Source organism: Acomys minous (assembly GCF_964271855.1).
Source record: "Acomys minous genome assembly, chromosome: 10".
Classification (NCBI taxonomy): Eukaryota; Metazoa; Chordata; class Mammalia; order Rodentia; family Muridae; genus Acomys; species Acomys minous.
In genome coordinates, this window is record NC_140491.1 from 114,263,618 (window position 1) to 114,393,453 (window position 129,836).

Genomic DNA, 129,836 nt, shown 5'->3' on the forward strand with positions numbered 1-129,836 from the left:
ATTGTATTTTTTTAAATCAGGATTTATACTAGAGAAAGTAGATAATAAGAATTTTCTATTATAAGAGTTTTACAGTTGTTAATATCACTGGGGTTTTCTGATGATAAATAGCTTTTCACCATTCTTGCTGCATATATTCATTTTATGCTTTCTTAGGAATGCAGCATCTTTTTCACCATCGCCCATTAGGATAACTTTGAAGAAAACACTGTACAAAGACACAGAAGTCATTAACCTAGCTAATACCCTGTCTGTCTCATGAATATTTTATGTATGTTTACAGTTTCTATATACATAAGCCTGCTTGAGTTGTACTTACCCATTTTATTTACTTAGAGTTTTACATATTTTAAAAAAATAACCAAAAAGGATAAAGTAACAAACAAAAGAAGAGGAAGCTCTGGATAACATGTGGGAAGAGGCCCAGTGTGTATTTTGTGTAGGCATTAAAGAGATAACGTGCTAGATAGTTCCTGGAACATAGCACAAGCTTTGATATATTGTTTCTGGTTGATTGATATACCCAGGAAATGACTGCCCTTCCCGAGAGTGAGCATAGGATATGAAAAGTCAACAAAGTCTGAAAGGGCAGCTTGTGTTACAACACTGAAAATTCCCTCGGCACCCTTCCCCCTCTGGCTTACTTGATGGAGCCTGCGACACAATGAAGCACCCGGAGGTGACAATAAAGCAACAGGCGAGCAGGAGAAAACAGAAATGAAGGATGGGACCTCAGTGAGGGGTGAGAGCAGAGCTGAGGGTGGACGGAGCACAGCAGCGGCTGAGCGGAAGGAAATCACGCGTGATGAAAGGGATACAATCTGAGATTTGAGGCACGCATGGGATATGTAGGAAACGGCAGAAGCGGTATCTGGGGCATCAGGTCCAAACTGACCTGGGTTCTGCAGCACACGTTCTGTGTTCCCTGCTCATGCTCAGACAGCCTGTCATGGAGCTTCTTATTGCCCACTCACTTTGGGGCAGGTGGAACTCAGAGGAGACAAAAAAAAAAAAAAGAAAGAAAGAAAGAAAGAAAGTGCCCATGTCCTAATGAGGCAGAACTCTCCACACTGATGATTTTGAGTTTCTTATCACTCAGCTGTCAACAAAGCCCAATTCATTTGGTTAGAGTAGATTTTTAAAATCAGACTCTGATGCCACCAGTCTCATAACTAAAGGACAATCTGATGCTGGGCAACAGCGTCTGTTACCTGTGTGTCTGCTTCCTATAAAGATAAGCTTTACTGATGTCCTACTAGGGTTAAGTGAGACCAGAGCATGAGATTTGCTTCTAAGTTCATACACTTCAGGCTTAGCACGGAAGGAGTCTCAGACAAAGTACCTGTGCATAAATTGAAACCTATGTGCCACCGGGAATACAACTCCCCAGGCCTCTGCATATGTGTATTTGCAGGAGGATTGTGAAAAAGCCCAGGACATGGAAAACCAAGTAAAACGAACTGACAGGGAAGAGGCTGTGGAGCATATTGAATATTGTTGGACCACTAGGACTGTTATTCTGTTTTCCGTTCTGGAGTAAAATGGCTAGGGCTGCCTTTCTTCCTTGTAACACAATCACTTGTATTTCCTATGTACTTAAAAAGTACCTGAAGAAAAGAGCTGTGTCTTCTATTTTCTAGTCTTAGGTAACCCGTGACATAATCAATAAATATCTGGTGAGTGAATCATGTCTGTTGGTTTTTGTCAGTTTCCTACAAAGATAAATCTTTGGTCGTATGTTGTTAATGTTATGAAAGTTTGCAGAGAGTAAAAGGAAGCTAAATCTATGGTGTGGAGGGGGCGTGGTTATTTCTTCAGGAGTGCTTTAAGCGGAGTTTGAACAATTGCTAAAAATTCAACCTTTGTATCTGGACTCCACTCAAGCTTTTCTTAGTTAGGACCCACTATCAGTTACACAGTATGCATTCCTCAACAACTGAGGCCCTGTTTCATCATCCATAGGACAAAGAGTGCCTGGTCTCCTTCAGCGCTTTAAAACGCGGCCTGCGGTACAATCCTGGACACCATCACCCTTGTATAGAATGTCAGTGCTATTTTGCCATGCTATAGTTTTGACAAACACTAATTTGGAAAGAAAAGCGCTCCAAAAGGCAAATTTGATTGTTTAAATTCTCATGCCCAAAGCGTTTCAAGGCTTATAAAAAAAATGAAAGTTAATAGTCAGTAAATGATTATGAATTGCACTTTTCAAACTCTGAAGAGGAAACTGCTTCAGAAAAAAAAACCTATCAGGCGGGCACAAGCTGTTGGTGAGTTATCAGGAAAGCATTCTAGAAGAATTTCAACGCACTCTAGACCATCTGCATAAGCAAACTCCCTTCCCACGCTGACAAAAACCCTTGCAGATGGCATTCCATTTTGTGAGGCTGACTTAAATAGTGTGCTAGCTTATTATTGTTTGGAAAATGATACCAAGTGAAAAAATCACCAGTTTGGCCCTTTCAAACAAATCCAAACCTAAATTTATGTCCGAGTCAATCGTTTTTACTAGGTTTAATAACCGAACTATGTTGTGGGCAAACCTTTAGACGTAAAAACTGTCACCTATACTTTGGAGAAATCATAAGTAACAAAATCTAGCTCTGGTCAAATTCAGAGAAAAAGCATGAATTTGAGGACATGGATCCTCGTGTGCCATGTATAATGGTCACCTTTGTGTGTTTTCTGTTGGTTATGGTGAGTTGAGGACCTTTTACCCCACTTCCTATTATCCCTGCTTGTGCTTTCACCCCATAGCTACACACAGAATAATATGCTGCCTTAGTTGTTTTTATTTCCGCGATAAAGTATCTGACAAAAACAACTTGATGAAGGAAAGGCTTATCTTTGCCCACAGTTCATGGGTACAGGCTTGGGAAGCCACGACGGCAAGAGCGGGAAGTGGGCAGAGCTCAGTGCTGCGGGTCTCCGTTCATGGCTTCTTGTTCAATGCAGCAGTTAGGGTAGATGGCCCTACCTGACAGGCCGAGAAGCACCTTTCCTAATGATCTGGGGTCCTGTAAAGCCGACAATGAATACAAACCACAAATCTCAAACCATGATGTTGAGAAGAATGGCCTGCATCGTCCAGAGCAGACTCTGACCAGAGCGGCTGAACCCTCGGTGAGGCTAGGTGGGCACAGCAGGAAGCTGCTGGGAGCAGGGGAGCCTGGTTGATAAGAAAGGAGAGCAGGAGACAGCCGGAATCTGAGGAGCCCAGGGCTACTGGGGTTTCAAAGCCACAGAATCATGTCCACAGCAAGAGCAGAGGACAGCTTGGGGGATGGGGTGCCAGAATTTGTGCTCTGTGTGACAAAATTTATGAACACTGGACTCTGTGTGTGAGTGTGTGGGTGGTTGTGTGTGTGTGTCGGTGAATGCATGTATGCATGTTTATGTGTGTGCATGTATGTGTATGTGTGTGTAAGTCTTGGTGTATAGATATATGTGCATGTGTGTGTGTGTGTGTGTGCATGTGTGTGTGTGTGTGTGTGTGCATGTGTGTGTGTGTGTGTGTGTTACCTAACAAAGTGAAAGCACTTATCTCTGAACAAATGAGTAAACAAAAATGGATTTTTCCATGGGAGCTAAGTTCTCTTACATTAGGATAACTTCATATGGTCAATGCAAGTTTACCCTGCTATGTCATGTGGCCTGAGATTTTAGCACAGATCATTGTAAAGGGCATTACTTGAGGTTTCAATAACTGATATTTTACAACAGGACTTCATAAACACTAACAATAGCAGTAGCTACCACTTGAATCCCTGCCAAGTCACATATTCTCCTAAGTCTGACCAGGCAGTATCACTTTGTGCTCCCAAAGAGACAATGAGGCCAATATAGCTGTTAGGTCATGCTAAAAACATACAACTAGTAATGGGCCGAGCAAGGGGCTGCGTCCAGTAGTCTAAAACCAAGGCACTCATTCTTAATCCTGAATTGTCCGATGAATATAATCTATGGGTGTTTATTCATTTTAGAATATGAAGTGATAAATCTCGCTAAGAGGTTATACACACCTGTTTTTGACATACCACTTCCATGGATGCTTGAGGACATACAATATTGCCAAGCTCAGCCCTGCTGTGAGCCCCACATGTACACAGAAAAAGGAAGGGATGTCTATCATGTCATGTAGAAAAACAGAAATATGAAAATTATAGTAAAACATTCCTAAGGGGCTTGCCACAGAAATAAACACATGAGAGGAAAATGCTGAGACACTGAATTGTTGAAAGTAGTTATACATTCTGAGAGAAAAACACCATGGAGTTCACTGCAGTGGGACTTTACACATGACATCTAACTTTAAACATTAGCAAAGCTAAATCAGATGTTTCTTTTCTCACTGATGCATTGTCACATCCCTTCAGCCTACATATTACATATTACACATTTGTCATCTTTGTTGTTGTTTTGTTTGTTTGTTTGTTCGTTTTGAGACAGGGTTTCTCTGTGTAGCCTTGGCTGCCCTGGACTTGATTTGTAGACCAGGCTGGCCTCAAATTCACAGCAATCTGCCTGTCTTTGCCTCCTTGAGTGCTGAGATTAAAGGTGTGTTCCACCACATTCGGCTGTCTTCTTCATTTAAAAGCCCATAAATATTAATTTTGTACCCATTATGTACAGTGAGTCATGCTGGAGATTTGTGATGTGCTCAGTAGGAGGAAGAGCAGGAAGGGAAGGAAGATGCAGGGTTCAAAGGGACATGAAAATTGCTGTCAGAAGTTCATATTCTAACAGTAGATGGCCAATGAACACATGTCTAAAAGGTAAAATATATAGTATGTTATAAATTAGTAAATGGTGTTGAAATAAAATGGGGAAAAATTGGGGCTACAGGTTGTATTTCAAAATAGGCTGGAGTCTATTTTTTTCCTTTAAGTTAAAAATCTCTTTGAGATCAGGTCACTATTTTAATTTTGAACATCTAGAAGAGTGTTTCAACATCAGGTTAGCACTAAAATATTTAAATTAATTTAAGAGACTTATTGCTAATCCTCTGAAAATAGAAGCTGACCTGACATGTGAGGAGAACATGGAAGGGGCCTTGGAGTCAGCACAGAACACATCCAGACTCCAGATTCTCAGCACGAAGGGGATTTTATTACCCACGAGGAGACAAGTGGGGTCAGTATGGTGTGAGGGTTCCTCTGGATAGGGCAAAGACAGCAACAAGTGGCTCTGCAGGAGTGGTTTTTAAGGGAGTACAGGGAAAGTCTCTGCTGGGATGAGTTGGAAAGTCCTGATTAGACACATTAGCCAGTGTAGCCAAATAATTTTTTTATTTTAATTTTATTAATTTATTCAGACTACAACTCAATTGTTATCCCATCACTTGCAAATAATGAATTTTAATTGTTGGACCTTGATGCTTTGATAGTTGGACCTTGAAATTTCAGTCAGGCATAAGGAAGTGCCCTAATAAGGGAATAAACTATGGTGACTAGCTTTAAGAACGTAATCTAAAGGTTTAGTGAAGGAGAGGAAAGGGAGCAGGCTAAGGCCTGCAGGCACCATGTTTGCAATGCTTGGGCCTGTTAGAGCCTTTCAAGCACAGCCCCAGGCAACCTCACAGGTACCTCTGGAGGTGCACCAGCTAGCCACAGGTCCACAGGTGCCTCTGCAGGCGCACAAGCTAGCCACAGGTCCACAGGTGCCTCTGCAAGTGCACAAGCTAGCTACAAGTCCACAGGTGCCTCTGAAAGCACACTAGATAACCACAGGTGTTTTGAATTGTAAAATCAGGAAAGGCCTTTACTTTTTCACACACTACATGTCATAGGAAGGGGGCCCAGCCTTGGTGGGGCAGCTTTCTTGTGCTAAGGAGCATTTTGAATTAGGACACAGCTGTGGGCCCTCAGAGTCTAAGCTTCCAGTTGATTCCAGAGGTCCTGGCTGGCACACAGGACACTGAATGGTGAGAGGAGAGAATGCAGCTACTTGGTCATCTTCTGTGACAATTCCTCTTCTTTGGGTATATGTACAAAGACAACATGGAACTTGCTAGGAGCACTTAGGCCTCATTCTTTCCTTGAGGGTGTGGATTGGCCTTTGAGGTGGCTCTGGAAGTTGTAACATCCTACTTTAAACAACCACATGTGCTGAGGTGTCAAGAGTCAAAATATGGTGAATGGAATCGCAGAATGAGAGAGAGTGCCATAATGAGAGAAAGTCCAATAATGTTCGGTACTAACGTAGTTCCATGAAACCAAATCCACCCTGGAGAGACAGCCATAACCAGCTTTCAAGCAGAAGCTCTGTGGCTTAATTTTGCTTACTAGTCTTTCCTCTTAACCACAAGAGATTTCAAGCTTTCAGCACTCGGGCCTGTGGCAGGCAAGCCATCTGTCCTCAGGCCTTCACACTCTCCCTACATCATTAGACATTTCTTCTGACACATGGACATCTGGGATCTGAATCATTGCAGCTTAACTATCATCCAAGCACTACAGAATAGGGGCCGACACAGTAAAATTCTCGGCAGTCCTTTCATCACCTTTCCTGCTTTGAGTCAAGGATTCGCTCTGCGTTGATGACATCTTTATGCTGGCCAGAAACATCAGTTTCTGGTTAGTAGGTTGGTTGTTGATTGGTTGGTTCCCAAGTCCTCCCTGTAATTCCAGCCTTCGGTGGGAGGACCTACCCAGGTGATCCAGGACACAATTTTGATTGACAGGATCACTTAGCTCCTTTGTTCTCTTATTTTCTGACCTTGGTCCTGGCTGGCTAAGAAAAGGATCCCAAAGCAAGTGTAATTTGCTAGAAAGGATGATTTTCTACAACCAAAATTGGAAAGTGGCAAGGAAATGTTTTCACTTAATTTGGTAGCTTTGGATACCTCCTAAATTAAAGGTGGATTTTATGTAGATAGCCACAGCTGATCACTTTGTGATTATATCTCATACACTAAAAGTAAATTAGTATACATAGTTGGCCCCTGGGGCTCCTGTTTGTTGTGAGTTTTTGCTCCTAGCTGAAGGCTAAAAACCACACTCTGTTACTCTACTGGCGAATAAATTTACTAACTGGAAAAACTATTAACTATTCTCATTAATGCCAGTTCTCCCTATGCCCCCAGCTCAACTCACTGTTTGCTTTGGTTCTATAAACACCTGAGATCCCTCTCTTTATGCTTTTTGAGTCAGTTCTAACCAGGAGAATCCAGCATTCCCATGAGCTCCACAGCTTCCCTAACGATGCTGCGCTGTACACTGCTCTTATAATAACACGCTTTGACTAAGCCTGAATTTCCAAACTGCTCAACAGCACCTCGTCACGTGGGTCATTGCAAAGATCCTACTATCAGCACATTTCCAGAGAGCCTCTCTTCTTCCTGTCAGGACATGGTGGGCGAGTGGGTGCATGATGAGTCCCAGTCGCACTCTCGCACCACATTCTCAGGGGCAGTTTTCAGTGCGGTCAGTTTCATCCCGCAAGTGAAGTCAGCAGGGCTGAGGTCATGAGCACCTCTGAATGCCAACCCCAGAGCTTAGTGTTGCCTTCCTTTATATCCTTGCCTCAGACACCTGCCACTACTAAATCTCAAACTGTGCCCTGCAATGAGAACCTTTTTATCTGTTCTTCAAACTGGGCTTCCTGGGACTATGTGGGATTTGTGGTTGATAGTGTAGCAGGTCCTTCTGTGTTTTATTATGTAGCTGGTAAGTGACCTAATCTATGTCCAACATCAAATGGACTCCAACTCAACAGGAAAAGCACATTTCATCTACAAAGTGTCCACAGAGGTAAGCATCTCAGAAAACAGCTCACCTAGGTTATGAAATAGAATGATACCCTACTTTTAGCTTAAAATGCTCAAGATAAATTTTGCTTGAACAGCAAAGCTATTGTCAATGATTTCTACCATGGGAACCCTTAGAAGCTAGGGATAGAAAACATTTCTTTTAAATTCTTAAAATGCTATTATTTTAAATAGATTTTTTTGAGGGACATCATGAAAAACAGTTGAAACTTTTGAATGTCTATTAAGAAATCACCTTAAATCATACTGGTATGTTAAGAAAGGTTTTACAGTCGCATATGTAATGTGTGCTGTTTACCGTGACATCATGCCTTTGGACTGCATTCTAGTCTTTTTTATTTTTGAGAGTTTTCTCCTAAAGGAGACTAGAGATAGGAAGCAATCTTATTTTGAAACCCATCAAACCCTGACTGGCTTTAATTTGTTTTCTCCCTGATAAAGTTGGGCAATTTTGTGTCTAGCGTCCATTCATATTCACTGTATGACGCTATGCAGCTGAAAGAAGCTGCCACTGCCAGCACTTAGACCAGAAGAGTCATTAGCCAGATCAACTAGCTCACTAGGTACGTTTCTATTTCCTATGAGGAAAGATTCCTCAACTTTTCAAACATTAAATATCCAACATCTTCTATGTTCCACACTTTAATAACATTTTAAACTGCCTTAAGCATTGTGTGAAGAGTCTGTGTGAGGCTTTCTGGCCGTGTGAAGACCTTAATTCCAAGCAAGAAAATTCTGTTAGTATTTAGTAAATCCTTCTGAAATCTACTCACATAAAGCAACATTCAGTTATCCTTGTTCATAATCTTGTTTGGTTGCAATTCTTGGGATGATTCCAATCAGTAGAACATAATGCGCACCCTAAGTTGTCACCAGCGTTAACGAGAGCTCCAGCCATGGCAGAGTTTACAAGCCTCACGTGGATAACATTTTAGCAACTCATCTCACTGTCGGCTGGAGGTGTTCATCCACTATCTCTATGCATAGCTCAGTTCCTCACGTCACTGCAGCTCCTGGTAGTAGATGACAACTCAGGATGCTGTGTTGCAGGGTCCTCTTGACCATGATGGGAAATGTTATCACCGCTTCTGACATAGTTTAGCAGTAGCATAGCATAATTTTTCTTATACTTTATTGTCAACATAGTTGCAAACCCACCCGATGACAGTGCCGCACCCATACAGATAATTGCTGAAGTAATGAATTTGGGTAGGAAGAAAGGAATTACAGGGGTGATGCTTAAACAATGAAGCACTGAATGAGATTTCTACCTCTGAGATCCACCAGAAGACAGAGCACTGCTTTTCCCCTGTGGTCTTAGATGAAATAAAGACCAGCTTGTCTAAAAGCAACAATCCAACCCCGGTCTTTGTTCCTAAAGTGTTTTTAAATGCTCTGCTTAAGAGACAGTCTTCCATCATTAGATGTCTTGTTTACATAAAAAAAAAAACAGTTTCCTAAACTATAAAATATAGGATGTTATGATAACCTTGTAGAAGCCTTATGATAAGCAAATGGTTTTAAAGCATCAAGAACGACACTGTAGGGACCAGCATCACCCACAAATATCCAGCTGCGTGTCTTTGTCTGTCCTGTGTTGAGTATAAAAACATGCTTTCATATTCTGAAGTGAAGAAGAACTGTAGGAATATTTTACTCTGGGACCAACTTCCTAGACTTTAAGCTAGGATACATTTCACTAAGTGTACTTTTAAATTATCATTCTGAGTCATAAGCTGGAAAAATGCTTGTTTAAAGAAAAGAGACTTTCTTATTATTCCTTAATGCTCCTACCCAACTGATCACCTTATTTCTAAGTGGAAATATCTACTGAGAAATGACTGTCTCCGTGTTTGAACTTCGGAAACAAAAAAAATCTCTGTGTTGCATGTGTAGGGAAGCCAAGAAGTCATCTGCCAGCAAAAATTTCATCCTTTAAATACCTTGTTATGGCAGCAAACACAACACAATGAGATTTGTTTAGAATGTCACTATTCCATCTCTGGGCTAAAAGGATTAAGTCTAAATTGAGCATCACTACAAAAGGCCGTGCATAAAAATGTTTGCTTTTTCTTTTTTTTTTTTCCTTAAGCACTTGATGCTGTTTAAACACCCCCTCCATTACTAGGACTAATGAAATTCATTCAAAGAGTCATAAGCACTGCCTTTACCAAGTGTTTTAACTTATGTGACTAACTATTTAACACACACACAAAGCAGCATCAGTTCAAAATGAATTGTTTGTTGGACAAGTCAGGAACTGAGGAAAGCTGGTTGAAAACGTGGATTTCAGACTTAGTTAAAATCAGGTTTAAACCCCTCTGGTGAATTTCTAACTTTGGGGATTTACTTTACCTCTCAAGGACACATTTTCCATCCTTGTAACAAGGAATAAACATATTGCCCACATATGGTTGTTTCAAGGGTAAAAAAGATAAGTCATGAAATTCGCCTTTCAGTTCTCCATATACAGTAGATTCACGGTATACAAGTTAGATGAGAATAAACATACATTTTCAATACGTTGTGTGCATCGTGTGTGTGTGTGTGTGTGTGTGTGAGAGAGAGAGAGAGAGAGAGAGAGAGAGAGAGACAAATACAGAGAGAGACAGAGACAGAGAGACAGAGACAGAGACAGAGAGACAGAGACAAAGAGATAGAGACAGAGAGACAGAGACAGAGACAGAGAGACAGAGACAAAGAGATAGAGACAGAGAGACAGAGACAGAGACAGACAGAGAACACAGATGAATGGAGGGAGGGAAGGAGAGAGGGAAAGGGAAGAGGATGTTTGTGAGCATTTAGGAAATGTCACTGGAATTGAAGTATGCACACAATGCTCACTTACAGATCTGCTGATGATAGACCTTGACTTTAAAGATTCAAAGCAGCATGAGGCAGCAGCGCAGTGATGGGAGGCACATGCAGACAGTTATCATTTCGAGCAAGCCCTGTCTCTGGAACACAGCACACAGAAGCACAGCAGCAAGTCAGAAACATGCTTGCCCCTCTGCTCCCAATTCAGCTTGCATAGTGTGTGTGTTGGGGGTGGGGTGTGGGTGTGGGTGTGGGTGTGTGCACCAGAAGACAACCTTAAGTGTTGTTCCTCCTTGGACTCTCTACCCTGTTTTTTTTCTTTTTTATTATTACTTTTATTATTATATTTCTTTTTTTAACACACACATTTATATTATTACACATAAGTAAAATAAACTACATACAGCAAGAAGAACCACAAAACAATCAGGAATTATATAAATGTTATATTAATAGTGATTTGGCTATTTGTATTTGGCAAACTTGAAGTAAACGTCTTTCCTATCTTGTTGAGTCTAAAATTCTGAATGAAAATCCATATCTATGATATCTCATCTCTATTAATTTAAAACATCTATCCTGATCTGAAAACATCTTAACCCCTAACCTACTAAGCTGAACTGACAGACTAAACTATTTCATCTTCAATCCCTTCAGAAACTTGAGAAGGAATAAAACTTAATTACCTGAGTGAACTGGAAGTGCAGGTTAGCAGCTTCCAAAATGAAAAAAATGATAGACAGTTTACTGCCTGAACTCTCTATAACGTTGGAGCATCATCTTCAGCCTTCTGGTCTAATATAACTGACAGGCATTTGTGAGGCAGGAACTACTGAGGACTTGCTTACCCTGTCTTGGCAGAGTTTGGCCACCTGCACCCAAGCTTGCCCATTTTTAGGCAGAATTCTGTCTATGGCAGAAACAAGGACATTTTGTCATGGGGCTGGTTTGTCACATTTGAAGCTATCTCCATAAGGAGGTTCTTTGATGCTCATCATCTTCTTTGAGGTAGGTTAGGTGTTGCCAGGAGTTAACCTGTCTTGTTGTCAAAGAATCTTTAGAATAATAAAAACATCTTTAAATGCCATATTCTGTTGGCCTCTGAGGCTTTTGAAGACCTCATCTAACTATTTTACCTTATATATCTATAGAATCATATCTGTCTGTTATACCTAGGACATATATTCTTGTAATAAAAATAGACTAATAGTTCACATTGTCATGATTTGCTCAACTAAAAATTAGCTCGTATTCCTTAATTATCCTAAACAGCCTGCATTTCAGATTGTCCCACACAGGACTCCTATTAAGTCTGGAATGTCTCAACATTTAGAAACTAGAGCACAAATGTTGTCCCTGGCTTTTTTAACCATTTTCCCCAATTTTATTTGCGTCCCTTCAAAGGTATTATTCGCCCAAAATCAGCCTGAAGAAACCTTAAGAGAACAATGTCCCATTTCCCCAAAGGGGGGTTCTGTTTGCTGTCTTGGGCTACAGATACTTATTTTCATTGGGAGTTGGTTATAAGTTATTATTGGTCTTATACATGTATTTCTACCCTAATAGGAGGTATTGTACCCATCCAACTCAATTACAATACAAGGTTTACTTCCAATACCTTGAAAGTGGTATTGTAGGCTGTCTACCCTGGTTTTTGAGATACGTTCTTTCACTGGCCTGAAGCTCACTTCCTTAGTCCAGGAGCCAGTTAATGTGCTCCAGAATCTGTGTGCACTTCTCCAGCGTTGTGTATACAGGTGTGTGTGCTATCATGTCTGGCTTTGTTATATGGATTCTAGTCCATGAGATCCAGGTCCTCAGGTCACACAGCAAGCACTTGGCTGTCTGAGTTACTCTCCCAGGTTCCCTTTGACACTTTTCCACATTTCAAGGCAGAGGTCTGTCATTTGAACAAAGCTTGGTGTCTATTAGATACAGAAACTGGGGAGATAGCTGGCTACCGCCATTGCAACCTACTTACAGGATTGTTTTTATTTTAATGTGGGAGGAAGGTTCAGTATGAAACACAAAGAGAAGGGAACTTTACGGTGAGTTAAGAGCTGAAGGACAGATTCTAAGGCAAGCTGACATTTCTTCTTTTGCAAATAGAATGGTGAGGCGCCCCTTTGTTTTTAATTTTATGTTAGGCATTTGAACAAAAGATATCTGATTATCAAATCCACTTAAAGGCAATACTCTCACAATTATTAAGTAGAACAATTATTTTTATTACTATAGGTTAGTTTAGTTTTGTTCAAGGAACAATAACAATGTACTATAGCCGTGTCTGTAAAGAAATGGGATGTACATAACAAATCTCTGTGTTCTTTTAAAAGCTTTCACAAAGATTGATTTTTACTTCATCTCAGTTTGCTATACTTGAAAACAATTATTTTAACATCATGCACATTATCATTTAAAATATTACTTATGAAATCTATGCACCTTGACAAAAATGCTTCCTGTTTTTCATTCCCCAAAGCTAATGTGACACAATTCTTAGCTTTCAGTGAAGTTAAACAATAACTTCTCGTGCTTACTTTTGTGAAGACAGAAAACAATGTGCCCGTGAGCATTCTAGCACTAGGCAGGGTTCCCTGGCTTTGACCTTTTCCTACAAGGACAAACAAGAATTTTCAAAAATCCAATAGCTTTGTACTTTTATTGCTAATGCTGGATAATTCCTTTTTTTAATGTTTAATTTTTAACCGTATGATACTTTGTTGTCCTTGTTTGTTTTTTGTTTTTTGTTTTTTGTTTTGTGCTGGGTCAGAAGCCAAGGCCTCACGCACCATGGTCAAGGGCTGTACCATTGAGCTATGGCCTTCATGTCATGCTCTGCATTTCTAACTCCTCAGTAACAGCTACAGGATTCCAAGCACCATCCTAGATGGAAGGGGTGCACTGTTAAATAAGAAAAACAACATCCCTCCGTCTGAATCTCACAGTGTAGTAGGGCAGACAGAAAAGTAAGCAGTGCCAATATGGAGGGCAGTAATAAATGACAAAGAGAACTGGGAGGAAAGAAAACAGAATCTGTGGGAGTGGTTAGGAATTGAAGTAAGTGTGTGTGTGTGTGTGTGTGTGTGTGTGTGTGTGTGTATGATTTCCCAAATGTTCTGAGGAGGTAGTAATTAAAAGTTATGGAGAGTGTAGGAAGTGGAAGGCATTGTGTTGATCAATAAGGGATGATCAATAAGGCCAAAGCAGGTCAGCAAGTAGAGCCCAGTGGGGAGTGGGGGATGGTAAGAGTAGGCCAGCCTGGTTGTTGACAGCAAGGACTCGGGTTTCAATGCCACATGTTAAATTTCAGGTACAAAACTGGAAGTCATAGCAGTTATGTCTACATCTGTTTGTCCCTCACGAAATTACTCTCTACTCATCTCCATTCTGTCCTCTGGTCAGGGAAGCTGAGGTGCACCTTCTCGTTTTACCCTTTTGGCCACCTTTGCCTGCTTGCCATCCTGTATGTGTCCCCTCTTAGACAAGCCCAGGCTCTGAACTACCTGCATTTTCCTCAATGTCCAGTTCTCAGTGTGGCTGTAGTCCAGGACATCAGTGCCAAGGGGGTACTGAAGTGTACAGTCATTGGTTTGCTAGTGTCTTTGGGGTTGGAGTTTAAGAATTTGGATGTTTAAAACATTTCCATGGTCACTTGTTTTTCCTGGAATTTGAAATTTGAAATCTTAGATCATAGAAACAGCATATTTCTAATGGAAACTAAGCTGTTTTTTAACTTCAGTTTTTTTCTTTGCTCCCAAAAGTGCTTATAAAATATTTTATTGTGTGAAGATCACTAAACTGCCCCCCAGAGCCAAATTGTAGCCTTCACCCATTTATATGACATGCATCTGAGTATGCCATTTATGAATGATGGAATGGTTATCTATAGTAAATATATATTTTTATGTAATAGTATTGATTTTGTTATTGTCTATATGCTAATATCTTCATGTAAACTTATTTTGTATAATTTTAATTGAATGACAGGTAAAGTTGTCCAGAAGTTGCAATATATCCTATTCATCCTGTTATTTTTTTTCCTACTGTTCAGTTAGGCTTTCTGGACTATGCAGTTTCACCAGCCAGCACTCAAAACTACCAGGTTACCCGGTGGGCTGCAGGGTACTTGTTACAACTTAGAGACTTTTGCAACTCCACACAAAATATGTCCTGTTAGCTTACTTTTTCTTTTCAGATTTCACTGGTTAATTTTCCCTGCCATGATTAAGATACTGGGGCAATGACCAAGGGACTACTGCTCTGTGCCAAGCCAACAGACATAGAGCAGAATCCCCCCCGCACCCCCCCCCGATCAGATTGGTTTAGTTAACCCATTTCCAGTGATTCTGAATTATTTCCTAGCAGAGACAGGGTATACATTTTTGACTGAGACAACTATAATACAGACTGGACTAGAAGCTCTGAGCTAAGATTAAAACCTACCTTTGAAAGTGGAGAGAATTAGAGCATAGTGATCATAATTTGTAGAAGCTGGGCTTACAGTGACCACACAGAAATATGCAGTTTCTCGTAAATACTAGGCTTTGCAGCCACTGTTTGCAGCCACATTCAAAGCAGAAGTAAGTGGATATGCATTTTTAAGAATATAAGAAGTAAAGTTGTGACCCTTGTAATAAGTATATTTCTATTATTCGCCGAATTCAGGACTACTAATAACAATGCCGTATTAATTATATGCTTTAACTTTGAACACTTAACATTTGCTGGAAATTATTTTAAGAAGCTTTACACATGTAGCCTTAGTCAACCCTCACAAACACTTCTATGATGTAAATATTATTACCTTCACTTGGCAGATAAGAGACTTGGACACAAAATATTTAACAAATCTGCCTGAGGTCACAGAGCCAGGGAAGAGTCAGTATGAAGACTGAAGAAACACTTGTAAAATTATCCCAGCCAGATCTACCCATGGGAAGTGTACACAGCTGTTGAGAGTCTCAGTTGAAGGTGCCAGACGGTCTACTCAAATACATCACCTTCACCAGCTTACAACACTGCCTTAAGTTCCCACCAACAAAGAGAGTGCTTTGTGCTAAGATACTGCCTAAGTACATTTTAAAGGGTGCACTACAGAAGAGCTGCCCATCAAGGACAGGAAGACAAGGCTGACACCTTTGAGAGAAAGTCACATTATAAAGGAGAATATTGAAGAGAGCTGATGAAGGTAAAAGCACACTTTTACTCAGTCCTGGATAACGGGTGGGGAATGAAGAAAAGACAATCACTCGATTTGACTTTAGATAGAGAAATTATTGATATTATCTGTTCATTTTTAAGATATAATTTAACTAGATAATTAAATGTTTAGCTTGGCAACTAGGACAGATTTAGGGATTTAAAAAGCCTCCATAGGGCCCTTATTGACACATGAAATTTCTAATACATGTGTGAGACTATAAGGCATCTTAAGAAGAGAACGCGCACTCATAAGATTCTCACAGGTGTCTGTGAATTCTCCAAAATTGTCAGAATAGTATAAGACTGATCTCATATGGTTGCACTTAATACCTATCAGCTAGATTGGTGTTTGTTGGAGCTAAGCCATCTTCAACAGCTAATAGAACGTAACACATGATAAATTTGACTAGTCTAGCCTAATGAGGATCAAAATGACGTTCCAACTGGTGTTTAGAAAGCATAATGAAAATAAGACTAGGATAACATCAAAAACCTCTGTTGTGCTAGACTTCTTCATCATCCTTTTGTTGCTTAGATAACACACAACATTGAGGATTAGGGCTTTGACTAAAGAATGCACATCAACAAAGTGAGGTGGGTACGTTCACAGGTGATCGTAGGAAAGAGGTGGCTGGACCAGGAGTCTTCTAATTAAAAACGCTTTCCACAGGTGCAGACTGCTGGGTCTTGAGCTACTAGCAGGCTCTTTTCGATTCTTAAAGCATTTTTTTCACTCTGTGTTTAACAGCAAACGTGAGCCGATTGCTGTGGGTTAATTGAAAAGGATTGTTTTCTAGTTGCCAAGAAACGGTGCTTTCTTACATGATGCAGCCCATTATGTGCGCAGATCAAGCTTCCTGATCTTTCTTTTAGAGTTTGAGAATATGGGTTGCTGTGATTCAGTTGTCCCTGGAGGAGAGTAGCACAGATCCGGGAGGCTTAGGAGGGTGTTGTTCTATTTCAATTCTCCAGGTAAGATCTGGGTTTAAAGAACTCCTTTCTTCACTTAACTTTTCTTAAGCTACTTAAATACTCTTATACTCAGCAAACAAAGAGTTCTAAAATAATAAACTTACTTAAGGGAAATACTTATAAAACAATGCTAAATTGGGCTTTTTTATATACTTGAAGATTCTGAAAAAAAAGTTGAGATACTATCATTTGAGGTTCTTTCTACAGCTTGATTCCTCCTGGTTTCAGAGTGGGAAATATGTATGAAGCAAGAGGTTGTACGTGTGGAATGTAAATGTTAGTGCTGTGGAAGAAAGCGTCATCACTTCTATCTGTAGTAAGGATTTCAAACTTATTGGGCTGGTTCTAACTGTAAAATGAGCTTTATATTTTATAAACTTCAAAAAGACATGTTGATCTTATACATAAATATACCGGTTACATAATCTCTCTCTCTCTCTCTCTCTCTCTCTCTCTCTCTCTCTCTCTCTCTCTCTCTCTCTCTCTCTCTCTCACACACACACACACACACATCAAAAGAATTTTCTACTTTCTCTCTCTGTTAGCTATTTATATTTTCTTTATTCTAGTATGAAATGTCCTTGGCAAGTAGGAAAATATTCTGTAGTGAGCAACATTTGCCAGCCCTCTGTGGACTTTTTGCTTGCTGGTTGGGTTGTTATTATTTTGAGACAATACTATAGGCTAGACTGGCCTCAAGGTCTCCATCACACTAATTCAGCAGCCTTACTGCCAGTATGACAGGCATTCTGATATTTTCTTGATGGTTTAATTTCACAATTAAAATAAAATTAGTAGGCACTCACTAAATGCAAACAAACTCAAATTTCACATTTGTCCTTAGGAAGCAAGACAAGATTTCTAGTCAACACCTCCCAGGCTGTAAGCGCTCTCTGTGTTCGTTGTGTGTGATGATACTGTTTAGGTCAAATCTCTTCTACTGTTGAGAAGTTCCCGCACACTGTTAGAAGTCACAGTTCACATAGGCTGTGCTTTGAGAACAGATACTGCGAACTCTGAAGAGGAACCTAGGTTAATCCTGATCTTTCCTGTCATATTTTCTTCCCTCTTACATATGGCCAGATTTCCTTAGCAATGTATTTCCTTTAAAAGGAACATCACCAAAAGATATAAGAATTAGGTAAGTTTCCATTTGTTAGGGTTTGAAGCCATCTAAGTATAACTCTGACATGTGTAATGTGAGCACATGTCTTTGTTAATGCTGAAAAGAAATTATTTTAGCATACGTTTACCTGAGAGTGTTATCTGAAATTTCCACAAATGAACCAAGATCTACATTAGAAAATTATGGCATGAAAATTGTTGATGAAATGACTGCCTACCTATTAATTTAGGGTTTGCTTGTCTGTTGTTTTTCGAGACAAAGTTTCTCTGTGTGAAGGAGCCCTGGCTGTCCTGGTACTCACTCTGTGGACCAGGCTGGCTTTGAACTCACAGAGATCTGCCTGTCTCTGCCTCCCACCAGTGTGCACCACCCTGATCTAATTTAGTTTTAACTCATGAAACTAGTTTCTTTTCTTGAAGTCCTAAACCTTTTTTTAAATTAACCAAAGCTGTCACAGTATCATCAGCTATAACAAACTTGTCACACTGTATTTCTGACTTAGGCAGTAGTAAAGTTGAAAGCAAGCGGCATACACCGACCCATGGCTCATGGTTGGCCAGGCTTCCTGTGGCTGACACTGCTTTAGTGTCGGTGGGCTCTACAGTTGTCTTTGAGGATATGACTAAACAATTCTGTTCTGGTTTGCAACTCCCTCTTCATCTTTTAAAAAGTGTTTGGTTTTTTGTTTTTGTTTTTTTTCCCCCCTGACACCATACTTTGGCTCGATCGTTGTGGTAGTGGCTTAAAATAGCTATGCTGGCAAGCATCTGCTTAGTCATTAGTTTTGTAATGACTAAGAGCAAGGTGACAAATGAATATTGGGGAGGGGGGGGAAGTAGAGCAAATGTCAGGTGGATACAGTATCTTTGTGGAAGATTTCCGTATCTAGCATAGCACTGCTTCTTAGGATAGCAGAGTAATTGTAGCATTTTAAATATAATATACAAGGATTAAATAGTACTGCTATAAGAGGCTTATCGTTTCCGAGTGGTATTTTAGCTTGTTGATGTTAAATATTAGTGAGTCATTCATACTGATTGAACTCAAGAAAGATTTTGGTGGATTCTACTACAGGCACTCTGTATCTTTCAAATTTCCTAATTAAGCAGCCTGTCATTTTTATGATACCATTTCTCTATTAAAATGTTCTTTGAAAATTAGATTATCTGCTTTATGAGACATCTCTCAAGTGGTGCTTCAAAGGTTTATGAAGACTCTCCTGTACTTTAAATTACTGATTTCCCCGCATTTTCCAATATAAAAGTCACTTGGCTTTAGGAATTCAGAGTAATAAAGTGCTCTCTTTCTCTCTGCCTCCCCGCAACATTCTCTCTATAGCAGGAGGCTGTTTGCCTGAACAGAGAAAATACATGCAGCGTGTAATAAGTCACATCACCCTGCTGTTGACACACGTTGCACTCTCTTCTCACCAGCCAGGATGGACATGGCTTTCTTTTCCCCTCAGCTCTTGTCTAAAGTGCAGTGATGTGACTCTGAACTGCTCTTACATCCCTTCCCTCATCTCCTGACTCTGAACTGCTCTTACATCCCTTCCCTCATCTCCTACACCCATTTCCAAAGCCTTGGCGCCCCTTGCTCTCTTCTGTTTTGTTGGGTGGTTCACAGTCTGTCAAAGCCTGAGATGTTTTTCAGTTGTCACAGCATGAGGTAGAGTAATCCTGGCTATTATGGGGAGGCCAGGAAAGATGCTGAAGAGCCACAGCACAGGGCACGCCTCCCTGCCCATCCCCTGCTCCGCACACACCCATAGGAAGAGTCCAGATCCAAACGTCCACAGTAAGAGACCCTGCCCAACAGGCCACACACATCTTATTGCAGCTGAACCCATGGGGAAGGCCCAGAATTTTGTTGTGAGAATTTTTTGAAATTATACATGACTTTCTTTTTCTTTTTTTATTTTTTTCAAATATCAGCCTATAGAATCACCTCCATTTTTTTTTTCATTGAACTTTCTGGAACTGTCTATTTAACAATAATGATCTGACTGGATTGTCCAGTTTTCCCTTCCGTGCTCATTACTGGCACCAGAATGACAATGGTCGCATTATCGTCCAGCGCCGGTCACGTCCACACTACTAAGGCCTGCTTTGTCTGACTGACTTGTGGATTACTTCCCTCAGTGCTTCTACTTGCAGATAAAGAAAGATTTATCAGGGCAGAACAATGCTCATCTGTGTAACCACTGTGCTCCTGGATGGCAGTGTGCAGGCTTTCTTTAATAATCACGTAATCACTGGGCAGGTCCTTAGTGAGCATTTCTCAGTTTTCAGAAAATACTTGTGCTGGAAATTCTGCAGGGACTAAGATAAAACCCCATTTTAATGGTAATTACATTGCAGTAGAAATCAGAAAATCCAAAACAAAACAACAGCAGCAGCAAGACCAAGTTTCCTTCAAAAATTATTTATGCTGTTCTATTATATATTAACAACTAGACATCGTCAACTGTAATCAAGTTGGAGTCTTATAGCTAGCTTAAAAAGTTTCTTCATGCTTTTTTCTTCCACACAAATAAAAGACAAGATAAATGTCTGTTTCTCGGGAGCTGTCAGAGCCTCTTTCCTAAACTGCCCCTTCTGCAAATGTCACTCTGTTTTCGGTTACAACTTACTTGGTGTCCGTGAGAGAGAAGGCTGACTAAGAAAATGCTGACTGGAGGGGATCAAGTGAGAGAGTGCTCATGAGGAACCGACAAATCCGGCTGAAGGGGGAGTACTGCCTTAAAAATAAAGATTGATCATTATAATTAAATAAAATTTTATTATATTTTATTATAATAAAAATTTAAAATAAAAAGATTACTTTATTATCTTATTTCTCTGTAGCAAGTACTAGACAGTATAATCATGTTTAGTTTCTATAATGGTCTGTTGGGGAAATATTTTTTACCCAATGCATAGCTGAAGATGTCCAGAGTCTTGGAGACTGAGTGATGTGCCCACACTCAGAGCATCCGTAGCCAAGAAACCCTAACTCTGGAGGATGGAGTTCTCAGAAATCTGCTAGTACCACTTAGATTGTTAAAAAATGTTTTTTAATCATCACTAAAAAGTCAGTCATAAGCTATAGTGCTACAATTTCCCTCATTTTTACTAAAGTCCAGAAAATATATTCATAAAAATATATACTTTCTATAGTAATATTTATATTATTTTTTGGACTTCTGTTATGCCAATAAGCTACAATATGTCTAAGATTATAATTTATTTGTAAATGGAAAAAATGAGAAGCTGCCTTTTTTTTTTAATAAATGCAGTTTTGATTAAATTCAATGGCTATTTAAAGGGCTGTAGCTTTACCAAGTGTAAGAATTTTTTTTAGAGCATCAGGTTTTCCCACACATCTTAACATATTAGTAGAAGAGCTCATATTTTCTGCATACACTAAAAAAATAAACATTAGAAAAATGAAAAAAAAAACAAAATAAAATCGAAAGAAATACTGAGATCAGGATGCTAAAAACTAGAATTTTTGCTTTATGGATGCATCTCAGTCTCTAAGAACAAAACCAGTAACCCCATGCATGCCATGGAGAAATAAGCTCTACATTAACACAGCCTAAAGCACTGGCCACACAGAGAGGTACCAGCTACAGGAAGGAACCAATGTGGATTACCATTGCATCAAAAGAAGCACAAGTGCCCTCTTCTTCTTGCCAGTTTATTTCATTTATTTCTTCTTTCTCCCAACATCTTCTTCCTTTCCTTCCTTCTTACTTCCTTCCCTCCTTCCTTCCCTCCCTCCCTCCCTCCCTCCCTCCTTCCTTCGTTCCTTTGTCCCTTCCTTCCTTCCATCAGTCCTGGTTTTAACCAGTCTAAGGGCCAGTCCATCCTATCTGCCATTTTTATACAGCCCATAATCTAACAATCACATTTGCATTTGTAAGTAGGGAGAGGGTGAAAAGAACACACTGATTCTGAGCTGCAGTTTCTAGGATTAAATGACCAATGACCCTGTGCTAGATAGTTTCCTGTCAACTTGACACAAGCTAGAGTCATCTGAACAGAGGAAGTCTTAACTGAGAAAATACCTCCGTCAGCTCTGCCTGTAGGGAACTATCTTAATTAGTGATTGATGGTAGAGAGTCCAGTCCGGTGCAGATGATGCCCTCCCTGGGCTGGTGGTCCTGGACTCTTAAGAAAGCACACTTAACACGCCATGAGGAGCAAGCCAGTAAGCAGCACTTCTCCACGGCCTCTGCCTCCAGGTTCCTGCCCTGTTGAGTTCCTTTCTGGATATTCTGCCATGATGAACTCTGAAGTGAAAGTATTGCTGTTGGTCAGGGTGTTTCATCACAGCAATAGTAACCCTAAGAGAGGTACTTACATCAAAGATAACTGTCTCATATTCCATAGAAGTTACTAATATTTTTTTAATTGCTGACTTTTAATACCTCCCTGGGGGTATCACAGTACATGATTTAAAGGTAAAAATTAAAAAACACTGGAAGCTGGAAGTTTCCAATAGGCTACAAGTTGTGCTGCCTTGTCACAATATGAAATCCCAGCAACAGCTGTCAGCCTTCTTTCTCCATACTGAATAGGAAAGTGTAACTGCACATATTTGTATCTCACTCCTGCCACGCGGGTCATATCAAGTGGAAAACACTTAAGCTTCTAAACATGGAAATGCTAAGCTGCAAAGGAGGGGTGCGTTTCCCCCGGGACAATGAACACCTGCTGAAATAACTTCTCCAATGCCTCTGCTGGCCTTTCCATTTTCCTTCCTTCCTTCCTTCCTTCCTTCCTTCCTTCCTTCCTTCCTTCCTTCCTTCTTCCCTACTTCTTTCCTTCATTCCCTTCTTCCATTCTTGTCATCTTTCCAAACCAAAAACTAGTTTCTCTTGTGACAAAATGTTTCTCTAAAAGTAACATAGCCTTCATTTTTATTTATTCTTTTTTTTTTAAAGGAGGGGTAAGTGGATTTTTCAATATTACTTGAAAGACCACAGAAGTTACTTTTGGATTTCAAGACTTTTTACATCTACTGTAGAACTTTTCAAATCTAAGGATTGGAATGGTAATTTGTACTCAGGAAAACTCAGATTTAAAATGAGTCTGGCTTTTAAGAAAAACCTCAGATCACTTACTCTTTGTACCCAAAGGCAGAGGAGTCTGGAGGAAAGAAGATAGCAAAGCTTAAAAATAAAATAAAAGACTCCCAAAGCCAGCATTCAATGGCATCCTGGAGACAATGAGCGGCTAAGTGGGACTGATAAGGTGGACTCAAGGCTTCCCCGTCTTGTTCCCTTTCCAGCTTTTAGGCATCTGTTTCCCCAGGGAAAGGGAAGGCAAGACACTACACTCAGAGCACTTAGTTTTATAATGCATGAAGAAATCAGTGGATAAGAACTATCAGAATCCTCTGGGTAAACCAGTTTGAATTAAAGATGTTGCTTTTGTCTCTACTTTAAAGAAGAGCTTCAGGACCTTGGGGATTGTATCAAGAGCAATGAGTCATGTCTGAAAAGGGGAAGAAAGGGTGTCAAATTTCGTGCTCATCATTCATAACCTGGAGAATTGTTCCCTGTATCGCAGTGGAGACAAGGGATCATGAGGGAGACTTGAGAATCAAGTGTTTAAGTGTTGAAATGTCCCATTTGCTATAAAAGATTGATGGAATAAAGTCTATCATATGTAAATCATTCCTCATTCTTTTCTTTCCTTATTTTCATTATGAAGCAGTTGAACATAAAAGAATATGTTCTAGTACCAACCAAAACCACTTTGCCACTTGCTATCTATTTTGCTGCTCGATTGAAATCTTTAGCATTCCTAGGCACAGAGCCCATGCTGCCTGTGGAATGGAGGGGCGTTTGACTCTGAGTGCGCTGTTAGAATCTTTTGGATGACAGTCAAACACTTCTGTAATTTCCTTCACCATTTTTAGCTTCTTTTGGCATTACTTATTTCAAGCATATCTCTGGAATGTCAGGAAGAATCCAGATCCTATTCTGGATGCTGCATTTTAATGCTAAGTTAAGTTTGTTCTAGAGATTTCAAGAGGCAGGACTTGGAGTTGGGGATAGTCAGAGAGTTGATTTTGTTTGTTTGTTTATCTCTGCACAAAATCTAAAATCTTAATAAAGTACCAAGAGCTTTTGCTCAGTCGCCTACTTGTCACAATAAATCAGAGAGGAGCTTTGCCCTTGGGCATAGGCAATAACAGATCTATGGGCACGGGGGAAAGTGAGTCTTAAGGAAAACTAGAAGCTAGAGTTTGAAATGAACAAATGGCCCAAACTGAGTGAAATTGTCCGATTCAGACTGTCTTTGTCTATAGTTTTAAATGATTTTGGTGAGGTTTTAAAAAGAAACCTTGATTAATTCCCAATTTGACTAATCTATAATGTAAAATCCCATCACTGCTGCCTGCTCTAAGTTGCACAGACATGTGTGTGAAGTTTGCTGTGCTGACACCAACTGGCACAGGAGATGAAGACCCAGCGAGGACAGACCACAGAGAGGAGTCATTCACAGTCAATGGTTCCTTGGGGTTTCCAAGGGATTGCTTATACCTGCAATTGCAGTATGGCTTTGGCTGCTCTGACAGCGAACAGGTCTTGCTTGCCTTTCTCGTCAGGAATCACTGCAGAATCAAACAAAGGATGAATTCTTTCCTAAGAAGCTTATGACTAACTCAGGTTTCTACAAGTATTCCAGGAACAGGATTCTTTCTGGTTACCAAGGTTGTAAGTGTGATTTTGATTTTGGCCCAAAGACATAAGAACTGAAAGCCCATAAGTTGTCCGACTTGCTCTGTGAGCCAATAGCCAAGACTCCTTTCCTCCCTTCCCCAAGTCCTCACTGTATTCTGAAACAACAGATCCAAGTACATTTGCTGGCTTACCTGACTTAATCTTTTCCAGAGCTAACGTTATGCTCACAATGGATATATAACAAAAAAATTCTTCCTGTTCCACGTTCTTTTCAACTGATTTTTAGCTTTGTGACCTTAAACAATTCATTTCCTTTCCTTGGAGCTCAGTTTTCTGTATGTAAGATAATGAAGTTCTAGGTGCCTGCAAGAGTCTCTTTCTGCCCAGTGCTTCATCACCCCGGCTGCCACCCAGCAACACTGAAGCAATTCTGTGACCTTCAGTGTGAAGAAAGGGCAGTAGGAGGGAGACGCGTCAGGAATTCATTTTTTTCATTGCTCCCACTCTCAGAATTGCAACAAACAGCTAAAGTCCACGACCCAAAATGTTATTAGTTATGCCAATTATTTTGGTTAGTTTCACGTAAGCTTATATATTTGAAACTGTGATTTCTTATTTTACCTGCTTTTACTAGTTTCAAGGGATGAGCCCTGCTCTGTTTTGGAATGGAAAAGAAAATAGCATTTCCATGTGTTGGTTTCTGAAGATACAGCAGTTCACTTCATGTCCGCAGCCCACAGTAGCACTTACCCCACCCTTCTACTTAGCAAAATGGAGTTTGCATGTTTTCTTCTAATTTTTGTGGCTGGTGCACTTAATCCTAAGGAAGTCTCTTGCCGTCGCCCTTTCAAACAGTTCACGCTGTTGACGCTGTTCACGCTATTGACGCTGTTCACGCTATTGACGCTGTTCATGCTGTTGTTCATGCTGTTGTTCACGCTGTTCACGCTGCTCCAATGATAAAATGCTGCTAAAGATTTACCCTCAGTCATTCTGTTCCATGCTCTCAAGCCAGTGGCGTCTTCTCTGCTGCAGTCTGACTTCTTTTCAATGGCCTAAGAGTTGGAGTACATCTTTCTAAAAAATGTTTTTGGGGAAGTTCTCTAGCTTGTCTGAAATGAAAAGTATATACAAAATCCATATCTCTGAGAAAATTGGCTGGAGAGATATAATGAGTGTAAAATACCCAGGTCTGTTTCTAGCAATATAAGGAGCACACTATGGAAGGGAGAAGGATCTAGTTATGTTTCACTTCCTGAATTTTGATGTTTAACAGCAGAAATGGTTTGTCTACTTCCTACTTTGTACAGTTACTGCAAAACTTCCTTACCACCCCAAAGTTAACATAATTAACTTACCAGTTTTGTGTGTCCTGGCACTTGGGAGGCTGAGGCAAGGGGACCAGAGGCTTACGACAAGCCTGGGCTGGAGAGCCAGTTCACAGTATATAGCAAACTACTGGCTTTCTAGACAGAATCTGTATGGACAGATTCTATCTCACACTTAGTCTGTTGTGAAGCATCCTTCTGTACAACCTTTCCATTGGGTGATTTTAGGAACCAATTTTGGTGATAATTTAAGTAATACATCAAAGTTTAGGGGGGAACCCTCCTCATTTAAACAGTTACCTATTTCGTACAACAGGCAGGTGATGCTTTGTTTGCACAATGAACTACTGAGCACTTTTATCTACTGGAAAGAATTGTGTGTGACACACCACAGAGCCGAGAAGACTTTAGGAATCTAAAAGGACTGACTTATGTAAAAGTTAAAAATGTATACATGTTGTAGCTCTAGCATAAACAGCTTTACAACTTCTCTTGGAAGTTGTGCAAAGTACAGGCAACTCTAAATCAAGCACCTAGGGTCTTCAGTTTTCAAAAGCATTCATTTTCGCTTGTTTCTCAGGTACATTTTATTAAGTATTACTTGAAAGTTAAGGGAACACTAGAGATCTAATTGGTCTACTCAAAGAAATTAAGCAATATGATTTTGCTTTGGGTTTGTGTAATGACTGTAGAACCCATGACTCAGGAAATGGTATGGTAACTCCACAGATTTGTGGAAACCAGAATGAAGAACACAACTTCATAAAATATTACCTCATGGGGATAGTTTTTAAGAACATCATCTATTTTCTAAACTGCCTTCATTCAAGGAGGCCCCACTCGAGAATAATTCAAATATTAAGACAATTTTTTAGATACGACATTTTAGTATATTACTCTTCAAAAGTAACTTCCATAGGCTGAGTATTTATTGAGAGTAGGGAAACAATCATTTTATGTCGGAAACAAACCAAAAGAAGTTTCTATCACAGCCCACCCTGCCACCCAGCTTTAAACAGAGCACCACACATCCCTTCTCAGTAGTCGCCTTGGCCATCTGAGCACTTTTGCTCAAGACATAGCTCAGAGCTCCTCGGCTCATCCTTTCCACTCTCTGCTTCTCCCTCACTGAGAACACTTGCCTCATTCATAGCCAATCGAAGCACACCAGGCAATCTACAACATCCTGGGGCCTTTCCTGGTCTTTTTTGGAGTTTTGTTGTTTTTGTTTTTGTTTTTCTTAGCACATTTTAACTCTTCTCCCGAAACAGAAAGAACAAACATCGTCTTACTATGACCTCTTTTTTATTTTGTTTTTCAGAAGTCAGTATTTTTCAATGCAGAATTCTGTCATTTGTTTTTAAATTGCTTGTCCTCACTCTCACAGACATGCACGATTTCATAGCTCACCTTGTGTTTTGACAGTTATGTAATCTAGGAGAGCACTCAGCTTTGAAGGGTCCGTGAAAGAGCTAAGATTCACTGCCATGCGCCTCTGCTCCTTCCCTATCACACTGAACGCCAAAGCCCTGCTGACTCAACTCCAATACTTCCCTCTGCAGCGACCCAGCACGAACCACTATTGCCTTTCTAATAGGAAAACTGTGAATGCTTCCCAGTCCATTGTCAGGAGGGGGGAAAACAATCTGCCGACCACTGCCAGTGTTTTGGAGGTGGGTGCTGACTGCAAATCAATTGATCGGCAGGGTGACAGTATATGCTCACAAGCATGGGGGAACATCTAATGCCTGACTCCTTGAGCAACCAGGGGGCAAGGGCTTATGTAACAGAAGGAATTCGGGGATCTGAATGAAGAAGGTTCTAATGAGGCTTGTTTTGTACAATTTCTTGGAATGTCCCCAGTCAGAGCCAGTTGCTTCCCCGACAGGAGACTTCCTGGCAACATGTGGCAGCTGACTCTCATGAAGCTCTGTTTCAGGCAGATAAGGGAAGTTTAGAAAAGCCTCGACGTCCATTCTGTTTTCATTTTGAACTCTCTATGCTGTGCTGAGGGCTGCTGGTCTCTCGATATCTTCCTACATCGAGTCTCATTCTTCATAAATCTGTCTCCACGTCCCGGGGAGGGAGGTGACTCTAAAGCAGCTGATCATGGCGCCGCCTTTCTTAAAAACACTTCAGTGGCTTTTCTCTGCCAAGGATTATGTTGTATAATCCTAGATTTACTGCTTGCATACTAAAGCATAAAGAACAAAAAGAGTAAAATCATATAACTTACTGTAGCCTGGGTGGCTAATGTTGATTTACACGAAGGAGAGGCGAGTAAGTGAGGCAGGTAAGTTATGACTGCCAACAGGTAGCCTGTGGTGCCAGCCCGCACAGGGGTCTGTTTCTCGGGTCCCACACTTGTGTCTGTTTCTCGGGTCCCACACTTGTGTCTGTTTCTCGGGTCCCGCACTTGTGTCTGTTTCTCGGGTTTACTTCTGAAAATCACTGCATTAGGCACTATGCCAAGTACCAAATCTTTTTTCTCTTCCCTTAAATTTTAATCAGCATTTCGTTCCTTCAGGGCCTCAGTGAAATGCCTGGCTAAGTTCATAAGCTTATTCATATGAGTGTTAAGAAGTTAATGTGCTGTGCATTTCCATGTGCGCGTTCCTATTTGGCTAAGAAGGCCTTTCATGACTGATCTTAGAGCATTTTTAGACTCTAAAGTAACAAGAAGACGAAAACGTGAGCAGTGAGTTTCTATTCAGCTTTTGCACTGACTCAAAATGCTCTTAAGAGAGAAGAATTCTGTTGCCTTAGCACAACCAGAACCCCTCAGGAGGCTTCCTTCCCGCTTCTATAACTTTATTTTGTGGACGGTACTCAGCTGTGACTTATTTTTGAAAAGGCCGTATAAAAGTATAATTTGCATGCCAAAGACTACATCAACTTAAGAGTACCTTGCAGTGTTCTGCTTCAGCCTTCCATCATTAAGGTTACAGGTGACAGCTGTTTTTTTTACGTGAGTTCAAGACTCAGATCTTCATGCTTGAATTCCAAGAGCTTTGCCAACTGAGCCATCTCCCTCCCCACCTTGCATGTTTGTGTCCTTATAGAAGTATAATTTCTGATGCTACAACTATGGTCCAATTCAACACATGTTTATCAAATGTACACCCTTCCCCCCCTACCCCCTGCCACCCCAGATTATAATCTGTAGACCATACTGTGGTTCAGATTTTACACTAGAGATTTAATGGCTTGAATAATTAAAGGTAGTCAGGCTCCCATGATTTATGGCAACTAGGTTTATATTCTGAAATATGGAACATAACGAGCACTGTCACTGGGGTGATTTTATTTCAGAGAACTATATGCTGAGGAATCCACATGGCTTATGAACATGTACTTTGAGCATCATCAGCTATGACACATTGGGTGTGTACAGTGTGGTCAGCTCATCACTTATGCCGTATATGGCTCTGGCAATTCAATGACTCACTATGGTTAATGTCAGAACATCAGAGGCTGATGCCCATGTCCTATGATCCTACTAGATGCTAACATTTAAGAATATCTGCTTGCTCTTAAGATACAGTTCACTTCATATTTTGTTTTCTATAAATATCCTTACATGTCTGAAGCAGTATCTGGGAAGTCCACACCCAGTCTCTCTCATGTTTGCAGTCTCTAATTCAGATTGCCACGGTACTTGTCTAGCCTTTAGTGGCCTGGATATGGGAAAGCAAAGATGATATAATAGCTTCCATATTTGGAAGTAGAATATTCCAGAATGTTCTTCACGTTCATCCGGTATTCCTATCCAAGTAAGGCTGATGACAAAGAAAACTGTAACTGAGACATGTACACACAAAAAAAGTAATTTAAGTGACATGAGGCTAAGAATGGAGGATCACATGTTTGAGAGCAGCCCCATAGTGAGCCTATCTAGAAGAAAAGACAAAAATAAATTCTTTTAAGCACTATTATGGTTAAAAATGACCCGCTTGCTTCACTAATCAAGGTAAAATAATTATTTCTGCCTTGGACTAGCATTAAGACGATTTTCTTAGCCAATTATAATGGTGCACATTTGTAATCCTAGCCTCTCAGGAGACTGATTCAGGAAGGTTACAAGTTTGAGGGCAGCAAAGCAAAACTCTATCTGAATTAAAATAAAAACAATCTAAAGGTATTTTTTTTCCATGTTGGAGTATGTGCCCAGCATGTGTGAGGCCCTGAGGTTAACCCTAAACACCACAGAAAACAAACAATACACCCACTATTTTAGGTTGCTTAATATTTATTGTACCTTATTTTCCACATTGAATTGTATGTATGTCCCCTGATTACCTGTAGCTGATTCTCTACAAATTTTAGGCACTAAAATATGACTACTGGTTGAAAGTGATTAAGATAAATATTGGAATGGTTCCAGCCAGGGTTGAACTTTGTTTCTGTTTGGGACTTTTTTATTTTGTGTGTTGAAAAAATTTTAATACACATTTTCTGTGTGTGTGTGTTTGGATTTAAAAATTGAAAAGGTGACCAGGAAAAAAAGTTCTGAGAATATGTTATTTCTCTGAGTATTTTTCTTCAGTTTTACCTACCCTGTGATAGAATTTACTTAAAAACAAAACCAAAAGCTATTGCTTTGAGTCCTAATGGCCCTTTCCTTTAAATGTTGCTGAAATGCCAGTGTCAAAAGGGAGTAACCAGCCTGACTTGTGCCAAGTAGGGAAGGTGGGGCTGCTTGGGAATGAGGTTTTGATTAATCAGGTTGTTTAATATTATGCTGAGGCATGTTGGGAAAGCAATTCAAAATAGTTTGAACTCCATATGAAATCACAAGTTAGTGTACACTTAATAAATCTGAGATCTTTTGTTATCCTCCTGAAAGTTTATACAGAAACAATGTTAGGGAAAGTGAGATCTCTGTATGGTGTATGTAGTCTTTCCCTTAATAGTTATGGGTGCAAAAAAAGAGTACAAGCAAAGGCCCACATAGAATATATGGATTTATCATGTAGCTCAGAAAAGCTTTCCCTTGCAGCTGTGTGTGTAAAAGGTAAGGTCACTAGGAGAGCCTGCTGCAAGGCCTACAACCCAACCCCCTTTCCTACCCTACCCTGCCTCCTTCCTAAAGAGCAAGAGCTCTCAGTGTGGCAGTTCCTACTCACATGTGCAGGGTCTGTTGTAAAGTCCTGTAACTGTTGCTAGGTGGGAATAATCTATGGCCGCATTGACCTGGGGAGGTAGCTGAAGAAGGTTCAGGAGTGTTTGGACAGGGGACCCTGAGATTCCAGGTAATCCATGGAGAGCAGGGAAGAGTGTGTGCAGAGCGCCCACTCACTGTTCTGGTGCACAGAGCCCTTTGCTTACAGTTCCCTTTAGCTTGGTCAAGTAAAAGGCAAAGAGATTTGCTCAAGCCTGAAACATAAAAAGTGTCTTTGCCTGAGTTTAGAGTTATATGGGTATGCATTTGCATGTTCAAATATGCACATACACACACACACTCCTAAACTATGCCAAAGTCTATTGCATATATATATTTAAATATACTTTATTAATTTATTCATATTACATCTCAATTGTTATCCCAGCCCTTGTATCCTCCCATTCCTCTCTCCCTCCCATTTTCCCTTTACTCCTCTCCCCTATGACTGTGACTGAGGGGGACTTCCTCCCCCTGTATATGCTCATAGGGTATCAAGTCTCTTCTTGGTAGCCTGCTATCCTTCTTCTGAGTGCCACCAGGCCTCCCCATCCAGGGATATATATGTTGTGAGTGTGTGTGTGTGTATATATATACACACACACACACATTGTATATATATTGTATATATATGTATATATACATTGTATATATACAATCATGCATTCTATCATCTAAAGGAGAGGCTAAAGTGAGTGATTCCAGAATATACAATGCACATATCTGTGGTTACTCATGACATCATTTACCTGAGTATGGCTATCTATATAGTTAAAGCAAAATAATACAATACTGTCAAATAATGAGACAATAAACCTCTGAGAGGCCCAGAAAGCTGAGTTTTTCTTATCTACGCACTGTGGGAACAGGTTCATCTCATGCTGTCCTGTGCTGCCCTGTGAAGATGAGGACCACTATCTTTTGCAGGGCAGAGGCCATCAAGGAGCCAACTTAAGGATGCCCGCTTCAGTTGGACTGCTTCTCCCTTGTTGGCTGTTTCCCTTCTGCAGCCTGGGAATGCTGCTGGTCTTCCTGTATGCATTTTTGAAGGGATTAACGTTCTTAGGCTTTTTAACACTTTGTCAGGTTAGCTACAGCTATCTTTGGCATAAAGAGAGCTGGTCTTTTATGTTTTGCTTTGTTTGTTTGTTTTTTCTCCATGGGACAAAGTTTCCCTGTGTAGCCCTGGCTGGCATGAAACACACTATGCAGAACAGGTTAGCCTGCAAATCATTGTGATCCTCCCACACATGGTGATCCTCTGGCACAAAGTGATCCGACTGCTGACATTACAGGTGTGAAACAGGAGGTCCTACTGAAGCTTAGCTTTTAGTCACCTGACCAAAATCCACTGAAGTGCTAATTATATATACTTTGTGGCCAAGTGATATTGGGGAAAATAATCAGAAAAATTGAAACATGAATAAGAAACAAGTTCTATTTGTAAGCATAAACATTTTTAACTTAATATTTCAGCTAGTGTCTGCATTTTGGGAGTAGAAAAGTTAAAACATGGGTTATAAGTAGTAGAAAACTCTTAAGTATATAAAGTACAGTAAAGTGTTCCTAGGAAAATGAACCCTCAAATGTTTTGTGTAGACATTACATTTATAGCCATATTTAATGTTATACTTAGTAGTTTCAGAAGCCTTTTTATAATGAACTTAATCTCTTGTGATATGATTGGCCAGAGTTTATGAGATGTAGTTGACTATTTTCACTGTTTAATGCCCTTGATTATAACCATTAGGACTATTTTTGGGCTTGTTATTAAAACAGATTTTCAAATATTTTATTGTTCTGAAGAAGACAGTGAATCTGTTAGCTCAGGGTTACACACTTACGAAATACACTCACTGCTTATTTAGTTTTCCCACTGCCTCATATGATTTTTTAATCCAACATAATATTTTTTTTATCGGTTACTTGGGAATTTCACATAATGCACCCCAATCACACTCACTTTCCAGTCTTCCCAGGTCTACCCCCAATACCCTTGTAACCTCTTCCCAGAGCCATGTAAGACTTTTATGCCTCACACATTTACATGTCACTACCTGAGCCAGGCAGTCAAGAGTCTCGCATGTAAATACAGCCAGGGAGTTCCTTTCCAAGCTAACTGCTAGTTTGTTAAAGGGGTTCGTAAGCTATGCTCTAAACTGGCAGGGTCCTGGGTCCACGTGGGTGTTCCTGCTTCCTCTGCCTCAGGGACAGGCAGAACTCGCATAGTCTTCTAACCTTCGCGGTAGCCGCCTGTGATCAAGGGCCCACAGCAGGGAGAAAACAAACGGCATCATCACCCTTACTGTTGTCTTTGTCATCGTGGTCCCTTTTGGACCCGGCCTTCCTGAACTCTGAGCTCTGGCTACCCAGAACAGTGGTCCTCGGCAGCTCACACTTGCCTTGCCTAACTAACAGCTCTGCCCTTCCCATCCCTGTTCCTGCCTCTGGGAGATTCTCCAAGTTGGCATCTCCCAGACCCTCCCGACCTAGTAGATCCCTAAGCACGTGGCTTTGCCCCACGACCTCCTTCTCAGTTGAGGAAAGAAAAGCAGAAAACCTTAGGCATTCTCTCACAGACTTAACAAATAAGCTAACCTTATTCTCACCTATGTTATATATTATTACAAGTTATATTCTCATGTGGGTATTCCCTCTCTTCAGAGGGTTTAATAGACTCCAAGACTATAAATCAGACCTAGTAACTAATCCTTTTATGTCAGACATCCACACTAAAAATGGACACCTATGTGAATGTGCTAGATTGTTTTGGGTTGTTATAGTAAGGTGTTGGTAGGCGTTAGTTTGTGCTGAAATCCTGAAATGGGTTTATACAAATAATATTTCAATCACAAATATTGGTCAAAGCAGACAAGCGGACATAATTGCCATGGTTTAGAAAAAAATAATTTAAAAAAGTTGCCTAGGATCACTAATAAGTAGAAAACTGTTTCAACTGCCGAGGATGGGCAGAGGAGGAGGGGACGGTGTTAACTTAGCCTTATCCGACCGGAGCGTGAGCTAAAGTTGCACTGTAAGGTCTTCCTAACAGCTTCACCGTAAATTATGTGTTTAAGTTATTTAAATATGAATCTTATTATGCATAGCACCATTTCAAAACACCCATGGGAAAGCCAGTGATTATGTTTTCTGGTTTCTGACCTGAGAAACTGAACAAAGGGCAGATAAGATCTGGGAAGTTGTTCAGGTGAACTAATTTGCTTAACAACTGATGCTACATATTTGATTAAAGTTTTTCTTACTAAATGCAGTTCTGGAATGTTAACTTGGGAGTGTCTCAGATGACAAAGCTATGTCCAGGCTATGGCTGTGTTGGTCTATATAGGAAACACCATGTACTTTAGGGTATGTTGAAGTTCAAACTGCTGTTATCTGGGAGTGTTGTGGAATTACTACAAGACAGAAGGACCCAAACAATGATCAGTGAAGCAGGAGGGAGCGGAGGAGGAGCAGGAGGGAGCGGAGGAGGAGGGAGCAGGAGCAGGAGCAGGAGGGTGCGTTCTCCTTTTTTCTGGCTGTAGCGTTGCCAGTAACTAGTCTGGTGAGCTTGATCAGGTCCTCTGACCTCCTTTAGTGTTAGAATTTTTTTTCTTTGTAAATAAGGGGTTGGGCTCTGATTTCTAAGGTCAATTAGGACTATGAAACCATGTGACTTCTCTTTCTTTCAAGACACACATTACATATTTCTTTATGTCTCCGCCTATCTTAAAGGTATTACTGGACCATATCCAGCTCAGGCAAACAATGCAGCCACAGAAAGGCTACTTGCGTCATTTTATATTATTTTATTTTCACATTCAAACAATACCTGGCAAATAAACAAAGGTTTCTGAAATTGTGATTGGCACAGCCATGCATGATCTGCTGCACTGAGCACTTAGGCCGAGCACATGCACATGCACAGCAAAGAATCAGCTGAGAGCAGATGACATCTGCCTGCGTCTGTGGGAGGCCAGTGCTGGAAGCAACTGACGGTGCCACAACACCTACAACTCCACAGTTCAGCCCTCCCCTGCTCTCCCGCCTTCAGGTGCTCACACCTCAGCAGCTTTCCCTCACTTTCTCCTGGATCTTCCTGTGGTCCCCTGTGCTCTCTCATTTGGATGGCACCACACAGCCTCCCATCTGGGCTCGTGCCTTCTCCTCCCTACTTTAGACATACAGCAGATTTATATACTGGTTGCGTTCCTGTGCTGTGACAGAGCATGACTTAGGATAGGACTCTTAGATACAGTGGCATCTTTAAGAGATGAATTTTAATTGTTAATTTATTTTTTCCAGAGAGCTTAGGGAGTGGGCTCACTCAGACTCACTAGCCTCACTGAACTCATATACGACTTTGTTTTACAGCACTGAGGACCAACAGGGGAAATGCTTTACTGCTGAGCCACATCCCTGTGCCCCTTTAGGGATAATTTAATATGGCATGTCTAGAAAAAAAAACATGTGCCTTAGTTCTTGCTAGAAATTTAGAAAATATTCTCAAGTTTATCGAGGACTATATTAGGTATCATGTTTTAGAAATCTAATGAACATTTTTTGTGATTAAGAAGTTACTTATGGAAAATAGAATGTAGGAGTGGACCTTGGGGTTTTCAGAGCTTATGAGTGATCCAGAACTGGGTGTCCCAGTGACTACACACTGTGTCTTTATGAGCTGTGCAGCATTTAGCAAGCTACCGCACCTTTCTGTTTTTAATTATTTTCACACTATAAAGTATGGCTACTAACCCCACTGCATAAGGTTGTACTAAACAACTATCAATGTATACAGGAGACTTAGAGGAATGACCAAGTATATATTTGAGTGAAAATTAACAACCCCACAAATCAAGCCTGAGATCCTGGGACTTGTTCAAAATAACTTGGCAACAACTCTATACCCTGCAACTTTAAAATCTTTTCTCCTCTTCCTGACTCATGGGAGGCTTTATGTTATAGAAATGTGACAATGGATGAGTAAGTCATAGCCCTTAAGGACAACAAATCAGAGAGGAAGGAAAAAGAGAATAGAACATTTTTCACATGAGCTTTAGGTGCACTGTTTACAGAACTCTAACCCGGGGTTGAGTCTGGATTCCATGGGCATTTCCAGTTGAGCCCAGTCTTGCAGTGTGGACTGGAATTGCGTCATGGGCTTGGTTGGGATAGAAGTTGCCCTATGCAGAGGAATCAGGGGACACAGGAAGAAGAGCTTCGTCTGCATGTAAAGCTGTAGAAGCTGTGGGAGGGCAGGGAATGCTCGGTACTGCACACACGTCAGCTTGACTGGATGTGGGGTCTGTGAATGAGGGGAGGCTTGGATTTAAAGGCATAGTATGAACGTAGTTCCTTAAGACCAGTACACGAATGTGTACACAATAATGTGTAGACTGAGGCCAGGCGGTCTGCACCCCAGGTGTGCATGCTGCTGTTGATGGACGCTGAGGTGTGAATTACAATCCTCTTATGTATTTGTGTCTGTATGTGTCTGACCTCAGGCTTGCTGAGGTCAGACGTGTCTATAGGCAATGTGTATTATGTAGGGGAAATAACCTTATTCACAATTGAGAGGAATACTTTTCCCACTTCCGGGAATTCTTTTCTCGGGAAACTTATCTACATTGAGATCATATGTTCAAATGTCTTTGTTTCTAACAGGAAGCAATCTTCATGACTTCTTGTGTAAAACTGTTGTCAGCTGTCTGATTCTAACCATTCTTTTGGCAGGAGATCATTTATAAGCCAAGATTCCCAGGACCCCATGGTTAAGCTTCAGAGAAATATTGATTTAAGAACCACCATAAACTCTACTCTTAAAGATAGATTACTTGAAGACTGATTACTAATAGGCTTCTACAATCAGTGTAAATTTACCATTTAAATTTTATTTTTTGAGATAATTAAAGCTAAATGATTTGGGTGTTCACTAAAATTTCAGGAAAACATCTTACTAATTTTGGAAAGTATCTCTGAAAGCATAAGTGATAGTTCACCATTTCCTCCATGTGTAGCCTATACATGTTATTTGTATGTCACCAGTATGTTTAACAATAGCAACATTAATCTCAGAGTCAGTAGAAGCCCTGTTATGTGGTAATTGACTCAATTACATGAATAAAATGTGTACCGAGTGTCAGGCACCGTGCTAAACATTAAGGATGCCACATGACTTAGTTGCACCCACAGAAAAAAAATACTCTCTCTTTATGTAGATGAAAACAAAATTAATTCCATGGTGGATTACGGTAAGCCCTAGAATACAAGCGTGAACACGCATGCATGATAGAATTGAAGCTGATGATAGGACACCCTCCAACTTGGGCTAGCACATGTTAGTCAGGCAATTCAGCATAATTGTTTTTCTCTAGTAACTACAAGTAGAAGGGCAGGACAAGGCTTTCCATAGGTCAGGAAACCATCTGATGGGCACTAATTCCAATGACTGATGACATTATTTCGACTGCCAGCTCCCTTGTCTTTTTTAAAAACACTCCGTTCCCATAGTCATTTTAAAACTAAATTGTGTAATATACACCCTTTAAAAGTTTTTTAGGTTATGTAATATTTCATAAAGTACTGGAAAAGTCAAGTCAGTAGCTAAAGGATGACAGTGTCTCCGAAAACACTGTGCAGATATCATAATTGAGAGAGATTGAGATTGCTTTTAGACTCTAAAGCTGTTTCTCCAAAACTGTAAAGTGTATCCTTGTTGTCTTTGAAGCAAGACATTTCACTGGGCACCTATGACCTATTTCCCCTGTAATCTGAATTCCCTGATTGAATATGAATAAACCACACACTTCAAACTGGTCAGTCTGTACCTTAGATACTCGAAGGGATGCCCTTTAGGTTGTCAGAGCTTTGACTCAGCCAGTTGACACTGGGGATTTCATACTCACACATCCTTTCCTGTGGACAAGTGACTATGGCTTCACTTGTGAACACCATTGCTCTTTGCTCTTGCCTCTTCCAAAGTTAGTCACTTCCTTAATTAATTTCTTTTTTAAGTGTCTTTGGTCCTAAGGACGTTCTCCACAGTTATGTGGAGAGCAGGGACTGACTCTGACATGAACTCTGGTGCCCCATATTTGACCACTTCCCCGTGGTGGGGAGGCCTGGTGGCACTCAGAGAGAGGATAAGCAGGCTACCAAGATGAGACTTGATAGCCTATGACCATATAGTGGGGGAGGAGGTCACTCTCAGTCACAGACCTAGGAAGAGAAACAGGGTGAAAGCGGGAAGGAGGGAGGAACGGGTGGATAAAAGTGAGGGGAAAACAATTGAGATATAATCTGAATAAATAAATTTAATAATAATAATAATAATAATAATAATAATAATAATAATAATAATAAAGTGTCTTTGGTCCTAATACTCAGATGGCAGCAGCAGCACCAGCGAGATTATTGGACATGAAATTCCTAGCGCATTTTAAGAGCTAATAGCTTTCTATTTTAAGTTGCAGAAGAGAAAACAATCGGTAGCTTTTCTTGTTTCAACATAGACTTGGAAATGTCAGGAATCCTCTGGTCAGCCCCTCTGCTGCTCTACTTTTGCTCTTCTCTCTCCTGCAGGGCTTTCCTCTCCAAAGTCATTCTTCACCGCTTTTAAACTTAAACAAACAAACAACAACAACAACAAAAACCCAAACCAATGACTTTAAATCTGATGGATCCTAGTTCTATTAAAAAGGGGGTGGGGGATAAAATGAGATAAGGAATCTCTCATTTCTCTCCACACAGAAAAAGAAAAGTGTTCTGTGACTTGTTTCAGATCTTACTTGCTTCCTGGTGTCTCTAAAACTGCGACTGATGTTGACGCGCTTGGCCAGACCACTGAGATGATAAACTTCACACCAGTGGTCCTCAGCCTTCCTAACGCTGTGACTCTCTGTTCTTCACGGTGTGGTGACCCCAACCATAAAATTATTGCCATGGATACTCATAACTGTAACTTTGCTACTGTTACAAATCATAATGTAAATATCTGTGTTTTCTGATGGTCTTAGGGGACTTCTGTGAAAGAGGCATTGCGACCCCAAAGGGATTGCGACCCACAGGTTAAGAACCACTGCTTTATACTGTAGTTCCTCGTTTTTCTAGAGTTTTAAAGGGTTCAAAATATCATCTTGTGCAAAAATACAGCACTGCTATTTACAGAATAAATGTGAACATATGTGGGCAGAATAGTCTGTATCTAACATTATTTCACTAAGCATTTTACTAATAAAGTATGATTAAAAAACATTTTCACAAAGACAATTAAATTGTCTCTGTATAACATTTATTTTCTAAGCATAATGCACTAGTAAGAATCAATTTACAAAGTATATTTCTAAACTTATATGTATATGCTCATGCATGGTCACATATACATATATATATATAAGTGAGCAGGCTTTTCTATTAGACTTTTCATGTTATGAATCTGTTTTTTAAAAACAAAACTTTGGTGCAAAGATTACTGGGTCAGCAACTGTTTTGATGAAGCTGACTTGACAGCCAAAGCACTTCTTTTTTATTGGTAGTTGAGTCAAGTTGAGCTGATGGGAAAACCAGAAACTAAAAAATTTATAGACGTTGGCGGCTACATTGAAGTTCTCGGAGGTTAAAAGCAGCAACAGTTTATTTAACAGGTGGCCTGAGTCAAGTGAACTTACTGTTTTGAAATTTTGCCTGACACTTTCCCTCATCTACAAACGAACCAGTGCCCTGTGGGAAATGGCTTTTAAAGGTGGCCAGACTAAAATGTCCCAATTTCAACAGCATATTTTATTACCTGATATTGTAGTACTCTTTAGTGGTATTTGCCTGACACTGAGTGCATATTTCCTCTCATATTCAGCTAAATTCTGTGAGGAGTTGCCAGTGCAAAAATCTGAATGATCTTTATACCAGGTTGTCTGTACGCAAGAGCAACAGGTCACACTGCGAGCTCCCCTCAAGTAATGCGGATTGGTGAATGTTGAGCACAAATATGGGCTACTTAAAAAAAATACAAACTCAAAAGAGAATTCTAAAAAGTGAAATCTACTGCTAAGAATGATCCTAAACCAGAATCAAAGAAAACCATAAAAACTGTTCAAATTTCTAATCAATTCTAAATGATAATTTCTATCAGATAGGATACAACTATTTCTAAAGAAGTATCTAAGTGCAGTGGACACATATAACAAGAAAGCATAGAACAGTTTCCATATGAATGTTGTCACTGGCTCTGAGTGTGGTATTACAGGATTTGTTTGTTTGTATGTACTCAGCCTCTAATACGCTATTTTTCTGAAGGCAGAGAAAGTGGCTCAGGCCTACACAGAGAAAGCATGGCAGACCAAGGCCAGGGCAACGTTGAGGCTGGCTCTAGAGCCCCAAGAACTATTCAGAGAAGCTCTGGGTGCTGCTGTGGGAGGTCTAAGCAGGGCACATCTTCTCTATCCTCCACAGGCAACACTTGCCAACAGAGTCCCCTTGCCTCCATCTAGGCCATGTGACGTGAAATTCTGGGTAAGAATGGGTTTGGGAAGAAAGAGGAAGGGAGGGAGGGAGGAAAGCAGAGAGAGAGGGAAGGAGGGAGAGAGGAAGGGAGGGAAGGAGGGAGAGAGGAAGGGAGGGAAGGAGGGAGAGAGGAAGGGAGGGAGGGAGGGAGCAAAGTAAAGTGGGTAGGTTATGATGCCCAAATCACAAGCGATGCCATTATATAATAATATGAGAATAATCAATAAATCAAATTCTAAGCTAAGGAAACAGTGTAGAGACTTTGTTTTCTTTTGTTTTGGTTTGATCTGACACAGGGCATCATTTCACAGCTCAGGTTGGCCTGGAACTCACCATCCTCCTGCCTCTGCCTCTGAGTCACCTGACGGCTTGAAATGAAGGTTTCTGTATAACTAAAGCTTTTCTGTCTGCCCCCTTACACATTGATTTCTGACTTTAATGTAGTAGAAATTTGAATTGTACAGTTATGAATAGTGAATGCACAAGCATTGATAGGCACATTTCCAAAGACAAAGAGTAGGTGGGTGCACTTAAGGAATTTTTATTGTTTTAAATTTTTGGCAGTGGGAAAAAAAGGATGTCAAAACATTCTAGATTTTTTTATAGGTTAAAAATTGCATAGTAGTTGATACACATTAAACTTTTCTGCTACTTTCATACTTTCTTTGGAAACAGTTTAGGCATATCAACAATAATCTAACCAATTTATTTTATGACAGCTTTTTATAATTCTTACACTTTTTCATTATTATGACATTTACTTATTTATTATTATTGAGAGAAGAGTCTCACAAGGAGTCTCATGTACCCTGGCTAGACTCACACTTGATAGGATGGCCTAGCTCAGATGTGAGGATGACCTTGCCTGCTTATCCTCCTGCCTCCGCCTTCTGAGTGCTGGAGACTGACTGAAGCTGTGCACCACCATACGCAGTTTATAGGGCCTGGAGGATCACACCAGGAGCTTTGTACAGTGGTTGGCAAACAATCAACCGATCTATATTTCCAGGCTCTGCCACCCACCTTTATAAGAAAAATGAGTAAGTATACTAGAAATTTCGCCTACAATAAGCCCAATTAATTTGAGAGATAATGTTCAGTACAAAACTGCTCAAATAATTAGAGCAGTTTATGAATATTATTTATGTATGTTTAAAACATTGGATACTATTTAGTAATTAAAATTGGGGAAGTAACCTTCTTTAGGAAATTTTCACTCAAATGTTCCTGGAAGAGTATCTTTTTCACTTATAACTTTCTGCTGTCTTCAATGTGGAAGACATGAAAACAAAATTTTTCCAGGTATGAGTAATAAATAATATAAATTAAAAATATCAGTGGAATAACTAATTTTCTTGACTAATTGAAGATTAATTCAGGTAATATATAGGAATAGTTATTATATGATTATTAGTTTTTAAGGTGAAATAAGCTGGCATTTTAAAAAGAGATCTGTTTATTTAATGTGTGTGTATGATTGTCTTGTTGGCATGTACGTATGTACAACACACGCATGCCCAGTCCCTCGTGGCTGTGAAGAATGGGTTGGAGGCCCTGGAGCTGAGGTTATAGATGGCGGTGAGCCATCGTGTGGGTGCCGGGAACCGAACCTGAGTCCTCTGCAAGAGCAACAAGTGCTCTTAACTGCTGAACATCTTTCCAGCACAAAGCATTTTACAACAGATTTTACCATAAAAGGTAAAAAGGATTCTCAAATGAAGCACTCTGCCAGTAGAACTTTCAAGTTGTAAATACATTCCTTCAATTTGTATTGATTCTCAACTACTAAATAATTTCTTCTTCTCCCTTTTTCTTTCTTTTTTTTTAAAAAAAGATTTATTGTTAGTAGTAATATGTATATTTCTTTTCCTCCTCACTGTCTCTCTCTCTCTCTCTCTCTCTCTCTCTCTCTCTCTCTCTCTCTCTCTCTGTGTGTGTGTGTGTGTGTGTGTGTGTGTGTGTGTTTGTGGTCACAGAGGTCAGAATTGTCCGCCCCTCCTTCATTCTTTTCCTTTTCTTAAGCATATGTATCTTAGTTGTGGGTATGGATTTGGACATGTGCATGTGCTGCAACTCTCTTTTCACAAATCAAATGAAAAAAATTGTGTAGGCAGAAAAATTCTGGATTAGTACTATGCTTATTGGCGGAGGGTGTACACAGGACGACTGTCAAAAGCTGTGTCTGAGAGTAATGCAATTCCAAAGAGTGCCTCCTACAACCAGTGATGTTTTCTTCTTAAGTGTGCATGGCTGAGAGGACAGTTTACTTCATTGAAGCAGGGCTGTGTGGGGAAAGGGACAGGAGATGCAGGACAAGTTAGAGTACCCTTTCGAGGGGTACAACTATGCACAAGGGCTGTGTGTGCTGCGAACTGTGGAGTGCTCTTTCATCTCCATCCCGGGACAATCTTTAGCAAACTGCTTTCCCTTGCTCTGGGGCTGTGAAGTTAGTTGCCTAGTGGTGGCCATGTAGGGTAATTACAGGCTTCTTATTGAAAAGGCCGAGTTTTGGAGCACAGTGTTAGCATACACACATTGATTGGCCTGTGCTTATTTGGACACAAATGTACATGTCAATTGAAATAATTGCTGTTTGCCAGTGTGAGCTACTCCCTACTGACGCTGGAAGGTCAGTTAAAAAACTCTTGAACCACTCTGCCACAGTGGTGGTGGCGAAACCCAGGTTATAGCGATGCTACCAAAAGAGCTTCGGAAGAATCTACCTGATAAGACTACATTCTTTTGTGATACCAAGAGGCACAGTTATATATTTACATAGACACAGGACCTTGATCTAACTTTTATTCATAATTCATAAATATGTAGAAGGCATGGGATTACTGCTTACAAGATGGTTGGTGTTATAAATATATAGATATATATACAAATATATATTAATTCTCAAAATGAATGGCTGCTGTTGAAAATGGCCCTTTATACAAATGATCGTAATACCAGATAAAATCTGTTGAATACCCAAATCGTTACGTGTTTTGACAAATAAATACCTACTTCACCTTGGCATCTTTTATACTAAGTATTCGTTGGTTTCAATACAGTAATCTTTCTAAACTAAGAACCTAAAGAAAACCCACCCCAGTTAAACTGTGCCGATGCGGACATTAATGTGTAATGAGTTGCATACACTGATTCTAGTGGTATGCTACACAAGATATAAAATTGTGAGCTCTTAAAATATACATGTATTTCATATTTAAGAACTGCTGAAGATGCTAATTAGAACTTCTCAGGTCTGGGCAACACATATGATCAACTTGCTGGCTGTGAGGGATGGTATATTTGTGTTAGTTAGCATGCCTCTGACAAGAAGTGACAGAAAATGCAGAAATAAATTTGACTTACTAGTAAGGGAACTTCACCAATATCAAAATATTTGATGAAGGTGTTCCCCAGCTTCTGTGCTTCTTCACTGAGGTGGGGCGTGTGTAAATGTCTGTTTCGTCATTCTTTGCATCCAGGCTATACAACACCTGCTGGAATTGGAATTTCAACTAAAGAATGCATACTTTTTGACTCTATGCCACACGGCATTGCACTCGCACTTTCTAGATGAACTGGGTGCTATGCGTTTCTGTCTCTCAGATCCGAGCGCCTTCCATGCAGATGGTCTTCTGAGGCTTCCTTTGTGGCTGCAAGGTAGCTTGTGCTGGCTTTTAATGTCACGTTTCATGCCAATATACAGCTGGTGTACAATTATTCTGTTGTTGAGGAAGAGAAGTGGTGGCTCATGAGCAACCAACAACAGATGCCCCTGAGACAAGTCTGGACTTTTCTGGTGTCTAACACAGTTCGCTCTGAGAATGTGGACTTAGTTCTGTAACAGGATGCAACTGACCCTGTTTTCTGATCCAGGGACAGAAGGTGATCAAGTGTCATATTTATGCCGAAGCCTCTGTCGTTTTATCACTTGTTAACATTTCTTTTTGAGACTCCTTCATCTTGTTAGTGCTGGGAACTGTCCCAGTGCCCCACCTGTGTATTTGAGATGATTAAAATGCTTCCTGTGAGGGTACTGAACTGAGGGACATGGCTCATTTGCACGTTCTCCTTTTTCCACAGCATTGCCTGGCCCGGTATTACTCAGCTCCCCAGGCTCAGGCTCCATAGTCGACTCCGCCTGCCTAAGGCTGTTTCCTGTGCTCCCTTCCTCTTCCACTCCCCTCCTTTCAAAAGCTGTCCACACCTTCAGAGCCTTATTTGTGCTTAAAGCGCTAATGGTTTTAAATGGGCTTGATAGACTAATCTGTGTTAATATTTACTTTACTAATGTGCTGGACCTCTGAGGTAATTTAATACTTTAATCATTTCAAAAGTTCAGCCTCGCAAGACCTTTTCAGGAACGCTGCCAGTGTAGGCATCTTCATGGCATAGAACCTCCAGCTTTCCTGCCACACTCCCAGGGGCAGGTAGCGACAAGAAAGGCTGTGCCATATAATAACTCTCTGGACTTTGCTCATTGCTAACTTGGTCTTGTGACTTCCTCCATCTTTCATTCCTCATAGCCTCATACTCAATGCACTGGTCTCCAGGCCTTTTCTCCACCCAGCTTCCTGTCTCACACTGAATGACTCATACATGACTGCAGTATTTATGATGATGCCCCACCCATCACCCTAGACTCATAATTTCTTGACCGCCTGTGGTGCGTAAGTCTTTTCCTCTGGACTTCCGTGTGGACAGCCAGTGACATGCCCTAGTGCTACCTAGTCATCCCCAGCAAGTCCCCACCTACTGTAACGACAACACAGTGTCATCAGTGTCACCTGAGGGCCTACTCCTCCAATGAGAACTCTTCTCCACGTCTACCAGACAGGTCCGTTGGCAAGGAATCTAAGACCATAGAAAATCCGCACAGTATCCTCTCTCTGAGGCCTCCCACTAGCCTACATCCTCCTTTCCTGACCTTCCTCTTCCATCTATCTGTGTAGTTTATCTGAACAACTAAGTTCTCAACTTGCTCCATTTCTCCAGTCTCCATCACATCCAACCTCAGTGTCCAAACTCCTATCTTGATGAATTTAAAATGTGCTCTTGAAATTCAACACCTATATGTCTGGGCCTACTAAATACAGCTACGCCATTCCCAAGAGGGCCTCCAGGTTGCCCTACAGTATGGGAGCATCACTGGGTGTGTGTGGTAAGGAGTTTGGAGGTCAGATGCTTTCTGATCCCATTCTAGCTAGGAGCCCTTGAGAAAATAGCATGGCCACACTGTGCTTTCTTTGCTTCACCTGCATGAATCAAATGATAACAAGACATGTCTCATAGCTGTGTTATAAATAAATGTGCTAATGTTTATAAGCTGCTTAGAGAAGTACATAACTTGAATAAGCAGGTTTTCATTTCTCTCTTTAATTTTCTGTTCAAATTTGAGAACCATTCGCTATTCTAAATCTTTCTTTTCTATCTCCCCATGCCATAGGTTCCATTATTTTAGCAGATTACTTGATTCTGAGTATTTTCAGGACAAGCGATGAAAACTCCTTTAAATTATCTCTCTCAGCAAACCTCTGAAACATTGATCTAGGCAGAGGCTTTGTTTTGGGCTTTGATTTCCAGCGTGCTAGTAACAAAACCAAACCTAGACAACTGTGGTTGTGTCAAGCTACATAGGCTCTACACAGCAGCCGAGGGAAGAGACACACTACAGGAGGGTACATCTGAAAACTGTGTATGTGTATATGCACATGTGTGCCAGACAAAGGGCTAAATTTCAGAATACTTTAAAAAGTAATTCAATATCAAGAAAATAAATTAAAAATTTTTTAAATGAGGAAAGGGCTTGGATACACATTTCTCTAAAGAAATGACCAACAGGTACTTGAAAAACTGTTCAACACTACTAATCATCATCAGGGACATGCAAATTAAAGCATCAGAGAAATATATAATTTTACACCCATTACGATAACTCTTAACAAAACACAAGCTAGCCAGTGTTGTCAAGGATGGGACGAGCAGGGGAGACCTGAATACTTCTGATGAGAAGGTAAACTGGACCAGTTACTATGGGAAGTGGCACGCAGGGTCCTCTACTTCTGCAGTGGAATCGATGCCTGCAGCCGCAGTCATAGAGATATAGAAGGCCCTGTGACAACCCTTACCCCCACCCCATGCTACGCCCCTAAAAATAGTAACTGCCTAGACAGGAAACCATCAAAGGGAACTCTTAAAACTTGTGATAAAGATGCTGAAGTGTAGCTCTTCACCACTGATGGCTTCTGGCAGGCACGCGGGTGGGGAAGGACTCAGTTTCCTTTAGGGGCTGGCCACTGGGAGTTTGACCATGCCTCAGTGACTATATGGCGAGCAAAACTGGACTTTGTTTTTTTCTTCTTCTTTTTGGAGGAGGAAGTCACAAGAGTGGAGGGGCAGACCTGGGAGGATTGGGAAGTAAGTGTGACTGGGGCGCATAATGTAAAATTCCCAAATAATCAATAATAATACTATGTTTTTAAAAAAAAAACAGAATTACTATATGACCCAGCGATCTCATGACTGTATTCCCGGAAGAAATGATCAGTATGAGAGCACTGAAGTGACACTTTTGTTCACTGTACTGATGCTCATAATTGTAATGTATGAAAATAAACCTGTGTCCGTGTGGATAAATGGATAAAAAGTGATTTGCAGTCATAGTGGGACACTACTATGGTACAGAAAGAAAAATATCCCTTCGTTTGCAACAGCTTGGGTGGCTGTGGAAGGCATTCTGTTGAGTGAAGTAAGTGAGGCTCAGAAAAACAAATAGCATGTCGTTTTACCATTTGCGCAGTACAAAATAAATTCTCAGGTAGAGAGTAGTAATATACTTATAAGTCCAACCCTGAGTTTTAGTTTAGCTACTGGGTACTACTTTTCTGCTCTTGTGAGAGAACACCAGAAGCAGTGCAACAGACAGGAGAAAGAGTTTGCGTTTGATCGTGGTTCCAGAGGGATAAGTGTCTATTGTGGGGGGGGGGGAGGGCAACAGGCAGTGACAGGCATGGCATCAGGGACAGGAAGCTGAGTTAGCCACTTAAAGCCCAAGCACCAAGCAGAGGCAGTGAGCTGGAAGTGGCACAAGACGCCTCATCTCAGAACATAACCCCTAGGGCAGACTTCCTCCAGTGAAGCTTCCCTAGACAACACCAAAAACTAGGGGCCAAGAGCAACTGTCTAAGCACTTACGGGCATGACTCTCATTCAAAGCACTCTACTTTCATCACTGTGTATATATATATTTTTTTATCATATATGTGCATTGTGTGTTTCTACTTTCTGCCATTACTGAATTATTGAGAAATGATGAGATGACAGTAATTGTGGGATAGTAGTAAAATTAAGACTAAGTTCCGAAGGAATCCAGATTTTTGACTTGTTCTTTACGTCAGCTTCAGCTGAGCAGACTCTTGTGACTTTTATGGCCGTATATTTGTCTGATGCTTTTCCTCCTTTTTTGGTTGCACGCAGTGAATTGTTCTAGTGTGAATGCCCATGCTGTTTGCTGCTTCCTTCCCAAAGAAACTAGCCCACACATTTCCACTCCACTCACGCCTCCATTCCTCACCATTCCAGCCACAATCTTTATCAAGGTGGGAACTAATCTCTCTGTGTGGCCAAACCAGAGGCCAGTTCTTTCTTAGTGTTCATCCTAATTAGTGTCTTAGGGAGTTTGCAAGGTTGATGGTTTCTTCCTCTTTCAGGCCTGCTCTCTGGATTCCACATTCTCTTTTTTGATCTCATCTGTTTGTTTGTTTTTTTCTCAGCCTCCCTCGCTGAACTCTCATTATTTACCTCCTCTAAAATGTGAAGTGCCCCCAAGATGAAGCAGCTGCCCTTGGATATGTCTTCCCATCGCTCTTCTTCACCAGTTCCCAACTTACAGCCTCAGCTAGCTTGCGGGCATTAGATATTACGCATGGATCTACTATTCCATAATTTCCCCCTGAGTTCTGTCTCCATAGTCACATGCTTAGTCTCTCTCTTTAGCTAAGCATCGAAACAGTTCTTCATGCTTGACACATTTAATTATCCTGTTTTCCCCCAAGGCCATTCCACTAGAAGTCTTCCTTGCCTCAGCCTGAGCACATTCTCTATTTCCTCAATAAATCAAATATTTCTTACACTCTTCTGTCTGTTACACCACTTCTAACTCAGAAAAGCCCTGATGGCTTTTATCTTCAAAATATAACTATCATCTCCACCGTGTCCAAAGCTCCCATGCTGGTCAGCCCTGTTACATCATTTGTTGTTGTTTTTCTCTCCAGTTTTATCTGGAGTGAAAAGTGAAATAACACAGTTACATTTATGAAGAACATCCAGAATCAGTCTTCAAAAACATGAGTTAGGCCATGCATCCCCTCTGTTTAAACTCTGCTCTCACTGAATTAAAGTCACATTTCTTCAGGCACCTAGAGAGATACTGTGATAGAGTTCTCTCTCTCTCTCTCTCTCTCCTCATCCAGGGAGAGCTGAACAGACAATGAAAAATTTGGGAACACGGGATTATATAAGGTGGGAGAACAGATCCAACTACAGAGGCTGAAAAATACAATAAAAAAGCCAGGACAAGGAGAAATGAAAAGAATAGTTATGAGGCTAACTATGAAAGAAAGCATTGAGCATGGTCACTGGAGTTTGCATTTCACAGATCTTTTATGATGACAGTCTCAAGGTACATAGCAGCTTCCTTAGGAATTCGGAGGGTGAGTGACTGACAAGAGCCATGAAGACAGAAGGCTATCAAAACATACACAATCTATTTAAACCTAACTTTTTATCCACAGTTCTAGCTCTGAACTGTATTTTTGAGTACTTGGAGACACATCTCATTCAATGGCCTTTATAAACACTTGCCAAACAGTACACCCAGTAATGTACTCATTTTATTTTATTTTTTTTCTGCCTGGTTCTCCTTACTCATAAACAAATTAACATCAAACATTCAATCTTTATAAGATTTCCTATCATGTCAAACAACACCAATACATAACTTTTAAACAAAAAGTTGAAAACAAACCTCGGGACTTCATTCTGACTCTCCCCTCCACCTATTTCTAAGCTGTCAGTGCTGTATGTACATAGGCCATATTGCTACTGCCCCAACCCAGGTGTTTATCATCTTTGCCAAATACCAATTAATACACTCCCTATCTGGTTGCCTTGCTTGAGGCCCGCCCAACTCTTTCAACTATAAAGTTACTATTTACTTTTCAGTAGAGTGCTTTAGTTTAAAAAAAAAAAGTGAAATAACACAACCTCTTACGACAGATGACGAAAATTGGCTTTTACCTACTATTTTAATCTCAGTTATTATAGTCCCTCACATGTATTAACATAATCATACTGAAATATATTATGTGGGTCATGTACATGCTTTCCCCATATTTCTATTTAAATAGGAAGGCTATAGCCTTCCAAGTTCAAGTAGTTTCCCTGTCTCCCACTAAACTACCAATGTAATTTCAAACAGTTTGGAAAAGCCTTAATGCTGCCACTTAACAGTCTCTTTGTTTATTTTGTTCCCTCTCTAAAATATGTATTTTCAGATTGAATATGACCTTGTATACTTTCCCAATATACTTGACCTAGCTGATTTCTTGTTACATTGTAGAAAGGATGTTTTTAAAAACCACAAAAACAGTATTTTCAGAATAAATGAAAGTAGAGTGAGACCAGGGTGGGGACGGGATAGTGCAAGGTTTCAGATGCACATCATGATGGCCTACTCCTGCTTTGCACAACCCACACACTTGGCACCATTTTTCTAGCAACCAATACAGCACAATCTTTGTCCGGTTTCCAAACTTTATCCACTTTCCAGTACCAGTGAGATAAAAAAATAAAGCCTTGTAATTCCAACTGTTCTTGCACTAAGATTGTAAAGAGAAGTTTCTTTTTTTTTCTTTTCTTTTTTTTTTTTTTTTGTAAAGAGAAGTTTCTTAAAGAGAATCTAAGATGAGATTCTTTTTTTTGTTGTTGTGTTTTTGAGATTCATGAAAGTGCTTTATTACTCCTGATTGAGTTTGCTAAAGCTGAATGGTCTACAAAAAGAATTTAAAGCCCTCATGCTAATCAACTTTCTGATTTCTCTGACCAGGATTTTATGTAATTTTTCCTATGTCTGTTTGCTCATATGTAGAGCTTTACCAAACATGAAGGATGCCATTCTTAGTGATCTTTGAAAGACTCACTTTCTGAGACAGTGCATTCTACTTTCATATAGCCAATCACATGCAGAGTTGATACTGGTAGGTGTTACTGTGCAGACCACAATCCTGTAAAAAATATCTTTATGGAAAACACTGAATATTATCAAAGAAGCAAAGCAGCAGTCTATTTCCTAGATTGCTCTTATGTCCTGGGTAAATACTAATATATTGAAACAATCATATATAGTGATATATAAAGTCACAGTAGTATCTGAATTTGTATCCTTTAGAAAAATTTGAATATTGTTCCTCCTCACATTAGAGTTATATTTATTGTACAAGTTTGTGGAGTACAGTGTGACAGTATTTAATGGCAACATGCAATAATTAAATCTGTGTAGTTAACATTCCCACCTCTTTCAATATGTTAGAATTTTAAATATTTCTTAAGTAAACTTTAAAAAATTACTTTATATATGGGTGGTTTTGTATGGATATATGTCCACGCACTGGATGTGTGTGATGCCCACTGGACGTCAGAAGAGGGCATTGGATTCCTGATGCTGGAGATAAAGGCTGTGTGAGCCCCTATCGGGGTGCTGGACCCTCTGGATAAGGAGCCATTGCTCTTAACTTCTCAGCCATTGATCCAGCCCTGTAAGTAAGGTCAGAGTGTAAGGTGTGACATCACTCATTTGAGCTTTCCTGGGAAGGCTAGATTTTCGGTTCAGATACTGAGTCCTTCATGTTCTTATCAAGGTCCTATCCCCCTTAAATAATCCATCTGAATACAAGAACGTAGCTAGACCTGATATGTTACAGTCTTAGCCTTTTGCTTCTAGTGTAGAATATGATACTCTTCTAGAAGGCTCAAACACAAGTTAAGCAACACCCTCAGATTTACAAAGATTCTGCTCCTACTCCTGAGTGCTTATGGCTAAATAGAGTGATAGGTTTGGGACTTGAAGTGTATCAATCGTACTGAGGAATCTTAATATTACATGCTAATGAGCGGCTTAGATGTTAAAATCATTGCTTCCCATTTTGAAGATCTGGTAATATAAAAGTATTTTCCATCTTTACATTCATCAATAAGGATAATCCCCATGAGGCACATGGCTTATATAAAAGGAAGATTTAGTAGACATGTTGTATCTTACACATGTAGATATAGTACTGCAATCAGTAGACACATAGATTATGTAGATATGTTCCAACATTGTATGGGTCTCAAGGCAGACATAATCACTTATGGGGGTGCTAGTAAGACTAATACAATTGTTCTCAGAGAGGATGAGATGATTGCTTAGCTCTCCAGTGGCTATATCTCTACATGTCTAGGAATATACATATGAGCTCACTGACGAACAGAAGCTTGTGGTACTTCAAAGGACTATGCAAGATTGTGGTAAAGTTACCCTCATCTCCACAAGACTGCCGCAGAAAAGGCTGACCAGAGTTGTCATATTTCTCTCTGAACCATCAGCGTATGCTTCCCCTTGTCCTAGCCTAACCATCCATAAAATGGCTACGTAAGCTCTAACAGTGTTTCCCTCCGTGGCTAGCTTTGCAGGTAGCTGCTTCAAAGTCTATTAGCACACAGGCATGGACCTGTGTGGCTAGGGGCCGGGGAAGATTACACCATGCTTGAAGTTTTCCAAGTAATACTGAAGTATATCCTATTGTTAGACTGTCCTGAAATTTTTTATGATAGTTATGAAATATATTATATAGAGAAGATTTTTAGGACTATGGATTTATGTATAAATAAGACTAAAATTAACATCTTACTCTTCGTTTCCCTACTCCATGAGCCGCATAGTAATGGCTGTGGTATAATTTATGATAACACAATAAGAAATAATCCCAGTATTTGACAGGCAGAGTAGACTTGTTCTGAGTCTCCTCATCCCATCCAGGGTACATAAAGAGACTCCATTTCAAAACACAAAAGACAACCACATAAAACTAGTACAAAACAGTGAAAGATCTAGAGGCATTACATTAATAAAGCAAACAAACAAGGAACAAACAAACAAAAACAAAGATTTTTTTTTCTGGAGAAAATAGGAGACCTGTCTTGCATTTAACCAGAACACTCCTAATTACAGATCAACAAATATTTCAGAGGATTCTGAAAATTTTTCCTAAACAATGATTGCAAATATTCTTAGCACAAATGGTTTTTGTCACCCACTATGGTTTCATTAATGCTTTTAAATGTTTTTGTTTTAAAAATATTATTTATTTAGTATGTACATGTGTGCCCTTTATCAATAAATACAAAATATGTACTTATTTAATATTGTACATATGTGTGCACATAGTGTACTATGTGTACTTGGAGCCTTTGGTGTCCAAAAAAGGCATTATATTCCTTGGGACTTGAATTACAGATGGTTGGAGCTGCCACATAGGTGCTGAGAGGCAAACCTAGGAGTTCTGGAGGAGCAGTTAGGCCTCTTAAATGTTGATCTGTCTTTCAAGCCGGTATTTATTTACTTTACACTGTCAAAACTTAAGAAAAAGAGAGATGTGTATGGTTTCACAATATGTTCAATTTAAAATGTTTAGATATGTATACTTAGTGTCTAAAACTTCCTGGTAGGATCTCTGAGGTGTAAGTAGGTAAGCACACTAAAAGGCTCTTAAGGCCTCTTGTCCTACTTCAGTCACTGGCCACCTGCTGGCCTTAGGCAATCTTTCTGACTTACTCTTGTTGCCCTGAGAAACCAAGGGGTTGGAGCAGACAGATCCCTCCCCAGACCCCTGCTCCTAGGCAGCTGTACGTGAAGAGACGAGGCACTTCCGTAGCCCAGAGGGCTGCTGAGCTCTAATAGCCAGGCTAAAGTTCCATGAAGCAGCTGAGCAAGGGAAGACAGAGTGTGTGCTTTGCAGGGAGAAGCCTTGGTTCCACTCTGCCATCCAAGCAGTGTACTCGTGTGTGGTCTGGGCACCAATATCTCAGAAAATCTGCTTTTTTATTCGTAAAACAAGACCAATACAAGCAGTTAAAGACTTTTTTTTTAATTAAATGAGACAGTACCGGTGTGGCTATAAATATAATGCCTGATTACAAAGTGGAGTACCTACTTAAAACCAGTATTTTTTTTTTAATTTACTTATTTTTATATTACGGGCATTGGTGTTTTACCTGCATGAATTTCTGTAAGAGGGTGCCAGGTCCCCAAGACCTGGAGGAAAGACAATTATGACCTGCCACGTGGATGCTGGGAATTGAAGAGAGCAGCCGGTGCTCTTAACAGCTACGCCATCTCTCCAGCACAAAACCTCCCCTTTTTAACAGTGCCATGAGTCCACTGAGATAGCTGCCCTATTAGAACTTGTACCAGTGGATGCTCAACATGTCTGCAATGAGGTGTATTTGAAGGGTTTAAAGTGCCACCCTGAGATGATTTGTTAAAAAAAAAAAAGATAGGAAAGTCACAGAAGCAGAAGAATATTTAAAACCCAACCAAAATAACCTGTATGGTAGGTTTACTCTGTAATTCTTTCACTTAATAACAAGAGTCTAATAAACGCACTATCAAACTGTTGAATCTGTTCTAATGTAATCTAGGTCAGGCATGCTACATCACAGCTTTAAGAAAGGTTGATGCCCTGATGAGATTTCCACAGAATTTGCATCATATTTTCCTTCCTCTGACATGAACTGTGGGGGCATTCTTTATGTTGCTGTTCTCAGTTCTTAATGGTAATATATATTAAGTCCCCTTATTGCCCAAAATATCATTATATGTAGATTATATTTAAGCAAAAATAAACAACACAAAACCATTCCTAGGTAGGAGAGACACATTTAAAAAGAAACTTAAGATCATATTTTATTTTTACATACCATTACTTTTTCCCAAAAGAAAAGTGAAAGAAAAGAAATTCTCCAAATTTGGGGATGGAATACTATGATCTGCTTTCAGTTACAGCAGGGCTATCTATTTATTTTGGTCCTAGTATTTTCATGGGCAGATTAAATTTCCAACATAGAGATTGTATTCCTTTACTAACAGTTGTCACTCTGACTTGTGGAAGCTGATGACTGTCAGAGCACAAGGACAACACATGTGTGAGTAACTCAGCATTCTTTGGCTTTTCCTGTAACTTAGAGATGGGACTTTTGTGATTGTAGGATCCTCTACAGTACATGTTAATCAGTTGACAATAATGTTCTGGATCAACCTGTGTTAAAGATGATCACAGGAATTATGAAATTTGTAGCAAAAGTTCTGAATTAGCATAATTTTTCCTTTTTTATTAATTTTTTACATATACATCTATATTATTACAGATATATACAAAGAACTACCTATAGCATGAAGAACCATGAAACAATCAGGAATTATATAAATGTCACATTAAATGTTTTGGCTATTTGTATTTGGCAGCCTTGAGGAAAACATCTTTCCTATCTTGGTGAGTCTAAAATTCTGAATGTAAAATCCATATCTATCTTATCCCATCATTATCAACTTAAGACATCTATCTAGACCTAAAAACATCTTAACTACTAAACAACTAAACATCATTGTAAAATTAAACTATCTGGGCTTCAACCCCATCAGAGACTTGAGAAGGAATAAAATTAATTACTTCCATATAAAGGGAGTGCAGGTTAGCAGGTCCCCAAATGAGAAGACAGAGACAGTTTGCTACCTGAGCAGTCACCAAAACTCTCTATAACACTGGAACATCATCTTCAGCCTTCTGGCCCAATATATCTGGCAGACATATTTGTGAGGCAAGAACTACTGAGGACTTGCTTACCCTGTCCTGGCAGAGTTTGGCCATGGACTCTGCCTGTGTACTAGCTTGCCCCCCCCCTTTTTTTGGCATAATTCTGTCTGTGGCAGAAATGAGGACATTTTACCCAGTGGCTTGTTTGCCACATTTGAAGCCGTCTCCATAAGGGAGTTCTTTGATGCTCATCATCCTCTTTGAGGTAAAGAACTCAAGAAATTAAATACCACCAAACCAAACCACCCATTTATAAAATAGGTTACAGAACTAGAGAATTCTCACCAGAGGAGTATTGAATGGCTGAGAAACACTTAAAGAAATGCTCAACATCCCTAGTTATCAGGAAAATGCAACTCAAAATGACTCTAAGATTCCATCTTACACCTATCCAAATGGCTAAGATAGGGGAAGACTACTCTATTGCTGGTGGGAGTGCAAACTTGAACAACCACTTTGAAAATCAATCTGGTGCTTTCTCAAGAAATTGGGAATAATTCTACCACAAGACCCAGCCATACCACTCCTGGGAATATACCTGAAAGATGCTCCACCATACAACAAGGATATTTGCTCAATTAGCATATTTTTTCTTAATTAAAAATTTTTATACATTTATATTAATACACATATGTACAATAGATTACCTATAGCAAGAAGAACCATGACACAATCAGGAATTGTATAAATGTTACATTCTTAGTGTTTTGGCTATTTGTATTTGGTAGCCTTTAAGAAAACTTTCCTATTTTGGTGAGTCTAAAATTCTGAATGTAAATCAGTCTCCATCACATCTTGTCATTATCAACTTAAAACATCTATCTAGACCTAAAAACATCTTAACTCCTAAACAACTAAGATTCACTGTAAAACTAAGCTACATGGTCTTCAACTCCATCAGAGACTTGAGAAGGAATAAACTTGATTGCTTGAGTATGCACTGAGTGCAGGTTAGTAGCTTTCCAAATGAGAAGATGACAGAGACAGTTTTCTACCCGAATAGTCACCCAAAACTCTCTATAACATTGGAGCATCATCTTCAGCCTTCTGGCCCAATATATCTGACAGACATATTTGTGAGGCAGGAACTATTGAGGAATTGCTTACCCTGTCTTGGGAGAGTTTGGCCGTCGACTCTGCCTGCATCGAAGCTTGCCCTTTTTAAGGCACAATTCTGTCTTCGGTAGAAACGAGGACATTTTGCTCAGTGGCTTGTTTGCCACATTTGAAGCCATCTCCATAAGGAAGTTCTTTGATGCTCTTCATCCTCTTTGAGGTAGGCTAGATATTGCCAGGAGCTAAACTGTCCCACTGGCAGTGAACCTTTAAAATAATAACAACATTGTTAAGGTCTACTTTTATCACACAAATATACATCTTTGGTGCGGCAGATAGATATGATTCTATAGAAAGATAAGGTGGGATAGTTAGATAAGGTCTTCAAAACCTCAGAGACATGCAGAATATGGCAATTAGCATAATTTTTAAAGAACATGGGGCTGAACAGGTGGCTCGCTGGTTAAATGAGCTTGCTGCTCTTGCAAAGGGTGAGGGGTTAGTTCCTGGCACCCGTATCAGGAGGGTCACAAACACATATAACGTCAGCTCTGGCCATGCACGCATGTGTACACAAGTACCTACAGACATGCATACATACATATAACTCAAAATAATAAAAGAAGATTTTATAACATCTCCTTGTAGAGTCTAGGTTTGTTCTCACTTATGAAATATGAGAACCTGAGGGACCTATAGTGCCTTGTGGAAAACAGGAAGTTTTCTTCACAGTACTGGATGGATGATATGTTTAATAGGAAGTAATCACCGGTTTATAAATCTTGCATATTCTTTGTTAAATAGCTAAAAGTCATGAAATTATTATACAGATGTATTTACTATAAAATTCAACTTAAAAACTTCTTAGGGACCAGTTTACTTTCTGTGTGCACACTTCTACTTCCTCTATTGCTTTGTTGCTGGATTAACATTCAGGGCACCTCACTTACTTAAAAGGATATTTTAGGGGAATGAATAATAAATTTATATACAACTTTCTAGTTATGTGTCTAAAAGCCTGAAGAAAGTGATTACTTAATGTGTATACTTTACTGATGTCAAGTAAGGAAAGACACAAAGGAGTCTTCAGGATACATTGGCTTTGCAGGGAACCTGCGATGAAGGTGCTAGTTGAAATGAAGGGCCCATCTTTTACCTGTTTGACTTTGCACTTTTTAGTTTGTGGTGATAAAAGGAACTGATGGAGTTGGAAATTTAAAAAATAGCCAAAATCCTTTCTGTGGCTGGCAAGGGCCCCACTTACTTTCTCCCCATTTTACTCTTAAACTTGCCAAGCCTTGTTCACTTTGGCTTTATTTTTAAAATGCATTTCTGGTGAATGAGGAAAGGTTTTGTACTGTGTTTTCAATGACTCACCCGAAATAACTCTATTGAACTTGTAAAGCGTCCTGTTCTGAATGTAGATTTTGTTTGTACTGCAATGGGCATGAAGTAGCTGCAGAAAGGAGATTAGAGACAGGAAACATGATGGGGAAAGCAAGTATAATTCAGTTTTTTTCAGGATCAGGCACATGTCAAAGAATTGATTTTCTTTAAAAAATTTGTGTGGGTTTGTTCAGTGTACATGTTTATGCTCCTGCATGTTCACATGTAAAACAACCATTTGAACACTGTACTTGCAAAGCCTTTACAATCTACCAGTATTAGATATGTGGTGTATCCAGGCACTAAAATGGAAGTTTTATATAGGAATACATAATTGTAAATCTATGTATAGTAAATTTTTAAAGTTCTAACTGGTTTTAGTGAGAAAAAAAACCAGTCACATATAAAAACACAAGGGTTTGGAAATAATCAAGTTAGGAAGAAAATGTGAATCAAAAAAAAATCACATTAGAGGACGGTGTTAACACTTGTCATATACCTTGTGTGATTCAAAATGTCTGAGACCTTTAAGAGAAGGAGGAAAGAAGGGACAGAGAGGGAGAGAGACAGAGAGAGAGAGAGAGAGAGGCGGGGGGGGGGGGAGAGGGAGAGGGAGAGATCTAGGTTTCACAGATAAATAGCAATATTTTGGCTTTCCCATATAGCTTTTCCATATGTCTAGTAGGAAGATTCCAAAGCCTCCTTTGAGTGGCTTTATGAATTCATGAAACAAACCAAACAAAGCTTGTTTATTCTGTTATATAATCTGGCTTCTCCATTGTGGATGAAGAACAGATGGGCATTCTCACCTGTTGCTCAGGAACAGGAGAGAACTGAGTCAGCGAAAAACAAAAACAAAACAAAACAGCTGGCTACAAATGCACTGTGGAATTGGGTAAATCTCGCATAGTCAACAAACATGAAATTGTGACCTGAGAACAAATGAAAAAACTAACAAGCCTGTAATGTGCATCACATCAGGAAATATATAATTAAGTACTACTTGACAGTTGAGGAAATAATCTGTAAGGCAGTTTTCTAGTGGGAGTCACACCTTTACCTCTGATATGCGCTTGATAAAATATGAAAAATACATGTAGCAGGTGGCTGTGCTTTAGTAGTGTTTCCAATAAGGAAAGGGAAGTAATCCAGTCATTACTACATTTTTACTAGCTGGGAAAGTCTAACATAACAGATTTAAGTTGTACAGCTGATATGATTTTATTTCTTTAAAATATGTACAATAGCTAGAAATACTGAAACAAAAATATTTTAATAAATAATAATAGCTTAGTGGGCTAAATCAAGAACTGATCAAAATCAGACTAGCTCACTTTCAGCAGGCTTTATTTTACAAGTAAACCATTGGGTGTTTGAGGAGTTTACTTATTCTTATTGATTGACACTTTCTTTCAATTCTCTTTTATTCTATTTAGGAAAATTTCCTCCCTCCGTTAGTAGAAATGCTAATAGATGTTGAGGTGACCCACAGAGTTTTCTTTTGAAATGAATTTTAGAATGATTGGGCTCAACAAAATTCATTCATGTTTGCTTAGAATAAACCTCAAAGGTATCTCATTTGTGTGGCAGTTACTACACCAGACTCACATAAAATATATTTTGAAGAATTCCCAAGCCTTTAATATTAGGATTGAGCTGGATAGAAGTGGAGAATATAGCAATACAGTATTTAGTGTTATCTCAAATAAGATAAAATTTATTTGACATAACTACAATTCTGCCATCCAGATCAGATTTTGAGCAAAAGTTTGGTTACCTAGATATAAATGAAACAGTATCTTAATTAGACTCAAAAGGCCTCAGTTTAACTACAGTCAAAATAAATCTTGTTTTTCTAATTATGAGGTCTGTGTTAGGTTAGAAATTTTACATAATATCACATATCACTTATTATTGAAGCTTTCCCACCCAAAATTTTGTTATTTATCCACAGTATATTTTCTGTTCTATTATGAATTTATTATAATTTTAAGAAATATCTGCATAAAAGTGGAAATTGATAGAAGCTGTTTATTAGTATTAGAATAAATTTTCCATATGAAACCAACTTATTTTTGTCTCTTGCAACATAGTAAGTTCAAAAACCTAGTGAATAATACTTTGTTTTGTGTGGGGAAGTTAGTTATGATTGTGATTTCACATATGAAGAAAGCAGGATTTACAGAGATAAGCTATGTGAAACACAGAAGGAAAATATTCAACTTTAGTCTGATACCAAAGGCCTTCCTCTTTCCACTCTATCTTGTTAGGTGAAATTATCTATATTTAATATAATTATATTTCTCTTCTTCCTAAGCATCAATGACATAGACAATATCCTTAAATGTAGAACATTAGCAATGCAGATTTTGCAGCTGGTCTAGCTTAGGGTACTTGCCTGGAAACAAGCAAAATACCTAGACTTTCCTCAGGTTTAGCATTCAGTATTGAATAAGTCAAACACTTTGGGAATTAAAAATGACTTGAAAGTTGACAATATAAATCTATTGGCTTTAAAGGCAGTAGCATGCTGCCTATGATTTTATTCTCAAGGTAATACACCTTTATCATTCTTCATTAAGTTTTGTAATGTAAAATATTTATGCTACCATAGATTCAATAACTGCTATGTTCTATTCTAATACTTGCTCGATTTACTCCCTTTTTGTTTTGTTTTTGTTTTTGTTTTTTGACTGTGATTGAATGACTTGTAGACATAAACTGTACTTGATTATTGCCTTTCCCAAGAATTCTTTGCTTTTTAAAACTGCAGACAAAACTAATTAAAAGATAATTGGCACGGGAGAAAAAAAACACAAGGCAAACATACCCCTAGTTTGTCTCTTGAAGAACAATAACAAACAGACAACTTATGTCAAGACTAGTCAGGGTTCCAGGTAGAACCAGCACTGTATTAGGAGTACAAGAAAGAAGTTAACATGTTCCGCAATCTCTCATGTCTACAATGAGGCTGGTAAACTGAACATATTGTCTGCACCCTGTCATGTTATTTGCTGCATAATTCATTCCCCCCAATAAATGGTGTGTACATTCTGTTGCTTATCGGGGAAATGTAGACGGGATATGATTGTGACTGGCGGAACCACAGAGGGAAGAACTTCTGGACCAGTGGGTCCTTGCAGGGATTGGGCAGAAGAGGAATGAATTAAGACAAGGGCAGAGAGCCAGCGACAGCACACGGTCATGACAGAACGGATGAAAGGCAAAGGCAGCAGACGGATCAGGCAGGATCCCACAAGGGCTGGGTAAACTATGGAGGCAGCATACTCTGTAGCATTTGACAGAGCCCAGCAATCTCTAAGCACCGCCTTTTCCTCTGCTTTGGAAGGACACAAAGGAGTTAGCTCCGCCCTTACTATAGAACTCCTGATAGCCCAAGACATATTAATAACTAAAAGATCCCTTAAGAGTAAAAGGGCAAGCCGAGATGCTGCTACCATCTGTTTAACGCCTTTCCACCTCACTGTAAGTGTAGGAGGGCCGCGATAATACTGTGATGGCTCGGGGAAGCCAGCCTGGACTTCAGATTTGATCTTGGGGATACTGAGAACCATCAGGGAGTTGTTGTTTCCAACAATAAATAATGATGCTTTGGGAACTGTCAAACATATGTCCCGTGCTAGAAAAAAGATATTGAGGACTGCTCACAGGAAGTTCATGGTGCTGCTTTTAAAGGTGTACAGCTTATGCGCAAGGGCTTTCACAGAAGACTGGGTGCCGTCTCACCTCAAGAACACTTTACATTCTAAAAGCTCCCCCAAACTATTTTCTTTGGTTACTAATACACGTATAAATTTTATGAACTGTAAATATCGATTTCAAGTGGAAAATCTCTTCCTTAAAATATTATGTATGTAAAAACGTTCATTTCAGTTAAGATAAGACCAAAACAAAAAGTAGTCTAACTTTGTTTGAGTTCAGCCATGTACAATGAACTATTGAAAGCCTCCGATATTATGTGTACATAGTTTGGAAATAACATTGGCGAGGATGTTCATTGATATTTCACTCTTTCTCGCTCTGGATAGAATCTGAATCTTTTTTTTTTTTCATAAGAGATAAAAAAAATATATATGGTAAAGGGGGATACTCAAGCTCATTTAAAAAAATGTTTCAGAACCTTGACATTACCTGTTTCTCACTGCATCTTCAAACTCCCAAATCCAATAAGTCATCTTTGCAATTCCGGGGTCATTTCTTGCTCCACTTGCCTCACTTCCCTCCCCTTTTCTGTAAGCAGCCTCAATGTGACATACCCATTCTTTCTCAGCGCAACTTCATACCTCACCTAACCAGGACACACAGGTCTCTCGGGCGTGCAGGCAGCACTAGGGAAAACTTACTCCTGCAACCTCATGCCTCTTTGCATCCTCCAAAAACTCAGACATCCCACACTGAAGCAAAGCCTCAAAGAATAGGTCTGAGGAGCCCAGCCACTTGTCTGCACGCGGGGGCGTCTTCTGAGACTTGGCTTTGGCACTTTACCTCTATTTCTGCACCAGCAAGGAGTTGAGAGAAGGAAAGGCCATAAGCAAACAAACAAACAAATCTGGCTCCTTCCTGAGGCCACTACGAAGGGGCGGGTCCGCTCCCAGCCCGTCAGGCCAAGCCCCGCCCCGCCCTCGCCTGCTTCGCTCGGGGGAGAGACGGCTACCGGAAGGGGGCGTGGCTTTCTTCTTGGGGAGGCGCCCCCGGCTGAGAGGGGCGGAACTGTATCTTGGGGGTGGGCGTGGCTAGGAAGGGAACAGGGCGGGGTCTTGGGTGGGCGGGGCCCGGGGCGGGCTGGCGTTCGGCAACTACCGCGCTCGCTGGGGCCACTCGCGCTTCTGCGCCCCGCCAAGCCGGGTTCACGTGAAGCGTCCGCCCCTCCCTCCCTCCCTTCCTTCCCTCCCTCCCTCCCTCCCTGTCCCCTCCTCCTGCGGCGGCGCCCGCTTCGGCTCCCCCGGGCCCCCTGCCCGGCTGGGCGCTGACAGCAGCGGCGGGGGTCCCCGCGGCCGCCGCCGTGTCCCGCGCAGGCTCGGGCTGGGCCCGCGGAGCCCCCGGCACGGCCATGAACCGACCCCTGTCGGCGTCGGCGGAGGCGGAGGAGGAACTGGAGTGGCAAGTGGCGAGCCGCAGGAGGAAGGCCTGGGCCAAGTGCCGCAACTCCTGGCAAGCGTCGGAGACGGAGGATCTGTCCACCGAGGCGACGACGCAGGACGAGGACGAGGACGACGAGGAGGACCTCCCGGGCGCAAAGCTGCCCGCGGCCGCGGGGCGAGGTCGGTGCGCGGGGCTGGGACGTGCGGTAGGGGAGGGGGTGGTGTGCTCGGTGCCACCGGGCGCCGGGACTGGACGCCCCCGACCTTTAAACGCGCGCGTGACCGGCGCTCCGGCGGGCGCCCGCATGTGCACCTGGCTGCCGGCTGGCTCCCCTGGGTCGGGCGCCCGGAAGGCTCCCCGACCGAGGCTGCCGGTTGCCCCGCGGCGGCTTCTCTTGCAAGGGAGTGTCAGGAAGGCACAGGCTCTCAGTCCTTTTGGGGTCCCTTACGAGCTGTCCCTTCCCTCTCTCTGCTCCACAGGAAACGTGCCCAACGAGAAGATCGCAATATGGCTCAAAGACTGCCGGTGAGTCTTGCTCGAGTTGCCGGGGAGAAACGAGGGACTCGGCCGCCTCTCGGGGTCCGGTGGCGGCTGTAAGCTAGGAACCGGAAAGTGAGCCGGCGATAGCTTCCTTCTTGTAGCGATTAGAACTGGAAGTGCTGTGGACGCTGATTATTTGGTGGTGGCCGAGTTTATTTTACAGCTAGGACTTGAGCAGCCTGGGCATGATGTCAGCAGCAGATCAGAAACTAAAACAGGTCTTGAAGATGCTACTTTGGCTGGCCAAGGCTTCTGTTGAAAGAATTCTGGTGTTTCGCATGCAGGGTGTTTTATTTTTCTTTATGGCATCTGCATATCTGGCACGGAATCATTTTCCTTTGAAACGTGTTTTAGCGAAGTTTAATTTACTTAACTACTCTAACCCGGCTTTAATTTGGGTTGTGTGCCATAAGTCTCTCCAGGGAGCTTTTACAACTAGCCAAGTTGGTCCTTGCAGTTTAACTCCTTGGACACGGGTTTATGAGGTGGCATTGGAGTTCGCAGGAGGAAACAGAGTTTTGAAGACAATCAGACTGCAGGAGTCTCTTTAGTAACATGCTTTAAGAACCGGCACAAAAATGTTTGATAAGATACAGAGGGGATGGGTTGTACCGCAAGTAAATCTGACTATAGTAAAATCTGTTTCACTTTTATCTTTTCCCAATGTATTTGCTCTTTGAAAACTTTTGTTGGTGTTTGCTTCTGCGCATATTATTGCTTTCTGAAGTTATGTTAGGAATTATTTGGTTGTTTTTTATTTTGCAGAGTGATTCTTACATATGGTAGTAAATTTTGTCCCCTAAATATGGGTAGAATATTGGCTGCCTCTGTATTAGTGAGTAACTGGAACCATACTGATTGCTTGCTGCAGAATTTGACCTTTTGGTGTCATAGACTTATCTGAAATATTATAGGATGTGTAGAAATTCCTTTTAAAGATGCACAGAGGTAAATCCATTGCTTCCAGACATCTTTAGGCTAACAACCCAGCTTAGTTTACCTCCTTGATTTCCAAATTACAAGAATATGGCCTTTGCAGAGCACAGCAGTGTGCCAGGGGCACATCGTCATCAGAACAGTGTGAAGTTACAAGGCTGCAATTTTAAGTGCACATCTTTAAAACTTTTTAGGAGACAATGTACAAAGCAGGGCCTTTGAGGTTTTCACATCAAGGAGTGAAGAAGGTAGCCCCTCCTTGCTTTTATCCAGGCCTTTGAAGTTTACAAAATCTTGGTCTTAGTTTAAAAATCCATTCCTGAATACAGTACTGGCTTACCCTTAAAATAGGTCTTAACATTTCTAGCATTTTTATTTCAAGTGGATAACAAAGGAATTTTTTACATGTAAGAACTAGAGAAATAAATCACATTTTAAAAATGATGTACAGGAACTGGGATAGTAGAAGGAACCCTATCAAGTAGACAGAAAATGAATATATTCTTCAGGTAATGCCGTAGGAGAATGCTGACATTGGCCAGGACACAAGTTCCGTCCAGAAAACTCCAGAAGTTTTGTGGCTAGACTTAATCTGCACAGATTATGCAGTCCTCTGTCTCTCCTATTATAGATTTCTTTCTTGTCCTTATACTTAGCCCTATTCAATACACAAGCAGTATGCCTTTGTGCCAGGAGAAGTTAGAACACGCAGTCTTTTAATGTTGGCTATTCTGTTGTAGACTTCACTGCTAGGACATTTGGAACGGTATTTTTTAAATAGCAACTTGGGGTCCTTCTCAGCGCGGAGTATTAATGTGCAATGGTCTGAAGGACAACGTTTTCCTCCCTTGGTAAATTCTGGAATCCTTGGTTTTCTCACTGCTGTCCATATCGGGGTAAAGATGCCATGCTTTCCCCTCTCTAATGGAGTCTTTATTCTAATAACTATTTCTTTTTTCCATAACTAACTTGCCTGAGGCAGTGTCTAAGAAGCAGTAGATGTTCTGGTGGGGTTTGGGCGAGGGTAGCTAGGAATGGAAAGCTTGCTTTTGGAGAAGGCTGCTTGCATTCTGCCTACTTGTCATTTTGCCAGTCTACAGCAGCAGGGGCAGCTGTGGGCACAGAACTGCAGGGCTTTGGCCCAGGTAAGGAAAGAGCCATCAGGAGAAAATAAATAAATGTGTTTAATGATATAAAATTAAGGCTTAATTGAAATGTTTGAAACCTCTAGAATTAAAAGTTTTATCAATGCCCATATGGTACTTGCTCATGATTCTCCTATGTCTGGAAAGTACTGGTTTTCAGAGAGCCGCCTTGCTCATGTATTTGCTCACATGTGTAATTAGCACTCAGGAGCATTTTTAAATACAGATGCTTTTCAGGATGAACCCCACTTCTGACGTAAATTGTTAACAGGTAGGAACTGTTACTGAGAAACTAACCTTTGTATCGCAGAATAGATCCTTCAGAGTAAAAGACTATTTCTGTGATTCAAGTTGCAAAACTAAATTGTTTTGAGAAAAGTAAAGATATTTTTGCATTTGAAAACCGATTCTGAGACATTTGTGGTTGAACTACAAACAGTTGGGAGAAAGTCCACTTGGGCTGATTTAACTCTGATTCCAAGCTGAGTTGAGGACTTTCCAAAGTTAAGTGAGGAAAAACACACACTGACTGACATGCAAAGAGTCAAGGACTCTTGAGCTTAGGCCCTAATCCCTGTAACGTTTGTTTCCCTGAATGAAGATGCTCACCACCGAAAATGTGCTTTCTTCTCACCCTCTTTGTTGTTGTCCAGTAGAAGGAATTTAGTGAAACTTTGTAGCCTTTTGTCTCATTTATATATATGTATATATACACATATATACACACATATATAATGTATACATATATTATATGTATTTCCCACTTTCTTCTCTGTTTTTCCAAAGAAACAAAGAAACTAACAATTCATATCATGTGTTATTGCCATCCCTGCTCTTAATTGCTGCAGAGCAGACCTGTGATTAAGTCACTGCTTGTGAACTGACTTGACAACAGGTATTTGCTTAGCTGGAAGGACATTACTTATGTCAGCCACTCACATTCCTGGTGTTTGGGGAGGAGCGCTAAGTTGATTAAGATGCCTGCTGAGCTGTAATTCTAAAGTGCGGCTGGGCAGCGACAGTTCTCCAGATGGTTCTCAGAAGACTGAGGCTTCTGTGTTCCTGTATTGCAGCACCCCTTTAGGAGCCTCGCTGGATGAGCAAAGTGGAGGTGCACTGAAGGGTAAGAGAAAGCTTTCTTCTTTAACAAGTGAGAATCTGCCTTTGTCTTTTAGATGACCATACATGAGTGAATTCCAGAAGTGAGGCTTGTGTTTACAGAATGCTCCATTCTGAGCTCGACGCCCAGAGGGAAAAATATTGTTATAAGCCACAAAAGAATAGTAGCTTTAAGGAACTTCGATTCCCAAGGCTTTTCACAATGTCATACTTACATTCCTACTCCCAGTTTGATATTATAAAGACTGATTAAATAAAGACTAAGATATGTAAATATAAAGAAAATACATAATGAGTGAACTAGGTTACCTTTAGTGTAACATTTCTTTGCTTACCCTAACTGAAATTGCCACACCTGAATTTTTAGTACCTGTGCTCACAAAAGAGATTAAAAAAAAAACATACGTTTGCTTTTTGAAATGATATAATCTTAATAATTTTTGAGTATTCAGATTTAATGTATTTTTCTGTGCTTTGTGATGTATTTTGCTTGGCTGACTTGTTTAATTAAGGACTTTGTACAGTAGTGGGTAAGAGCAGGAGGGTGTGGCTTCTGAATTTTCCCACTCGTGTTTTAGGTGTGCTTGTGAGAAATGGAGGCAGCTTCGAAGATGACTTGTCACTGGGAGCGGAAGGTATGTTTGCTAAGGAACTGTATCTTTATGTAGTTTTAGTTATCGGAAGAAAAGAGCTTCAGAGATAACATTTAAAGGCCTTGACAGTGGGACTCATTCACTGTAGGATTCCCGTCTGGATGCCGCTGAAATACCACAGCTGCATCTTGCCTGACTTAAATGCTTGGAGGAAGTGTTTGTGACAAGACTATGGTGATACAAATGAGAGGAAAATTGTCCCAAAGAAGGAAGGGATCTTAAATATTTAATCAAGAGGAACCTAGGTTGAAGCTTAGTTTTAGTTTAGGGAAGTCCCTCCTGTTGCACGCACAGCTGTGCTTTGTCTTTCTCCTTATATTTTCCCAACAGTAAGATTAAAGGACAAAGCCCAAATAGAGTTAGACATTAGATCTTTATGCTGGCGCCTACTTCAGGCTGCTTGGGCACTGTGAAAGCATGTTGTTAAATGCTTTGTAGGTTCTCAATGAAGCTTCCCAGTATATAAAGTTAGGTTTCTCTTTTTAACGCTACTTTGTTGTTATTATAGAAGGTATGGCTTTTACTTTGTGTCCAGACAGGTTTGCACTAAGTGGCCTTATAAACAACGCTTTTGAATTCCCCATGTAGCCTCAGGCTGACCTTAAATTCACAGTTGTTTGGCTTTTGCCTCCTTGGTGCTAGGATTGCAGGTGTGCGCATGCCTGAATCCATATTGATTTTGTTTTATTTATTAGGTAGAATACGTTATTGGTAGTGTTTACAAAGAAATATTTTGTAAAATGCTTAAAAATTACAAGCTGATAGGGAGTGAGTGTATTCACTGATTTAGTATCCTTGGTCCTTTAGTCCTTTAACTCATTTGTAAGATGAGTTACTAATGTAGAACATCCTAGCATTGGAAAGCTGAGAATACATATTTTCATTATCTCTGGCAATGTATTTTTCAAGAAATAATTGGAAACTTTAACTTCCTTTTTTCAAGTCAGTGCTCTTAGACATCTTGTCAGTACCTTATGAAGATACTTGTCAGCATTCCTCTAAACAGTACTTTTGATGCTTTTGATATCTGCCTGGGATATTTCATGATATCAAATTATATTATTGGTAGGAAGTACAAAGAAGCAAAAATATTCTTACAGTTTTGTGCATCAGAAATGAAAAAGTCTACTGCTGAAGTGGACTTATTAATCTGACTTGTTTTATTTTTCTATAAATATGATAAAATTAAATCTAAACATTGCCTTCTATTTGCTTTGACTCTGTTAATCTGGGATAAAGCTGAGAGGAAGTTTTTAAAGAAATGTTGCATTGGAAGGTGTAGCATTTCACGTTATGCACTAACAGCTGGCACTAACCTTAAAACCGCTTAAGACATATGTGGAAATTATGGTTCTATTGAATGACTCCCAGTCATGTTTACTTGTAAAATGTTTTTGATTGACAGCTTTGAAATTCAATAGCCCCACAGACAGCAGTATGTGCTGCTGATCTGCCTCTTTATGATTCAACCTGGTCCAGACACTTAACTGATCATGTGTATATATATGTGTGTGTGTGTGTGTGTGTGTGTGTGTGTGTGTGTGTCTATCTATATCTTTATTTTTAAAACACTCAAATAGAAGTAGCTCTCCATTGCCAGAAAGTGCAAGCATCCTCCAAACATTGCTGCTCCAGTGCTTGCCCCTCTGTCCAGTGGTTTCAGGAGTAGATATTTAACAAGGAAACTGTGAACAATATAGACAGCCTGTCTTCTCCATAATTGTGCTATTGTCCTTCTAACACCTGTGCTCTCCTATTATTTACTCATTTATTTTTTTATTTGTAGCCAATCACCTACATGAACCTGATGCTCAAGTTGAAAACTGGTATGCACCTGTTTGATTCTGCTCTTTTCTAAAAGTGAAAAGGGGTTGTAGATAATCAAGCTTTAAAGCATCTTGTTATATTTGTAGCAACAGTGTCTTGGCCAAAGAGAGAAGACTTCAGTTTCATCAGAAAGGGAGAAGTATGAATTCTACTGGGTCTGGGAAGAGCAGTGGTACAGTGTCAAGGTGAGTCCTGCTGAAACCGGTGGCGCGGTGGTGAAGAGAACCTGTCACTTTCCGGTCATTGATTTGATTCTGGGAGTGACCTACAGTGTCTCCTAGACTGCCATAACTGGCAGGAGCTTTGTATGTAAAAACCAACAACACCTGTAACTAAACAAGTAAAAGGCATAGCTACGTTCATGGCAGTGCCAGAGTCTAGTAATGAGTGCTTGAGGGTCATGGGCCTCCTGAAAGCAAACCTCCATAGTGGAGCAGAGAACCAAACCCACCCTGAGAGAGCCTGGAGGAGCTGATGTAGAAACTAGCATAAACTTCCTAGTTGGTAGCTTGACATTTAAGGCTAAATTTGTTTTCAATGTGTTAAACCAACGATCTTTAAAATGAGCATTAAATCAATGACTTGGGCCTGTGGAACCAGTTTTTAAATTGGTATACAAATGATTGTATCATAACCTTTCTTGTGAAGCAGAACTGTCTTCTATCCACACTCCGTCCCTGTTCTCATTTCCTCGTTGAGCTCTGGAAAGTGTGGATTCTCACTAGAGTGAGTGGGTAGGCGATGTTGAATTCGCAGTCACGGGTTTCTCCCTATGTAACCCATATCCTCCTCACCTTACCCCTCCTACTTCCTGGTGGATGTGGGGAGAGAAGAGCTGCAGGGAAGCTCCTCCTCTGCCTTCTGACCCTGGCTTGTCTCCTTCATTGCTTCTCCTAAGATAGTTGTCTCTTCTAGACAAAAAAGAAAAAAAAAGTCTGTAAAGCTTATGTTCCACAGTGGGTCCTCAGTCCGGAGCTGTATCAACTTCCTGAGGTATTTTCCCTTTACTCCATTCTTTCCTTATTCTGCCTGATAGGAATTACTTTACTGGAGAATCCTTTAAAAATGACCAAAAAATAAAAAAATAAGGCAAGGAGTCCCTTAGAGTGTCTGTTTTGTGTTTTTAGGGAATAGGCATTAGGGCTTTTGTTTCTCTTTTTCCAGTGCTAGTGCCCTGAGGAAACGCACCTACGTGTTCTCTCTAAGGGTTGTGTGTCCCACGAGTGCAGTGTCGGAAGATGCTGACGGATGCTGTGGTGTAAAGAAGCGGAGCGAGGGAGTGCCGACGGGACTGTGATTCTCTGACAGTGCCGTGAGGACCTCAAACCACATTTACATCTTTATGTTCTTCTGCGTTTGTTGTAGTGTTTCAGAACTGCTGGAGCTCTATGAGGAAGACCCTGAAGAAATTCTATATAATCTTGGATTTGGACGAGATGAACCAGATATTGCATCTAAAATTCCTTCCAGATTTTTTAATTCATCATCCTTTGCCAGAGGCATAGACATTAAAGTATTTTTGAGTGCGCAAATGCAACGGATGGAAGTAGAAAACCCAAATTATGCCCTAACAAGTAAGGCTTTTGATATTAGTGTATTTAAAAAAAAATTTAGCAGCTAGGCCAGATGATCTTTGTCATCTAGCCTTTGTCACCTAGCACCCAATATTAAAAAAAGTAAATAATAGAATAGCTCTTTTACTTTGAATTATTCTGTTTATAGAGATTATTACGTCCACTCTCCCTCATTAACTCATCATAATTTATGTGCAGGACCTTTTATTTATCCTCAAATTCCATTTGTTCAAGAAAGAAGTAGGGAAGGACCTTGTCACTGAATTTAGTCCATTTCTGGCCAGTTGGCTCCTTTTCAGTCCTGCCTCTGCTTGTTTATTCTCTGTCAAATACTGTTTCGAAACAGGATTCCTCCAAGGTTGTCCATGGACCAGCTTTACATGTTCTGTAATGCTACCATCCAGTTCAGTGGAAAATACATTCTGATGTGTATTTTCTTAGGAAAGGCATTGGAGGGGGCTTAATGGAGTCCATGGCCAAACAGTAAATCATAACTAGAGATCAATAGCTACTTCTGTTATGTTCAGCACTATCATCATTTTTGTGTGCTTTAAAAAATTTTTAAGTATAAATTCTAATCTTTGTAATAAAAATGTTCTCCTCCCCCCTACTACCCCCTGAGTGCAGTGCCTTAGATGTTCGCTTAAGAAAAATATGATTTCATAATCTTTGGGGTCTAAATTCAATTACTGGAATTCTAAACAGCATGTAATTTCTTCTTTCTTTTCGTAGGCCGTTTTCGTCAAATTGAAGTGCTTACTACTGTGGCCAACGCGTTTTCTTCTTTATATTCCCAAGTTTCTGGGACTCCCCTGCAGAGAATTGGAAGCATGTCCTCAGTGGCCTCCACCAAGGAGGCGGCAGACTCCCCTCCTCCTCTTACTCGAAGCAACACTGCAAACCGTCTGATGAAAACACTATCAAAACTAAACTTATGTGTTGATAAAACAGAGAAAGGAGAAGGGAGCCCCTCCCCCGCTGCTGAGAAAGGAAGGAGTCTCAGTGTCTCACTGTCTGAAGACAGTGGAAAGACTGATCCTAAGCTTCCAAAAGCTATAAAGAAGAAGGAGTCATCCCCCATGCTGGCTACGGTCACAGAAGAAGTCTCGGGTAGTGTGTCTACCATCGCAGACAGCGCCGATGCCGACAGGCTTCCTGATGAAGCAGATCATAACGCTAGCCACAAAATGGAAAGTGAACAAAGCAAAGAAGCTCAAAGTCAGGACAACAAACTGCTTTGGACATCTGTTGTCACCGATTCTGACTCAGGTGGTGATGCCCATGTGCCCAGCGCCTGTGAGCTGGAGAGCAGCAGTGAGCTGAGAAACTCCCATGCGGGCATGAGTGAGAAGGAGCCCTGTGCACCCCTGACAATCCCGTCCATCAGAAACATAATGGCACAGCAGAAAGACTCCTTTGAGATGGAAGAGGTAGGCAAATGATTTCCTGACACTGCTTTTTAAGGAAAGGGCTGCAGAGACAGGCTGCAGAGAGCGTTTATAAAATGGGAGAGTGCTAACAGGTTCAGAGCTGCGGGAGCTCATCTTCCTCTTTCTTGCTTTATGCTTTCCGCACCAAGAGTAGATCCCTGTGCTGTGGAGACCCTCAGGCTCAGATGTCATCTACCAGGTGACATTTTATCTGCCACCACTATTTCTCAAGCTTGGGATTTTGATGTCAGAGAGAGCCCGAGAGTATATATGCAAATCCAAATCAATATTGTATAATAGTGAAAATGTTGAAATCAAACATGTTTGGAGTTCAATTTTAAGGGGTCCCAATGACCAGGGGGAGGGTGAAGACAGCTTATGAGTAGATACTGGTGATGGTGTGTCCCCGCAGGGAGGGCTCTGGAAGGCTGCTGAGTCCAGATCAACATTTGGTGACTTGATGATACCCAATGATATCCTGCTGCTTAGCATAAAGTCTAAATTCAGGGAGGTAAAGATGCGTATGAGGTTCATCCAGAACTCCTAGACCATAGGGACTGATAACCAAGGCTCAGCTGCATGGTCCAGGGCAGGCTCCTGCACTGAGGGAGGACTGTGCTTGGCCCAGGGAGTACTGCCTGTAAAGTGCTGTCTCATGTCACATAGGAAGAAACTGAGGTGTATGTGTTCTGGATGTGCATCATATAATTTTTCCTATTGAAAATATGGAAGATTTGCTTTGGTTGTAGCACATGCTGTGTTAGGATTTGCTTTGGTTGTAGCACACACTGTGTTAGGATTTGCTGTGGTTATAGCACACACTGTGTTAGGATTGGCTTTGGTTGTAGCACACACTGTGTTAGGATTGGCTTTGGTTGTAGCACACACTGTATTAGGATTTGCTTTGGTTGTAGCACACACTGTGTTAGAATTGGCTTTGGTTGTAGCACACACTGTGTTAGGATTGGCTTTGGTTGTAGCACACACTGTGTTAGGATTGGCTTTGGTTGTAGCACACACTATGTTAGGATTTGCTTTGGTTGTAGAACACACTACTGTTAGAATCACATTTTCTTGGGTTGAGGAATTTAGTAAATAATGGTGTCCATAATGTTCTCTTAGCTGAGTTTTGTATCAAGCACATTAGTGAAGATTTTTCACTTAAATTGTAGTTGCTGGTAGGGCTATTTATGTGTTTCTGTGGCACTTGAATTTTTATGTTAATTGTGGCTAAAGAATAAAGTGAAAGGGAATAGAGGAAACCCTTTGGAATATTGTACATTTTTCTTGTAGGCTATTTTCCCCTAAATCTTTTTCCTGTAGTTTATATTTCCGTTCTTTTCTTGACTACAGTAATTGATGCCTTACTACAGTGAGTATGGGAGAGAATTGTGATGGCTGCTTTAAACCTCTGGCTCTTTCCCATTGATTTCTGTTGAGTGTTGTTTGGTCCACCTAGTCCTAACTAGAGAGTGTAGGTTTGCCCCTTTCCTGGGTACACTCCCCTGTGCTTACATCTGCACTTCAGCACTGCACCGCAGTGTACAGATCTCTTCAGCACTGCACCGCAGTGTACAGATCTCTACAAATTATGCAGTAGCTGACAATCTTATGTTAGTGACTCAGTCTGGGCAGCAGTGGGTTGACTGCATCATCCCTTTTGTAATTCCTAAGATTGTCAAGAATTCATGAATTCTAAGAAAATGTGTAAGGGGCAGTTCTCTGAAAGGGTTCAGATAAGATACAGGAGAGATCCTTAACACTTGTAAAATTTTAGGTGCAGTTTAGTGCACCTTTCCTCATACGCCTTATCATTTGCGCCCTCTGCTGGCAAAACCTTTGATGATAAAATAACATGATCCTTTTTGTGAAGTGTAAGATTACCTCAATAGTTAAGGAATATTAGATATCTGGTGTGTGTGTGTGTGTGTGTGTGTGTGTGTGTGTGTGTGTGGTCACTAGGAATGGTCTTTATGTGTGTAACACTAGCATCCATACGATTGAGGCAGGAAGAGCATGAGTTTGAGACAAGCTGAAGCTACATAGCAAGTTCTAGACTAGTAGCCTGGTGTACATAGTATCATTTTTCTGAAATAAATAAGACAAATTATCTTGTCAACTTTGTTATAAGTAGAGGAACCTTAAGGACAATGAATTCTTGCTGTATCTATTTAAAATAAGCATTACAACCTAGAATTGTGTTGTCCCTTTGGAAACTTTAGAGAAGTGTATAGAACAATGGATAAAGCAGGGAAATGTGTTGTTTTAATTTCCTCTTAGGCATGATATGAGCTGTGCTAACAGACAAAGAGAACAGCCCCCCTGAGGCCGACGCACATCCTCAAGAGAGTAGCTTGTATGCTTCTCAGGGAGACTCCCTTTGGTTGGGGTCTGATCCCTGTAGAGAATGCTTGTTCCTGTGTGAGCAGCGAGTAAACAGGCACTAGAGCGCTCTCTCTCAGAAAGCCAGCTCTCCTCCAGGAGGTCTCAACCCGGCAGCTCTGGCTGGGATCTGGGGAAAATGTTGCAGTCTGGCCCTGTGGCTGAGACTGTCTAATCAGCTGAGGCAGGAGGTAAGAAGTGACAGTAACCAGGGCCTGAGGGGGAAGACATTTAAATGTGCAGAGAGCTAAACAAATGGCAAGACTCATACAGGCCTAGGAGAATCAAAGTGGCTGTTTCTTATATTTAAGAAATGAAAAAGACAAAAAAAAAAAATCTGTAGACTGTTTTAGAGAAAAGTCAGCTTGCCTTCTAAAAAATGTCTTAGAAAGTCGAGAGTGTCCAGAAATTCTAAACCCTTTCTTATTTTTTAACTGGGGTGTGGGACAGGATTTTAATTCTTAGATGCTTAGATGTGTGTTTGTTTGTTTGTTTGCTTTTGTTGGCTTGTTTGAATACAGCATGGTAACGCCATGGAGTTAGACATCAGAAGTCTGAATGGTTCACAGTTAAAGTGAGCCTACTGAATGCACAGCTGTTCCTGTTTGTGGATAAGCTGTGTCTGTATTAGTGGAGGGAGCCGTCTCCTGTGTGCTGGGGTCATGTGCTGATGGACTGTTTAACTGCAGCTGCTACTGGGTGCATACGTAGTCTTTCTTGAGCTCCTAAAGTAGCTGTTTCTAATCCTTTCTTGGTACTTACTGTTGTTTTTAACTAGTACAACTTATTCCTTTTGGCTTTTGAGTTTTAGGATTTATTTATTCTATTTATTGTTCTGAGTTTAAATACCGTATAAGATGACCACCCCCAACTTTAATTTTTCCAGTTAAAATATAGTTTGGAGTAAGACTACCCCTCTTCCAGTGCATACCCTGTGCAGCAGACTTGGGCTGCAAACTCTGTATTTTAACTTAAAAAGTTAAAGTTAAAGTTGGGTGTCATCTTATACACTGGAAAATAGATAATTCAAAATCAGTCAAGTATGTGAGGAATAGTGACATTTTTCCTTTGGCCTTCTAAATTTGGCTGTAGATTTTGTTTCTTTAGACAGGATTTTGCTATGCAGCCAGGGTTCACCTTGAGCTCACATTGATTTTCCTGCTCTAGCCTCCCGAAAATTGGGATTGCAGGCATGTTTTACCACAGGTATTTCTAGCTGCAATTTCTGAAGATACAAATAGGAACTCTCATAATTGATAACTAACATGATGCCCCAAATTTCAAGTAGTCACTGGATTTGTTACTTGCTGTTTTTTTTTAATCTAAATTCCTTGAGTCCTTTTAAAAATTACATGACAGTGGAAACAAACTGTGTGTGTGTGTTGTGTATTATAAAACATAGCTATCTTTCTTTTCTTTAAGGTAACTTAGAAGTAATTTCAGAAGCATAGATTAGTACAAAAGCTGTTTGTAATAGTTTCCTTCCTCATACCTCTTCCTGGCACTTAGATTCCACTTCTGAGCATTGGTTTTCACTGTCTCTATGAGGGATGTCATATGCACTATGATGTCAGAGCATCAGAAGGTGGACCAGTGTCTGGGAAGGAAGGCTGAGAGAAATCTGTTATCTTATATCATTGCTACTTTATGTTTCAAAGTTTTCTTGGCAGTTACTTTTCATTGATTTAAGGACATGTGGTAGAAGAGTTTTCACCCTTATTTTATAATTGCAAAAACAGATAATTATCACAGATATTTTTAGAAGCCAGTAAATGGCGTTAGTAAGACTTGAACTCAGGACTCCTTTTCCCTGCACCATACACTTGCCATGGGACAGAGTGGGCGCAGGGGTTGGTGAGATCGGTGGACAGGAGCTCAGGACTGTGTTCTTGTCATAGCCCCATACAACTTCTTTGCAAAAGCATTCTTTGATGATACAACACAGAATTGTAATTTCTAAGACTCTAATTTAAATTTTATTTCGACATTATTTTATATTTAGTGTGTATAAAATGATGAGTGTTGAGTGTCATTTTGACCCAGTGGAAGGACTAGATCAGAACTACAGTCAAACATTATTGCCATCAAGAAGCCAAAGCCATGATGGTCAGACACTAATTCAAAAGCTGTCCGGAAACAAAAGGACTGAGCAACTTTGTTGCTTTGGCTTAATGTGTTTTTTTTTTCCTTTTATTATGGAAAGTTTTGAACTTCTCTAACATTAGAGAATTATATGATGGAAACCTATTACTTATCATTCAATTCAGTTATGTTTGATTATATTTTTAATTTTTTAATCAAAGGCTACCTACAGCACACAGCCAGCTTTCCACATAGCACTAGGAAAGCCTGCTGTGTAGATTTTCATTCTGCATTGGTGTCATGATTTTCCACTCAAATCTGACTTTTGCATAGTTGTGACCAATAATAAAAGCTAAGAACTAAGCCATCACTCACAGTCTTAATACTGTAAGATTTTTGCTGAGTGAGAACCGTCTTCCTGACATTAACAGCGGTATAGGTACACATGGCACTCTCCACTGTCAGGGCCCTTCGTGCACTGAGGAAGGGCTCTGCAGTAAAGGGAGAAAGATGCCCCCCACCCCCAGAGTAACATCATTGAGGCTAACTGGCTAGAGGAGGGAGTGTGCTCTTTGAATCCACACCGCTGTGTGGTTAGTTTATCTTTAAGAAAATAGAGCACTTGATAATCCTACATTTCAAAGTGAGAGATAGTAATTTGTTGTGTCTAAGCAAAAATTCCTAAACTATAAATAATCTGGATTTATTCTATACTTTTTCAATCTAGTTAACGATTGTTTTTATAGAAATCTGTCTATATTAGACTGGACCTGAGTAGCAGCTAATAATAGGCCTTTTGTTGCATATAAAAGAAAATGTGTTCTGTTCCCTTGCACGTACAACAATGGGTTTCCGCTTGAGCTTGTATTTGGCGCTTTGAATAATATAATTTTTAAATAGTAGCAAAGAACAGTAGAGCTTATTTTGTATATGTCATACTCAGAATGGTGTCAAATGTTCACTACTTACAGTTTCTTCAGGTCATATCTGTAGATTCATGAGCCCATCTAGCATAAAGGCATCACAAATTAGAAATTCCTGAACTGGGTAGTAGTATCATTAAACTTTGTGTTGATGGTATGTGTGTATGTGGTGTGTGTGTGCATGTGCATATGTGGTGTGTGTGTGTGTGTGTGTGTGTGTGTGTGTGTGTGTGTGACAGAGTGTGTGTGACAGAGAGAGAGAGAGAGAGAGAGAGAGAGAGAGAGAGAGAGAGAGTGTTTGTGTGTTGGCTTTCTACTCATTCCTTTGGGATAGTTCTTGCTTTTTAGTTAATTCATAGCTTGAAGTATATCACGGTTCATATTAAAAGTTGGTTTGCTATTTGTTCATTAATTTGTTCAAGTTTGAAAAACCTGTGTTTGGCCATTTTGCTTATTTTATGTGGTAAGGGGGTGGAAATTAACATACGCCTCCTCCCAATGCCTACTCTTGATAGTCATGCTAGAGTAGCTAGCTGGTGTCTCCCACAGCATGGATGGCATTCAGAATAAAAATTTTCTAAATAATGATACAGTTGTGCAGGTAGAAAAAGATAGGCAACTTTTGTAGGTTTGGAACTTCCATTAAATTTTTTAGAGAGATTTTTATGGGTAAGATTTTTAAAGATTTTAGTTGTATTAAGATTTCCTTTTCACTTAAAATGCTGACACATCTTGAAAGAACATTTTTATCAGGATGGAACATTCTTAATACGTGAGTGACATTGGTGCTTCAGACTAGGAGACTTTAAAAAATTTAGCACTGGAAGCATGGTATCCTATTTCCATAGATACCAAACTTGCAGCTGCCTCAAATGTGACTCAGTCATACCTTCTATGATGCACAAGTGAGCATCTTCCCTCAGATTGTAAAGTTCTACATTTGCGGTGACTTCCTGGTATGGGCCATCTTTCAGATAGCAACTTTTCAGAATTGGAGTCTTTCTATGAGGAGTTTTCTTACAGCTCATAATTGTGCAGCTACTTTCTGTGTTACTTTTCTCTCCTGGCTCCCTAAGTTGAGTGCTGCCTTTCAGTGGGGGAAGTAGGGCAGAAAACTAAGCTGTGGGACCTGCTGACAAATTGGATATTCAATGTCTATGTAATGTTTGGTACACCTCAGTTAGACATCAAGAGAAAGTCTTCTTTGCTGTAGATGAACTGCATAAGCTTCTGTTTTAGGTTCAGAGCACAGAGGGAGAAGCACCTCACGTGCCAGCCACGTGCCAGCTAAGCCTTGCCAAGTCAAAACGAGGTAAGTGGACCACTGCCCGCTATTTCCCGTGGTTATCCTTTGTCCTCAGCCGAGAAGGCGAGGGTTTACTTATCAGTGTATACAGTAGCAGCGTGTGTGAGAAGGTGGGGGTAGGAGGGGTGTTATCATCTCATCATACAGCTTGTGTGAGGTTTTTATAGGGGAAGACTTTTATGATCATAAACTAATACTAGGTTGTTGATCCTTTATTGATCTCCTTAAACATTTCTGGGTGTTACAAATATTTTCAAACTTGAACATGGACTAAAACAGATTGAAACTACTTTTTCATTGTTATGACTGAAAACTCATGTTCTCTGTTTCTGGGTTTTCTTTATGCAAATATATCTTGTAAATATAATACATGCAGTATAACTCTGGCAAAAATGCACTCACAATAGTTAAACCAAGTTAAATTAAAAAAACAAAACAAAACTGCAGATCAAAGGTGAGTGGCTGCAGCCCTCATTCTCTTCTGGAAGCATTAATTATTGACCAGGGGACCTTTGGATCCATGCCTTACACTTCAACTAGACTTTCAACTAGAAAATGCCGTCTGGTTTGAAATTTACAAAGCTTTTGATTTTAAGAGAAAGAAAGAGGAAGAAGTTAAATGACCACTGAAGGTAGGACTGTTTATTTTTAAAATTTTACACATTCCAAACTAACTTCTCTTTTTAAAACAAAAATTTATATGTATGTTTTTAGAATAGAAAATTACATGTTTGTCCTCCTGATCTCTGAGATTCCTTCTGAGGGGCAGTTTGCATGTGACTTTTCTTTCATTGCAGTGTGGCACTAAAGAGTAGGGGCCCTTAGTCACTTTGGTTTTAGTCAGACACAAAATGAACTTCCTTATTGGAATTTTTTTCTTTCTTAAATTCATAAATAAATATATCTGCTTCTAAGTGTAACGTGATGCTTACACCTTTAGGTGGATAGGCAAAGGCCATATTGGTCAAAGCAACTAACTTGTCAAAGGAGGATAAAGTACAGTAAACTTGCCTTAAGTTGTTTTAGGGAAGCTGTGAGTAGCAGGGAAGATGTATTCCGTTTATAGTCAAGTCTGAGTGTCCTGTGCTTACCAATCTTCAGGCTCTCATTTCTGACCTTAAGCAAAACTATCAACATATTTGTGAATAAATCTGTTATGGAGTTACAGTAAGAGAACTTTGTGTGTGCAGTCATGGTAAAGGGGACAGGAAACAATGACATTTTATCCATTTTGGAAGGTAGCCTGTGGATTTCGGTAATATGGCATGCCTCCGACTGGTCATACTTTCAGAACTAGGGTCACCAGCAGGAGACTCCTCCCTCGTTTAGTAGAAGCAAGGAGTGGTTTGGTTTCACAGTCGGACATCCCCCGTGGACTTCTCTATTCTCAGGTGCAGGGACGCTCGCACCTTAGAAAGGGTCAGCAGCTCAGCTCCTGTCCCAGCCTAGTGTTGAGCCGGTAGCGTCACATTCCTAGAAGTCCAGAACTGTTCTTGTTATGGAAGACAACATATATTTGCGAAAACCTAGAAGAGAATATACTGATTTTATTCAGTTTCTTTGATAGCAAACAGGTGGTTTTCATGTTTGTTTTTCCACACTTAAATGCTTCTTCTAACTGTTGAATTAAGGGAGTATGCAGTGTCTTTAGAACTGAGGATTAATCCTTCTTAGGTCCAAAGTTCTCTAGTAAAAACTGTGGTTTCATTTTACAAGCTTTGCTTATTATATCAGTGTTAAGCTTGTGTGTATGTCTGTGCACCGCTGATGTTCCTGCTGTCCACAGAGACTGGAAGAGGGTGTTTATCCCCTAGAACTGGAGTTATATTTATTTGTGAACCACCATGTGGATGTTGGGAGTTGAACCCAGGTCCTCTGCGAAAACAAGTGCTCTTAGCTGCTGAGCCATCTCTTTAGCCCAAGAGAATGATGTGTTTCATGGAACAGAAATGTTGGCCTAAAGTCCTTGAATTGTGATTGTTAGATTCTTAGAATGTTGTTTATTTTTAGGCAAAGCCTTTCTCTTTAGCTCAGGCAGGCTTCAAACTCAGGCTCCACTCGCCAGGCTCCCTGGGATTGTGGATGGGCACAGCAGTGCCTGTGTGATTTGTGATTTGTGGCCTGCACATTCTACATCGTCACTTACACTGTGAGTCTCATGTGCTCAGCTTTAGGGGAGCCAGCCCAGCCCTTCCTCTGCTGCACATCAGCAGACCTCTGAAGAAGCCGAGTGTGACCTAGCCACTCTGGCTTCCCCGTGCTCCATCGAAGTTCCCCTTTCCAAACTGACTGTAGGCACTTCAACTTCTAGATCACTTATTTAATTGCTTAGTTGTTGTGTTGAGAGTTACCACTGAGTCATTAAGCAAACATTGTATGTTGTTCTACATACCAGAACATTAAGAAGAAGTAAAGTTTCTGTCTTCATGGCCTCACAGTCTAGTTGTAAAACAAAACAAAACAAAAGACATGGAAACACCAGTACAGTGACAGCTGTTCTGACACAGATTATGAATCATTTTTGAATGAATGTAGTGCCCAGTTAGAACTGGTGGTAACCATTCATTTGATAGTTACTCCAGCATTTCTGGGTTTGGTAAGGGAATGAACACTTCCTTAACTCATTACACCGCTTTATTACATCATAATACTATTACAGAATTTTTCTCAGTTTTTAATAAGGGCAAAATCATGTTCTGCTCCATGAACCCTAAAACTCTAGTGAGGTGTTTTTAAACTCAAATGAACTTTAATTTTGGACTTTATTTAGTCATATTATGTGGTTCATCTGAATCTTATTCAGTATTCAGATAATCTTATTTGGTAAACACTGTATTTAGCCTGATGCTTTTGAAATCCTGCAAGACTCTGCTGTCTCCCACATCCTTGCAAATGTCATAGAGATAAAGTTCCCCTTTGTGGTAGCTCTAATGTGGAAAGATGCTTGCTGTACTTAGCATCTTTCTTAAAAGCATACATACTTATTTATATATCTAGAAATTAGACCTTTGTGACTTTACTATAAACATGTTTTTGTGATTAAGTGTGTTATATATTAATTGGATCTGACTTCTGTGTAACTGGTATGAAAAAGTATTTCTTAGTATAAATACTTATATCATAAGAAACATTAGAGATATTTACATATTTTTACATTTCAAATTATTTAGTTTAGAGCCCTTAATTTTATTTTTTCATAGTAGGAAGATACAGGACCCTTTTAATGTATTCTGCATGTAAACTAATTTCACTTCTTAACCATTTTAATAGGTTTACATAATACAAATTTTAAAATTTTTATTCCATTCAGTTTTTCTCTGTGGTAGGACTTAATTGAATTTACCAAATGTTACTATTAGAGCTTAATTAGTAAATGAGTGCTGAGAGTTTCAGATAGAAAATATGACTGAGCTTTTATATGAAGTTGAGTTCCTTGCTGTGCTTTGAAGCCACGATCCTTCATCATTGGTGCTGTTTGACTGGGGATGGTGTCTGTGGTGCTGGTGCTGCCTTGCAGGCCTAGGCACTGTTCTCGGTTGACAGCATGTTTCCTCTGGCAGATCACCTGTTGCGAACTGCAAGTCAACATTCTGATAGCAGCGGCTTTGCTGAGGATTCCACAGACTGCCTCCCCCTCAGTCACCTGCAGGTACAGTGTCCGGTACTAATAAGCACTTTCATTAGCTTCCTCATTTTAAGGCAGTCTGTCCGTGAGTCTTATTGTAAGGAGGTCTAGCAAATGGAAATAGAAATAAAATATCTGGAATGTAGGTCTTGGCTAAGTATTTGCCTGTATGTTTCAGGTTTTACTCAGTCATGATCTCTGGATATTATTTTATATTACAAGTAACTAAATCACTTTGGTTATTAAACTGCTTGGTTTGATGTTTTTCCTATTTGCTTATAGTTATTATATTCCATTATTTTATAGTAACTTTTGTTTACTTTAAAACTCATATTCCTGCTAATATCATGGACTTTTATGAAAAATTAATCTGTATTAGGTAGCCCAGAAAGCAGGTACTTCTTTCCTTGAGGAGCTGGTGGCGGATGGGTATGTAGAGTCGCAGAAGGAACGTAAAGGGTGTTCAAAATGTCCTTAATAAAATTTAAAAATTGAACTAAGGAAAAACAAACAAACAAAAAGGCTTCCTAGAAACAAGGAACACACCCCAGGAGACGCAGGAAGAATCATCCCATGGGCCCACCCCTAGGTGAGAGCTATTGGCAGTTGATGACAACTGTGGTAGGGGTCGTTTTTCTCTGGGGTTCTGGCCACTAGTAGGTTGCCCATACTCCAGTGGGGGCCTCTACCCATGTGCGCGTGGGTGAGACTGATTAGACTCAGTGTGTGACCTGAAGCTGGGGCAGGGCATGTAGTAAAGGTCCTGGGGAGTTGAAGGGGGGAAATGGGATGTAGTTAAGATCAGAGTTCATTATATTCAAGCACGGAATTCCCAAGAAAATACATTTAAAACTACTTAAAAAACTGCTGAAGAGAATTCAAGTTAAAATGGAAAAATTATAATTCCTTATTGATAAAAGCAAATAGGTATCTGATCCCCAAGTTAAAATTCCTTAACTTAAAATTTACAGCTTTATAATGCTGCAGAAGTGGCATTTGTTCCATACAGACCTTTGAATTTCAGTATTTAGTTGTATCTCATGATACAGGACAGTAAGAGTAAATGTTACACAGTGTGTGCTGCTGGTCTGCATGGGCAGGAAGTACTTCACATGACCTGTGTGTCAGGTGCTTGATGGACATGGTGTTTTTAGGTTTTGAATCCCATCATGTCCGCAGAGTGGCCCTCTCTCTCTCTTGTACGTATATAATTTTGTTCCCTATTTTTAGCATTCAGTAAACTACATGACACTCAATATTTTACTAATAAAATAAGATTTATTCTAGATGGTTTTACTTGACTGTAAGTTAATATAAGTGGTTTCAACATACTTAAGACAGAATGGGCAAAGATATGATACTGGACAGTTATGTGTATTTTATATATATATGAAATAAAGAATAATTGAGTCCATAAAGATGGGCAGTGAGAAAGGAGCATGTAGTTATGATGAGATAAACAAGGTAAAGAAGCCTGGGGTTTATGCAGTGATGAGATAAACAAGGTAAAGACAGCCTGGGGTTTATGCAGTGATGAGGAAGGAAAGACGAGGCCCTGGCTGGGCTATCGAGTAGGAAGGATTGCTTCCTTGAAGAGGTCTCCGCACGGCAGGGACGGGCCGTGCTGTAAGAGGAGTTTGATCCAGAAGAATCTGGGGTGAAACTGCTGAGACACCTCAGGTGCTGGAGCAGCGTGATCACAGGTCCAGCAGGGCTAGCTGCAGAAAAAGGCCAGCGGTTTCAGAATGACAAAGGTGGTGAGAAGCAGGGAAATTATAGGTATTGGGAAAGAACGTTAAAAACTTTGTCCAACTCTGTGAGGTAGTTTCATATGCTGGAAAGAAAATTTAAGAAAACTAGATCTGAGAGCCTCTTGTGAGTAAGTGGGAAGGAGATGGCAAACACCCGAACTGCTGCAGTGGGGCCATTGGATCCAGGCAGGTCTCATCTGTGGTCTCTGTCAGTGCTAACTCTGACTTTACTCCCATCCTCCCAAATGTTTTCCTTCACAGGTTCACGAATCCCTGCAAGCCATGGGAAGTAGTGCTGACAGCTGTGACAGTGAGACAACTGTCACATCATTTGGTGAAGACCACGTGACTCCTACCGTACAAGACCAGCCTTATTTTAACGAGTCAGAAGAGGAGTCCCTTGCCCCTCCTCAGAAGGGCAGGGCAAAGGCGGCAGTAGCCGCTGACAAAAGAAAGGCAGACAGCCAAGATTTCCCTCAGTGTGAGACTGAAGAGGATACTGGAAACAAAGAGTCCATGAGGGGTCCAGTTGACCCTGGTCCTCAGATCACTGAAATGGAGGAGGAGGAGGAAGAGGAGGAGGAGGAGGGGGCAGCGGCATCTCCAGCACCCACTGGAGAGCTGCAGAGAGAAGGGAGTGGAGACAGTGATGTGGAGAAAAGCAGTGACTGTGAATTTGCCCAGTACAGCACGCACCACATTCTCAAGTCCTTGGCTTCCATTGACCCTCAGAGTAGCGGTATGAGCTCTGAAAAGAAAACTGAGTTTCCCTCCTCTGTGGACAGAGTGAATACTGCCTTGCAAAGAGCTCAAATGAAGGTTTGCAGTGTGTCTGGACAGAGAGTAGGGCGTAGCCTAATAAAATCCAAGGATCTGCTGAAACAAAGGCACTTGCTTGCAAAAGCTGGCTATCCTCTGAGAAGGTCTCAGTCCTTGCCCACCACCTTGCTGAGCCCAGTAAGGGTTGTGTCTTCTGTCAACGTGCGGCTGTCTCCAGGGAAAGAGAGCAGGTGCAGCCCGCCTTCCTTCACCTACAAGTACACCCCTGAAGAGGAACAAGAACCGGAAAAGCAAGTGGCTGAACATGAGGGTCAGTCCCTGGTTAAGTCCACCATCTTCATCCCACCGTCCTCGGTGAAGAAAGAAGAGGCCCCTCAGAGTGCGGGGACACGGCTGGAGGAGTGCCACCATGGAAGGCTTGCCGCTTGCCCACAGTTTGCTCCCATGTCCCAGTCCACCTGTTCCCTTCACTCCATCCACTCTGAATGGCCTGACAGGCCCCTGTGTGAGCACATGAGAACTCTGAGTGCTCACAGTGTCCCCAACCTCCCGGGTGCAGCCTGTAGTGCCTTCTCTTCTCCTTTCGGGTGTCCCTATTCACACAGACACCCTGGCCACCCGTATAGGCCGTGCCCCGCGAATCCTCCTTCTGCCATAGAGATGCAGCTGCGAAGAGTGTTGCATGATATCAGAAGCTCACTACAGAATCTTTCACAGGTAAGATAGAGATATTCTCTTTATTTATTGCTCTGAATTCCTCTTAATTCAGCAGGAAGTTAGGACCAAGCAGGCAGAGCCCCTCAGCTTGTTTTCCTACATGCCTGAGTTACCTACACCTGCCCTCCTAAACACATACCTCCTTTGGGGGAGGGGGGAAGCTGGAAGTAATCCTGAAAAAGTTACTGTAGAGGAGTTGTTTCCTGGTGTTTCCTGCTTTCTGCCTGCCCTGTTCTCTCTGTCTGGAACTTTAGATTGCCTGTTGAAAGCATCTTTCTTCTCAATCCTTTGTCTCCTCCTCTCTGCCATCTGGATGTGCTGACTTCTAACTGTCTAAGTCTCCTTGCTCCGGAGGCGCCATCTTCTCCTGGTTCTTGTGGCTCTCTGACTAAACTTTCCTGTCCGCCTGCCCACTTCTGATGCTGGCCTCCTGGCACAGAATCACTCTATTTTCATGGGCTCAAAGCTGGAACCACTTCGAAGAGAATCAGGTAAAGTGAATTCCGAATGCATGCCACCTGTTTCGGTGAAATAGTGGACGGGGAAGCCACTTGGGTAACAAGTCAAAGTTGCAAGTTTCAGGTGATGCATGCACCTTTTAGACACCATCATTGTGCTCCTGACAATTGTCCCTTGTGCTTTGCAGTCTGACCAGAACACAGCCATTTCTCTTTCTTCATAAAGCACAGTTCTGGCTGTGACTGATCTGTTCAGCATTTCCACAGTACCTCCATGAGGCCTCTCTCTGTATATCTGTGGTGTGCCTTTCCAGGCTACTCCAGCTGTGGTTTGTTGGCCACCAGTGTCCCATCGGTAACTCGGTTGCTAAATCTGCCCACTCCCACTGCACCCAGTAGCCAGGTGCTCTGTGGTCTCCTTGCTTAGGCGTGTGCTCCATTGTTACTGACCAGCAGGGTATTCGGGGTTCTGAGGATCTCTGAACTTTGAGTGATCTGCACACATCACTTGGTTGGGGGGGTGTTTTTTTGTTTCTGTTTTCCAACTCAGGACTCCATCCTTGCCATTGTTTTCATGAACTGCAAAGTCCTGAGAGTGTCTAACGCTCAGCTCAGCCATCACCATTACAGACATATTTACCTACTGAAGTTTTGCTTGTTTTCATGATTCAGCCTCCTACTACACACACTCCCATACTCACTCAGATTCACATCCACACACTCATGCACACACATTTACACACACTCAACCACAATCACAAACATACTCACACACTCATACACACTCTTATCTCATGCATATACGCATTCGCACATGTATACACTCACATGCATTCACAGAATTCTTTTAGCTTCCGTCCGTACGCTGTGAGATGTGAGGGTGAGGCAGCTTTTTGTCTTCCCTGTGCGTAACAGTAGAGTGTGTCTGAGATTGTGTGTGGCGGACACTTGCTGCTTTTCCAGCCACATCAGGGTCATGCAGTTTCCTCTGCCTTTTGCTTACAGATCTCTGGGTCTCAGTTCTACTTACTTTCTCAAGGCAAGAAGGAAGTTCTGTGAACACACACACACACACACACACACACACACACACACACACACGTGTATGTTTTCCTTTGCCTTGTCCTTCTCCCCAGCAGTAATTTGGTCCTTGAATATTGAAGAATAATCAGTAGTATTAAAGACTAGTTTCTTTTGTTGCCGATTATAATGTAAAACATTGGGAAGACCTTATCTATCTTAGCTTATCTATCTATAGAATCTTATCTGTTAAACCTAGAATGTAGATTATTGTGATAAAAACAGACTAGTAATTGACATGACCATGATTTGATCAACTAACAATTAACTGCAGCAACACTTTCAAAGTATTGGAAGTAAACCTAGATAGATGTTTTAAGTTGCTAAAGATGAGATATGATAGATAATGGATTTAAATTCAGAATTTTAGACACACAAAGATAGGAAAGATGTTTTCTTTAAGGTTGCCAAATACAAATAGCCTAAACAGTATGAATATAACATTTATTTAATTCCTGATTATCTTGTGGTTCTTCTTGCTGTAGGAAGCTTATTGAAAATATGTGTAATAATATAAATGTGTGTGTAAAGAAAAGAAAAAGAATAAAAAATAATTAAAAAAAGAAAGATAAAAAAATTATGGGTTTGATTTAACTGAGAGAAATGATAGTGCGTGCCATCCATCCCCCTGACACATTAGAGAGCTTGGCGGCAGTCGCTTTGACATGGCTTTTAATCTTGTTACATCTGTTTGAAGTACCCTATGATGAGAGGGCCTGACCTTGCTGCTGCTCCATACAGTGCTCAGAAGTCGTCTGTTCTACCTCTTTATGAAGTAAGTTCCCTCTTAAACCTTTGCTACTAAGATTTGAGAGGGTTAAGAAGAGTAATGCTGTGACCCTGCATTTCAGAACGCCTTTCAGGAGCTTCAGGTGGTGCGACGGAGTCTCAATCTGTTCAGAACGCAGATGATGGACTTGGAGTTGGCCATGCTGCGGCAGCAAACCGTGGTGTACCCTCATATGACGGAGGAGGACAGGTACGGGTTATTTGTATTAGAGTCCTCCGGGCCCCGCTCTCCAGAGAAGCAGGCCTTCCGCGCAGCTTCCTCAGAGGCCAGCCTGCCACACGCTGTGACCTGTGTGTTTAGTGAAGCAGTGTTGGTAAGAAACAGGCACGTGGGGTTGACAGAGGTATCTCCATGCCTCCAGTGTGGCAAGGAAGACGCGAGTCGTGAGTCGTCTGCTTTTCTGAGAAAGGAGAATGCAGGGGATTAAAGAACCCAGTCATTGCCCAGGGTTGCTTCTGTCTCAGTTTATAAAACGGCAATCCAGTACCTTTTGTTAGTTCAGTGTATTCAAAAGTGTAATAACTAGAAACATCTCGGCTACAGTCTGTCCACAGTTGTGCTTGTCCCTGCCTGGCAGGTATGAGGTCGATCAGCTGCAGGGTCTGCGGAACTCGGTGCGCATGGAGCTGCAGGAGCTGGAGCTGCAGCTGGAGGAGCGCCTGCTGGGGCTGGATGAGCAGCTGCGTGCAGTGCGCGTGCCTTCGCCTTTCCGGCCCTCTGTGCTCCAGGTGTGTGTGCTGTGCCAATCCAGAGGCTGCAGCCCGGCTGTTCATAATGTGTGATACAGGACAGGGGACTTCATTTTAATGACTTCACTAATACTTTAGAATCATGTATAATATTCAAGTAGCTTTCTTACATATTTTATGTACGAACTGTGATGCATTTCATATTTAGTGTGTTTAAAAAGACATTGATTGTTAAATAATTTCAGTAAGAGGAAAAGCAAAGTCCAACACAAAAGTTACATCTTTGAAGGAAAACTTCTAGTGAATTACAAGATGACTAGCTTAACTGTGTATCCTTACTTGCAACTCTAAAGAACGTTTTATTGCTCCTTATCCCCCACACACCTCATGTAAGTAAATAGCTGATCTCTTTGGATTTTTCCTTTGTTTTCAGTTTAGTTCTTTTCCATTCCTTGTGTTTTGGGGTTGTTTTTGTTTGTTTGTTTGTTTTGTTTTGACGCTGAAGATTGGACTGACCTCCACTAGTCAGAATACATGGCCTACCCGTGGACAGTGCCTCTGTGCTCTCCTCTGCCTCCTGTCAGAGTCAAGTGGGATATCCAGATAGTACCATCATGGAGGGACTGTTTGTCCTTAGGCTGTACCATTTCTCATTGTTTTTACTACTCCTTCCCATGGAATTTGAGCTTCACCATTATAGTCTTATTTTTTCCAGTATCTTTCCAGTTATGAAATGTGTTGCTTTGAAAATTTGAATTTTATCTTACTGTTTCATGCTTGATTTTGTTCAAATAAGTATGTGTGTGTGGGTGTGTGTGGGTGTGAACATATGTGGAGGAGAATAGGAATGTATATGTACATATATAAAATAATATTATTCCAAATCATTATAAATGCACGCTTTCATTATTCTGACCCATCATTTCTAGAAATGTGTTTGTGGGAGCAGAGAACCAGAATGTCTGTGCAATAATCACAATAGCATAGTTGACTACAGTGTTTGTGACATGAAGTGATGTTGTGAGAAATACGTAGCCAAGTAATTTAATCACGAAGCACGTACAGAGTGACAGTGAGAACATGTGCACTTGTGTAACCCTGTCTGTTGGGCATATCTTTTCAGGGGATGTGTGGCAGTCGGAGTGCTGATAACTTGTCATGCCCATCACCACTGAATGTCATGGAACCGGTAAGTCACTGGGAAGGATTCCGTCTTATCTTAGGAACCTGCAATTTCCTCAGCCTGTATAAAATGTAGGCTTGTTTTAAGTACAGACTTTAGAAAGTTAAGGTTATTGGAAGTGGCTTTGCCACATTGAAGTGCCGTGCCATTTGGGGCCACTAGACAGCTAGCTTCATTGCAGTAGTGGTTTGTCTTCTTAAACTGAAGGAGATACTGTGCCATAGAAACAGTTCATTTATACTCCAAGGGTGCCTTCATGTCAGATGCTGGGTCCTCACCGGACCTGTGAAAGAGCTGTGTATTTATCATTGCGTTGTAGACTCATTGGCGAGCGTTCTAGTGTTGGTTTTACTTTTCATTAAGTACTCCTCCATGACATAATTCAGACCTCTCTACATTAACTAGTAAAACTTTACTTCACTGTGTGTCCTAGGTTTCCAAGGCAAGGCTTGAGATTTGTTTCACTGTGTGTATGAGATTAACTAGTTAACAAGCTAATGAAATAGAATAATTTCTTGGCCTCCAGGTCACAGAGCTAATGCGGGAGCAGTCGCACCTGAAGTCTGAGCTAGGCCTGAGCCTTGGAGACATGGGGTTCGAAATTCCTCCTGGAGAGAGCTCGGAGTCCGTTTTCTCACAGGCCACATCAGAGTCATCCTCCGTCTGTTCCAGCCCCTCCCACACCCACAGAAGATCCAGAGGGCCTGCTGGGAGCAAACCTAGAGCCCGCTTAGTAGCCAGAAAGAAGGTCTTCCGGGCTTCCGTGGCCTTGACACCAACTGCCCCCTCTAGAACAGGCTCTGTGCAGACGCCTCCAGATCTGGAGAGTTCTGAGGACACTGGAGCAGCTGAAGAAGCCTCACAGGCTGTGGGACTTACGTCTCACATGGAGGAAGAGCCAGAGGATTGCCCACTGATGCCAGCCGCCGAGGAAGTGCACCGCAATGTGGAGCAAGATGAGTTTCAGCAAGTCATACGGGAGGTGGGTCGAGGCTGAGGCCTGTCCTTAGGTGCAGATGGGTGTCTGCGTAGACTTTATTCAGATACCGTTACTTGTTAGACTTTGGTTTCACTGTAGACAGTACTTTGCAGAAAGCTTTCCCTGTGACTACGCATTTCCCTAGATTTCAGACTGCAGGCTAATCCTACCACTTTAGTGTAAAAGTTGTTCATAAAGTTTGAAGGTCTAAAGTAAAGCTGTTTAGATCTCTCATTTCCACATGGTTAAAATGAGGAATTACAGTTTAGAACTCCTGCAGAATTAAAAGCTGTCATTTTATAAAATTCCAGTTGACATGAGAAAGCAGAGGAAGTTTTTCCTTTGGTGCCTGGGGAAGTGTAGAAATTGTGTGGTTTGTTTATAGACTGAAATACAGTTAGTGTGACAATGGACTTTACCCGATGACAAGACCAGGAGAACCTACAGTCATCACGAACCATAGCTCCAGACTACCACAGGGACCACAGACATTGATCAAGGTTACTCGCCAGGGGCAAACGTTAACAGGGAAACACCTCATGGCTGTGGCAGAATGCCTGAGAAGGACAAGCCGGACGAGGAAATGTTTGTTCATGTTGCTCTCAGAGGTTTCAGCCCAAAAGCACTGGGCTTTGTTGTTCCTGGGCAAGTAGGGAAGCTGAGTACAGAGTTGGCCAGAGCAGGACATGGGACACAGGGGGAAGTGTAGGAGCAGGGTAGCACAGAGCACCCAAGACCCCACAGCCGAGCACCGGCATGCTTCTGCCAGGCCCCACCGTCTAATTCTATGCAGCCTCCCAGTAGAATTATGAGCCCACCCGTGCACTAACTGAGTAACTTCTCAAAAGCCACACCGCTGAGTGTCACTGCATAGGGGACCAAACCATTGACATCTGAGCATCTGGGAGTATTTTAGATTTAAATTGTAACACTTTTTTTTACCATTAAGTTCCTTAATATAAACTAGTGTATCTCCTTTAAAAGGAGAGTACCATGGACAAAATTCACAGTGGCTTTTAAACTAATCTCTATAGGTTATGCACATTGAATAATTTTTTTGTTCTATTTTCAGCAAAGAGGAAGCATAGATAGCTGTACTTTTCTTTCCAACTACTCCTAAAACTTCTGGTGATAAACACCTTTATATTTTGCTGTTAGTTAAACAGAACAATATGTTACATGCTTTAAAAGCCACTTTAGGGGTTGATCTGTAAATTAATGTCACTGTATGAGGCCCTGACTGTGACCCCCAGCAAAGGTAACACACAGCATGTGTGAAGCTGTGAGTATGAACCACCCCCTTAGCATTGCCCAGCATTGCCCAAGCAAAAAGAAAAACAAAGATAAACCAGCAACATGGTTTATAAAATATCCAAGGTAGTAGAAAATACCTGTAAGCCTTAAATTATAGTGAGGTAAACAAGACAGAAAAATTCATGGAAAATTGAAAACTTGTACAGTGGCCCTTAGAAAGTTTTCAGGATTTTGGGCCGTTTTATTTTGAGGATTTAGGGATCTTAAAGTCTATGAAAACATTACACACACACATACACACACACACACACACACACACACACACACACACACACACACACACAGAGTAACATTTCTTGTCTCGTGAATGCAGATTGTTCATTATCTAAGAACATTAAGAGCCAAATAAGTCACAATGAGCTTTAGACACCAGGCTTCCTGTTTCCGATCTGTATTTTTAATATGAGTATAAATGTGGATCTGCTGTACTTTTATAATCAATTCTTGGCATAGAATCTCCCTCAAAAGGGCCATTGATCCTCTGGGGCCAAAGATTAGTGCCTATGCATATGGTGACTTCGTTTATTACACAACAACAGCTTGAAAAGTACATTAAAATAAACAGTGAGCTCTGCAGTGAACACACGGATGAGAATATGTCTTCCTGAAAGTGCCTGTGCTGTGAAACCATGCAGTTAAACATGTAGGACTTGTCGTGGAAAATAGGTTTGGAAGGACAGCATTCCAAACTTTATCAGTGACACTAAGAAGGACAAAAATATATAAAACAAATCAAAATGGTATATCATAGCTTTACACACAGTTAATGTAGTCAGGAATATAAATGGTGCTTGACCTCAGAAACCTGTGGAATTGGGCTTGGGAGGTGGGAGTTTGTAAGCTACTGCCATGAGGTGAAAGGATGGTCTGAAATCTGCCAACACTGTAACGTCAGGTGTGAGTAGCAGTGTCTTGTGCACAGGACTGACCCTGCTGGGAGATTTAAAGTTGCCTGCATTTTGTGTTCTGAGTTCGTGGGTTCAGTGGACGCTGCTTTCTGTGGCCACTTGTGTGTCTTGAGGAAGAAGTGCAAATCAACAGACATGACATCTGTGTTGCATGCATATTGTTACCCTGCATTTCTGACACGTTGGAACAAATACCATTTTCAAAATCAGTATAGCTTCATGCTTTCTATTTATTCTCCAGACGTGACTGTGAACTAGTGGAAGGTTTTAATCCTATGCATTTATTTGTTCTACAAGTGGAGTTATGTTTGTAAGTTGATTGTGGCTGACTACCATTCAGCCTCCTCAGTCAGGAGTGCTTCTAAGTAGGAGTCTGTTCCTAGGTAATGTTTATACCCAGGATGGTACTTGAGTTAGATCAGGTATTTGCTCACCCTGCACTGTATTTGCTCATGCCGCATTTGCTGACTCCTTTTTCTTTTACTAAATTCTGATATTTTTGTTCCTCTTAACTTGTTTGGTTTGAAGTTCTGAAAAGTCTGCTTTCTATTGCTTGTTTGGCATAGTTACTCCTTTAATGTATGCCTGAGTTCTCATTTTAAAAAGTTTATTGGCTTGATTCATATTGCAAGTAATTCCCTAGGAAGAAAGTGTTCACTTTAAACCAGAACATTGATTCTTTGGCCAATAGCACATACCGTAGAAGTCATTTGTTTCCGTTATGCTGCCGTGGTCTTAGAGAATTACTTAATCATTTATAGGAATCTCCCATTAAATATGAATGATGCTATACTTTTGTCAACATGTAAATTGGTATGGTAGGCAAATGTTTGACAGGCTTTTCAGAATGTGTTACTAAGCCCTTCGTGAGAAACCATTCAGCTCAGAGTATGGCAACATTTGGAGGAAATCTGCCGTAATGTTTACCCTTCCTGCCCACAAAGAAGGGCTTACCCTGACACTGTAGACAGTAGGGCCCAGGACGGCTGATGAGCGTAGCCAAGCCAGCGCTCTGAAGCACTGTGAGAAGCACTTAATAACTACATTGGCTCATTACTAGCTAAAATTCAAAACCAGTTCATACTGCTGCATAGTTCAGCTAGTTGGTTCTGTGTTTAAGTTTGTTTATAAAATATTTAAAATACTGATTATTTCATACTCCAACAGTTTGTTTCCAACTGGTATTCTTTTAAACTTAAATGTTCATGGTACTAAATTTCAAGTTCTCAAGCTTATTATATCTGCTACCAAGAAAATAAAATTTGACTATTTTCCCAGTAAGTTTGTGGCCCTTAACCCCATTCACAAAGCCACCATTCAGCAAGGCAAGATCTAATCTTGCAGAGCAGAGTTTTGCAGGTGAGGATTAAGTGTATTTGGCAGGCACCTGCATGCAAGGTTTCTTTCTACACTCACTCCTGCATGCATGAAAACACTGGTGTCCGGCAGGCCTTAGTTTCCACCACTGTGGGGCTTTAGAGTACTTTCACGCTAACAGTGCACTCAGTCAGTGAATCCCACTTTGGGAGGAGAACAGGGACACAAGGTCTTTTCAGACAGGTGTTTAACACACAGTCTGTACTTCAACTTTTGTCAAACGAAGGATGCTCCATCTCTGCCCAGACTGTGTACACATCACAGCTGGGAGCAAAACAGTACTGCCTTAGAATTTCTCTGAGTCATTTGTGATATATGTGACCAGGTCCTGAAACCATTTACAGATATTTTAGAAATGTACATATGTATGGGAGTAAAAAGTGCCATTTTCACAGAGCCAAATTCAACATCGAATGTCAAGAATAAACATAGATTATCTTGCTGTTTGTACGGTTTTCTGTATTTATTTAAGCTTCTAGGCTTGGTTTACAGCTGTCAGTACATCTGACATGCTTAAACATGTGTTTTGGTAAGAACACAGCGTCTCATGTATTCCCTTGCAATCTTTTAGAGACCAATTAAGGGTGCTGGCTTAGGGGCTCTAAGCACTATCTAGATGTAGCCTCACATATCACAGCAGCAGATCATGTGTGTTGTAATAAAAAGTCTTTTGTATGTCAGGTAGCCTGTTCACGGCCTTCTGGAAATCGTGCGCACAAAGGTGCTTTACCAGCCGTCCTAGACTTCTTCTCTTACTCTGAACCCTCCTGTCTTCTCTACAGCATGAAGAACTTTAGAACCAGTTTATTTGTTCACAAATCTTTCGTAAAATAGCTTATTACAGGCATTGTGTTATTTATAGTGCTAGTTTAAATGTAGCTACTTCTCTTTCTCTTTTTCTTTTTGTTTGTTGATTGTTTTTGTTTCTTTGAGACAGGCTCTCACTATGTAGTTCTGTCTGGCCTGGGACTCCTTTATAGACCAGGCTGGCCTTTAGAGATCTCCTTTCTTCTGTTGCCCAAGTGCTAGGATTAAAGGCATGTGCCAGCACTCCCAGCTTCTCCCTTCTCCCTCATACATCTCTGTCTGTCTGTCTGTCTGTCTGTCTGTCTGTCTGTCTGTCTGTCATTTTACCCCTAGAGTAAAATATGCTTGACAATAGAGATGCATGTTTGTTTGTTTGTTTCTTCTTTACTGAGTTTGGGTCTTGTTCAAAATGGTTTCAAGTTTGGGACTCCTGTCTCACTTTCCCATAAGGCTAGGGCTACAGATACATATCACCCTGCTAGGGTCTTAGATACTCTTTCATATTTTATGTTAGTAATATCTGTTACCCAAAATGCTTATCATTCGTTTTAATCAGTACATCTTCAGTTATCTAGCTAGCTACTTTGTGTCTTGAATGATGAACAGGAAGGAAATGTAATAAAAATTACATTATTATTATTATTATTATTATTATTATTATTATTATTATTAGAGTCACTTTGGAAAGTACTACTCATCATCTTGTAAATACAGATTTTTCCTGGGTCTTTTTCTACATACTGCATTTGCCTTGTATACTGTGGCTACAACTCTTTGATTTTCATGTTTCATACCTGTTTAGAAATGGATCTAAAGTACTATAAATTTCAAAAACTTTGTTATGTCACGTTATGTAAATGGTAGTAGAGGGTAAAGTTAAAATCTGATATTTATTTACATGTGTAGGCGGGCAGATGAATGGTTGATAGCAAAGGAACATTTTATCTCTATTGTCATTTTAGTTGTGAGCCTTGGCTTTAACAGTTGAGCCATCTCTTCAGCCATATTTTTCTTCTGTGAAGAATCATATATAAGTCAATGTATTATGTACCAGTTTTGCATGGCAGAGCCATTTTTAGAAAGACTTCAATTGAGATGTTTTCAGGATGTATTTAGGAACATTTTAGGAAATAGATCAGGCTGACAGGAAATTGTGGAAATGTAGAATTGTTAAGAACTAGTGGAGAGTAGCACAGTGCTAATTTGGGAATGCGTTATCAATTTACTTCAGGAAATGCACATTTAAAGCCTTTACAAAGAGCTATTAGGAGGTGAAACTGTATCATTAGAAAGAAAAAGAGGAAGGAGGCATGCAGTATTTAGACATCAAACAAGAAAATCCTAATTGGAGTGCTCACTGCCTCAGGTCTATTTGCTTTTTCAGCAACAAAATGAGCTGTATATTCTTTCTCTGTGTGTGTGCATATGTAGGTGTTTATTTGAGCATGGATGTGTGCATTCATGTGGAGGCCCAGAGGATGACCTGGGCTGGCAGCCTCAAGAGGCTTTTCCTCTAGTTTATGACACAGGGTCTCTCACTGGCCTCGAGTCCATGGATTAGGCTAGGCTGCTAGCTGGGGAGATGCAGGGACACACCTGCCTGCACCTGCCCAGTGTCTGAATTACAAGCACGGGCCACCACACCTGCTGGTTGGCTTGTTCTTTTGTTTTGTTTTGTTTTTCCCTGGGTTCTGGGAATCAGATTCGAACCCTCATGCTTGCATGGTGAGCCACTTGCCCAGCTCAAGGTGAAAGTCCTTACCAAAGTCGGACAGGTACCAAGACGCCACAGAGCTAAGGAAAAAAAAAATTAGATGAAGTGGTTGTTTTCAGGACGCTTACAGTATTTAGAACATAAGTATTAGTAAAGGAAAATGCCTTCTGTGCACTTACAGTGTGTGTTAGTTAGAACACTATGTAAGCTGTGTGGCTGTTGTGCTAGTCCTGGCAGAACAGGGGGCGCAGCTCTGCCTGCATGTCACTTCACCGCTTACAGGCTGTCTTCCCATCAGCAGCATGGATTCTGCGGGCTTCCCGGCATCCCTCAAGCAGCACTGCACACCTCACATTCAGTCCTGCAGGTTGCTGTGTCAAGTAACTTATGAGGAGTCTTACCATGTTTGTCCCTTAAGAACTGTGGTTCTTCATAATGCCCGCGGCTATGTTGTCCTGTGCTGTACCTCAGAGTCTCCTGTGAGCGGCAGGGACAGGCTTGTACTGCAGGTGCCTCTTCTGCGTGTCTCACCAAAGCCGTGGGCTTCTCTGTGATATATCCAACTGAAACAATTAACTCATATGTATTTTATCTGAAAACAAAAAACAATAGCTATTGTTAAATGTGTAATTTTCTCTTTCTGTTATAGATTAAAGAGTCTATTGTTGGGGAAATTAGACGAGAAATTGTAAGTGGACTTTTGGCAGCAGTGTCTTCAAGTAAAGCATCTGCCTCCAAGCAGGACAGTCACTGAGGGCCTTACTGGGTAATGCTAAATTTTTATTTTTCTAATACATGTCATTGTTGTCCTACAGCATGAAAATCATATACAACTCATTTAAAGTATAAACAACTTAATTTAAGAACAGAATTGCCTACAGTGTGTACTTACATTGAAAGTCATTTTACTAAAAAAAAAAAAAAAAAAAAAATCCTGGAATTGGGCTTTAGAGCTAAATCTTACTTTAATATTAATTAAATTGTATTTCAAATGTACAATTTATGGGCAAGAGTTTGAGAATCAGGAAAAAATTAATACTTTTCTTTATTATTTTTGTCTTTTAAACAGATATAATATAGATCCATTTCTAATCATAATTTATTAAAGACTTTTATATGGCTTACTAAAATGATAGCTATAACTTTATTTTACAAATTATATTAATAGCAATATTTGGTGAATACACCAAGGAATAATAGTGTGTACAACACTTTCACAGCTGAAGGGGCTCATTCAGTGTGATTTGAAAAACGTGATACATAATTTCACCCATGGAAAGTGAAAAAACATCTTAATAAATATCATGTCTTAGCAACTCAGGATTTCCTTTGAAAAGCCAAGAATAAAACAACTCAAAAAATGTATATCAGCTAGAGAATTATGTATTTGTGTTTACACGTATGTGCATGTGTGTGTAGATAGATATAGAGGGTAGGTGGATAGGTAGGTAGAAATATAGACAGGTGATTGACGGATGGATGGATGGAGAGAGAGAGGGAGAGAGAGAGAGAAATGGATGCATGATAAATGTAAAGATATTTATGACATATATATAGGTTTATTTGAATAAATTTCACATTCCTTTTAAAGAACTTTCAAAATAGTATTTTAAGAATGTTTAATATTCACTCTCCTTCTTTGTAGGGCTGGGATGCACCCACCAACTGTAACGCTGGTCTTACCAGTGGTTTATGCTGGTGGAGGTGGTGTTGTCCTTTGGAAGATACTTTCTACTGAGCTGAGCTACTGTACACAATGGACAGTGTGCATTTCTGTATGCAGTGTACAGTATACAGTTCTCCTAAGCATAAACAAGTTTAAAAACATACATAGAAACTTAGGCACTTTGCTCACCCATTTCTAAACTATCAGACTGGCCATTTGAAAGCCTAGTATTTATTTGTATGTCAATATTTTTCCAGTTGATGTCCTATGTAGAATTAATTGTAAAACTTGAAGAGTTCCAGATATAACCAACTTATAAGTAACATATTTCTTCAGACTAGCTTCTACATCACTGACCTCTATGAGGTATTTACTGTGCAATAACAGATTCATCTTTTGAGAGCTTGAAGCAACTGATGGTATGTCCCTCCACTGCTCTTCACTGAGTCACTTCCAAGAAGACACACAGTTCTGTTGTAAAAATTGCTCTTAATTCTTGAGGAGGCTACTGAGAAGCAGTAGGGCAGATCTCATGAGGTTTCCTACAACTACTTCATGTTCTTACACTGTAAGCCTCGTTGCTTTGCCCCAAACAAATATAATTGCATTATAACTATGTGCCTTATGTTAGAAACTATGTACTCTCTGCATTGTAACGTCATTGTAGCTGTGTGCCTGTGGTAAGGGCTGTGGGCTCTCTGCATTGTCCAGGTGTCTTACGTTGAGGTGTTTCTTCTGCCTTTTAGGCTAAATCCTATTGTCACGATAGTGGGGCCTGTGGCTTGAATGCATAGACTAGAAATGAGTAAGCTGGGCTTTGTTTTTCCAAAATGAGATTTAGACTTGCTTTCCTCATTCATAAGTGATTTTAATTCAGTTTTAACCAGTGAAAACTCTTGGGTTTTTTTCTGAAAGGAAAAAAAAGTTTCATGTCTGGTTTTATATATGTCAAATAAATGTATAAAGTAACAACCAAATGTTATTAGAAATTAATCTTTTAGTATTTGTAATTTCCATCTCGTATTATGTTTCTTTGTGTGAGAAATGTTAGTCAAAAGTGCTTGAAATGTTAGCATTCTTTGAAAGAATATCTAAAAGGTTTATAAATATTTGAACTATCACACAAAGGCTGATCTCTAAAAAATGAAAAACCACATTAAAACAATAAAGTATTTATTTTGCCTAAAATGTTCATTTCCTTTTTTGAGCTGCAACATGAAGAATTTGGTTACGTTTGAGGGCTAACAATAATGTCTGACAGCCTTATTGGACCCCCCCCTTCCCCCGAGAGACTTCTGTAATGTAATGGTGGTCAGTCTCCACCACCAAGAGAATGTAGTAACACATCACTCTTGGGCTCATATACGTCCAGGGCTGCAATCCCATCTAAGGCCGGCTTGAACTTCTCTTTAAAGTGTACAGTTAAACTATGAAGAGCGGGTAAGAAGCCAAGTATGGAATCAGTACTGTGGAAGTAAGCACAGAGTATTAGGAGTTCAAAGTGAGCCTGGACTTAGATGAGACTCATACACACACACACACACACACACACACACACACACACACACGAAAGAAAGGAAAAAAAAAAAAAAGAAAAACAACCAGATATTAAAATAGTACTGTTAGTCAAATTATTCAGCCACTTAACCAGTTGATTGTGACAGTGAAGGCAGACATATAAACCACACATTCCAGATGAATAGGAAGTAATACAGGCATTGATAATTTTAATTATTTAGATTTTTAGCCAATTTCAGTTTATTTCTAACAGAATAAGACTTCCAGGTTTTGATGATCAAGATTGGTGATCTAACAATTGAAATACTAGGCTGAGGCAACAGATCATTCAGCATGTAAAGTGAATCTTGTCACTGTTCTTTTCCTCTCCTGAGTTTATTGGGAAGTTACCATGTCCAAGCCACCACGCTATGTAGAGTGAGCAGAGAAAGGCCAAAAAAACATGTATCTTTTGATGGAAAGTGTCCCATACCAAAAAAAAATAAAAATAAGAAAAATAAAAGGATTTGAAAGAGTATAATCTACAGCAGAGAAGTATCTTTTGGTTTGGGTGAAGTTTTAAGACTAAAGACAGAACTGGAGAGTGTGGGGTTCTATTATTCAAGAGAAACATTAGTAAAGAGTTAGCCAGATCACCAAAAGTGAGCTTAGTCACCATGTGACTGGTGAGGGCAGTGTTCTTTTTTTCAATTTTGTATTTATTATAATTCACATTACATGCTGATTGTTATCCTCTCTTATCTTCCCATTCCCACCCTCCCTCCCCCTTCTGCCCTATTCCCCTCCCCTGGACCTCTGAAGGGGGCAGGTCCCTTCGCCCCCACCAGCTGACCTCAGCCTATCAGGTCCCATCGGGATAGCCTGCTGAGAATGAACTGTCCATTGGCTACATCTGAACCGGGGGAGGAGGAGTGCCTATGTTCTCTGCTTGCAATGTCCTTGGTTTGCATCACTTTGTGCAACCTCACCATGGTCCAGCCTCCCTGTTTCCAGGTCCTTCCATCCCCCAACTCTTAGCACTCTGTCCAGAGTCCCAGTATCTGTCCGATCCCCTGCTGGGTGGAGTCAGTCAGAGGCCATCCGGAGGCATGTGGGTCATACATAGCTCCTGTATACTGTGCCAAGAGCCTTACCGAAGACGGCACAGAAGACAGCCCTGAGATTATTTTTGAAGTTGTCAGGCACTGACTGATACCCCGATAATGGGCAGCTCCCCAGGCTGAAGCACACGCTGTACCATCCCTTTTTAGGAAGTGATTGGTGATGGAAGGTCAGGCCATCCAGCTAAACACCATAGTCCGTTACTGATGCTCTTGAGCTGATTGTTTAGTAAATCCATGTGCAGATGATTCATGGTTCCTTCTGTTATTTCTACAGTCCAGCTGTTTCATTTTAAGAACAAACAAGACCACCTTTAAGTATTATAAAGCAGATTCTAACTTAGATTCACAAGCCTATGATAGTGTGTGGGGGCATAATAGGAATAACTAGGGTCATTACTTAAACCTGTATTGTAAATATCTAGATTTATACTTGGTCAGAAATTACACCATTTTTATCTATTAATATGTACAAAATGTAGGCCTTCGAATATAAGTAATATTTATTTAGACCTCTACATGTGAGGACAAATTCAGATGGCATTAATTATGAGGAACATTGTATTTTTCCATATGAAGACAAGCCCTGCTTTTCCACCAGGGTTCTCAACTGGATGACATGATGCTATGATGTGTGGGAGAGGAAAGTTCGTCCTTTGTTGGCTTGTCAGTGCATCCCTTGGTGGCAAAGCAGCATTGCTCATAGCCCATCTTCCTCTCATGAATCCCTGGTGAAGTCCTGTCATCTCTGCTCTCAGCTCTATCTCCCCGAGTGTGGTTAGCCATGGGTGTTAAGCGGCAATGCAGGGACCAGGAGATTGAGACAGATGTGAGGACATCCTACTGAGACTCTAGGTAAGAGAAATATAGGAGATTGGGAAATAGAAGGACCCAGAGGGTCCTAGAAACCTACAAGAAGAACATCGTGATGGGTGGATTGGGGCCCAGGGGCATCTGCTCAAACTATTGGACTAACCAAGGACAATATAGTAGTAAACATCGAACCTCTATTCTGATCTACCCAATGGACAGGACATTCTCCACAATTATGTGGAGAGCAGGGACTGATTTTGACATGGACTCTGATGCTCCATATTTGACCACCTCCCCTTTGTGGGGAGGCCTGGTGGCACTCAGAGGAAGGATATGCAGGCTGCCAAGATGAGACTTGATAGTAGGGGAAGAGGTCTCCCTTGGTCATAGACCTAGGGGAGGGGAATAGGGTGAAAGTAGGAGAGAGGGAGGATGGGATGGCAATTGAGTTGTAATCTGAATAAATTAATAAAAATTTTTTACAAACAAAATCTAAAAAAAAACAAAACTCAATGCACGTCCCACTCCTGTTCTCTGCTACATATACTCATTCAGTTCAAAAACTCAAGCCCGCCTTGCTGACTCTTACAAGGGATTCAGTGCCAGGGACAAATTGTTTTCCTCCCGCTATTTTTAAGAACAGAAAAGTATTTAAATGATGAATGTTAAGCATTCATATTTTTTATTATTTTCTAGTCTAAAATCTCATCACAATTAGATTTATATAACCATCACATTTTGCAACCATCCTTCCTTATTCAATAAAAAATTGAATTAAAAAATTAGTAGTAAAATCTTTAATTTTTTTTTTACTTTTAATCTATGTGTGTATTTGACTGTACCAGTTAAAATGTGGCACATGTGTGTGGGTGCCCATTGAGGCTGAAAGACGGTATGTACATATGCCTATTACTTATATTTGTTTCTTTTGTTTGTTTGGTTGGTTATTGGGTTTTCAAGATAGGGATTCTCTGTGTAGATCTGGTTGTCCTGGAACTTGCTCTGTAGAGTTCCTCATACTTAGAGATCCGCCTTTCTCTGCCTCCCAAGTGCTGGGATTAAAGGCGTGCGCCACCACTATCCAGCTTCATAATTTTATATTTAGAAAAATATTCTTATGAAGTGTAAATTATAGAAAACAGCTTTTAAAGTCTCAGTGGAGTGAGGTGGCTCATGTCAGAAATTGCATCACTTGAAAAGCTAAGTCAGGAGGTTTGTCACATGTTCAGAGTGAACCACTGACCAAATAGTGAGTTCCAGGCCAGCCTGGTCTACAGAGCAAGGCTCGGGCTCTAGATAAATTAATCTTTGAAAACCGAGGTGGTAGATTGTGAATTCTTAAAAACTTGAGAAAAAAATGTAACAAGACAATTTAGTGTGTGTGTGTGTGTGTGTGTGTGTGTGTGTGTGTGTGTGTGTGTGTGTATGTGTGTGTTCATGTCCATATGCATGTGTGCACTAGAGGGCAGAAGTCAACACTGGGTGTCTTCTCCAATAATTTCCACTTTGATTTTTGAGACAGTGCTTCTCGCTGAACCTAGAGCTTGTAGTCTCAGCTACACTGGCTGAATAGTAAACCCTGGGGACCCTTCTGTCTCTCTAGCTCTGGGATTACATACACAGGACACCACATTGATATTGGGAACCAAATGTAGGCCTCCATGCTTGGGCAGCAAAGTCTCTACCAACTGAGCCACCTCTCCAACCCCACTTTACTCTTACTCTTACTATGAACTCTAAATTAAATGGGTTCATTTATTATGAACACAGATACTGAAAACAAAATATAGTCAATGCAGACTACATTGTGATTGCTTTTTGAGAGGTTCGGAACATTAGGTCCTAGTTGATGAGTGGTAGCCAGCTGATTTTCTACTACATGTAATTCTGAAAGACATCAAGTCTGAAATGGGCTAAATATTCAACGGCTAGATATTGGAAATAATTCAGACCACCATTTATGAAAACACTACTTTGGACTAAGCAATATCTTTTGCAGGAGAAGTGTGCGGTTCCAGCCAGGAGATTATGAACAGAGGGGCATTTAGCTGCGACTTGTCTAAGAGGCAGCAACAGGAAGCGTGGATCTGCACATTCCATGACCTTGACATCTCTTACGACAATGAAAAGAGAAGGCACTTGAGAGGGGTGGTGGCACTGCCAACTTCCTGGTGTCTTATTCAAACAAGAAACATTTAGGCATCATCTTCAAAATATTCTGACACAACACTAGATAACTTTCCATATGCAGGAAGCGCTTCTTCATAGCCTATCTGTGGAGTTTTGAAGTTGCTTATCGAGACTTCATACTTATTACTGTAAGAATTAAGTGGTTTCTGGTTGATTATCTTTTACATAAATATGTTATGATCTTACTCATGTGGAGTCTAAAAAGAAAAAAAATGTGGAACTCATAAATTGAGACTGGTGGCTACCAGAGGTTGGGAAAAGCAGGAGGCAGGAAGGGGTGATGCATCTGAGCACTTAACTGGCTTGCCCGAGGCTCTGAATCCCCAATACTGAAGAAAATGAGGAAGAGGCAGGCATAAGGAACAGTCCGTAAGTGAGTCCTATGTTATGATTACACTAGCATTAGCAAGTGCTCTGACACACTGGAGTGACTTATGATGTACTGTTTCCTTAAAAAGAAACAATAAAAATAATTTTAAATATTTTAACAGTAAATAATAGGCAATATATATTTAATCTGGCTTAAGCAATGTATACAGTATTGCATTGAAGTATCACATGGTACTCTGTAATGTATGTATTCATGTATATACATATGACTTTAGAAATGAAAAATTAAAAGAGAACTTTTATCAATACAAAGCCCCATAGCTTACTGATTACTTAATTCTGAAAATATATCTCTGACTTCCCCTTAAGAAGAAATAGGTAAAGCCAGGTGTGGTGGCGCACGCCTTTAATCCCAGCACTCGGGAGGCAGAGGCGGGCGGATCACTGTGAGTTCGAGGCCAGCCTGGTCTACAAAGTGAGTCCAGGACAGCCAAGGCTACACAGAGAAACCCTGTCTCGAAAAACAAAACAAACAAACAAAAAAAAGAAATAGGTACATGACTTTATTATAATCTTTAATGTAGGATGTTTGTGTTTGACAACAATGTATAAGGAACAGAAAGATTAGAGTTATATCTGTAGTTAGACATATAATTTAGTCATAAAGGAACAAGAAATGTTGTTTTAGGTTTTTTTCTATAATTTACTCATCTGGAATAAGGAATATATCCCTAAAATCAATGTTCTTATACAGTCCTTTTTTTCTCTTTCTATAGCAGACTGTTTTCTGAAGACGAGTCTAATCGTACCCTTGTCCCATTTAGCACTCTTCTGAAACTTAACTCTTCTTTCATTAAGACCTGGAGTTTAGGGTTGGAGAGACGGCTCAGTGCTTAAGAGCGCTTGCTACTTCTCCAACAGCCACAGTGGATGGCCATTGTAATTTCAGTTCCAAATGATCTGATGCCCTCTTCTGCCTTTGTGGGTACCGACATTTGTGTGGTACACATAGATAACTTTAAAAGGAATTTGAGTCTTCCCCCTCCAACTCTTTGTGTATCTGTGGCTGCACAGGAACAGGAGAGATTGGAGATGAGAGGCTGCTACTGTCTAGATTATGACGAGACAATAACATGCACGTTCGTGTGATTGACAGATGTGCAGTCTGGGTCTCAGCTAGCGACTGGTGAAAAAGCCAAGCCTAGGAAGAGTGAGAACAGAAGCCTCTGGCTCTAAATGAACTCCCCTGCAGTAGACAGCACGAAATTGCGAATCCCAGGAGTCAGTTATCCTGAATGTATTTTGCAGCTTCCAGTAAAGCCCCAGCCTCAGGTGACACCACATGGATGTAAGACTAGTTCCTGCTAAACAGGGCCAAAATTGCAGGTGCATGAACAATGACTACTGTTTAGTTCACTAACTTTGGAGATAGTTTGTCTGTTGATAGGAGCTACAATTTTGTACCCAGACATCAGATTCTGCAATAACCAAAGCCACTGGCATTGGCTTTGGAATGGCATTTTTGGAAGCCAAAACGTCCTCATGTAGTAAAGATCCAGAAGGCTTCAAGGAGGGTTCAGTGAAGGCTCATGGGAAAAGTGAGGAAGACAGTGTAAGGCAGAGGACAGGCATGGCTCGTTTGGTGACAGCGTGGAGCCTGCCCTCATAAACGTCTGTGTTAATGCAGCAAAGAGGAAATGTACCTGTAAGAGTCAGCAATCTGATTAAGAAGATTTCCAGTTGAAGTTTAAAGTATGGGAGCTAGAAAAGATGCTAAGTGGGGTAACCCAGATCCAGAAAGACAAGGATCAAATGTTCTTTCTTATTAGAGGCTCCTAGCTCCAAATCTGCACATCTAAGTGTAGTCCTCACCTCTTGCCAAGAAAACTTCTCTTTGCAGCAGATGGAGACCATTACATAAAACCACAACCAATCAAAATAGCAGAGTTGTAGAGCCCAGTCCCAACAAATACATCTGCAGAACAAGGCCGGCATCTCCAAAAGAAGAAGCAGAAAGCTTGTAAGGGCCAGAAAACCAGGGAGTTTGCTGTAAGACTGTGTCTCCTAATGTCGGAAGCTACACCAATAACGTCTCACCAACATGACTGCCCTGGTCAAGTGCAACAGTAGGCATGCCAAAGTGGACTATGCAAGACCACACGACCTCAACCCTGCACACGAACTGCAGGCAGCTCAGAAGTGCCGAGAATGGGAGAACTAGTCCTTCCCCAGGGAAGAGTCCATCAATTGCTTATCTAATACCAAATGGTCGCCCCTACAAACAAAGCATACAAACGCCATCTTACAGACCAATGAGGTTGTATTTAGAGGCATATATGTATACACGTGTGCCTATATACCTGTAACAATAATTAATGAAAAAGAGGCCTGAGTTTGAAAGAGAGCTAGAAGTGTGGTAAGATTTGGACGGAGGAAAAAGAGGGGAGAAATGGTGTAATTATAATCTCAAGTAATTTTTTCAAAAGAGGAGAAATGGGCCTGTTGTTTTTTTCTCAATGAAATATAAAGAGCAAGAAGTTAACTTAAAAAAAAAAAGACTTTAAATAGGACCAGAGAATGCTTTAAAATAAAACTGCCATAATATATGCCAGATTCTCATTAGAATCGCTAAAAAATACAGCTCTGGAAAAGATAAAATACAGGTTGAGTCCTTAACATCTTTTGTTCGTACCACAGAAGGATTAAAAGGAGCGGCTCGCTCGTAAACTATTTCAAACAGCCACATGTCTGTAAGGACTTTTAGAGCCCTGCCCACCCACAGTGCTGCTGTGAAGGAAAGGAGTCTGCAGGCACCACACAGCCATGTGGAGAGAAACCAGGAGATAGGGCTGCCTTGGGGATCTAACTTTTGTCTAATGGTGTCGGTTATCAAATGACCCAAGAGAAATCTCAAGGAGCTTTAAAGGATTTTGACACCCGAACCAAAGGCAAGTGAAATGGTATAAAACAAAGTCCCTGAAGTTTTAGAATTAATACAGTCACTTATAGCTCTCTACCACACTCTTTTTAATGGAAATGGTGATTTTAGTGTCTTAAAAAAATATGGAGTGCTTGAAACACTGCAGTTTCTTCAGCCATAAGTCTCAGAACAAGGAAATGGCAGTGTTGTTCTGTAAGAGGACTGCCTTGTGGATCGTGGGAAATAAAGTAGGAAGCAAATATTCTATCAAACGCTATTAAGGCGGGTTAAATTTTGGCGGAGCCACATTCGGATGATGATGGAGGATTCTCCAGTGTGACTTGCGATCGCCGTTGGACTGATGTTCACTGTGAGGTTGTGTATTACAGTCTAACTCTATCTGAAACCCCTCTCTATACATTTGACATGTCGTGGGGGTGGAAGTTGCTGCAGCAGCTACGTATCTAGGGTTACCTCGGGCTCTGGGCTAAGTGTCCTTCTCCAGCTCAGTGTGCATTTTCAGTGTCAAGTAACTCACGGGGTGCCAGTTGAGCTGCATTCCTTGTAAAACAATCTTGTTATGGCAGTCCCAAAGAACCTGAGCCTGGGTGATAATTTCCAGAGTGAAGTGTCCACAAGACAAAGTGGGAAAATATCAGCAGCCCATCCTTTTCTCTGTCAGCCTTGTTTATGTAAAGCTAGGAATGAATGAGCCTTCCTTGTTTGTGTTCCCCGAGCTTCAGAAGGACATGTATGGAGATTGTGGCAGGCGGCTAGCATCTCCAAGCGAGCTCTGTGCAGGTGGGTCTCTGCTGCTTCCATAACCAGTCACTTCTTTTGGGTCTAAAGGGATTTTTCTGGCAGGGAAACATACGGTACTTAGTCTAGCAGTTCACGCAGGGCCTCATGTTGAATAAAGGTGGGACCTCCTTGTCATTTCGTGTGGTCTCACTCTTAGGGCTAAACTGTGGGATTGTCAGTCAGACATTTAGTCCTAGCGGCTCATGCTTTTATATTGTTTTATGCTTATCTTCTTACTATCGTCTTCATTTCAGCAAGAGGACAAGATCCCTGCCTACATCTCCTCACCACAGACTTTGTCCTGATTCTCTACGCCCAGGGAAAGCAGATTCTGTCCTCTGACCTCCTCGGGACTCAATTTGGGTCTCATCTTTTGAAAGCATATGAGAAATTAATGACCCTCCATGACACTAACCATGCCTGTATCACAGGCCTCCTGGGAAAGCGACGCAGGTGAGGTTTTTCAGATGGGATTCCCTTGTCTCACTTATGTAAAGAACTTTCTCAGAACATGGGCTCTGAAGAGTGCTATCAGATAGGTAAAACACTCCCTTTGTCTAGGAATCCTCAATGAGATGGAGGGGAAAATGTTTGTGATATCCATGATTTAAGTTAAATGCCTGTTTAAGACTACAGACATAGGGTATATGGGCCTGAAGGGAAAAGATGGCAAGTTCAAAGGCAGTCTGGATTGCCTGTCTCAAAACAAAACAAACAGATAAAAAGTAAAATGACCTAAAGCAACTGCTTATGACTAGGTCACAGGGAAGTTAGGAACTCACAACAACAACAATAACAACAACAAAATGCTGCTATTGAACTTGATAATTTCCCGTATGAGTATAATTGATGCTGTCTCTACATATAGTGGGACCTTCTACTAGGGATATGGACAACTTAACAGAGGCCATGTCCTCAAAGGAGAGTGACCCTCCCTCTGCATAACCCTCGGAGGCCACTCCCTGGCCACTCTAGAGTTCTGACTGGATTCTGTTGGTCTTATGAAGGTAACCAAGTTGACGTGCATAACAGCCAAGACAGAATGTCAGAGATCCATCACTATTTGGCAGCTCTTAATTTTTTCTGCCTTCTCTGCAATGTTCTCTCAGCCTTGGATGAGTAGGGTTGATAATGGATAATTCGTCTACATCCGAGAACTCCTGTTATTTATACACAGCATTTGGAGCAGATATGATGTATCTGCATTAACAACCACCATGGCAAAAAGAATCTTCTGTGACCAAAGTTAGAGCAACACAGATCTACATGGATAATTGGGATCAAAGTAGTAATCACTCTCTGCTGATTTGTGGGCACTCAAATTTGTACAGTAGTCTCTTTCTTATGTCCATAGAAAAACAAAGAGTCCTGGAAGAGAAAAGCAAACAAAATTGGTTGTGAGCAGAGGAAAAAAGCTAAGGGAGTCTTAGGTCCTAACAAAGAAAGGGCAAGGAAAACAGTCCTTGGTCCCTAATGACTTTTATATTCATAGTTTAGATGTTTCCAGGGCTCATTATCTGTTAGTAGGTTTTTAAAAATGAGTTCCCAAGACAAAGAACAATGTAACAATGTGCAAGGAAAACTTACTTCCCCAACACAATGCCTCAGGAGCTAAGTAATATGCTAGACTACCCATGTGCAACTTGCTAAAAGGCAAGACGATGTTTCTGTTGACATGCCATGTACCCCATCTTGAGTAATGGAACAACACTGCACACTAGAGAGACTTCTTTGTATGAGATTCGGATGGCATCTTTGACATTTCCTCATCTTGCTGTACCCACAGCTCTAGCCAGTGAGGATTATGGTAAGATTCTTATATCTGTGTCTTACCAATTAAGGCAGAGGTTCTTAACTTGTGGATTCCAAACTCCTTTACAGGGGTCACATATCAGATATCCTGCATATCAAATGTTTACATTATGATTCAAAACAGCAGATAAATTACAGTTATGAAGTAGCAGCAAAAATCGTATGCCTGGTGAGGTCACCACGACGTAAGGATTCGTGTTAAAGGGTCTCAGCATCAGGAAGGCTGAGAACCACTGCTGGTTAGGGAATGCCAGTTAGACTCCAGTCTGAGAAATCTAGAGTGAACAAGTGTAAAGAGAGGCTACTAAAAGGTGCTGTCCATTCCTTTACATTGGCTCCCGGTGGCACCATATGACCCTAAAACTCCATGCTCCTTCATAAATGAGTTTATCTGGCACGGTGTTAACAGGATGGTTCTCTTCCAAAAGACATCTGTGGTATGTGAGGCAGTAGAAGATTTCCAGGTGCTCAGAATGGAGGGAACCAGAGACCACCTGGGCAAGAGCAGGTGCACTGCCATGGTCTTCAAGAGAGAAGCTCCAAAGCCAGCGAAATCAACAGGGAACAAGTCAGAGACGTGTCTGCAGCTCCAGAGAACTGATGCGCAGTTACCAGTGAGGCAGGACACGGGACAGGCCTGGACTGGGGTCTCTGAAGAGCTAGATGCTGTTAAATACAGCAGCCATGACTGCCCCACTCAACCCCAGGCCTTCATACAGAAAGGAAGGAAACTGGACACTACGTATGAGGCTGGATGCTGTTTTCTTTATGAACTGGACTCTGTCTTTGTCTTTACTTGAGTAGACTGGATTACTCATGGCCACAAGATCAGCAAAGAATAAATTAAAAAGTCATGGACCCACGATTTTTTTTAATAGTCAGAAATAATACATCATTGTCTGTTTACATGTTGCTGCTGACTGAGGGGTTATATAGTCACTTTTAACAGCTCTGCAAGGTAGGTATTACTGAAGTACAAATTCTGTTCTTCTACCCTGTAATTGAAGAATCTAGCTGTTTCCAGGCTTTCATTAGTAAACATCAGAAGAACGGAGCTATGAAACATGTCTGCAACATGCCTGCTCTACACCCGGCACTGTGGCAACCAACAAAGAATGAAAATTTGAAGAAGGAAAGCTTTAGACACAGGAAATGGGCTTTTAGAAGGAGTAGGTGTCTATTAACCAGAGAAGAAAGAAAGAGGATTTCAGGAGAGAAGTGACTGAACTAGGAACCTGAGGCTGGGAGGCAGGTCAAGAGCATTCTGTGTGAGACATGCGGACAGACATGTTTACGGAATTCAAGGTGTACAAAGAGGCCTTACTGGGGGAAGAAGGAGAAGGATGCTAAATATGCCAAGACTCTCTGCTGGGGTTACATAACAAATCCTACTAGGGAGTCACTGGAGATGATGTCAAAGGTCACAGATTTGAGGAAAGCCGTAACATCCCTGGAGTGAGATACAGAAATAGAAATGAGGTGGGAGACTGTGGAGGTCATACAGTTAAAGTGCTGGACCAGGTCCAGACAGATGAATGGACTGACTCACAGTAGTCTGAGGAACCAGCATCAGCAGTGCAAATGAAGCAGAGCTGAAGGAAGCTTCAGTCGAGCTGAGAGGGTCCTGCATTTTCTGCCTGTGTGACCCTTGACACACATGGGATGGTTAGATGACAGATCAGCACCTTAGCTGTCCTCTTCCTCATGGGTTCCAAGTGAGGTGGCTTTCACACTTTCCTTGCTCTGCTGTACTTGGTAAACTCTTCGGCCTGCTCGCCCTGGTATGATTTTAATGTGCTCATGTGTTCATATGGCCTCAACCACTCTGCTAAATTCATAGGGTGGTATACTTTCACAGGTTTAGGAATAATTTCTTTATTGGTCTGTGTCTCATGGATGGTGCTGAATAGATGGCTGATTATATCCATGAAAAGGTACAGTCATCTGTCTCTGTAGTTGTACTTATAATGATTCAAATGCCACTTATAAAATGGAGTCCCTTAGGGAAAAGGCACAGCCTGCAGACTCTCTGTTTTTATATAATACGGAGTGCCTCAGAGCAGGGCGGAGCCTGATTTCAGCAGGGGGTCTAGTCCAGGAATTGTGATAGTCTAATTTAGATGTAAAGTAAACCCTGGGAAGGGATGGCATGTGGCCCATCTGGGAACTTCAGGGAGATAGTATGATAGCTTCTTAACATTGTTCTTGTCTTCGTCTTTCTTTGCAGCTGCTACCCGCTCCCTGGGCATCCTTTCTGTGCATTTTCAAAAGCTGGCATTGTGTGCGAGAATCCCACCCAGGTCAGGGAAAACTTGGAAGAGCTTTTGAGAGACTAGCTAAGTTTAGTTTCAAATCTTCTGCTGTTGTAGGAACACAGAGTTCCAAATTTCAACTTTGCTGTCTTCCGTGCAGGGAATTACAGTGCTGCAAGGAAAGATGACTAGAGGCAAACTGTAAACATATGACATTGATTTAGAACTTTCTTTTACTTAAAAACACTGGATCTGTTGGGCGTGGTACCACACACCAGCAATCCCAGCACCTGGGGGAGGAGGGGGGCAGGCTGAAGTAAGAACGCTCTGAGTCAACACCAGCCTGGGCATGACCACTCCAAAAGCTGGTCTCAAGAAACAAAGGAGGACATACTGACAAGGTGGAAGGGAGCCAAGAAAGGACAGCAGCGAGATTAATCAGAATATATTATATGCATTTATAAAATTATCAAAGAATGCATTTTATTACTAAAACAAAAAACAAACCCACCAAACAAGCAACAAAAACACCAAGTCTAAAATGCCTAAGAGTTGGCATTCTGTCCTCATTCTACCTGTCCCCTTTGTCTTAGCAGAGGTCAGATTCCTGCTGAACTCTGTACTCCGGCATAGTTACCATTCAAGGCACACCTGATTTATCTCCTCTCCCTTTAAGGCAGACAGTGCAAAGGTAAAGAAGCAAGGTATTTTACTAACAGCTTTTACCATGCTGTGTTCCAGAACTCCTGAAAGTCTCTGGTTATTGTTTTAACCCTACAGTGACCTTAGATAGATACCAGGTTCCACAGCAGATCACTCCAGGATGAGATTTTTCCATTACATGGAAGCAATCACCCCCGGGATAGAAATGAAGACTGATCTTAAGGCATGGACAGTCAGCTCATGGAATCACTTTGTACCTTAGGAGTTTCTCCAGCATCAATGTGGACTAGGTCTGAGTGACGGCCAGCCTGGCCAGACTCTGATGGTTACTTTTTGTTTCAGCATGCCTGACTCCTTTTTCTCTCTGTTTAAACCCAAGGCTCAGAGCAGGGTCTTGAAGATGTGCTCAGATTCTGCTCTCCCTGTCTTCCCACTATGGGCCTGATGGTTAAATCTCTTTTCTGCCTTTTGCCTCTCTGCTGATGCCTGAGTTGGGGGGGCCTGATCAAACTCATTGCTCACAATGCCCCGAACTGAACCTCAGGCCCAGGACCCAGTTAGAACAGGGCCTTAAGCAAACAAGAAATATGTTTCTGCCCACATCTTAGGGTGTTGTCAGCGACACTCCACTTCAATGTTTGAAGTGTCACAAAGCTTTTGTTCTCTTGAGGGAAAGAAGGTATCTTTTTTTTCCCCTTATAAATACCCAGAGCATGTTGAGCTTAATTTTTTGCATGTCTAAATTTTAGTTAAACAAAGAAAGGCCCCTTTGTTGAGGGTGAAGGAGTATTTAACCTGAGGTGTGGAGGGAGAAGGAGAGGGGGAAAGTGAGAGGGAAGGAGAGGGAGAGAGAAAGGGAGGGAGGGAGGGAGGAGAGAGAGAGAGGGAGAGAGAGAGGGAGGGAGAGGGAGGGAGAGGAAGGTTTTAATGGCCTTATTTAAAACAAATAGAAAAACAGTTAGGGAAAGCAGCACTTACAGGTTTTCTTATCCTAGGAAATCAATACTCATAAAGTTCAAGGTTATAATTGAGAATTAAAAACCACAGTGAGCAAGTTTATTTTAAAACATGTAGTCTGTCATCTTTGTTTTCTCTCTGGATAATACAGTGTTTATACTCCGAGGTCTATTTCTGCTGCTGCAGCTCCTCAGCTGACTTTGAAGTGAACTTCATATGGTGTTAAAATCAGAACACTGGGGCTCAGAAGACATGCAGTCCAACCTGAATTTTAAAAAGACTAAACTGAGGGCAGCAAAGGAAGTGAATTGTTTCCACATTCTTGATTCCAAGTCCTCAAAGCCTCCTGTGGTTCTTAGCAACCAAACCCACCTCGATGGGGGGTGAGTCACCTCTTCCTGACTCATCTTCCACAGAGCCCTTCTCCATCCCCTAAGCCTGGAGCACATCCGGCATTCAGTACACACTCCAGATAACAGCCCTTTAGAAAAGAGATTGCGCATCACCACAAAGGCAGCACAGTCAGGCACCACACTGTCGCTGACCCCTAGGATCTCCTCTGATGCTGGTTAAGCTCCTCAGTTAGGAGGGTCGAATGCTTCCATTTCCCCACAGGTGGAGATGAGCAAGAAGGGACAGCCATCACGCCTAACATAGACATTATCTAAAAAGGTCCGAAGGTGTCTTGATGGTGAATCAGTGAGTGACAAGAACAAGATGAGGAAATAGTGATCCTCGCTTTGAGCTTTCCAGAATTTACCATCTTATGACTCAGCAGTGGAGATCTGATTGCATCATTTGGCCACAGCCTCCACCTGTAAGAAGCCTCCCCCTTGTCCCTGATAACTCATCACCTATATAACCCAGGCCCTCAGCTTGAAGGATGGCCTTTTCAGATGAGGACCCTGCTGTTCTCCCGTCAGCAAGCTCACCATAGTCAAGTGTTTTGTCTACACCACCTTTGCCTCTTCACTCCCTGGCTTCTGCTCTGCAGCAAGCCATCGGACGCTGTACACGGCTGCATTGCCAAGGCTTGATTAGAAACACTCTAGCATCCTTGGAGTAGCCCAGAAAAATAATTAATCATCGATAATAAATGAAATAAACAAAACACGCCTGCTCTTCTAGCTGCGTGGTACCCAGAGCTAGTGTGTGGGCAACAGCTCCACAGGAAACTGGTGCCTGCAAGGTAATGCTCTGGACTCACTTAAACTCTTATTTCCTCTACCGGGGGCATCTTTGCCTACATGTATAAATCTGACTGTCTTACACTAAGTTCATACAATATGTATGAAATCTATATTTGGTGTGATTTGTATGATATAGAAATCTGTTTTATTTATTTGAAGTTCCTTTCTCTTTTTTTTTTAAGGTTTTTTTTTTTTTTACGGGTGTGTCATGCTGCCCAGGCTGGCCTCAATCTCAACGTATAACAACGCTTCCATGCCTGTTTTATCTGGTGCTGGAGATGGAACACGGCCACGGTGCACACTAGGCAAGAGCTACATCTGCAGCCCATATTCTTATTGGTATCTTTAATGCCATGCGATTTGGAGAATAATGCATAGACAATGAATAAGGAAAGAGGACACAGAATAAATAAGTTGAAGAGGCGTTGTAAGTCTGGTGCTTTCTGTCTAATGAGGCAATAACTAATCCTCGAATGGTTTCCTGTACGCCTCTGTAAGGGACAATTATCTGCTCTCTTTCCCTGCCATGGTAAGAATGCACTAGAGCCTGACCTTAAGGAGCCCAGTGGGCATTTTTATGAGAGCCAGTGTCCATAATAAGGAAGTGGCTTCTCTATGGAAGTCTTTTCTGTTTTCAAATATTACCGTCCAAGGTCACTTCTGTGGCTCACGCCGTCTCGAGCTGAAATTCCTTCACTATACCCAATGCCCATATGTGTAGAATTGTGGCTTCAGCTTTCCAGGGAAAGTACAGCACTGTCAGATACCACACCAAACACTAAGATGCTGGGACAGAACCTCACATAATACACTTACAAAACAGGCAGGTCATTCGGCCTCTGGACAAGGACATATTTATTTATACCATAAGGAGGCACTAAGAAAGAGAAGATACCTGTCTTCTAATCAAGAGTGAAGAGACATCAGGAACATCACAATTGACAATAGACTTAAAATTTCAAGCACTTCCCCATTTCCGCAAATGCCAAGAGAATTCCCCAGTATGCTAAATTTCCCAGACAATGTAAACAAAGCCATAGCTCTCCAAAATGGGGAGCCGGGGCCTGGCTTCCCTGCTATGTTTGCTAGTTTAATACAACTTGCCTGTGTGTAACCCCCTTCCGTGAGATCTTTTTGTGTTTGTCTATAGACTCGTCTGTACACATACATGCGCATTCTGTCGCAGGCCCGTGCCTCTGTGACCCTTTCCAGAGTTAGAAGCCTGACTCTAAAGTACTAGGGTGTGAGCTGGTCAGTTCTCACATTTCAACCAGACCATCGTGGGAAGGGTGTTTATAGGAACTCAGCCTCAGCCCAGGTGACTGTCAAAGTGATGAGCCCCTTTGGTGGCTTACTAGTATGTTTATACTAGCAACAAAAATAATGCAGATGTTATTGAAGTTTTGTGTTTATAAAATACTCATCGATGAGAAGGTATGAAGTGTGACTCACAGGAAATGCCAAAAGTGAGATAAGCCATCCCACAGAGTCGCAGCTGGTACCTTTCAATGTGATGGAAACTTGCTATCTGAAAACTCCCTTGAAAAGAACCATGCTTTTGTCAGCTGTGCCTTTCTCTGAAATGTTCTCTCTATCCTTCCTCCTGTACTATAACTTCCAATTGGTCGACATTTATAAGCAGGACTGAAGGGTCCCACAGAAGTTACTTGAAGGAGTCCTGCGCAAACGCAATTTCCTTTCTGCCACCTAAGTGTCATTTGAGTGTTGGAGTGTGCTTATCCCTTCCCTTTCTATCCTTGCCAGTCTAAGAAGATGTTAGAAAACTGGTTGTTCAACGTCACTACTGCCAACAAAAGCAGTTCTGTTTACATCTTGCCAGGCTCCCTAGTTTACAAAGTGTTCTAGGCAACATCTTGTAAGTTGAAAGGACTGAATTACATCACTACACCTAATTCACTCTTTGTGATCCTGCTGTGTACCGCGCCCTTGCCCATGTGACATTTGCTAACTAGGCCATCAGTTAACAGAAAGTAGGGTGAGAAGGATGATCTTATACATATGATGTTCATCAGTAACATGAGTAAGAAGACAGCGGGGCTTGGAAAGAGATGTCTTGGTAGGTCAGATGCAAGCATGAGGACCTCAGTTCTGATCCTAGCAGCCACATAAGGAGCCAGGTATAGCTGGGCATGTATGTGCAGCCCCAACACTGTGTGGAACAGAGACAAAAATATGCCTGTGGCTTGCTAGCCATCAGCTCCAATTCAGTAACAGAGTCTGTCTCAAAGGCCTAATGTGGAGAGTGATGGAGCAGAAAACCCAACATCCTATGGCTTCCATGAGCAAGTGAGCACACAGACCCATGCACCCATACACGTGTTCACATACACAACAGATTCATATTCCACACTCACATGTATATATATATAACACATACATATAACACACACACACACATAAACTCAGACATACAAACACAAGCAGACAAACACACGTGCAAGCACACACATACAGATACATACACAAACACACAAAGAAAAAGAAAATAAAGTGATCTCTACTTCTAGAATACTCAGCTTAGCTCCCTTCATGTGTTGTGGTGTTTTGTCCCTGTCTTGTCTGTGCATGCTTTGGTGTTTATGAGATTTTTGGTTTTCTTCTTCTTTGCATTGCAGTTTCTTTTGCTAGTTCTGATTACCATTCACTTGAATTAAGTCAATCATATAATATTTATCATGAAAAATGTCAGTTTAAGAATATGTTAGTCACCACAAGTAAATTGAAATTGTGAAGTATAGAGTTGAAGTATATTCTTTTTGAAATTTCCATGAGGAATATTACATAATTTTATGTTTATTCACATACTCTGTAATTATTTCTAAAACTCATGATGCCAGCTGTTCATATTGTTAAATCTTAAAATAGAACTTGAGGAAAAAATGATAGAAAGCAAAACTTTCTATCAGCTCTCTGAATTGAGCTAAGTAGCATCCACGTGCTTTCAGCTGTGTGAACTCTCATCAGGCAAGCTCTCAATACAGAAAGCCATCTGGGTCTCATCAAGGAGATGGAGAAATTGCTCTGCAACCAACCAGTTGGCCACGACTGCAAGCCCCTTTGCTACATGAGATCACAACACATTCATTTCACTGTCCATACGGAGAATTAATGAATATTAATCATTTCAGTCTTAGTTCTAAATTAAATTAATCAAGTTAATTGTACTTTTGGCAAAACACTTTCTGTTTTGAGTCTTTCTTTTCTTCTTCTGCCCAGGTGACCAACATGTGAATTTTTGTCTCTCACGTGCAGCCCATCTCCCTTTTCCTGCCTAAGCTTGTGTTCTGGGCATTTTCTGAACTCTGCTCTCAACCCCACTCCCACCAGCCACTGTTCCCGTTTCTGGTGACTGTAGGGCTTTTTTCAGTCTGCCCATTGCATCTATTAAAGCGCAGATAATTAATAAAGGTTTCATGAGCTAGGCCTCCCGGGAAGTGCACTTGATGAACACAAAGCCTTTGAAAGCCCAAGTCCAGGAAGAGAGATGAGGAGATTAAGTCAGTGACAGGTTTTGAAAGGGACAGGGAAAAAAATTCATTCAATAATCAGTTTGGGGCGGGAGGTCTGATTCTCAGAAAGGCCAGCTTTGAGAACTCCTGAACAAGAGATGCATGAGGGAAGTGTTTCTAGGAACACGAGTCACATTTCAGAGTGAGTAGAATTGGAGACGAGAAAAAAGTAAGCGAAGGACACATTGGAGGTCAAGTCCCAGCCTCCCCTCCTCTCCCCCCAGTCCCATCCTTCCTCCTCTTCCTCTTCTACCTCCCCTATTCACCAGAAAAGGGCAGGACCCCCTACCCACCCACCCCAGCTTGTCAAGTCGCATCAGGACTGAGCCTGTCCTCTTCCCCTGTGGCCTGGCAAGGGGGAAGTGATCAAAAAGAAAACAACAGAGTCCATGTCAGAGACAGTCTCTTACTAGAGGACCCACATAAAAGCCTGATCTGCCCATCAGCTATAACTGTGTAGGGGGCCTTCTGTCCCCCCATCCCTGCTCTCTCCAGGTCTGATCTCCACTCTGATTTCTCTCTGCACTCCCTTTCCTACTGTGTGCCCTGTCCTCAAACACCACTTCTGTCTATTCTATTTCCCCTTCTGAGTGAGATCTAAGTGTCCTCTCTCGGGTCCTCCTTGTTACTTATCTTCTTTGGGTCCATGGATTGTAATATGTTTATCCTGTGCTATAAGGCTAAAATCTGTTTTTAAGTGAGTACATACCATGTGTGTCTTTCTGGGTCTGGGTTACCTCACTCAGGATGATCTTTTCTAGTTCTATTCATTTGCCTGCAAAATTCAAGATTTTCTTGTTTTTAATAACTGAGTAATATTCCATTGGGTAAATGTACTGGTTACTTTATCCATTCCTTGGTTGAGGGACATCTACGTTGTTTCCAGATCCTGGCTATTAAAAATAAAGCTGTTATGAACATTGTTGAGTAAATGTCCTTGTTGTATGATGGGGCATCTTTTGGGTATATGCCCAGGAGTGGTACAGCTGGGTCTTAAAGCAGAGCTATGCCCAATTTTCTGGGAAAGCACCAGAATGGTTTTCAACATGGTTGTACAAGTTTGCACTCCCTTTAGCATGTGCTGTCACTTGAGTTGTTGATCTGAGCTGATCTGAAGGGTATAAGATGGAATCTCATAGTCATTTTGATTTGCACTTCTGTGATGACTAAGTATGTAGGAATGCCTTGGGTGGATGTAGCAGTTGTCAATAAAGAGCTAAGTGGCCAATCAGCTGGACCGAAGGAAGTGAAAGGCAGGACTTCCTGGGAGGGTGTTGGCAATAGGAGGAGGATGGCAGAGGAGCATGGCTAGAGAAAGAGATTGATGTTGTAGACACCACCCCAGGAGTCATCAGATTGTCGAATTATTGGTTTTTATGTGAGTTTTTATAGGCATTAGAATTAGAGTAGCTCAGATTCTGCCTAACATAGTGCTTGCAGCTTAAAAATAAACCAGAGCCTCTCTGTGTCTGTCATTGGGGAGCTAGCTGGCTAAAGAAAACTACTGCTTTAATAATTTACTATATTAATTAATGTAGGAAGAATAATTTTTAACTCAACAAATGAAGACATTGAGCATTTCTTTAAGTGTTTCTACGCCATTGGAGATTCTGCTGTTGAGAATTCTCTGTTTAGCTCCGTACTCCGTGTTTTATTTGGATTATTTGGTTTGGCCAATGGCAATTCTTAAAGACTACAGGTGTGGACTGTGTAGGGGGTGGGCACAGGGCTTATGTCGATGGAACATTGTCTGTATACACTGCAGTGGTATGAATACAGTGCGGGAAGGATGCCTGTGAGTCCAGAACTGGCATAGATATAGACTGATCAAGAACCTCAGAAATCTTCATTGTAGCCCCCAAACTCTAGGTAAGAGTAGTTAGTCCTCTTACTACAGTGACCTTGCCTGCCTTTTAGTCTCTTCTGAATAAATCATATAGCATGGTGCTTTGAATGAGAATGACTCCCATTGAGTTGTATATTGGAATGTTTGTCAGCAATTGGTGGACTGGGAAGGATCAGGAGTAGCCTTGTTGAATGGGTGTGGCTTTGTTGAGGAAGGTGTGTCACTGGGAATGGGCTTTGATGTTTCAAAAGCCCACACCAGGGCCAAGTTCTCTCTCTCTCTCTCTCTCTCTCTCTCTCTCTCTCTCTCTCTCTCTCTCTCTCTCTCTCTTTGCCTGCTGCCTTTAAATCAGGATATAAAGCTCTCAGCTACTGTTCCAGTGCCACACTTGTCTGCCCTAATGTTCATGGACTAAAACTATAGTCTGAATACTGTAAACCCCTCTAAAACAATAAAAAAAAAAGACATCATTTATGTGCTTTCTTTTATAAGAGTTGCCTTGGTCAACATATAGTCTTCTTGTTATGATATTTAGCGATAAGCCGTGCTTTTTTCCTACTCTGGAATATTCCTTTATAGTTGTTTCAGAAGTTTATTGCTGATAAACATTTGCCTTATTTCTAGTTTTGTGCTGTGATGAGCAATGTTGTTTTAAATTTCTTGCGAGGATAGGGACTGGGTGGTGGTTAAACACTTGACAGTAGAATCGGTTATATAGATGATAAATAGATGTTGTCTTGTAGTTTCTTAAAGTAATGGTAGCATTTTAAACACTTACTAGCAGGGTAGAATTTTAGTATTCTATAAGCTTAGTTATTTTGGGCTGGTAATTGTTAGATTTGTTTCTTAAACTACATGTGAATTCAGCACTCAAAAAACATTTGTTAGAAACTTCCCTTAGATCTTTCTCACTTGGGAAAATACTGACATGTATTTATCATGTCACACATAAAAAAGGGAGTTCTTAATATTTTTATTTATTCAACTGGTAAGTTTGATTATTTACTTGTAAGTCACCTGGATCCAAAGCAACAGTGTCTCTCTCGCATTTTGTACTCTTCGTCATCAAGAATTGTCCTGGGCAACTTGAACTTTAGTGCTGTACAACCAGCTGCTATGGAATTACACATCTTCCATTACAATTATTATTAGGTTATCTGGTCCTGAGAGCTCATTCGGAGCTTGTATGTAAGACAGGATTTGGGCACAGTTATTCAGATACCATTGACTAACTCCTCTTCTCTTGTGTAAACTTAATCTCTACTACTGACTACTCAGTTTTGAGAGGGACACCTTAGGATGGAGATGGAGGAGGGACACTTATCTAGTGAGCAAGATCAGTTATCAGTCCTGGCCATGAGTGGGATCATAGATACTACAGGCAGATCAGGACAGTCTTGCTATACCACATTCCATTTCCAATGCAAGATTAAGGCAGCCTGACAAAACTATGTGGAGATATTTTAATGCATGTAAATATAAAGAATAAGAATGAGTCATTTTAGTGTTAACTGGGAGGGGGAGAAGCCACATTTTAGGTTAAATATAGAATTTTTAAAAATAAGTATAATTTTCTATAGACCTACTAACAGGCAGGATGGAGCAGACTGTTACTCAATTAACTATAGTTTAAGAAGGAGTTAAGCCGTGTGCTTGTCCTTCCAACCCAATTTGTTTATGTAGTATATTATTTAACTAGTATGATTCTTGTCTTTAAGAGTGCTTTGGGTTCTATGATAGCCAGTTTATTTTGTTTTGAATTTAGGTGGCCAGACTGTAGAATGAGAAGTCATCATTTGAGGTCCCAAAACTTTTAAAGAAAGCCTGATTATCTTTTTAAAGGCAGATTTGTTCAACTGCATGATTTTTTTTGGTAAACTTTTCTTCTTTTAAATAAAAAAGACTCTTGAAAAATAAAAGGTGAATATTACCCTAAACTCTGTATATAACTAAAGAAAGTATTTGCCCAGACTCCTTTATTATCAGTTAATAACTTATCTGATATTTAAAGACATAGTAATAATGTAGTTGTTGGGAAATTATGGTTGAGAGAAAGAGAACTAAGAATTATAGGAGAAAACGGAGAAACAGAGCTACTCATAAATTACAGAAAAGATTACAAAGGAAAATCGTTTTCAGAGTGACCCAAAGTCTAGCCTCACTCATTTCAGAGTTTACCAACGTCTAGCCTCACTCATGTCAAGATGGGCACAAACCATGCATGGCCTCTGTCTGGAGGCTCTGGGATGCTCTTTTGATTTACAATTTCTAGTCCAGAGGAGAGTAATTAAAAGGAAAACTACCCTGACAATTTTGCAGGACACATTTGCTCCCTTAAGTTGGAGAACTGGGCTCAGCAAGGCATCAGAATCAACCCTGATGTCAAACAAAAAGGTGGCCATCTTCCACATCCGTCATTTCTCCAAATGCTCAGAAGCTCTGTCTCTCTCCTAAAATGTTTCCATACAGCTTTTCCACTAACAGAAAAATCAAAACCCTCTCTGTCACGGGGCCTTCTTTATGACTTTTTTAGTTTTGTGTTTCTATTTCCATTCTCTCCATTTGCTGAGTGAGACAGTGGGGACTTTTAGAACTATTGTTTTCTTATGGGGGACACTCATAGAACAATCACACTTTAATGTACATTGATACAAATTTGTGAAAATTAAACACAAGATAATGCTTACCTTCTGTATGTCTTATTGGACTGTCAAAACCCATTGAGATGAATTAAATTGATAAAAATATTTTAGTACTTCGCACACACATATGTCTTTTTTTGACGTGTGTGTGTGTGTGTGTGTGTGTGTGTGTGTGTGTGTGTGTGTGTGTATGGTATGTGTCCAAGCTTGTCCTGAAGACAAGAGGAACACTAATTCCCCTTTGATTTCCCTCTTTGCTGTCCCATGACAACTCAGGCTTTACTTCCTGTTACTTCCAGACTGCCCACACAAGAGGGAGTCTCCAAGGGAAAGATATATATATATATATCAGCGAGTCAGAAATTTTAATGGATTAATGGAAGGTAAACAGTAGACAGAACTATCTTTTTAAAGAAGTCAGAAAAGAAAGACTTGTAGGATAAGATGCTACATTGTCAAAGCAGCATTTCCCAAGGGAAACTGTGAGGAACACTAGAATCAGAATGATTAAAGCCCGGAGTTGAAGGGCCTCTGAACAGCTCTCTGGATGCTGACTTGATACCTATTTCAGTAGCTGTTGGCAGCAGCAGGGTTTGTTAGGATGAACCCTAGAGGGTTGTTTAATATACAAGGGGAGTTTCCTTTCCCTTGGAGAGTCCCTCACATGTGGGCAGAGTCTGGAGAAACAGGAAGTAGGGCCTGAGTTGTCATGAAACAGCTAAGAGGGAAATCAAAGAGGAACCACTTTCCTTTTTTCGGGACAAGCTTGGACAGCTTTGAAATGGGTTAACTTAACAAATGACATACAACCAGGAGGACCTGGGATCCAGACCCTAAATAAAAGTATTTGTATTGAAAATTTACTCAACTTGACCCTTCCCCTAAATACCTAATATCATCCCCTATATTCAAATTTTGTATTCACTGAGTAAATAGGGCTTCATTTGATCTGATGAGATCTAGTCTACTTGCTTGACAAGGATGTTCAGTCATAAATATAAATAGCACTCTCAAACCACAAGGTTACTGAAGAAAATCAGGAAGAATGAGTCATCTAAAATATTGGGAAAATCCAAAGCTTTTGAGAAGCATGAATAGAAAACACACACACACACACACACACACACACACACACACACACTCAGACATACACACACATACAATGTAATTTGAGAATGTTAAGGAAAATACACTAAATGTTTCTCAAGAGAAATGATCAGCCCTTTCATAACAGCTTTCTTTGAAAAAAATCAGCAGCCCTAGATATTATCTAACAATATAGAATTATCCAAGTTCTAAAAGGAAAGTCTGGAACTTGTATTGTTTTATTCTGTCAAACTAACTCATGTAGAAGGGTCAACAGTCTTTTGGAAACATGAAGACTTGGAAAGTTTGTTAGCCATGAGTCATTACTAAAAAAGTTACAGAAGGGTACATTTTAGTTGACAGAATGAGTCCAAGACAAAGAAGCGTCTTATTGAAACAATAGTTGGTACGTGGTAAATAGTGAGTTAGTTATGACAGATGAGTGAGCGATCTCAGGACAAGGATGTGCTAAGCATCTTGCTTGCTTGAGAGTAGATGTAGACACCAATGTACATCCATCAGTTACATTAATTATTAATGTAATTTCATGTGTATGGGTGCACACACACACATGTGTGTGTGTGTATGTGTGTGTGCACCTATGTGCACATGTATGCGTGTGAATAAGAGGTCAGAGGACAATCGCCTTGGGTCTTACTCTATGTCTGGTTTGATATTGGATCGCTCGCTGGCCTGGAACGTTGCCACGTATGCCAGACTCTCTTGCCCACTGAATTCCAGGGACCCACCTTCATCTGCCTCTTATCTCATCAACACTGGCATCATAAGTGTGTACCACCAGGCTCAGCTCTTTCTTCAGGTTCTGGGCATCCAGAATCAAGCCTTTACGCTGGTGAAGCAAGTGCTTTACTGCCTAAGCCATCGCTTCTGCCCCCAAATTATTTTTCAACTGGGAAAAAAACAAAAACCAAAATGTTTATGAGCAAGGGCCTGTGAAAGCTTAGAAGACTTGTCAACAAAGCGCTTGGAGAGTTCTTAGATGACAGTATAGAAGATGCACAGGCCTAAAGGAAGAGGTGCTTGTTGCCCTGCATGAGAAGGGTGGTGGGATTCTCCAAACGAAAGCCTGGTGTCTAGTTACAGCAACGTCATGAAAGGCCTTGGCTTATCCAAAATTAAGCTCAGTAGCAACTGGGGGCGGGGCACATGATTTGAGATGCACCTAGAAAATAAAATTTTATTTTCACTTTCTACGTTGTGCCAGGGGAGAATGTCCGTTGGTTTTCTTATCACATTTTCTTAAGTACCTACGTCCGTCACCACTTTCACTCCATGACTCATCCCTGGAAAGTGAGGCTCAGCACATTCTGACCTGTTACACGTTTCATACTCTCTCTCCATGGAGATGTTGTCTCTGCTTCCAAGATCCTCATGCATACGTTACATAAGAGTGCGATGAGTCATACGTTAATTTACACATTTTAAAACTAGGTGGTTGGAAAAAAACATAAAAGCGGGTGAATATTTTAAAATATCACGAAGCAGAGACTACGGGATGACACCGGGGATCCTGACAGCACATTGCTGAGAAGCAAATGTAATCAGGAAGCAATTTTGGTTTGTTGGCCAGACCAGAGTCATGACAGACCAAGCAGACGAGAAACAGGCCGATGGCCTCAGACAACCAAGCCGGGTTTCGTGTTCTTACCAGGAAGCCAGTTGCTTCTGCGAGAGGTGACTCATTGTAATCAGCAAATTATTCTACCTCTTAACGTTCCATTACTTAGATCGCTTGTGGATGTGAATGAGCCCATGTGGTGCGTGGAAACACGGGCAGAAATTCAAGCACGGCTCTTTTTCGGAATCTACGCAGAGCCAGAGAGTGCTGAATTGTGACAGGAAGCCAAACGTGGCACATCATGTTTCAATCCTTCGACACTTATTTTAGAATTTTTAGATGTACGTAAGAACTCCTTTTACCAGATCAGCTGATACATTTCTATTACTAGCAATGTTCCTTTTTAATGATGAAGTTAGTTCTTTAATAATTTCATGTGTGTATATAATGATTTCTAGACAGTAATCTGTTCCCACCCTTTCTTATCTCCCCACCAGACCTACACTTGTGGCTTTCCCAGGCCTTTGACTCTTGGTTTGGGTTTGTGACTATAAAAGGACTCATGTGTTTAAATAAAGTTTTAAGCAGGAGAACATACACTGCACAAAACATATGTGATGGTAAGTGACCTGAGCAAGACAGAAAAGTACTTTATAATGACAATTTTAAAGGGCATACAGGTAACACGAACCGAGGAAGTTGTACTAGGAATACACATATAAGTAAGGCCATTAATTTGAGAGACAGCAAAGGGGTCTCCATAGGAGCAATTGGGAGGAGGAAAAGAAGGGGGGAAACAGTGTAATTATAATTTTAAAAAAGTAAAATGTTTCTATTAAAAACTCAAAGTGATAGACATTTGTATCTATTGAAACTTAACAATTTTCTGAGTTATGAAGATAAAAAACAAGTTGCCTTTTCTTGGCAAAATAGACCCTTCTATGCCAGTGAGTACACTGAAATCGTTGTCTGGCTTATATAGAGATGTTCTAATCAAAAAACAATTTCTCTAGAAGTAAAAATATATGCAGTATGAATGCAGCACGCATCTGATGCCTACCATGAATAACATCAGGTTGTATTTGTGTACTTAGGATTATGTATGTATACAACAATATTTAAATAAAAGAGGCCAGGACTTTCAAAGATATCAGAAGGATGTACAGGGAAGGATTTGGAGGGAGGAAAAGGAGGGAATGGAACAAATTAATTATATTACAATTTCAAAAATAAAAAAGTGTAACAAGACAAGTAATGCTGTAGGAGTACAGTGTTTTCCTGTCTTTCTTAATCACTTAAAATAGTGTTGTCTAAGGACGGACATATGTGTACATGTATAAGTCTTGTGTAAGGATCTATACATGTATAAGGCAGAAGGGCATGCAGTGACATAACACTATGCACAGTTAGATACCAGGAGAGAAAGTAAACTGAATGATTCATTTCATCTTGTGATTCTGAAGATCCCATTCTGAGTGGGAAGAGTTAGAAGATACGTCTAATTTGATACAAATAAAGAAGGCAGGCTAGGAAGCCTTCCATAGCAGAGGGCACATAAAGGCCAGTGATGCAGCCAGGACGAGGGTCTTAGGAACTTTGAAAAGCAGTTTAGGATATAATTATAATTTTAAAAAAGTAAAATGTTTCTATTAAAAACATTAATAGAAGTTTATGTTCTATTAAAAACATTAATATAAAAACATTAATAGAAGGGAGTAAAATGAGCAGGGGACATGTTTCATTTTCTGTTTGCCATCTATGCTTACGGTGATACTTACTTTGAAAAGGCACCGAAGGTTTTATTTTATTATTATATTACATTCTTTTTATATCCCTATTCATAAAATCTGTCCTTATTTTTAAAAAGAAAGAATAAAATTTACCGCCAAGTCTGCTTAGGGCACAATGCCCATCTCTAGATGATCTTCACGATGGCCAATATCCTGCAGTCACGCCACTTTCTCCTCTTATCTCACATGACTTGGGGATCGTGTATTAGAATAAAGGGTGGCTGTAGTGGTTCTGGTGACTTCCATCAACTGTTCTAAAGGCCTTTGCATTAGAATAGCCACAGTGACAGCTTTGTGATAAAGATCCCAGCCTTGGCCAAAAGTGCCTGGATTTGAAATGTATCCACCATCCATTAACTGGAAGAGCTTAAGCAAATCATCTAAACTCTTTGTTTCACAGCTTTCTCATTTGAAATGAGAGGCAATAGGATAAACTGCAAATGGCCAGTACCAGTATTAAATAAGTTAACACAGGAATAGCACTTAGAATAGTACATGGATAAAGTACTACCACACAAGGGGTCACCATTATCTTAATAATAATAATGATGATAATAGTAATAATAATAATAATAAATAATAATAATAATAATAATAATAATAATTCAGAGACGCTAGTTTGTGCATATACATTAGTGTTGGGAAATCATCATATTGAATTTTTTCACCTACCTTAAATATAGTTACATGTATATGACTCTTAGACTAACAATTTAGATTTAGAGATTTATTTTTATTTCATATGTATGGGTGTTTTGCCTTCATATATCTGTGCGCCACATGATTGCAGTACTCTCAGAGGCTAAAAGAGGGCATCAGATCCTTTGGAACTGGAATTACAGATCATTTTAAGCCACCAGGTTGGAGCTAAGAGCCCAATTCTTAGTTCTTGGCAAAACCAATGTGACTCTAAAAGGATTTCAAATGAGAACCTTTAACACAGCCTGTCCTCTACAGCCACAGCAAAAAGCCTGGCAATAAGTGCATTGAAATGCTGTGTGAATAGGTTTTCAAATGTTAAATAATTAATAGAGAGACAGGTGGCTCTTGTGCTAAGTGAAGGTGTACATAGCACTCTATGTTGACAGAAGAGATGGTTTGACCCCTACCCACGCCCCAACAAACCCAGTTTGTGACGAAAACAAATATATAATATTTTCCTAAAAGTAATGCCTCTCAGCTGAGTCCTGAGATATACGGAGGCTGGTTGGACTGATGAAAAATAACAATAAAAGACCCAGGTAGTTTCTTTAAGATACTATCAATGGTCAAACTATTAGAAAGGGAGATAGCTCCTTGGATAAAGCACTTGCCGAGCAAGCCTGAGAACCAGAGCCCAGATCCCTATCACCTGTGTAAATGTCTTGTGGGTGTGATGGTGGGGTCAGCACATCAGCACGGAATGCAAAGATGGGGGACCCCTAGAACAGGCTGGCTAGTCAGACTCGCAGAACCGTCGAGCTCCACGCTCCAGTGGGAGACTGCCTCGGTGTATAATAAAGTGGGTCATGACTTAGGAAGACACTCAATGCTATTTCTGGGTTTCATATGCATGTGTGCACATATGCATGCACATCCATATAGACATACAACCACAGACACACGTGCAGAAAATCTACCCATGCACATGTGAATATACATGCACACTTGTGATCTTCATCCTACAATATATACATAGAATTTCACTTTATCCTCTCTCTCTCTCTCTCTCTCTCTCTCTCTCTCTCTCTCTCTCTCTCTCTCTCTCTCTCTCTCTGGCTTTTGGAGACACAGGTTCTCTGTGTAGCCTTAGTTGTCCTGGATTCACTTTGTGACCAGGTTTGTCTTAAACTTCCTAAGTGCTGCGATCTCTGAGTTTGAGACCAACTATATAGTGAGTTCCAGGACAGCCAAGACCACCCAGAAAAAAAACCTGCCTCAAAAAACCAAAGGGGAGAAAAATATTTTTAATAATTCATACAAAAATAAGTACCTTTAATCTCTTTGAAAAATCTAGTAAAAATATAATTCCTAGCTACAATTGAGTGGCTGGAGACTGACCTTATGCCCTTATTAGTTTA

At 40.7% G+C, this 129,836-nt stretch overlaps 2 protein-coding genes across 2 annotated transcripts; both read left to right on the forward strand.

The window, feature by feature from the left end:
- Positions 1-62,818: 62,818 nt before the first annotated feature.
- On the forward strand, positions 62,819-99,945 carry ITPRID2 (ITPR interacting domain containing 2). Its single transcript, XM_084800172.1, has 18 exons — positions 62,819-63,181; positions 63,482-63,527; positions 66,697-66,746; positions 67,321-67,377; positions 69,182-69,221; positions 69,309-69,407; positions 70,588-70,796; positions 71,529-72,226; positions 78,853-78,925; positions 82,480-82,568; positions 84,557-85,792; positions 88,028-88,105; positions 88,182-88,309; positions 88,698-88,848; positions 89,933-89,998; positions 90,519-90,974; positions 97,741-97,857; positions 98,737-99,945. The coding sequence occupies exons 1-17, from the start codon at positions 62,971-62,973 to the stop codon at positions 97,843-97,845; spliced, it is 3,792 nt and encodes a 1,263-aa protein (XP_084656298.1). The 5' UTR covers positions 62,819-62,970; the 3' UTR covers positions 97,846-97,857; positions 98,737-99,945.
- A 4,598-nt stretch (positions 99,946-104,543) lies between these two features.
- On the forward strand, positions 104,544-112,748 carry LOC311607949 (uncharacterized protein). Its single transcript, XM_084800184.1, has 3 exons — positions 104,544-108,429; positions 108,684-108,882; positions 112,469-112,748. Exons 1-3 carry the CDS (start codon positions 108,333-108,335, stop codon positions 112,575-112,577), a joined length of 405 nt encoding a protein of 134 aa, XP_084656310.1. The 5' UTR covers positions 104,544-108,332; the 3' UTR covers positions 112,578-112,748.
- The last annotated feature ends 17,088 nt before the right edge of the window (positions 112,749-129,836 follow it).

Coding starts and splice junctions, on each gene's coding strand:
- ITPRID2 (XM_084800172.1), top strand. CDS start 62,971: ATGAACCGACCCCTGTCGGCGTCGGCGGAGGCGGAGGAGGAACTGGAG. Junction 72,227..78,852: donor ACTCCTTTGAGATGGAAGAG/GTAGGCAAATGA, acceptor CTTCTGTTTTAG/GTTCAGAGCACAGAGGGAGA. Junction 89,999..90,518: donor CACTGAATGTCATGGAACCG/GTAAGTCACTGG, acceptor CTTGGCCTCCAG/GTCACAGAGCTAATGCGGGA.
- LOC311607949 (XM_084800184.1), top strand. CDS start 108,333: ATGAATGAGCCTTCCTTGTTTGTGTTCCCCGAGCTTCAGAAGGACATG. Junction 108,430..108,683: donor TCCAAGCGAGCTCTGTGCAG/GTGGGTCTCTGC, acceptor TCTTCATTTCAG/CAAGAGGACAAGATCCCTGC. Junction 108,883..112,468: donor CTCCTGGGAAAGCGACGCAG/GTGAGGTTTTTC, acceptor CTTTCTTTGCAG/CTGCTACCCGCTCCCTGGGC.